This window comes from Mauremys mutica, chromosome 5, assembly GCF_020497125.1.
Source record: "Mauremys mutica isolate MM-2020 ecotype Southern chromosome 5, ASM2049712v1, whole genome shotgun sequence".
NCBI lineage: Eukaryota > Metazoa > Chordata > Testudines > Geoemydidae > Mauremys > Mauremys mutica.
The window spans coordinates 138,412,289-138,534,184 of record NC_059076.1 but is presented as its reverse complement, the minus strand read 5'-3'; the positions used below and the strand labels follow the sequence as shown (position 1 = coordinate 138,534,184).

The 121,896-nt window shown below is 49.7% G+C and overlaps 1 protein-coding gene across 5 annotated transcripts; it reads right to left on the bottom strand.

The window, feature by feature from the left end:
* Nucleotides 1–3,415: 3,415 nt before the first annotated feature.
* RAB11FIP5 (RAB11 family interacting protein 5) lies at nucleotides 3,416–105,177 on the bottom strand. Of its 5 annotated transcripts, XM_045018126.1 has the most exons (6): nucleotides 104,434–105,168; nucleotides 42,971–43,428; nucleotides 40,672–41,416; nucleotides 17,776–20,460; nucleotides 9,712–9,871; nucleotides 3,416–8,245 (listed from the first exon to the last, which is right to left on the bottom strand). In XM_045018126.1, exons 1-6 carry the CDS (start codon nucleotides 104,856–104,858, stop codon nucleotides 8,033–8,035), a joined length of 4,686 nt encoding a protein of 1,561 aa, XP_044874061.1. In that variant the 5' UTR covers nucleotides 104,859–105,168; the 3' UTR covers nucleotides 3,416–8,032. The 5 variants fall into 5 exon arrangements, with proteins under 5 accessions (XP_044874061.1, XP_044874062.1, XP_044874063.1 ...); XM_045018127.1 differs by lacking the exons at nucleotides 42,971–43,428; nucleotides 104,434–105,168 and adding an exon at nucleotides 20,709–20,727 and having other exon boundaries at nucleotides 3,418–8,245; nucleotides 40,672–40,878; XM_045018129.1 differs by lacking the exon at nucleotides 17,776–20,460 and having other exon boundaries at nucleotides 3,419–8,245; nucleotides 104,434–105,169.
* Between the last annotated feature and the right edge of the window lie 16,719 nt (nucleotides 105,178–121,896).

Here is a 121,896-nt window from a genome sequence, read left to right as displayed (position 1 = left end):
TATTTGACAATATCTGTTTTCCAAAAGGGCTTTTGAATCGCCATCGCAATTTCCCTTTCTTCCCCTTATAGGGAGGCCGGTTGTCACAAAACATGCTGCACTCTGGCCCCTTCTGCAAAACACTTGAGAAGCACAAGGATCCTCTAAGCCCTCCCCAAGATGTAAAACCAGACGCTGAAATGCTCCCACTAGACAGAGTCCTCGATACATAATGCACCTACACAGTTTTGCAATTAGCATCCGCAGTTCGGATTATTTGACTCTCTTTCCTTCAGAAGGATGAGTTCATTCACCCCATTCAACAGCAGCAGAAAACATTCATTTTTAGACTCAACTGAGGTATGAAATTGAAGCCACTGACTTAGTTTCCATCACATTCATGGGCCTTTATGGCTAAGGAATGAACTAACACTCTCCTTCCAAGGTCCCCACATTAACATAGCAGCACTGGAATAACAGAAACAGCTGTCACTACGCTGGCAAGCATCTCCATTCTCAGATGCCATTTTCATTCAGCCAAAGCTTTAGCTTGTGGGACTGGAAGTTTAGAAAGAGAAGATGCAAGTTACCTCTGCATGATATTTCCTACCACCTAGACTTGGATGTTCCCCCCCTCCTCGAGGTGAATATGGCAAGTTCCCACCTTTGTTGTGGCTAAAGAAACTTTTATGCAAAGCAGGACATCTAAAAAGCAAGAGACAAGAGCGGCAGCTACTGAAACAAAAAGGTGTCAAGATTTTGAAAAATGGGTGCTCAGAAATCAGGTGCCTAAATAAGCGGCGTGGTTGCAAAGGAAGCAGCGAGCTAGTGACATTTACAATGGCCCTCCTACACACTGGCCCACCAGTTGCCTCTGGGCTTGTCAAGCCAAACAGGACCTACCCACTCATCATTAGGCTCTGCTATAGGAACCCAATGTACCTTTGCATTGGAGTCTCTTTTATCAGGGGTTTAGCAGCATGAAGCCACAATGAACTGCCTGGCCAGGAAGTGAAGCATACCTTTTCCAACGGAAGCTGCAGGTGGGAACATCGGCAGAGAGAACACAGTTGCTGAATTTGGCCAGAACATAGATTCAGATTCCAAGGCCAGAAGGGACTATTGTGATCATCTAGTCTGCCCTCCTGTCTAACACCGGCCATACCCCTATTCTCATGAAGAGTGTCACTTATTGGATCTTCGGTTACAAATCATCAGGCGCTTCAGCAGCACTGCTCCCCTACAGGGTCACAAATCCAGTACTGACTCGTCTTCTGCATCGCCAGCCCGCTGTTGTCCTTCTGCCAGGTCTCATCCAAGACCGGCCCCAGTCTCATGCTGTCGGATGGGATGGCTATACACCTCAAACACCGTCCTGGAGGTCAAACACTACAGACCGACAGAAAAATGTTAAAATATTGAAGGCAGGGAGGGGTACCTGACTCAGTCTGTTCTGCCTGTGTGTGTTTGTGAGCGTGTGTTAGCAGGAGGCGGAGGCTAAGATCGTTCAGTTCCCAAACCTTGTGGTGTAGCAACTTTCTTCTTCAGTTTAACATCTTATGTGAAGTCTGGGGACTGTAACCCCATGAAAGTTTTAAAAACAAGTCTGCTGCCTTAGGACGTGTCTACACTACAGGTGCTACAACAGTACAGCGGGAGGGGATTTTTCTGTCTGTGTAAATAACCCACCTCCCCAGGCGGTGGTAGCTAAAATTCTTCCATTGACCCTACCCATGTCTACACTGGGGCTAGATTGGCTCAACCACCGCGGTGAACTCTTCACACCCCTGAGGGATGTAGCGAAGTCAATATAGATTTTAAGTGCAGACGAGGCCTTAGTAAACAATCTTGTCCTTCTACTGCAGGGGGACTTCTCTTTCTCTAGAGATAAGTGGCCTCAGGTACTGGGCTGATGGCATCACGTTTCGGGCCCATTAATCTTGTTCATGTCCTTTAGAGCAATTCTGACGGTTTTTAATTAAGTTCTCACTCAGGCCGCAGCATCTTCCAGAACTTCTCTCTTCCCCTCAGAGGTGGTTTTGCCAATACCTGTTTGTACACCATTTTGGATTCAAGGGCAGCACCTGATTTCTAAAGGATGGCTCAAAAGAAGGAAGAAGCTGTGCAGTAAGGGACAAAAATAACCATCTACCCGAATCTACCTGGGATCCAGGCTCTGTACTTCATGGATGCCCCACATGAGCCTGCCTGGGTAGAGCAGACATTTTCAGCTCAGCAGGGCTGACCTGTGGGCCAGTAGGGCTGCTTTACTATTAAAATGATAGCTCTGCAGTTGGGGTGGATCCAGATCCTATGTAGCCCTACTCCACCCTTAACACTGCTACCCCTGAATAACTCCGACATGGGCCATCTGATGTCAATCCACCCTCTTCCTTGACAGGGGCATAGGAGGGGACATTACTTTAACGAGATGCTGGTTGGATGGTGGTGGTGGTTTGTTGAGCGTCTCAAAGTATGGTTTGTCCCTAACTCCGGGGAAGAGGGGCTGGCTGAAATAAAGAGAAGCAAACACATTTGGGAATACTGTGGAAAAGAGGGCCAAGTCTGCCAGAATCCCTTGGCTACAATGCCTTGCAACGATTCACCTTTAAGGATACGTCTTCCCTGCTTTTAGTCTTGGTGATCAGCACCCAGGTGAGCCTAGCCCCACCCAGGTGTGAGCAGCCACCGCAAAGCCCCACCTAAGTTACTATAGGCTCACTTTTGCTGCAGCCACCCCATGCATGGACTTCTGGGGGCACATCCCATGGTTCTGCTGCTAGGATTCTGTCCCAGTGAATTGTGGGAGAATCCATCTGTCCTTCTGGGCAGGCATTTGGAGGACTATCAACACTCAAGTGATTGAGTCTGTATCCTAACTGCAAAAGGGGTGGATTACTAGCCTGGGTGGGAGTGAGACCTGAGCTCTAAACCACACCCCCAGCCTGGACAACCAGCCCAGATTGAAAGCACCATCAAACTCATGAGAGGAGGGCTACTGTCAACACCCAGCTAGGAGCCCTGGCTAACTGCAGTGAAGACACATCCTAAGTAATCCATGAGATGGCAGCTGGAGGTTTCAAGCCAGAAGATTCTCAATTGCTGTTTTCCCCACCATGCAACCAAAATGCTGTGCATCACTTGGACAGAAGAAAGTGTTAGGCATTAGTTGGGGTTTTCAATACAGTACTATAAAGTACATTATAAGTGTGCAGGTTTAAATTGTGCTCGATACAGACATGCTGCTCCTGAAGCACAGGGATCTCTGTGTGAATGAAAAATAACGGACCTGACTCCTAAAGAGAGAAACTGATAGGAGACCATCATTCTATTTCAGGAAATAAAATAAAATAAACAAGTTAACCAATCACTCAGTTCCCAAGCGCCAATTAGCACGGCCCTTCCCGTCAGTAAATCAGACGTGTCTAGGAACAGTTTGAACAATTTTTATTTTTTTTAAAGTGCTTAAAACGTAAATAACAAGCTCTTTATAAACATTAGTTGCAACTATTAAATCAAGAAACATAAGCAGAACACTTTCCAACTCTGTGAAGAACAGGGAAATCAACATACCCCCCAGATTTCCTGTTTTTTTGGGTGCATTTCCAACACGTTTATAGCACAGAACATCTTGTTTGTAAAAAAAAATAGTATCATCCAACTCAAATAGATGGGGTTTACAAGACACTGTTCAGTATCCATATCCCTTCAGGTTTGTTCCAGTTTAAGGTCATCACTGGACATCTCTTCTATACCCCCTTCACCCCTGGCCAGAAGAGAAAATAAAGAAACAGACTGCTTGATGGGCTTCCTTTTAAAAAAAAGTTAGCTGACCCTATGGGCTGATGATAAAGCATGGCGCTGCACATCTGCAGAAAAACTCTGCAAAGCAGTTTGTGTGGGGAACAGGCCGACTATACTGGGATGAAAGACAAAGTTATGGGAAAGGCCTTGAGTCAAACTGAATAAACAGCCACACTGTTGACAGCGGAAGGTGATCTATACATACTAAAATCATCTCACCTGCAGTGACGAACCCTCACCAAGACGGTTTCAGCATTAGATTGGTACATAGGGACAATGACGTACTTTCAACTCCTTGTTTTTACACAACCACCTCCTTTAAATACGGATATAGGACAGGAGCATCAATCGTTTTTAGAACAAATACATTTCTATGGTACTCCGCTCTCCCCTGCCTCCTTGGATGTAAGACATCTAGATTTTAAAATCTTCACATCAGCCTCTCCAATACAATTTTTTTTAGTACCAGATGAAGTTAATTAAATAGCCACTCCGGTTTTAACAAAGTTCTCTGGACACTTGTGGCACATTTAACATTCTCTGCTCTGTTATGGGGCGCATAATCATTTGGGGAGAAAGATTTGTAAGGCAGTGGAGAAATGGAGGACAAAACAGTAAGTGGACTTACCAAAGACACCGCTCCTCAAGGATGCCTTTCCCTAGCCAACGTTCACTCACAAATGCCTGACTTCTGAACACTCTAACGGTCAATTAGATGACACCCAACACAGGGGAGGGAGGGACAACACCCTCTTAGCCATGACGATCATTCGGCTTGTGCCATGCTCAAGGCTTGGGCATTTGAAAGCTACTGTATGAGGTTGGCAGCGTTTTCAGCTATATACAACTTTTCACTGAGTGGATTCTTTTGGTGCAAGGTGGTCTGTGGGGTTCAATCCCACAGCAGTGACATACAGAGGGAGGAGGAAAGGAAACACACTTCCCGTTAAACAAGGCCATTGTCCTGGTACAGTTCTTTGTGATGCAGCTCTTCAAGGTTATCTTGAATAGATAAAGTGCCCAACATTCAAGCTTTGAAAAGGCAGAAAACCGACTAAGGCGGAGAGATTTTGTAGATATGATTAAATCATAACAAAAGGGGATTAAGCAGCAGTGGATAGGGGTGCAGAGAGCTCTTTAAAAACATTGGCACTTGTGTGGGTGTGGAAAGCACCTACAATAAGTCAGTCCTCAGGATGAAAAGACAAAACAAAATCCTACCAGAAAGCCTATCCAAGAGAGCAATTCATTGGCTCTAGAGGCCGTCTGGGGATCAAGCCAACAGGAGCAATGGTTTGGTACCAGGCAGCATGGTCTGGTCTCGTATGTTTCTGCTGCATGGTACACTGCAAGAACAGTGAACTGATGGCAGTCCCCCATCGGTGAGTTGTGCCACCCCAGGGAAGCAGGTCTATTTCAGAGGACAATCAGAACAGGGCAGGCATCTTTTATAAACAGGCTGCCGAAAAGCCAGTGTGGACACATTTATTCTCATAGAGATGAAATACTACCGACTTCCCTCCTTCATAATGCCCATCTGACACTCCATATTCCAGCTCACCTGTCTGATCATGCCCTCCCTTCCACACCCTGGTGTGGTAGGTTTGCACGATTGTTTTTACGCAAATTTTGCCTCCTTAAACCAGACCGGATCCAACTCCTCCTCAAATAAAAAGAAGACCTTTTCCAAGAGGCACACAACCAGGAAAGGGACCTGGTTCTCACTCCAGGGGAACCTTTTGATTGTACGTGCAAAGAGAAGCTCTTGGTACTTGAGCTTGTATGAAGAAAAAAAGCTGGATACATTTCTTAAAACCCTAAACTGTACAATATAAACATACCCCCCCTCCCCGAGACACATGCACACAAACAACAACAATGCAGGCAGACAAGTGCGAACCCCGGACTTCTTTCCTATTAGGAACAAAGGCAAATAGGACCAAAATGCTCATGGCCAGTGTTTTCAAGGGACTAAGACCCTCCTCCTTATATGATATTTTACAGACTGGATATGGCCAGAAATCCTCATTTACTGTAATATCAGATCCCCTTTTAAAACCTCTCCTCCCATCAACATGCTGCCTCCTGTTCCAATAGCTCTCTCCTCCCTGGCAGACTCACGCTTCCACTGGGCATGACTCCCTAACAGGCTGTAGCACTGGCTTTACCCAGGCACCCTTGGCCTTGGCACATACACCCCGTATTACTATCCTTCTAGAAAACCTCATTTACACCGGCCTTACACAAAGCGACTTGCCCACCCTTTGCCCAGGATGGTCGGTTTTATCTGCCTTAAAAAACAAACAAAACCGCCCCCAACTTACCTGAGCCTGGCGGGCAAGTAGAATTTTGCAAGGCTGGGCTAGGTAAGGACAATAATACATTGGATTGCAGGTTGGGATTAAAGAATCAACCATTTTAGCAGGAAACGGCCCTTATTCTATTACAAAAGGCACAACTTTCCAACGTCGCTTTTAATACATTTAAACAGGTAACAGTGAAAGAATGTGAAAAAGGCTGAAAAACTCCAGCAAAAACTCCAGGGGCTTTAGTGGAAACAATGCCCCTTTGCCAGGCTGAGGACACTGAAGTCCAAGTTGAGTTAGGTGCCAGGTCCTGTCCTCACTGTCTCGATGGAATAACACGGCCGCTTCTTCACCTGCAAGAGGACCTGCCACCCAACGCCTTGATGAAGCAGAGAGAAGAAACTGACAAGAGTTAAAAGCCAAAATGGAAGACAACAGCAACTTCTGGCCCCGCCCAAGTGCACATGAGAACCAGCAACTATGCTGTTTTCTCCTGTGGCCAGGTGTACCACTCATAGTCAAGCCTCGGACTCACCACATTTGCAGCTATTAAACCAACCAGCCAACGAGGAGCTTGTTCATTGAGGCCCCAAAATCTAGCGCTACATATACACCTCCTGAGAGTGCTGGCCCAGTGAAACATCTAGGCACTGGCACAAGATTTAAGAATCTTGATATCGAGATAGATGGGAGAAAGCCCTAGGCATAATGTTAATCCTGGGGGTATTTTAGAGTGGTGAACTGCTAGTTATTACAGATTGTATCTGTCTGGTGTCTGGCTAAAAGGGCTGTCATGCACGCAGACAGGGCTGGGCAGTCATACTCTAGCTTCTGTTTCTTACGGCATCTTCCAGGCACATTAAAAAAAAAGACACATACAAAGAAGTAGGCAAGTAGTGTCAAGGGCCATGGTGGTTTCAAACACTCCCTGTAAACACGGAAAGAGGCGTATAATGAGATAATACTGTGCTGAAATATCAGCTGTGACTGATGCCAACCAGAGTCCACAGCGTGTGCCTGCAGCATACACATCGGTGATGGATAAGATGGCTTTGTGAAGGAAGTTCGATGGGACAGATGCTGCATGAACATCAACAGACTCCTTCCCCGGAAGCCCTGGGGATGAATTTCTGTTGTGAGCTGGGTAAGGAAGAGTTGGTTGTGTCACAGAGGCAAACGTGCAGTAAAGTTACCAACGCAGCTCGTGCTCCAGCACTGACACAGGCTTAGTCGCACTCAGCCAATTTCACCAGTGTCACTTTTTGTCTCATCTCCCATATGGCCAGGGACTTAGTGCTCAGAGAGGAGCTTGCTAATTGGATGGGGAGCCCTTTCCCTTGGGCTGGCAAAGAAACGGTTCCCATCGAAATACAAAAAGGGAGGTGACTCTAGACCTCCCTCTCGCCCCTTGCTACACTGGCATGCACAGCAACACGGGGAAGAGCCACACACTGGTGATTTTCAGGTGCCACATGTAAGGCTCCTCAGCTGTGGCAGCAGCAATTCAGAGAACTTTCTAGCAAGCCAGGACACCCCATTTCTGAGAGACCAGGGTCATCTGGGAACACGGGCAGTAGCTTGAAGTCATGGGCTAGATGGCACATTTCCAGACATCCAGTTCCATGGACTCATGGCTTTGGCAGGAGATGTTCCTGAACCATGCTGCCAGGCCGTGGGGGAGAAGTCCAGGTCCTGGGCTGGGCATTGCAGTGTTCTATGCTCCGATGTAGTCGTTTCCTGGAGCTAGAGCACATTTGTTAGCCGATACAGCTAGTCTTTACTGAAAGACTCTCTGGGAATTTGTATGGGCCACCAGAGCCCTCTTGGGTTTTACCTGTAAGAGGTGGGGACAGCGTGTGTGCAGAGGAGAATCAGGTGTCTTTGGTGTGTTTATTCCAGGAGTGCTGTGGGCAAGTGATGCCAAGGAGATCTCTGAGCAGAGGTTACTTGCTGGTGGTGTTTTTTTCCAGGGGGATCTGAAGGAGGGTGGGAGACTGTTCCATGATGCGCACCAGCAGCTGGTCAATGTAGTTCTCCAGTTCATGGACGTGCTCGTCCTTCCTGCTCAGCTCTTTCTCCCTCTGCAGCAGCAGTTGGATGAGTTCATCATGGGTCAGGTGATAATACTTGGCAGACTGGTCCGGCAGAGCAGCATCCTACAGCAGGAACAAAAGAGAGCAGGCCTGGTGAGCTTAAATGACCCTCTCTGTACCTTGCAAAATACACCTGCAAACTGTATGCACGGTAAGTAACTGAACCCAGCTTGTGATTCAGACTGATCCGTGTGCACGAGAAAATAATCTGTGCATGTTTTAGTTCTGTGTATTTTGCATAGCAGCTTTCGTGTAAGTGGCGCCCTAAAGCACTGTACAGTTATAGGGCTAAATTGTAAGAGGGTGACAAATTCAGTGTGGAGCAGAGACCCTCGGAGTAATGGAGCCTGAACAGTGAGGGAGCTGCGAGGAGGCAGTGAAGGGATGGAGAGGGAACTGCAGGTAGATGAGCACAGGGGAGTAGCCACGGATAAGATCTACGAGCTGGGGGCGGAAGAATTTAAGACAGGTGGTTGCTGGCTGGATCCAGAGATGCACAGGGAGCATCAGCGGGGGTGTTTGAGCGTGATGGTGACATGGCGGCATTTCTGTGTTCGCGTGAATCACAGAAGTGTAGGGCTGGAAGAGGCCTCGAGAAGCCATCCACGTCCAGCCCCCTGCGCTGACACAGCAACGTACACACAGTACAGTCTGGAGAACTGGAATTGGGGGAAGCAAAGAGCAAGGAATTGCAATAGCCATAGGAAAGAGAGAGGAAAGCAACCATGAACTCATCAAGAGACTTTGTGGTTTGCCCGTCAGCACACGCTGGCTTTCGAATGCAGCCAGCCAGCACTGCCTCATTAGAAACTATGGCAGAGCCAGTGCTCCAGGAAGTGTTTCCTTCCCACCCTCACCAGCAGGCAGAGCCCTTTGGGATATGTCTATGCAGCACGGGGAGACTTGCACTAGCACGCTAAGAACAGCAGTCCAGATGTTAGCACGGGTTAGCCACCTGAGCTCGGACACAGGGGGGCGGGCAGGCGTGGACTCGGGTGGCTAGCCCAAGCCACCGCCAATGCCTCACCCCCACGCCGCGGTTCTTAGCACGCTAGTTCAAACAGAGCTAGCGTGAGTTTGTCTACCAGGGCTGGGAAGGACGCACCCAGCTGCACTATCGACATGGCCTTAGATTTCCCCTGAGATTGTAAATTCAGAGGCAGCGCAGCGTCTTGTCGTTACCCTGCTGGTTCCGTGCGGCTGAACACGCCCTGTGAAACCCAGCTCAGCAGGAGAGAGACAAGGAAACGGCAGAGTCCAGAGGGCGAAGGGGAAAGAGCGGATAACTTGCTCACCCTCCCTAATCAGAGCAGGGTCCTGCCCAGTGCTCAGAACAGGGACTGGTGGCTGGAGTCTGGGGTAGTATCTGCTGCTCTGCTGATTCAGTGGTGTAACGGGTTCCCACACACAACGGGATCTCTGCTAGGTGTTTCTAGGCCTCCAATCATCCCTGTAACTAAGCACCAATATGAGAGACAAATCGGTGCAAGAGGAGAATACGTGCTATTGGTCAGTGGCGGTGACCCTACCTTTAGCTTCTTGGACTCCACTTTCTCCATGCTACTCGTGGTGACGGTCTTCAGCTTTTCCAGGCCGCTGCTCAGGGCAGTGGTCAGGGTGGACCTGTGCTGCTTCTTCTCCCCGGAGACCTCTGCCACGGCAGCACTTATGGGCTTCACTGGATGAGGACTAAAGGGAGCAAGGAAGTCAGAGAGTTAGCGCCACACAGAGCGGGGGGACGGAGAAGCACGTCTGCCCTTTGGATTCCCTGCCTGTGGGGGAAGTCAGCAGCACATCAGAGTCAGTGGGTTCCAAACAGCTGCATCCTCCACCAGGCACCGCACTGAATGTTTACCTGCTCTTTCGGAGGGGCGGATGGCCCACAGAGCACTGCAATGCAGCCCGAAAGTTCTATGAGAGAGAGAGGACCCCTGGAGACTACAAATCCCAGAATGCAAATCTTCCTCGATACAGGGAGTCAGGCCCCACTGCTTGCTGGCACCCACAGTCTCTGTGGGCTGCTCTAACCAAGATGGCAGCATTGCATGCTGGGGCCTGCAGTCTGACAGCCACACCTTAGTGACAGTGTTTCAATCTGCTCCATTTTGGGTAACTTAAACATAGCTCTGAGGCTCAGGGCTCTTTGCCCAGCTAAGGACCTTGTTGACCAAGTCCTGGGCCCCCCCGGGATAGCGTTTGGAGCCATTCCTGACTGGCTGGGGAGTTAGGTACCACTATGACCCACAGCTGGTGGGCTGCCTATTGACTATTTCCCCATCTGTGAGAACACTGCAGATCTGCTGACTCCACCAAGTCATAAGTGCCCTATTTTAGGGTGTAAACATACACAGTTAACCCTAAGAGTCTGGTTTGTCTTGGTGCGTTTCAGACTCAAAGGGGAACCGTAGTATCCTGGAAAAGACTGTGTGACTTGCCCACTTTGGGGATTACAGCGAGGATACACCATGCACGCCCCCCACCCCACCCCCTGGCCCCATGCCCCAAGGCCAGCACGACTGCACTAGATGGGCTCCTGGCAGTTGGCCATGGTGGCTAAGAGCACCACCAAATTTGCACCAAAATACACGACCCAAACTGCACAGGCGCAAGCACCTTCCCTGACAGGCAAGAGGGCTATTGCTTTTCTGCAGCTGCTGCCCCACTCCGCCTCCTGCAGTCACAAGCAAGGCTGCAGGGTGCATTTCTGGCCTCAGCCAGGGGGTGTTTGTCCTTTGGGCTGAAGTCTGGGCTCCCCACAAAACAGAGAAGCGTCCCGAGGCAAATTGTGCTGCCAACTCCTAATGGGGAAGAGAGGAGGTGATGTGTAGGTTATACGTGAAATCTGTGTCATGACATTTAGTGATAAACACAAACCGAAATGCCATGAAACAGATTTACTCTGCATACGCATCAGCCACGCTGCAAAGAATTGTAACCACAGCTGATGCATACACAAGCTAACACATTACGTATCCCATCCCGCGTTCCAGCCGAGGAACTCAAAGTGCTTTGCAAGCATGCATCAGTTCTCACAAAACTCCAGGGACGCAGGCAAGCCGCTGCATTTACAGATGGCACAATGGCTGCGCAGAAGAGAACTGCATTGGCCAAGGTCACTGGCAGGGCTGGGACCAGAACCTCTTCTCTCCTCCTGTTGCAGGCCTGTGCTCTAAGCACTAGACCACGTTCCCCCTCAATTTCTAACTGAGCACAGGGGATACCAGGCTTGAAACTTGTGCCTCAAAAAGGTTAACTGGGGTTCAGCCCAAAGCCATTTCCAACGCAGATAAGTTACGAAGCTTCCTCTAGCTAAAAGCTGTGAATGAAGAGAGGACGGATCAGAAACTCTGAACTCCTGAATTCCAGCTTCATGCAACACAAAGGACATCCTTGGCCCTTACCTGGCCCTTTCTGGACGCTTCCTTCCTATTCCAAGTTGTTGGTGGGCCAGCAAGGATGCTCCACGTGATCTGGTTACTGATCGCTGCGGGAGATTTTAGTCCTACAGCTCCAGCTCCCCTCTGAGCAAGCGTTCCAGCTAGGAGGGCGAGGCAGGACAGCTGAGCAGTCAGACCTGAACATAATCGGCCCCAAATTCCACAGCACCCTCACATGGACCTCAGTCTGGGCAAAGGCTTCCCAACTCATCATTTGAGAGCAGCCAATACACACCCAGCCAGCCCAAGAGAGAAAAACACGGTGGAAGGGGAAAGGAAGAGGTTGAAACCTCTACCAAAAAGGTTCACATGGGGACTGATTGGCAGAAATGAGTATCCCAGAAGACACAGCTCCTCTGCCTACAGGAACATTTTAGACGTTGACGGCACTTTCTCTGGCCCGGGCTCACTGAGAGACAGCCTCTAGATGCAAGCTGGGCCCACGGAGGGATGATCAAGAGTTGCCACAGATATTGTCAGAAGAAAGTTCACTTCTCCCCCAGCTCAGCTTGCGTGCGGTTTCTTAGTTCTCCTGCTCGGCTGGGGATGCATTATAGGATTTGCCTGCTGTGGAATTTTGGGAGAGATTCTTCCCCCCGACCCAAAACAACCTGGCAAAAGTGTTTTTATTTTTCCAGCAGTGCCTCATTTCTGTCCACTATCCCCCCATCAATAGAAGAGGTGTCTGCAGCCAGGACTGCAGGGAAAGAGCTACTTTGAACAGACAGCAGGGGTTGCATTTGCCTTACCAAGTTACCTTATTACTAGTATCCAGCTCCTTGTTTGCAAGGTCCAGAAGGTGAGGGATACACAAAGAATGGGGGTAGGGGACCAGCCCCAAGGCACTTTCCCTCCAGCATGTGCTGGGCGAGAGACTTACTGAACAGAAAAACAGCATTTTGTAGGCCTGTCTCTGAAATCCCAAAGGGCTTTTTAAAAAGTTGCACTGGATTTGATCAGCACAGCAGATTAATGGCAGAAGCACTTGGCACATGTAAGAGGCAGCTGATATGTTAAACTGCTGAGTTTTTATACACTTAGCGCTGAGGGTAATTAACCATTGGAACAACTTACCTCAGGAGGCGGTGGGTTCTCCACCACTTGGAGTCTAAGTCAAGGCTGGAGGTCTTTCTAGAAGATTCACCCTAGCTCAAAGTGAAAGCAGTGGCTGAGGTTCTCTGGCTTGTGCGGTACAGCTCAGACTAGATGATCAGAATGGTCCCTGCTGGCTTAAAACCTACGCATCTTTCCAAGGTGGCAGCTGCCACAGTGTTGGTAAGTGGCATTTTTGTTATACCAGCAACAGGGAGAGAGTGTGGTCTAGTGGTTACAGCACAAGACTAGCATCAGCAGTCTCCAGTTCTAATCCCAGCTTTGTCTAGTGACTTGTCATGCAATTTCAGACAAATCTCTGTGCCTCAGTTTCCCTGACAAACTGGATTTCTAATGGCCTCCATCACAGAGGTATCATGGAGATTACATTTCAGCTGCTAAGCACCTGGAGGCTCCTGAAAGGGTCAGTTTTCGTGAATTTCACAGCAGTTTAAGATCAACAACAATAGAGCAATGGCCTAGTTGTCAGTCTTCACTATAGCGTCTCCCGCCTCATCTACTGAGCAGCGTTTCCTGGGCCACATACCATGTCAGGTGAGATTTCCTATGGGAAGCTGCAGCTCTCAGTGAGAGGCCAAGACAATGCAGTCGCAGTCACAGGTATTTCTAGACAATTACTTGGAAATCCAGGAGTTTGAACATCGCTATCTAAAGTCCAGAGGAGTCTGAGAACAGGCCTGGGAGCCAGGAACACCGAAGTCAAATTGATTCCCTAGGTGTCGTTCCAGTTCGCCTGTAACATGCTTTGAGGAAGTACCATGCCAGGGAAGTGGAGAAGAACACTCAGCATGATCACTGCAACACTCCTTACAAGTTTTTCTTCCAGATGGTTAATGCGGTTCACATGGTGCTGCCAGCTCCAAGGGACAGCGCTACACAGGGCAGTCCCTAGCAATCTTGGTGCCTTACGCAGCCCCACCGTGGGGGGGGAGGGGCTGTGTGGGGCCCCAGGCCTCCTCAGGGCGGGGGGTGGCCACTTCCTGCGGGAAGTGAAGTGACCCAGCCCCAGCCTGTACTGCTCCCCTGGCTCCCAGGCTTAAGTTGGGGGAAGGGGGGACTGCCCGCCCCCCCCCGCACTCACCAGCGGCACGGCTGGGAGCCAGGGGAGCAGAGCAGGGGTGGGAAGAGGCGCAGCTGGGGCAGACCAGGGCCGGGGTCATGGGGAGCGTAGGGCACCAGAAAATTTGGTACCCCAAATTTCCTGGTGCCCTACACAGCTGCGAACTTTGCGTATGGGTAGGGATGGCCCTGGAGAGAGGGTTGCGGCACTGCAGGGGAGACCATTTGTATTTCCTGGTTTGCAGAGGTTTAAGTTTAGCCACCCTCCATGTTCGGCTGGGACACAAAGTAGGGCTGGGGAAGCTGAACTCTGCATTAACAACTTTTGGGGGCAGTTAATCCTAAGTAACACCCAGATCTAGCCCCACAATCTGCTGGTGTCACCGATGAGGTTCCCTTTCAGCAATATTGTGCCACTCCAAGGAGCAGAGAGATCAGAGGTATTGTGAGAAATGCTGCTCCCATTTGAGTTTTCTCAACACTGGGTGCAGCTGACCTGCAATGACATGGGAGAAGCTATTTTCTGACTCAGTTCCATTAGCAGTGCTTTATGGGAGCGTAAAATTAACTCTGGGGTTTAAGATCTAGGGTGCAAACTTCTAGGCAAATTCGTATAAACCTCAAATTTACAGGCAATTAGATCAGTAACTGAGGGAAGACGGACTTAAGCAGCGGCTGAAAATTAAATCCAGAATAGGACATTTTTGCCTACGAGTTAGTAAGTTGAATATCAGCCTGGTTCTATCATGAGACAGTCTATGTACAAGAGTTCCTGAGTGAAACTTTATGGCCTGTGTTATGCAGGAGGTCAGATTAGCTAACAATATTTTTAAAATCTCTGAACCTATATGAAACCAGGCCTGGGTCTGCTGCAGTCACCATGAACAGCTAACATAAAACATCCCACCGTGTTCTGGGCCGAAGATCTTCTCCTGCACCATTTTGGTTTTCCTTGCGTGAACTGACCTGGAAGCCGTTTTAGCAGATACCAAAGTGCTTATCTCCCTGTTTCACCGGCTGGCCACCTGTCCGGTTTGCACCCGTTTCTGTTTGCGTAGGTGGAATGTTAAAGCAGAGTGGGACAGCTGAAAAGCTCTAGCATTGCTACTGTGACCAACCGCCACCACCTGGCGAGCAAAACACCCAGTGCTGGAATCGCTCTCATTACGGTGAGGAAGGGGAAGGCACAGGAGTCCTGCTCCTGGCTCTCTGAGGCTGGACTAGTGGAAAGTAGTTGGGGAAGTCTGCCGAGGACCGTTCTCCAGTCCCCGTTCCTGCACATGCTTGTGCCACAGTACAATAGTCCCACACATACTTACTCAGCATCTTACCGAAGTCAAGTTGCTGCAAATGGGGGAGTTTCTCCAGGGCGGAGGTGGGGAGGGGGGCGCGCAGGAATGTTTTCCTACCCAGACCTGTTCCATGGCTGCAACTCCACCTTCATGGCTAGAGTAGCCTCCATGCCTCCCGTGCCCCTACTCCACAGCAGGGAGTGGCCTGTGGATGCATTCCAGTTGTACATCCACTGCCCCCAGCTCCAAGTCCTCGCTGAGCAGAGGAACAGGGAGTCCCTGCACTGGCGGCCTCTCTGACATGCACTGCGTGTGACTCCCGTCCTGCCTCACCCCAACCACACTGGTTTAATGACAAGAGCCCGCCCTGGCTGCAGGAGGGTGACGGAATTGGCCCCAGAGAGGCGAGCTGCCTCCGCTCATCTCAGTGGAGCCTTCCTCAGAATTTTCTGACTCGATCTTCAATTCACCCTTCCAAATTGGCGTATGAGCAGAACCTCCAGGAGGCTTCGATCACCCCCTCCTGCCTGCTCCACACCCTCCCACTCTCCCAGCTCTGACACAGAAGAGCCTGGAGAATCCAAGTTACAGACCTAAGCCAAATGTCTCTCTTCCATTCCTACTGACACCACTCCAGCTGTGACTGGCTGAGACCTGCTCTGTCTATCCGTGGGGCAGTACACAAGTCGCCACGCTGCCTGAGAGCAGAAATCTGGTGAAGAGTTCTCTTTCCACCAGAGCCAGCCCTTCCTCAATGATTTCCGGCCCCCGTCAGCCCCACAGCCTTCCCTGGAACAGCCACCCCAGGCACCAGCCCTATGTTTCTCTATCTGCTGGATGTGTCACTTGTTTCCCAAATAAATCTTTCGCTCCTGCTCTAGATCTGAAGTCCCTCCTTTGTCACGTCGTGTGTCCTTCTACAGCATCGTGCACCTGGGGAGCTCAAAGAACTTTACACATATTAATGAGTTAAGCCTCACAACAGCTCCATGAGGCAAGTATCTCCATTTTACAGATGGAAAAACTGAAGCATCTGGAGGTTAAGTGACTTGCCCAGCTTAATACTATTGAAGGAATCGGTGGTAGAGATGAGAACAGAATCCAAATCTCCCGGATCCCAGTCTTGGGCCTCAACCAAAAACCATCCTTCTTCCCTCAGAAGGGACCTGCCCTGGACTGTCTGTACAGTCAGTTTGAAGATGGCGACTAATCAATCAGTGTGTATTGTACACACAGAGTCTAACTGGACCACACACTGCCTGTTGCCTAGCATTACTCTCTTTGAATTTGCAGGACACATCTCTTTCCATGAAGCCCAGTAGCACTTATCTGTACACAATGATTTTTTTACCTGCAGGTTTTGAGCCAGTTTACCTGTTAGAGCATGAATAATTCAGTTAAAGACAGCACGATCCAAGGCTCTGGCCAACGTGGAGCCATTAAATGGAAAAATAATGGACTGATCCTGAGGTCATTTAGCATGCAGACCTCCCACTGAAGTCAAGGAGAGCTTTGCATGTGAAAGGACTACAGTACACGGCCTAAAAGGTAAAGGGAATTCTACTGCACCCCATCATGAGCTGGAAAGGGATTCTTGGGCTGTTGAAATCCCTACCAGCCCCTTAGAACTATGTTTGCCCGGGTGTAGCAGAAGTAAAGACGATCCATCAGGGCCTAAGACAGCTCTCAGATGGGTCCTCACAGTTCACCCTGAAATCAACAGGCACCTCAAACCTGGGAGCAGAATTGATGTGCTATGAGTAGAGACAGATCCATATAACGTTCCCTTCTTCTTCTCCCAGTCAAGCGGCACGAAAGTGCGCCGGGAAAACAGGATCAGCCACAGAACACACCTCTATCTCCAGAATCTCCCTCGGCTTCTACAAGTTAAAAAAAACTCTGACCCGTGGTTAGGACTGGACTAGACCTTCTCTCGATACTCCCCACACCCCCAAATATTTCAGGGCCAAAGTCTGTTCGTCTGTCTACCACCAGGATTCCTCAGAAGAGGCTGGTCTCAGCTGCAGTTATGCTTTCGCTAGGGAGAGAAGAGAAGTTTAGTACCTGAAGGCCACTACAAAAAAAAGAAAGAAACAAAGGAAGAAACCAAAGCTGAATGAATGAGGAAGAAACAGCTGCTAACATGCCATGAAGCGTTAATGGGCAGAAGTTTGGGGACTCCCCCTTGCCAGACACATATAAGAAGGTGCGTATTTTGCAAGAGCAGTGCATGGAGGACAAGGGAAACTTTGTGGGGAGCTGAAGTTAGTGCAACACATTGAGCACCAACAGCCTTCACAGTTCTGCGGGGGCTCAATTTTTAACTGGGGCAAATCTGGGGAACATTTGCACCACTAGCTCTGAGCAAGCACAGGACGGCCATGGAGACTCCCAATCCCAGTCCGATAGAGCTGAGGATTTAAGTCAATCCAATGAAACTCTCAGGGGCCTATAGGGTTTTATTTGAAAATGGGATTAGCACACTTCACTTTGGAAATGGATAAAGATCTGGGGGACGGGGCGGGAGAACAGCGGCAGGCTCAGGCAGTTTCCTTTGCTGCATGAATTACTTGACAACTTTGGCCAATGGATGCCCTATCTGCAGGTGCTACCTAAAGGCCCAAGAGTGGAAGGGAAGAAGGGGGCTATTTTCCCTCAGGGACACACCCTTCGCCTCCCCCGGAGTGCTCACCTGCTTGTCTGATGGAAAGAGGGCTTCTCAGCCGGCTGTGTCTCCTTGGGCAAAACCGTGAGCGTTGAGACTTTCATGCCACCGGTCTGCAGCAAAGGGCAGGAGGACTGGGCTGCTGCCCGGCTGGTCACTGCAGGCACCCCAACAGTTGTAGGGCACACGATGGGGGAAGGGAAATTGAACTGCTGGGGGTTAGTCGCGGCCACAAGGGAAGGTGTGGAGGAGGCCAAGGGCTGGTTGCCATGCAAGAAAGGAAGCTCAACTAGCTGGTCCCCTGGGAGGTTAGCAGGCTGGAAGCCATGTGGAGCAGCTTCCTCATGAAGGTCTTTGAAGTTTAAGCCTCCCTGACCAGGCATTTCAGGTGATGTGGCCTGAATCGGGAGCACATCTGGTGGCTTTTCCACGAAGGGATTGTTTGGGGAAGAGGGGCTGACTCTGGGGGCGAAAGGGTTGCCCAGGGTTGAAATGTTATCCTGCTCTCTGCTCTCCTCCCCACTCACTGGCCTCCAGAAGTCAGCCTGTTTGAAGTCTATCACTCGATCTGCTGACCGGCTAAGCCGCTGACTTGACAATGGCTCGGGCCTGTCAGCTGAATAGCCACCCTGCTCCGACGCCCTGGTCGGGCTCACTAACGCTGCTGGGGTTTGAGGCTCCCATTCAGCTGGCTGGGCTGGTGCTTTGCTAGGGTGGCCCTGCTTATCTCCCTGTCCCGATTTAGGCCTTGGCTGCGAGGGATGCTCTTGCAGAGCTGACCTTTCAAGCTGGTTAGCTGGGCTGGGGCTTGGGTAGGGCATAGCTGGCCGCTGCTCCTCCACAGCCGTGCAGAACAGCACCGATTGGCTGGATTCTGGATCTCGGGGAGTATCGGGCTCTGAAGGAATCAGTTGCTCAGGGAGTATTTCGTTCCTCTCTGGGAACGCCGGTGCAGTTTCCGACAAGCCCCACCCGGTGCTGGAGCATCGCTCGGTGAGCTTTTGTGACTGGGGAGGGAAGCCTGGCTTTACCATTTCCAATTTGTTTGCGTCTTCTTCAGCATCTGGCAGGCCTAATCCGTCTAGTGAGAATTTCGAAGGGCAAGTCTCGAACTGCTCAGCCCCAGTCTCCTCATTTATCTCTAGCAGGTTTTCCCCAGAAGAGGTGTCCCGTTCTGTGAACTCATTAGCTCTTGCCTTCAAATTAGCCACCCAGTCCTCTGTGGCGGAATCAGCGGCTCCAGCGACCGAAGGGACATACCTCGCTTTTGCTTCAATTATCACTGCTCCCAGCGCAGGTGGGCTGGGAGCCACTGGGGAAACGTTCTCGCCGCTTACAGGGGTATAGTGCAGGTGAATTGCCACCTCTGGGCCCTCCTCACTTTCACGCGGATATTCGTTGCCTTGCTGGCTCCTCCGCCTCTCCAAATTGGCCTCATCACCTTCCTCTCTGAAATCCCCGGGAGTGAACCATCTCCGCGGCTTTGGCGGCGGTGCCCCCGTGGTCATCTCCAAACCAGCTGCCCCGCTGCTCTCCTCCTCTCTCTCTGGGGTCTCAGTCCATGCAGCAGAGGGGACGGGTTTCTCCTGAAAGTCAGAACCTAGATTCATGCTGGCTTCATCTGCCTCCACTTGTGCAGTAATCTGAAGCCCACCTCCGGGTGGCTTTATATCAATCATCCCCTCTGTGTTACTAGAATCCTGACCATCACCGATGTCGACTACAGCTGACAGCTTCTCTGCTGCTTCCAGGTTTGACACCAACGATGGTAGGGCAGCGTTATTCCCAGGAAGGGCCTCACTGGGTTTCTGCAAGACTAAACTGCTTTTTGTCAATAGATCGGGGGCACTCACAGGGCTGCTTTCCTCTTCGAAGATGCCCTCATCGGAAGGTGGACATGGCCTGAACCTGCTCTCCTGAACCTCGGGTTCCTTCTCGGCGACGGTTCGGTCACTTTCCGATAGACCACCAATTGTTTCTGTGCCTGTGGTCGTCCATTCGTCTTCCCCTGCACTGCTGGGCTCCTCCTCATTGTATGCTACAGTCGGTTTTTCTACATGCACCATTTCTCTGTCCCATTTCGCTCTGGCGCTATTTTGAGTAGTCAGTGCTGCTGCATCCTCCTCCTTCCCCAAAGCTCCCACTGCAGACCAGGCTGACAAAGGTGGAGTGGTGCTAGTTTTCTCACTCTCCAACAGAGAACTTAAAGGCAAATGACCCAACACACCATCTTCTCTCAGTGTAGCTTCCTGCGCTGTCTTCAGTAAGTTTGCTTCCATTCCTTTTAAGATCGTGACATCTGCCCAGGACCCTGGACCTAGAGACACTTCATCATTAGCTATCTCAGACTTGTTTTCCTGAACCAGTTCAGCTGGGCTTTCTGTTGGACTTGGATCATCGACGCAGGCCATGCCCTCCATAACTACAGAAGCCAAAAGGCTTTCCTCCCGAATTTCTGGTTTGAGTCTACTCGTTGCAAAGGCATCAAAGGTGTCATCCCAGTCAAAGACGGGAGGAGCAGCAGGAGTCTGTTCTTGAGGAGAGCGGAGTCCTTGGGATGTGGGAGTGGCTTCTGGAATAGGGGCGCCAGCGCTTTGGGTTGAAGACTCCTGCTGTGGTTTGTTAAGTCCTATGGAGGCAGAGGGATTGTAATCCTCAGAGGAATAAAGGTGCCCAACGACCTCTTTGGTAGCATGCGACCCAGACTGGAAACTAGAGAAAAAGTGAGTAGGGGAAGGAGAGTTTAGTACCTGGTCAGCAAGGAGGTCCTCAAAGAAAGGGTTGCTGTGCAGGGAGTGGAGGAATGGGTTGGTAGGGGACAGGCATCCAAACTGGCTTTCTTCAGTAGCAGTTAAAAGGTTAGTGCTTAGCATGCGAGCAGGATGGACTATACCAGCAGGAGGACACTGAACAGGGGACCAAGGGGAAAAGTGAGAAGGTGCATCTGAGCTGGTTTCTACCTTAGGAGACACTTCCAGGCTGTGGAGGGAAGACAAAATAGTCCTCCTGGTTAATACTATGACAGCGCTTAAGTATATTCACCTCACCCCACCCCGCCACCCACCCACCCCACCCCACAAACACTTATGGTCAAAGCTGTGCAGTGCTGCAGGGATCACACATTCCTTCCTGTTAAGCAGAGCAATGATTAAGACAGAGATGCATGGACAGTGCATGCGCTGGTATGAAGGAAAGGGAAACCCTTGTTTCAATGCAGCTCTTGGAACCGCCCCCCCGCCCCGTTTCTTTACAACGTGCAGAATTCCTAAAGCTCTGAACCACAGGGTAAGGGGGTAACTAATGACCTTAGAGGAACGCAGAACTGGAGAGGGGCCCCAATCCAACGCCTGTGGCCCAAACTCCCTGTTCATTGATTGATAACTTGTACTGGAGGCCAATTTTCCAAGTCCCTTTCTCACCTGAGTAGTCCCACTGAATTCAGGAGGACTCCTGGAATAAGTAAGGCTGACTCACATGAGTCAGGGTTGCGAGCCCAAGCCCATAGTGACTTACTTCAGTGTCTGGTCATTTGCTTGGTTTCACATCAGGTCAGCAGAGAGAGGCTCTCTAAATCCTCCTTTTCCCCTCCTCCCACAGAACCCCCTGAATACCAAAGTCAGCACAGGAACTGCAGTTATAGCGAAAGAGAAAACAAATGATGAACAACAGGGGGCAGCATGTGGCCAGGGCACTGGGCTGGGAGTCAGGAGACCCGGGTTCTGTTCCTACCTCTGCCGCTGGTTCCCTGTGTGATCTTTGGGCAAGCCACTCCCGTTCCATGCCTCCGAGGCGCTGAGCTATCCCTCGGCCCACTCAACAGGAAGCTGCAGGGATCTCAGCACCACCAAGAAACAGGCCATTAACCCCCCCTCTGTGGCTCCGTTTCCCTGGCTGTACCAATGGAGATGCAGATCCATCCCCACCTTTACAATGGGTCAGAGACTATTCCTCCTCCTCCTTTATGGAGCATTGCCAGCTCAACTCAACCCATTTCACAAACCTCTGGAGTGGAGCCGCATGAGGCCCTGGCAGCAGGTTTACCCCTGAGCTGAGAGACAGAATTTAACAAACTTGCATGAGGTCACACAGGAGTCCCTGGTGCAGCCAGGAATTCCCACTCCCAGCCAGTATTTGAACCACAAGGCAATCCTTCCCCTCAAACCCTTTCCACCAAGACTCAGCAGTGAGGAGCACAAGGGATAGCTGAATCCCTTGCCCCCATACTCCCTAGAGGCTAGTGCTTTGGGGGCACCTTTATCCCAACAGCCCCCCATTTCCAGCAGCACCTGGGGGCAGCGCCCTCCCAGCAGCTCCAGACTCAGAGATGTTAGAACAGGGAGGCAACCAACACACTCTGGTGGCATCTTCCCTGCCCCCGACTTCAGATCATATGCCCTACAGCCAATCAGTGGGATTATTGCCCTCTGGCCCCTGCAAAGATCCACCCCTGTCCCCCGACAGCAGGTAGAGGGGCGGTTGGGCCCTCACTAGTCACAGCAGCTACTAAGCCAGCGTCTCTCTGTGTGTAGGTAAAGTTCAGCTAGGAGGAAATGTAAAAAGCACCTTCTCTTCCATCCCACTTCAGCCTTCTCTCACAGAGACAGTTTACATACGAACACGAGGCTGCATAACCTCACTGGTGCTTATAGGCACCACCTGACTTCTCGTGCCATCGAGGTATTTTAAAATAAATTTCCAATTGAAATTCTCTTCCCCTGCTCCCTTTTTTTGTGATTTATAAACTTCTCCATGAAGGCTGTAAACCGAGCTCGCTTCCTGAGTAAATTTCAGTCATGGCATGCCTCTAGGCGGATCTGGTACTGCCAGGTTGTTGCCCAAAGCCAGGCTGTGCAAGGTTCGCCGGTGGATTTCCAGAGTAGGAAACAAACACAGCATGGATGCAGGTTTTCAAAACCAGACCTATACGTAAGAGTTTAGATGGAATGGAGGAAAGCTGCAGCAAAGGCTGGCCTCAAAAACCTCAGCAGAGCTGCTTTGGGAGGAACACAGCGAAGACAACTCAAAGAATCATAGAAGATCAGGGTTGGAAGGTCATCTAGTCCAACCCCCCTGCTCAAAGCAGGACCAATCCCAACTAAATCAATCTCTGGATTTTTTGGGGATATTATTGTTACATATCTCATGCCACTTAGGACGGACGGGCGGGCGGACGGACAAACGAACACTTTGTGTTTGACCCATTTTACCTTCTGGCTAGTCAGTTTCACCTGCTGATTGTGAATCTGTCCTACAATGACCAGAAGAGAAACTCCCCTCTTTTTTTTTTTAAAAGGAAAAAAATGTCATTTTGAGGCAAGGGGCGGAGTTTGGGGGGAAATGCAGTGCCTGAAATTATGTTACTTTTGCATAGTGGACTGGATTTCAAGTTGTCTGTGTCCCTGGAACAGGAGTGTAACATGAATTTGTTTTTACATGGCCCGATCCATTCTGTTGATGGAGGAAAGGATCCATCTCTTCCTCCTCCTAACAGCAGCTCCAGCTAAGATCCACACTAGACAACGAGAGCAGTCAACTTCAGTAACTCAGACATAGGTTAGGGGTTTGTTATTGAAGTGGGTGGGTGAGATTCTGTGGCCTGCATTGTGCAGGAGGTCAGACTAGATGATCATAATGGTCCCTTCTGACCTTAAAGTCTATGAGTCTATATGCAGTTCTGGTGAAACTCAGATAAGCCTTCCACTATCAGCAACCTCCCTGCAAATTACTTATTTTTTAATGTGACAGAAAAGAAAGCTATCCAGGAGCAGTGTTGAAAATCAAGACCAGATTTCTTTACAATGAAACTAAGGACTCACTGGGACAGATAAAGCCTCTGAATTTCACACATGTGGTTTGTGCCCCAAACCATAAGGCAGTCCCAGCCCATGAACCTTCAATAAGATTGATGAATGTGGCCCAACATAAACTTGACATTGAAACCAAACTTCGGGCACATTCTTCCAGGGTCCACTGCAACCATCTTTCACAGACCGAGCCTTAATCGTCCTTGGGTGGAAGACAGAGTGCTGCTACAGGAAGCGTATAATGGGCCCTCTCTGTGTAATTCCATGGAAGACAATGGCATTACATGAGAGAGGCATTTTATTGAATTAGTCACAAGCCTTTCAGTGGCACTCGGTACTGAAACATGCAAACGCCTATCATCACCCCTGCTTTAAAGACGGGAAACTTGGACAGGTGACCCAAATTCCCCACTGCCTGGCACCTTGTGTTGCCATTCACATCTGTGCACAGCAAATATAAAAACAACACCAGGGTGTGAGTAGAGAATTTGGATTTGGGACCATTTTACCTCCCCTTGGCACAGAGTAAGTGACCGCACAAGGAACCAAGTGGTGGAGACCCAGGGATATCCCACAGAAAGTCTGTGGAAAGGCCAGGAAGAGAACCCAGCTCTCCAGTGTTCTGGGGCCATGGCTTTAACCACAAGCCCATCCCCTCATCCCACAGAGTCACTGTCATGTTTGTTTAATCGCCTCTAGTGCTGCAATTGCTGCCTCCAATCCACCTTCGCTCAGGGAGTTGTAAAGCACATCTGGATTTTTCTCTTGACCTTCCAGCTCTACAATGCTCCATGGCTAAATACACCAGCAATACCTGGCCCAGGGTACGCGGCCTTGCACCTGCAGTGCTAGCTCTGAATTGGTTTCGGTATTTTTGGCCAAGCAAAGCAAGGCCCTACGCTCACCTTGATGGCATTTCTCCATTCATACATCTGTAACACGACAACTTCCGAAAACCGCCCCTGAGCGATGGTAGAACATCGGAGAACGTTCAAGGGAGCACCAGGCAGAGCCCTGCTGATTTCGGCAGAAACTAAAAGAGCCTGAAATTAACCCATAAACTGCCCATTTTGTGATGCCAGCAGAGGAAGCTCTCTGGCACCCTCTTGCTGCTATTTACACATCACAGGCAGCAGCTTACTAGAATGTAGGCTGAGCTGTATACCCACACAAGGCCCTTCTCCCCGTTCCAGCCAGGTGGCTCCAAACAGACCCTTACCCGCTCCCCATGCAGCTATCCTGCCCTCCTGGGCTCTTGGCCCCAATCTCCAGCCAGACCCCTCACACTCTGGCCAGCCCCACCTCCACCCCGACCTACATTTGCACTTAAAAGGTTGAACAAGGCACAGAGCTCGGTCAACATGAGCAGTGAAGTGTGCAACTGTCTGTCATTAGCTACAAAGACCTGTACATTTCTCCCTGTGGATTGCGAGAACTAGATTTCTGCTGGAAGAACAGGAGTTACTGGAAGCATACCCATGTACACCCTTCTGAGAAGGATCTGCCAGCCACTGCTCTGCCTCCTGATCTAGTGACTTTACGCTTGGCCACACCAGATTTTAGCGCTAAAGCCAAAATCCTTCCCACCCTGAAAATAAGAGTGTGAACTGTCCCCAGCACCCAGGGCATCCTTCCAGCTCTCAGCGATATAGCTATGAAGGGATCCACTTTAGAACAGCATTTTTAGCTGTGGCCCAAGAGGCTGGTCACAGTCTTTAAAAATCCTCCAGAAAGCAGAATTCCTGCTTCTGTTTTACTCCTCTGAAATAAAGGAACTTAACACTAGGGGGCGTGCGTGCTCTGCATTGCCTCAGTGGAAAGTAAACTCCCACTTTAATTGAAAATAAAAACCAAAAAATATCACCCTTCTTCACTGTAATTCTGAGGTCAAGGAGCGGTCCTGAAAACATCGCTGATGTTTGATGTATTAGGATCAGATCTACACTCCCACCCTGCCTGCTTTGCAGAGCCCGACACCCAACATTCCCGGTTTCTGACTTCTCTGGCATCACGCCTCCGATGCACAGCATTTCCATTGATTGTCTCGGCCGCTTTTACATCTGGAGGAGGTTAACTGACTTGATCTTGCTTTCACTTGTGTCAGTCTCCTCACCTCTCCCACATACATTCCATTTCTCTCCCTCGCTGGCAGCTGGCCCCTGCTTCCCTCTCCTGTCAGAAGAGCAGCCCTGGCTGGGAGTTTGAGTATGGCTCCTGCATAACGGAGCGCTGTGCAGGCAGAGGTCTGATCAAAGAGCTGGGAGCCAGGAATGCCCAACTTCTAACCCAAGCTCTGACACCAGCAACCCCTGGGATCTTGTCGGTGTCACTTAGCCACTCTGTGTCCCATATTTCCCATGCGTAACATTGCGATAATACTTGCCTATCCCACAGGGCTGCTAGGGACTAGTAGATGAATGTTTGTAGAGAGTTCTGAAGAACAGAGGGCTGTAAGTATTCAGTGGGAGTTGCATTTTCTGCTACAGTGCTACCCATAGACAATATGAAAGAGCCTCCAAGCAGTAAGTTCTGGATGCTGAAAAGAAGTGACCCCTTCTAGGGCTACACTACTCTATCCCCATCTCCTGTCTCCATTATTCGGATGGTCCACCCCTGTGATCAGTTCCCATGCCTGCCTCCACTGCTGCACCCAGCTCCACCAGCTGCATGGAACTGACACGATTCTTGAGAGCATGGCTTCTGCCTACCAGCGTAGAATCAAATGAAGTAAAAATCTTAAATGAACTAAATTGTACTACAGAATCTCTATGGATAGTAATTTCATGTTTGAAAAACAAGAATATAGCAGGAGGGCTATATTACACACCACCTGACCAGGATGGTGTTAGTGACTCTGAAATGCTCAGGGAGATTAGAGAGGCCATTAAAATAAAAAAACCTCAATAATAATAATGGGGGATTTCATCTATCCCCATATTGACTGGGTACATATCACCTCAGGAAGCGATGTTCAGATAAAGTTTCTTGACACCTTAAATGACAGTTTCTTGGAGAAGCTGGTCCTGGAACCCACAAGAGGAGAGTCAATTCTTAATTTAGTCCTAGGTGGAACACAGGATCAGGTCCAAGAGGTGAATATAGCTAGTCCGCTTGGTAATACGGACGCTCCCCGACTTACACAAGCGTTCCGTTCTGGAACACCTTCCGTAACTTGAATTTTGCCTAAGTCAGGAACGCATACCCGACCATTATGCAAAAAAAAACCACAACAACTTTCTAGCTTACGGAACTTTTTCCATAAGTGCGGATTTGTGTAAGTCAGGTTTGCGTAACCCGGGGAGCGTCTGTACTGACAAATTTAATTATATTATGAACATCCCTGTGGCAGGGAAAACTCCACAGCGGCCCAACACTGTAGCATTTAATCTCAGAAAGAGGAACTACAAAAAAAATGAGGTTAGTGAAAAAGAATTTTAAAAGGTACAGCACCAAAAGTAAAATCCCTGCAAGCTGCGTAGAAACTTTTTAACGATACCATAATAGAGACTCAATTTAAATGTATACCCCTATTAAAAAACATAGTAAGAGAACCAAAAAAAAGCCACTGTGGCTAAACAACAAAGTAAAAAGCAGTGAGAGGCAAAAAGGCAGCCTTTAAAAAGTGGAAGATAAATCCTAATGAGGAAAATACAAAAGAGCATAAACTCTGGCAAATGATGTGTAAAAATATAATTAGAAAGACCAAAAAAGAATTTGAAGAACAGTTAGCCAAAGACTCCAAAAGTAATAGCAAACGTTTTTTTAAATACATCAGAAGCAGGAAGCTGCTAAACAACCAGTGGGCCCGCTGGACGATTGAAATGCTAAAGGAGCATTCAAAGATAAGGCCATTGCAGAAAAACTAAATGAATTCTTTGCATCAGTCTTCACTGTTGAGGATGTGAGGGAGATTCCCAAACCTCAGCAGTTCTTTTTGGGTGACAGATCTGAGGAATTGTGCCAAATTGAGGTGTCATTAGAGGAGGTTTTGGAACAAACTGATAAATTAAACAGTAATAAGTCTCCAGGACTGATGGTATCACCCAAGAGTTCTGAAGGAACTCAAATGTGAAATTGCAGGACTACTAACTGCCATCTGTAACCTATCATTTAAATCAGATTCTGTACCAAACGACTGGATAACTAATGTGATGCCAATTTTTAAAAAGGGCTCCAGAGGTGACCCTGGCAACTACAGGCCAGTAAGCCTCACTTCAGTATCGGGCAAATTTGTTGAAACTATCGTAAAGAAGAAAAAATCCATGGTACACCCACACCTGGAATACTGCGTGCAGATGTGGTCGCCCCATCCCAAAAAAGATGTACTGGAATTGGAAAAGGTTCAGAAAAGGGCAACAAAAATGATTAGGGGTATGGAACGGCTTCCGTATGAGGGGAGATTAATGAGACTGGGACTTTTCAGCTTGGAAAAGAGGCGACTGAGGGGCGATATGATAGAGGTCTATAAAATCATGAGTGGTGTAGAGAAAGTAAATAAGGAAGTGTTATTTACCCCTTCTCATAATATAGGAACCAGGGGCCACCAAATGAAATCAATAGGCAGCAGGTTTAAAACAAACACAAGAAAGTATTTTTTCCACACAACGCACTGTCAACCTCTGGAACTCCTTGTCAGAGGGTGTTGTGAAGGCCAATAGTATAACGGGATTCATTAGGGAGCTAGATAGATTCATGGAAGATAGGTCCATCAATGGCTATTAGCCAGGATGGGCAGGAATGGTGTCCCCAGCTCTGGATGCCAAAGCTGGGATTGGGTGAGAGGGCATGGATCACTTGATGATAATCTGTCTGTTCATTCCCCTTGGGCACCTGCCATTGGCCACTGTCAGAGGACAGGATACTGGGCTTGAGGGACCTTTGGTCTGACCCAATATGGCTGTTCTTATGTATGTTCTTATGCTCTATACAGCAGTGAAAGTGACCAGAGTGGTGTTAATTTCACTCTGAAGCAGCTGGCAAAGATCTGCGCAGCAGACAGGGCTGCTGGCTCAGGGAGGCGACACTGAATCGGTGCAAGTTTCTACTCACATTCGGAAAAAATATCTTCACAACCAAGAGGGTTAAAACTCCTTTTAAAAAGTGCTGCATTACGCAGGTCCCTTCACTTGCCAGAGGAAACTTCTCCCTCCCCTGCGGGAAACAGGTTTTTTGAAGCCCTGACGTCAAAAACACATTAACACCATCACCTTGCACTTAAAGCACATGCAACTTGGCAGGATTTTGAACACCTTGTATTTCTGTCCCCCTTTTACAGGAGACAGACAGAGATTAACTAACCAGTAAAATGCATCAAGTCAGCACTAGAACCCAGGAGTCCTGACCACCAGCTCCTTTTACAACTGCCACTCTCAGCCACACCTCTTTAAATACGTGAAAGGAGGGGCTGAACTCCCATTCTAGAGATTCTGCTCAATGCCTGTTTTTGACAGTGGGAAAAAAAGAACTTGTATGATGACCACTCCTGTGAACATCGGAATGCAAACAGGCATTTCCCGTCCCCGGGAGTGTAAGGTGATGGAAGGATAGGTATTTGCCAGAGAACCCAAGAACCTGAAACTCCTCCTACAGCCTCTGTGGTGGGGTAGGGATTCAATCAATTATTTTTTACTCCTGTTTGAACTTAAAGAATAAAAAAACAAACAAACATAAAAAAACAACAATTCTGGCATGTGGAGGAAAAAAATCTTCCCGTTTCCCAGATGTTAAATTTCGGTGCCTGCCCTCCCAGAGAAGTAAATGAAACACCCAGACTAAAAGCCCTTTCAAAGCTTCAGAACTGTACTGAGCTAAAATCCTTTCCCAGTAACTGCGACAGTGCTTGACTGTAAAGGGGAGTGCCTCGACAAAGCCATGCTACACCAGAGAGCTGTTCTCACAAAACTAGGAAAAGCAATAACCGATATAGCACTTTACAGTCCAAGGATCTCAAAGCTATTACCAAAGTTAATGGATCTCGCATCCACCCCCAGATTTACCCCACCTGCAAAATTGGGATAAGGCGGCACAGAGAGCCAGGTGCCCAGTCCTGCAACAAATCTGTGGCAAAGTTGGGAAAAGAATCCAGGAGACTTGGCTCCCAACCCCCAGATCTAATCCCTGAACACCGCCTTCTCATCAGCACATGGGCACCAATTCAGCTGAAGCTTTTTCCTCCATTATTCCCCAAATATTTTCAGCTCTCCAGTTAAGAGCTGCACAGTGAGAACCCAGGAAAAAAAAAATCAGTTGGGTAAAGCTGAGCATCCTTGACTTCCGTGTATTAGTCTAACTAGACACTGGCAGCCCAGTCACATCAATTCAAACCAGCTCGCTACTGGAACAGAAAGAGGTTATGCCAGCTTCCTAGACATCCGCTTGTAGGTTGTGTTCTCTTCACTACGCTCCCTGGGAAGTCAAGGTGTTTACCTGAGACAAACCATTCAGAGGTGTAGTCAGCTATAAATTATTGCTCCTGTGGGGCATGGGGGGAATAAAGGCTAAAGAAAACGTTTCCCATCAAATATTTAGTCACAGACATTATGAATTCTTTGCATCGGTCTCTACTGTTGAGGATGTGAGGGAGATTCCCAAACCTCAGCCGTTCTTTTTGGGTGACAGATCTGAGGAATTGTCCCAGACTGAGGTGTCATGAAAGGAGGTTTTGGAACAAATTGATAAACTAAACAGTAATAAGTCTCCAGGACTGATGGTATCACCCAAGAGTTCTGAAGGAACTCAAATGGGAAATTGCAGGACTACTAACTGTCATCTGTAACCTATCATTTAAATCAGCTTCTGTGCCAAATGACTGGAGGATAGCTAATGTGACACCAATTTTTAAAAAGGGCTCCAGAGGTGACCCTGACAACTACAGGCCAGTAAGCCTCACTTCAGTATCAGGCAAACTGGCTGAAACTATCGTAAAGAAGAAAATTGTCAGACACAAAGATGAACATAATTTGTTGGAAAATAGTCAACGTGTTTTTTTGTAAAGGGAAATCACGCCTCACCAATCTACTAGAATGCTTTGAGGGAGTCAACAAGCATGTGGACAAAGGAGATCCAGTGGATATAGTGTATTTAGATTTTCAGAAAGCCTTTGACAAGGTCTCTCACCAAAGGCTCTTAAGCAAAATAAGCGGTCATGGAATAAGAGGGAAGGTTCTCTCATGGATTGGTAACTGGTTAAAAGATGGGAAACAAAGGGTAGAAATAAATGGTCAGCTTTCAGAACGGAGAGAGGGAAATAGTGGTGTCCCCCAGGGATCTGTACTGGGCCCACTCCTATTCAACATATTCATAAGCGATCTGGAAAAAGGGGTAAACAGCGAGGTAGCAAAATTTGCAGATAATACAAAACTACTCAAGATAGTGAAGTCCCAGGCAGACTGCAAAGAGCTACAAAAGGATCTCACAAAACTGGGTGACTGGGCAACAAAACGTCAGATGAAATTCAATGTTGATAAATGCAAAGTAATGCACATTGGAAAACATAATCCCAACTATACGTATACACTGATGGGGTCTAAATTAGCTGTTGCCACTCAGGAAAGAGATCTTGGAGTCATTGTGGATAGGTCTCTGAAAACATCCACTCAATGTGCAGCGGCAGTCAAAAAAGCAAACAGAATGTTGGGAATCATCAAGAAAGGGACAGATAAGAAGACAGAAAATACCATATTGCCTCTCTATAAATCCATGGTACATCCACACCTTGAATACTGCGTGCAGATGTGGTCGCCCCATCTCAAAAAAGATATATTGGAATTGGAAAAGGTTCAGAAAAGGGGAACAAAAATGATTAGGGGTATAGAACGGCTTCCATATGAGGAGAGATTAATAAGACTGGGACTTTTCAGCTAGGAAAAGAGGCGACTGAGGGGCGATATGATAGAGGTCTATAAAATCATGAGTGGTGTGGGGAAAGTAAATAAGGAAGTGTTATTTACCCCTTCTCATAATATAGGAACCAGGGGCCACCAAATGAAATCAATAGGTAGCAGGTTTAAAACAAACAAGAAAGTATTTTTTTCCACACGATGCACTGTCAACCTCTGGAACTCCTTGTCAGAGGGTGTTGTGAAGGCCAATACTATAATGGGATTCATTAGGGAGCTAGATAGATTCATGGAGGATAGGTCCATCAGTGGCTATTAGCCAAGATGGGCAGGGATGGTGTCCCTAGCCTCTGTTTGCCAGAAGCTGGGATTGGGCGACAGGGGATGGATCACTTGATGATAATCGGTCTATTCATTCCCCTTGGGGCACCTGCCATTGGCCAGTGTCAGAGGACAGGATACTGGGCTTGATGGACCTTTGGTCTGACCTAATATGGCCGTTTTTATGTACACCCTTGATACTGGGCTCTTCAGCATGCAAAATCCCTGTCCTTGCCACTGGAAATCAACATACCTTGAAAGGGATTGGACCATGGGGACGTACCTGGCTGGACATAGTGGAGGCTTTTCCAGATTTCCCCTATAAACCCAAGAGGAAAGAGACACATGACAGCACAGCCCCTTTCACCACACCCTTTTTCTAATAGGTTCTGTAAGACCCTAATATTTTGGCGGCTCATGATTTTAGATCCTGAAGCATGACAACACTAGAAATTATTTAAGTGTCAAACTGAGATGGGGCCAGCAAGGTCTAGCAATACTAGTTCCTCATCTGGCTTTGTTACAAAACCCTGCAAACCACACACACGGCTCGCTTACCTAACACACCTTCCTGTTGGCATTCACTTGTCCTCATTTGCCACACACTCACTGCCCCTCTGCCATGTACACTGACCAAACTGGACAGTCTCTACGCAAAAGAATAAACGGACACAAATCTGACATCAGGAATCATAACACTCAAAAGCCAGTAGGAGAACCCTTCAATCTCTCTGGCCACTCAGTAACAGACCTGAAGGTGGCAATTTTGCAACAGAAAGACTTCAAAAACACCCCAGCAAGAAACTGCTGAGCTTGAATTGATTTGCAAAGTAGATACCATTAACTCTGGCTTGAAGAGAGACTGGGAATGGCAGAGTCATGACACAACTTGAATCTATTTCCTTATGATAACGATCCTTACACCTCTTGTCAACTGTCTGTAATTGACCATCTTGATTAATCACTACAAAAGTTTCTTTCCTGCTGATAACAGGTCATCTTAATTAATTAGCCTCTTAGAGCTCGTATGGCATCTTGTGTGTGTGTGTGTGACACACACACACACATATACGTACATACACACACACACACACTTACACTTCTTATATGCTCCATTCTATGCATCCGATGAAGTGGACTGTAGTCCACGAAAGCTTATGCTCAAATAAATGTGTTAGTCTCTAAGGTGCCACAAGTCCTCCTGTTCTTTTTGCAGATACAGACTAACACGGCTGCTACTCTGAAACAAATCTTGCATCCAGATCGCGGGCTCTTTGAGGCAAGAGCCTCTCTGACTGGGCTGGGCACTGATCTGATCTCCTGCAGGACAGCAGTAAACAGTTCCAGGCACCTAACAGGCACTCAGTAACTACCTCCTTTCCCCAGCAGCCAGTCAATCCGCTTCCTTTAGCTTCCCTCCCTAGACTTTAGGAGAAGAGCCCGTGTCCTGGTGTCAGGACTACACTTTGCTCTAGCAGGACAGATAGTTTGTCACGGCTAAGTCTCCGCTCTCTCTCTCTCTCTCCAGTACTCCAATTCCAACACCTCAAGTCATCAGACTCAGGAATAATAATAGCACTTAGCAGTTTATATACACCTCCCTTCCTCTAAGGTGGAGGCATCATCCTCATTTTAGCAATAAGGAAACTGAGGCACACTGTCGTCAAGTGGCTTGCCCAAGGTCTTACAGTGAGCCAGTGGCAGAGCAAAGGACAAGGCCTGTCAGTCTACAGCATCCACAGTCAGATGAGCTCCCAGCAAGACTGTTAAAAGCAGTCATGCTGCCTACACTCCCCCAGAGCCTCTATTAAACTAGCCCTTCCATTCTCCCCTTTGTGCCTTCTTCCAAACCACCCCTTCACCTGAAACTCCCCCCTTCTTGTCTGTCCACTGACTAAACTACCCCCACCATAAAACACCCCTCAAAGCCCTTTGCTGATACCCAACAGGGCTTCCTTCACAGTCTATGGATTTTCTTCTATTACAGGCAAGCTGCCCGTGTCTTTCGATTGTAAGCTCCTTGCAGCAGGGACCAGGAGTTTCTCTAGGTCAGCAGAGCACCGAGTACACAGTCAGAATTCAATCAGCAACAACCCTTCTCCCTTGAGTCTCTTGCTTGAGCAATTACCAGGCAAGTTTTTGCATCAGAGTTTAGATTTCCCTTCCCTAGCCCCAGCCCTCTTCCTCCCCCACTCACATTCTCATGGCATAGCCGGCTGTAGAAAACATTCCAAGAAACGCATCCCAATTCTTCCTACCATATCAGCTATTTGTCAGACTATGATCTGAGGCCAGGGGCTCGGGGGAGGGGGGGGAAGCATACATTTGCAACAGCCTGGACGCACAGGTCTGCACTGTTTTTTAAAACAGTGGCTCTCAACCTTTCCAGATTACTGTACCCCTCTCAGGAATTGTCTTGCGTACCCCCAAGTTACACCTCACTTAAACTACTTGCTTACAAAATCAGACAAAAATGCAAGTGTCACAGCCACACCTTTACTGAAAAATTGCTGACTTTCTCATTTTTACTATAATTATAAAATAAACCAATTGGAATATAAATATTGTACTTACATTTCAGTGTATAGTATATAGAGGAGTATAAACAAGTCACTGTCTGTATGCAATTTAAGTTTGTACTGACTTAGCTAGTGCTTTTCCTGTAGCCTGTTGTAAAACTAGGCAAATATCTAGATGAGCTGATGTACCCCCGGAAGACCTCTGCATACCCCCAGGGGCACACATACCCCTGGTTGAAAACCACTCTTCGAAAATACTGACTAACCCAGCTACTCCCATAAAAGGCACATACAGATCAGTGAGTCAAAATAAATAAATAAATGCGGGGAGAAAGGAATCCACTGTCTGGCAGTCTTTTGTATATCTTGGCCTCTCTCTTGATTAAAAAAAAAATACGAGCAACTCGAGTGCCTCATCTTGATCCAACATATAATCAGTCAGATTTCTCCTACAGTTCCCAGTCTGCTCTTCAGAGCGAGTCCAGCAACACTGCACTATGTTCAACAGGCACTCACAATCCAGAGACGATAATATATGGAGATATACCTGTCTCATAGAACCAGAAGGGACCCTGAAAGGTCATCAAGTCCAGCCCCCTGCCTTCACTAGCAGGACCAATTTTTGCCCCAGATCCCTAAGTGGCCCCCTCAAGGCCTGAACTCACAAGCCTGGATTTAGCAGGCCAATGCTCAAACTACTGAGCTATCCCCTCCCCTCCTTTGCAAAAGGAGTGCAAATCTGTATTAGAAGAGAAATAAAACCACATGCATAAGGAAAAGCTGAGGCACAGAGGTCAAGGCTCAAATTCCAACCATAATAGAAACAAAGATCAGGCGTTTTCCCCTCAAATAACAGTGGAAAAATTGCTCCCTGTGCTGCTGTGGGCATTAATAGAGTCAGAACTCTGCCAGCAGCACCCAGCAATACCCTAGGAAAACTAGCACTTGAATGCCTTTGAATCCTCTAGGGAGAGACCAGAGGCAGCAGCTATATAATTTCCCAGGGCCAAGCCAAGACTTCTGAGGCCACCCAGCCCAGCAGCACCCCAAGGGACTCTGAGCCGTGTTGCAGGGCTGGGGATGAGGGAAAGGGCAGTAACCGGAGTGGGGATTAGTTACAGGTAGGTCTCCGGATCACTTTCACTGGCAAAGACTTCAGAGCATATGCCGCACATCTGATCAATGGGATTTCTGCTCTCCCAACACACACCTGGAGGGACCCTTCCCCGCTCCCCTTGGGAGCAGCAGAGTGAGCACCCCAGAGGCCCCACGTCCGAGGGAGTCTTTAGTGTTTTAAACATAAGGGGTGGGGAGGAAACAGTCTATGCAGAAGGGGTGAAACAAAAGTCAATCTAAGAGCTGCAACTACACTGCATACAATGGAAGAGCTCCCAGTCCTTCTCCGAGGGGAGGCATGAGTGTTAAGGGATCGGAGGGGCGCTACGGGCATTTTTCATAAGGCCGTTAAAAACATCGGCGCCATTAGAGCACAGAGCCAGTCTGAGCAGCCCAATGCCGAGCCCCCGTTTCTGAACGGGGCCCTGGGAGCTGTTACATGAGCAGGCAGCGAAGAACCACCCACCGGCCATTCGGCGTTCGGTGTCCCAGGGAAATCCGTCGCCGAGGCAGGGAGGGGAAGGGAACGAGGCCTTTCTGTGGCAACGCCCCCCAGCTCTGTTCTCAGATCGGCGGGCTGGAGCTCGCCTCCTCCTCAGGGCAGCGGGGGAGCCCCCCCACCCACTTGATCGTCTCCTCAGGCCTGGACATCTCCCATCTCTCCCCCCCACCCAGCAGGGGCTATGCTGGCTCTGGCCTAGGCGAGGGCCTGCACACAGCGTCAGCCAAGCCACCGGGGGCACCCACCTCAGGGCGGTGGCTGGGGAAAGCTGGTGCCGGCTGGCCTAGTCCATCCCAGCCCTTCCCAGGCCGGCTGGGAAAGGCAGGCCCGGCAGGAAACAGGAAGTCAGCCGTGAAGAAGGGGAGTCATCCCTCACCCCTCTGCAGTCTCCTAGGCTGTGGGCAAGAGGCGGGTCTAACCTCTGCTACCGACCCCAGCCAGGCTCCTGGGCAAGTCGCTTTGGCCCAAGCAGAAAGGAGGAACCACCGATCTGCAGTACCTGACGTGACACACCTTGGGCCTGAATTTCAGAGGTGCTGAGCACCCCCAACTCCACCTGAGGCCGAGGGGCGCTCCAGGTGATCAGCACTTCTGAAAACCGGGCCCCAGCTGTCTCTAACGGGGCACCCCAAAAAAGGGGTACCCCCACCACTCAGTGGTCACTCTTGAAAATCTGGCTGTCTCCCCCACCTGGGAAGTGGGAGGGGCCCCAACTTACTGCACACCTCCCAGGGATGTTGTAAGGCTTTATTTCAGGGCTGCTTCCATCATCTGCCCTGGAGCCATCTCCAGTGCTGGGGTGGTGACACGTTTCACTGAAGTGGGACTGCACAATGAGACTGGCAGTGACACGGGCCAAACAATGGGGCCCGATTCTCTACTACCCTCCATGGCATGATGTCACTTACCTCTGTGTCACATGGACGCAAGGTGGGTACAAAATGTTACCTGGCAGCACTTCCCTCTCTCACCAGCGGTAGCATTTTACACCCGATTTGCACAGGTGTAAATGGCTACAGAAGGTGTATGGCAGTGCTGAATCCAACACCTTAACATGTCCAGCTGAGCAGGTTGGCCAAATTAGGTCAGGAGGGTCACAGAGCTGGCAGAAGCTGTGTGCAGCAGACTTCAAATTGGACAGCACTGTCACCAGCGATTAGTCAATAGCTCAGGATGGTCTCTCTTTAGGCTAATTGAGTTTGTTTGTAGTTAGGGGTTTTTAAAGCCCTTTATATCTTCAAAGTGGTGGGTGTTTTTACCATAACCTCACTTTAGGGTTAATGGGTTGAGTTTCTCTATTTGCCAAATTAATCCTATTTAATGACATCTTTCACTATTCTGTTGGCCCTTGGTCACTAAAATATACTCATTTGATCATTCTAACCCGGTGGCTTTCAACCTGTAGTCCGCAGACCCCTGTTGGTCCACAGACTATGTCAAACATTTCCAAAGGAGTCTGCACCTCCATTTGATTTTTTTTTAGGAGTCCGCATATGAAAAAAGGTTGAAAACCACTGTTCTAACCCATGATGATCCAAGAAAAAAGTGGGTGAATAGATCTCAGACCTGGCCTTGTAAGCTTTCAGGACAACTGGGCAAGGTTGCATTACTTGGAGGGTTTCCCCTATTTTTTGTCATCAACAAAAATAACTAATCAAAAATCCTCCAGCCACTGTGCTTATTCTCCCAATTCCAAACTGCCCTTCCCCCATGGCTTCCCAGCTCCCAACAGTACCCCACCCAGACACTGAAACCGCCAACTTCATCCCTGTCAACATCTACCTGAGCCAAAAATAAGTTGCATGCTGAAAATGGAGGGACACTGTACATTGTTAATATTTAAACCTGACACAGAAGGACCCAATAGTGATTTAATTTTCTTACTGAATTCAATAAAACCTGAAAGTTTAAATTTATCTGCACCTGGCTCAGAATTCCATGACTGCTGCAGAAACTAGGTGCTGGTGAGTTCAGAGGGTCTGGTGTTCCATTACCAAACCTAGGAGCCACCCACACATTAACTACAAGCCAAGGCCTTCACTTGTGACATTGTCAAGTTGCTGTAATCAGGTTAGTCCAGGATGCTCCTAGGCTCTTTAAAATACCCATGTTAAGTTCTACTTGTTTACTCAGTTGACTAGCTGGGGTTCCTCTGCTTCAAAAAGAGGCAGCAGAAAGGAAATCACCATTCTAAGGAAAGCTTGGATGGAGGTTTTCTCTCAGAAAGACACCTGCTGCTGACTTGCTCAGCTGCTTCTGGGTTACTGAATGGAGAAGTGCTGTGGTTCCTGAAGACTACATCAGAAGTGAAGCGGGAAGAGCTTGCCACTGACTGACCACATGGCCCTGGACACTTCACTAAACCTGCCTGCTTCAGTAGCCCCACTTGTAAAATGTGGCTAATACTGCCCTACCCATAGAGCACAAGGGTGCTGGCAAATCAGTCTACACAGAGATAGAACCCCAGAGTTACGAACTCCAGAATTACAAACTGACTGGTCAACCACCCACCTCATTTGGAACCAGAAGGATGCAATCAGGTAGTGGCAGAGGAAAAACAACCACCCACAAATACAGGACAGTGCCCTGTTAAATGTAAACTACTGCAGAATAAAGGGAAAGTTTAAAAAAAGATTTGACAAGATAAGGAAACTGTTTCTGTGCTTGTTTCATTTAAATTAAGATGGTTAAAAGCAGCATTTTTCTCCTGCACAGTAAAGTTTCAAAGCTGTATTACGTCTCTGTTCAGTTGTAAACTTTTGAAAGAACCACCATAACGTTTTGTTCAGAGTTACAAACATTTCAGAGTTAGGGACAACCTCCATTCCCAAGGTGCTTGTAATTCTGAGGTTCTACTGTATAGTCAGCATAGAATTAGCAATTCAGAAGCAGAAAGTGAAATTAACTAAAAACTGACTAGTTTAGTTTCCTGCTCCAAGATGAAAGAAATATAAGATGTGAACATACTGGGTAAAATTTTCAAAAGTAACCTAGCTGCCCAAGTCCCATAGACATTTAATAGGAGTTGGGATCTCAGGAAGTCATTTAGTGGGTAAAATTCTTTAAAAAGTGCCCATCAATTAGCAAGGCGTAAGACTTTAATTGTAACATCTGACTTGATGGTCAGATGTAGCAAGCACTGATCCCTCCCCCTGCCCCAAACTGCCATGGGAGCGACGCTCTGATAATGTAAGGTGGAAGTCCGTGAGGTGAGGAATGTCTTTGAAAAGTGATTTTATTTTTTCCTTTTATAATTTCCCCCCTTTAATCTGGTTCCATGTGTCCACAGCCTTCTGCAACTGTAGCATTTTCCACAGAGGTACAAGGGAAGAGAGTTATTTTTTCCCCTTCATAATGAGCATGCAAGGTAGCCACACTATCATCCTTGTTCAGGCTGCAGGAAGCAGAACCTGTTGTGCTCTGATAACATTGTAAGAAACCCTTTTAGTATTTGAACCAATTGTTTCAGCACCCCAGGCCCTTACCTCAAACAAACCAGGGTTTTTTCCTCTTATGCAGCCCTAGACCAGCAGTCTCAAAACTCCCTCTTATTTCTTTTAAAACCTGAGTCTCCAAAGAACAAACAAACTTTTCCTCCTGCTTCCTCTCCAGGCAATGTTGCAAACCTAAACAAATCCTTAAGAACAACAGGATCCATGCAGAGCTAAAGGCACAGCAAACCAAATGTACTTCAGAATTTATTTTCCTTGATGGACCAGGGATAAGTGACCGGTTAGCGTTAGAGCAGTCATCCTTTTTATTAAAGTCAGTGAATGCTGGGGTGGGTGGGTTCGCTCCCTGCAATATCAGCAGGAAGATCGGACTGAATCCGGCAGACAAGAATGCACAGGTGATGGAACTAGGGGTGCTGCTGCACCCCCTGGCTTTAAGTGGTTTCCATCAGACACGGGGTTTACCGTTTGGTTCGGTGGTTCTCAGCACCCCCACAAGAATTCAACAATTAAGAAGAATGAGGAGGACGAGGGTGGGATTGCATCTCCATGATATAACCAGCATATAAGGGGTACAAGGTTGAAATCGTTCCATGTGCCACAGACTCCTGCACCTGTGTAGAGGATGAATCACCACGCTATGCTAGAGCAATCAGAGATGCATAAGCAGGAAGAAAGGGGGAACAGCAGAGCTGGGATCAGCCACTTCAAAAGGCTTCACTCACATTACCCAGAGTTACCCACCTATCACCCTCCTGGGCAGCACAGTGCCACCCTGAATCAAAGATCAGGGAGTGCATCCTCCTTTATAAGCAATGCACCTGTAACTAGCTATCTTGATCCCCAAGATCCCAACTGGGTGCAACAGGAACTACAAAGGGAATGTTAGCTACCTAGGAATAATATTTTAATAGCTCTTTCCCACCAAGGATTTCAAATATGCTTTGCAAACATTACTGAGTTAAACCTCCATCCCAGAGAGAATTGTATCATCCCAAAGGCCCAGAAGGGGGAACTGCCTTGCCTGAGCTCACATGGTGGATCTGTGGCAGAAGCAGGAACAGAACCCAGAGCTCCTGACTCCCAGTCCTGTGCTTTAGCCACAAGACCAGCCTTCCCCCTACAGGAGACACCGACAGACATTTATAGCCCCTTGGAAGTATTTTTTCCCATCACGGTATGGCTAGAAAATAGGTTTGGAAAGTGCATCTAATTGAAGATCACCGTTCCATTTAGACTGTACAGCAACGTCGTAACGGCACAGCTTTTCAGATTGTATCTTGGGGCAGCTTGGTTAAAGATATACAGCGGCCTCTGAAGTGTGACTGTAGGGAGCAGTTCAGCATAGCCCAGAATCCTGGTTTTACTGACCTGGGTTTCTGAGAATGTTCTTTGGTGTCCTTGGATCCAAACCAGCTGCTGCTCTTACTCTTCTCATCTCCAGCAGCTGTTACTTGCGGAGATACGGTCAGGGATGATCCCAGCTTCTCTCCCAAGCTCTTGTTCCCTGCATCATTTTTGGTGCCCCCGTGGTGGAAGAGGCTGACCTTGGACTTCTTGTCTTCCTTTCTGGTTTCCTCAAGGGGCTTGTCTTTCGTCACCTCCATGGAGAAGACCATCGGAGTTGCGATCTGCATGGGTTTGGTCTCTAAGCGGCTGCCTTCTTCCAACTTGGCTCTGCCTAGATGGTTGCTGAGGGTTACAGCTTTGGTTGAGACCTTGTTCTCCTCTTGTACTGCTAAGCTGGGAGGAGAGGGAAGGAATCTGGGCTCGTCCTTCTGCTGCCCCTTCTCAAAGCTGCTGGCTCCCCATGGCAGATCTTCAGAGTCAGGAGGAGGGAAGCCAGCATGGAAACCCTCCTCGGACTTTCTGGCGATATTCTGTAGAGGCAAGGACAGCGGCGAGGAGCTCGGTAGGCCAGACATCGGGCTCTTTGGTGCAGGTTCATCACTGTAAACATGGCTTCCATTGACACAGAGAGAGGATCTGGAGACAGGGTCATTCTTTGGTTTCAGGCTTTGGATTGCTTTCGGCTCCGCTGCCACATTAACCTGGGAGATCTCATCACTGAATGCTCTCTTGTGGGTTAATTTTGGCGAAGGCAGATAGTCTTTAACTAGAAGGGGAAAAAAAAAACAGCACCAAATGAGACCATCTGCCTTGAACCCCGATATTTCACACAGCAACATGGCCTTCTACCACCTGCCAGTGCTGAAGGTATCAGTGAAACTGCTCCAACTCCCAGCCTCACAACCCCAGCTGTGGCTTCTCCTGATCATATAATGTAATTATAATAAATACTGAGACTAGGGCATGAGCACACTGCTATGGAAGCGATAGTTGTCTCGCCAATATGATCTCACTGAAGGATCAAGGGAGGAGGATAAAACCTTCCTTTGAAATAAATCTCAAAGTTAGTAATAGAGGCAAGAAACTATCTTCAGCAATGGCTTCAAATTTTACATGGGGAAGGACTGCGCCTGTAAGATTCACTACAATGACTATGCAAACATACTGCTTTGTGAAGAACAGTCAATTTAGTTGAGGACATTAGGGCGGATGGGAAAATGTGACTTAAGTTCTCCCTGCATTCATTCCCATTTCCAGGTCATATAGTGCCTGAAGACACACAACAGCTTTTTGCAATTAGTTGTAGAGTCCAATCTGCAGAATTGCCTGACATTAAATGGTGCACGTCTAATTAGACCTTCCCACGCTATGTGATTTGGTTTTTCCCCGCGGATGCATATACAGTAACTCCTCACTTAACATTGTAGTTATGTTCCTGAAAAATGCAACTTTAAGAAAAACGATGTTAAGCGAATCCAATTTCCCCATAAGAATTAATGTAAATACGGGGGGTTAGGTTCCAGGTGAATTTTTTTCACCAGACAAAAAAACTATATATTATATAGATATACACACAGCATACATTTTAAACAAACAATTTAATACTGTTCACAACTATGATGACTGTGAAGCTTGGTTGAGGTGGTGGAGTCAGAGGGTGGGATATTTCCCAGGGAATGTCTTGCTGCTAAACGATGAACTAGGCTGAGCCCTCAAGGATTAACACATTGTTGTTAATGGTAGCCTCTCATCAAAGCAACACAAGCAGGAGGGAGGGGAGACAGCATAGCAGACAGACACACACCGTGTGTGAGAGAGAGAGAGAGAGACAGACAGACAGGACAGACACTGCCCCTTTCAGGTGACATTGTAAACAAGAAGCAGGCAGCATTATCTCCTACAAATGTAAACAAACTTGTTTGAGCAATTGGCTGAACAAAAAGTAAGACTGAGTGGACTTGCATGCTCTAAAATTTTACATAGTATTTTTCAATTAACCTCATGCCATTACTGAATTGCAATCTCTTTATCGTGAAAGTTGAACTTACAAATGTAGAATTATGAACAAAAAAACTGCATTAAAAAATAAAACTATTTCTTTTGTTTTTTTACAGTGCAAATACTTGTAATAAAAAAATATAAAGTGAGCACTGTACACTTTGTATTCTGTATTGTAATTGAAATCAATATATTTGAAAATGTAGAAAACATCCAAAAATACGTAAATAAATGGTATTCTATTATTGTTTAGCAGCGCTTTTAGTACCCGAAGTACCCTAGGCAGCTCCTTATTTAGTGATTAAAATCAGTGTCCTCTTACCAGAGTGCTCTGTGGACAGACTGCTGTGTCTGCTCGGGGATTTGGTTCCCTCAGGAACGTTGACGGTTATGCCAAAGTTGTTAGCCAGGCTACCGCTGGCTGAGGAGACGGTGCTGTCGGAGCCCAGCGAGGTGTTGGACTGGGTCAGGGAGGACTTGCGGAGCTTGTTCTTGAAGAAACCACCCTTGCCTTTGGATTTCTTGCGCCCTAGCTCGTAGTCCTCCTCCATGTCGAGGGCCCCTGTGCTGCTGGGGATGATAGCAGAGGCAGATTCCAAGTCGTATTTCTTCTTCCCCTTCATTTTGTCCTTCAGCTTGCCGAAGGGCGACCGGGGCTTGTCCTTCATGGAAAGGTCGAACATGCTGGCCGTCAGGTTGTTGCGGGTAAACTGGATGGTGACCTGGATCTCTCCTCGCTCCTTCTCCTTTTTCCCGGCCTTGGAATGTAGCTTGTGCCACCTGGAGTTTGAGAGAAGAGGGGAGAAGAGTCTGTTATTTCCAAGAACAATGACTGAGCCAGAAAGGACTGAGCTCAGAGGGCAAGAGAGAGAAGGAAAACAGAACCCATCAGGTCTGCCCGGCTGCTCGGGGAATTAGCTGACATACTGCACAGGGGAGAGCACCTAGTCACTAAGACAATGCAAACAGCCCGCTCTTCAAATGATTTCATTTGCTGCTTCTCACAAGCCAGGGAGCCCTGGTGCATGGAGGCTTAGCTGCCATCAGGTTTGTTCCATCCCTCAGAGCGGGCGCGGGGGGTTCTCCTCGGAGTGGGTGTGGTCCGAGCTCACTCCCAGGACACAACCTGCACTTCCACAGCACCCTCTGTCCAAGGAACTCGGAGCACTGGACAAGCTAGTGAATTAATTCTCTCCACCCTCCTCATGAGGTGAGGCAAGTTTTAGGATCCCCATTCCAAAAATGGAGACACAGAGACCCAGAGAGGAAAAGTGACTTCCCCAAGGTCATACGGCAACTCGCTGGCAGAGATGAGAACAGAACACAGGTCTCCTGACCCCCCAGTCCTGGACCATCTCTCCACAAAGGACTGAAGTTCCATCCCACAGCCAGAGGGTGGATCCCCGTTGACACAGCTTAGGTGGTCTGGTGAGAGGAAGCCAAGCTCTCTGGACAACTGGCTTGTGGTATCTCCTTCCTCCCATGCTCTGGCTCCCTCCTCCTGCTTTAGGTATCTCCTCCCCCACACTTCCCAGCTGCTGCTACCCTACCCGGTGTCGACTTCTCCACCACTCCAGGCTAATAAAGCGAAAGGCTGAATTTTTAAGGACCATGTTTTACTGCAAAGTGCCTAGGATTCTCTTCAGGCCTACATGCTGTATGAACACAGTGTGCTGTTAGCCTAGCCGGCTTTGCTTGCTGTCTGGCTAGCTAAGCGTTCTAATGGACCACCGACCTTACGCATGAAGGAGGCCCAGGCTCTCAGACCACACACAGACAGGACACATGACAGCTTTGATCTGATAAGGGCAGCAGGCCAGAGCCCAGTAGGTACAAGCGCAGCAAGGATTTCCTCCAGACGCTAATGGAGGCTAATCGTGGACAAGGGGCTCTACATAGGATGTTGTGGGATTCCACATGAGACTTAGTTATGCTACAAAAAGCTGACAGACAAGAAACTCGCTGGCAGGCCTCCCACCTCAACCAGACCTCGGTCACCACCAGGGCCAAAGATGCTGCAAACAGAACGTTACAAGCTTTCTGACAATGTCTGAGCCAGCCCAGAATCCGGGGCTGGCTATGGGACAGTGTCCCCCCCAGGGCTCATGTGGGGTCAGTGGGTTGATGAGATTCATATATGCACATAACTCAGGGCATGAAGGTGCCATTTGTAAACAGACCTTTTACCGATGCATACCATATTTTAAGGCATATTCCTACATTCAGTTCTCACCCTATTTCCACTAAGTAACTTGTCCACATTAAGACAAATTACCCTCCATAGTAATACTACATGTGCATTCCAGAGGAAGGCCCTAACTGATCACGTTTTAAAAATTACTAGTCTATTAACATAGAATAGAATCATAGAAGATTGGGGTTGGAAGAGACCTCAGGAGGTCATCTAGTCCAACCCCCTGTTCAAAGCAGGACCAACACCAACTAAATCATCCCAGCCAGGGCTTTGTCAAGCTGGGCCTTAAAAACCTCTAAGGATGGAGATTCCACCACCTCCCTAGGGAACCCATCCCAGGGCTTCACCACCCTCCTAGTGAAATAGGGTTTTCTAATATCCAACCTAAACCTCCCCCACTGCAACTTGAGACCATTACTCCTTGTTCTGTCATCTGCCACCTCTGAGAACAGCCAAGTAGCTGGAGGCTGCTATCAAATCCCCCCCATTCTTCTCTTCTGCAGACTGAAGAAGCCCAGTTCCCTCAGCCTCTCCTTGTAAGTCATGTGCCCCAGCCTCCCAATCATTTTTGTTGCCCTCCGCTGGACTCTCTCCAATTTGTCCACACCCCTTCTGTAGTGGGAGGACCAAAACTGGACATAGTACTCCAGGTGTGGCCTCACCAGTGCCGAATAGAGGGGAATAATCACTTCCCTCGATCTGCTGGCAGTGCTCCTACTAATGCAGCCCAATATGCCGTTGGCCTTCTTGGCAACAAGGGCACACTGCTGACTCATCTCCAGCTGCTCGTCTACTGTAACTCCTAAGTCCTTTTCTGCAGAACTGCTGCTTAGCCAGTCGGTCTCCAGCCAGTAGCAGTGCATGGGATTCTTCTGTCCTAAGCGCAGGACTCGGCACTTGTCCTTGTTGAACCTCATCAGATTTTTTTTGGCCCAATCCTCCAATTTGTCTAAGTCACTCTCTGCACCCTATCCTTCCAGCATATCTAGCGCTCCCCCCAGCTTAGTCTCATCTGCAAACTTGCTGAGGGTGCAATCCATCCCATCAAACAGACACAAGATGGATGAGGTAATATCTTTTATTGCACCAAGTCCTATTGGTGAGAGAGAACAGAAAATAAAAGATATTACCTCACCCAGCTTGTCTCTCTAATATCCTGGGACCAACATGGCTACAACTACACTGCAAAGTCAATTCAAACCTTCTAAAAGAAGATTGTGGTTAAAAGGAGAAGAGCTTGGAAATTCAAAATTAAGGCTCGACTTGAAGAGCAGATGCCCCCCGGGCCCAAACTGTAACTGACTAGCTCTCCCAACCCGCCTGCCCTGTGCCTGAATTTGATTTTGCCCTAAGGAGTGTCTATTAGAAAACCATTGCGGTATGGGAGAGGCAGGATAGCTGCATGGTCCAAGCACATATCTGGAAGCCAAGGGTTTCTTTATTCCAATCCTGGCTCCAGTGCACTCACCCCGCCCCCTTGGGCGAGGACGAGGGAACAAACAGGTGACAGATGTGAAGTGCACGTACCACACTACTGGACGGTGCTCAGATACTATGGAACCTACATACAAGGGGGACCTTAATCCTAGTCTCCTGGGGAAAGTCTCTTGCAGTATCCATTAGGCTGCAAGTTCCTTGGGGCAGGGACCGGTCTGTGTGTGTTTGCACAGCATCTAGTTCAACAGAACCCAGACCTAAACTGCAGAGCAACAACAGACCGACCACTACTGCCCCAGCCACTGTCTTCATTTCCCATCCTAAACTGCTGTGGAGGGTTTCTGGGCGGCCCCATAGAGGGCTGAATTTCAACAGCATTTGAAATGATTCCTGTGCTGTTTGTAAAGCTTTCTGGGATCCCTGGGGATGAAAGATGCCATGGCGCCCTTAAGGCCACTACCCCGATATCTCCTTCAAATCCCTCCAGCCAGCCTGCCAATGACAGTGGGGTAGTGGGAGACGCTGGTGTTTCTAGGGTTAAACCCTCACAACTCAGAGCCATCCGGCTGCCAGCCTGATCGTATTACCCTCCCCCTCCCTCCTACCAGCTGGTCCTCCCTCGCGTCTGGTTTCAAAATCAGATGAGAATGTCTCTTGGGCAGGCCTTTGTCTTTGTGCGTCTGTACAGCACCCAGCACCATGCGGCCGTGACCCCAAGCAGGGCATCTGAGTGCTACCATAATACAAAAAGTAATTAACAGAAACTTATAGGGTGACCAGATGTCCCGATTTTATAGCGATCATCCTGATTTTTGGGTCTTTTTCTTATATAGGCTCCTATTATCCCCCACCCCCTGTCCCGATTTTTCACGCTTGCTGTCTGGTCACCCTAGAAACTTGGCATCTCTATCAAGTGACTGGCTAGCTTCAGAGCCCACCTGGAACATTTTCCCAGGTCACAATGCCAAACGGCACTGTCTGCACTGGGACGGCCGCAGAACACCTGGCCCCGCAGGGCTGCCCTTTCACACCTGGGAGAGAGGGAACACTCCTTCAGCCCAGCCCAGCTTTGGCCTTGACACCCTGAGCACTGCCAACTTTCGCTGATTTCAATGGGAGCAGCTCAGGACCAGGCCTCTTCTGCCCTCGGCATCCAAACAAGGATACCTACAGACTCGAGGTCGGTGCCTTCCTGGATGGATGCCGCCAAGAACAGCAGCTCTGCAATGCTGCTTAAGAAAACTATCCCAGCAAGCAGGAGGAAAGTGCTGGGAACACACCTACTTCCCTCCAAGAAGTCCTGCAGCTAAAGTGTCTCCACGCCAGCTCCCATGCAGGGTTTATGCTGCGTAATTTCCTCTGGGGGCACTTCAGGAGCATAAGACAACACCCTGTGTGCTCAGATACATTGCTTTGTTCTAGCCACAGCACCTCCTGTTGGTCAGATTACAGGGAAGGTACCTACAGACATGCAGCATCCACGCCCAATGTATCCAGGAGCACATCCTGCAAATCAAATAAGAGCCCACGCTCTGCAATAAGTCACAGGCACCAACCCCTCCCCACACCACAGTGCCCCATCAGTTTGAGTTTCACAACTAGGTACACACAACTTTGGCGGTTCAGCTTTCCTGTTAAAACAGGACAATAAGCAGCCATTTATTGCTATTTTTATGCAAACAAAAATCTGGTAAGTCTTTCAAACCTAAAATACAAGCAGGGCCCCCCTGCGCCATTCCTGCGGGGTGTATACCACACAGTGCCATCAGCGAGTGACGGGACAACCTGTGACGTCAGGCCTATAACAACTCAGGTCCCAGCATCTGCAAACCCTCTAAGGGAGGCTGCCAGTGAAATGTTTGCAGTAGGACATGAGCTGTTAATGTGAATGTAAAGCTTTACTACAACTGCTCGGAGTAGAGATCATAGTATCTGGTCTGTGTTTTGCTTAAGGCTGGGTGAGGTTACTCAACGCAGTATGAAAAACAGGGAAAGGATCTCTCTGCACCGCTTCTGATCACAGAAACGTAGGGTGGGAAGGACCTCAAGAGACCATCTAGTCCAGCCCCCTACAATGAAGCAGGAATAAGTAAATTAGACCCTCCCTTGTCCAACCTGCTCCTAAAAATTTCCAATGACTGGGACTCCAAAACCTCCCCAGGTAACTTGTTCCAAGTGCTGAATTATCCCTATAGCTAGAAGTTTTCCCCAATATGTAACCCAGATTCCCCTTGCTGCCAATCAAGCCCATTACTTCTTGCCCTGCCCTCAGGGACATGGAGAACAATTGATCACAGTCCTCTTTGTAACAAGATTTTACACAGTTGAAGACTGATGGCGGCAACTGCAGCTTGCTCACTGCCTTCAGCATCTTGGGCAAAGTGAAGGAGACCTGCCTTTGAAAAACATACACGTCTGTAAGTCTGCCAGTGCGGCAAGAGTAAATGTGAGACAAGTGGACCAGCACTTGAATGAGACCAAACTAAGAGACGCTGCAGAAGTGCTGCGAATTGGTTAGGCTGCAATCTTCTAGCTTGACATTTGTCCAATGCCGACAGCATTTTATTAAGGGGGCTGTGCTGCTGATGGCTCTGTCTTTTCAGAGGAAATCCAGAGAGGTTCTGATAACCATTTAAGTGGTGCAATGATATCTTTAAAGAGGTGAGGGTAAACAAATTGCTGGTCAAATGCCGAACTCTGTTCAGTCCCTCAGTCTCTCTTGCAGTTGAGGTTGGATGGAGCATTCTTCACGTCTTGCATGGCTGCTGTTAGACCATTGCCGTGTTCCACCCAAGAGGTGGCTGAGTTTCAGTGGTGGTGGCAGTTAATCCCCTACCTAGCTCACAAGTGTGTTAGGTTGAGAGTAATTCATAGTAAGAGAGACATAAGAACATAAGACCAGCTGTACCGGGTCAGACCAAAGGTCCATCTAACCCAGTCTCCTGTCTTCCGACAGCAGCCAGTGCCTGGTGCCCCAGAGGGAATGAACAGAACAGGGAATCACCAAGTGATCCATCCCCTGTCACCCATTCCCAGCTTCTGGCAAACAGAGGCTAGGGACACCATCCTAGCCAATACCCATTGATGGACTCATCCTCCATCAATGGCTGGACCCACTATAGACATGAGTAGCAGAACTGAGAGATGAGTTTCTGGAACCTGCATCTCCTGCAAGGTAGGGAGGGAAAGCATTTAGACCCTTTCCTCCCACCCCCAGCCCACCTATCCCCAACAAGGATACATTTGGTTCCTTCTGCCCCCTCCAATTGCCAGCAACATTTCTCCCCGGGCTGCTGGCTGCCACATCAGAAAGAGAGGCAGTGAAATCCCCAGAGATATGCTAATGATGGAAGACAGCACAAACCACCCACTTGCGAAAGATATCCCCCCCTCCGCACCCCCGGACAGATCCAGAGAAATGCAGAGTCACCGGGGCTTATACTACAGCTGGGCCTCCAGTTGTACGTACAGAGTAAGTGAGAAGTCACTGGATCAAGTCTATCCCCACTACTCGGATGGCTCCAGCCACTGCAGGTTCTGCAAGCAGATAACGCACCAGAGAGCCAAGCGAGCACATTGCCATCTGGCACCGCTGCCCTGCATCGCTCTGCCCCATCTCCTCACCCTCCATTTAAAATCTCAGCTGAAATATCTTGCTGCAGCTGGTGCCTTCTAGAAGAAGAGGGGAATTCACCTTTATTTTACTGCAAAACATTCTGAGATACATGACAGAGAGCACCATGCAAAACATGATGTGTCCTATCAGAGAATTCTGGAGAAGAGCAAGGAGGAGTCTTGTAACTATTACTTCATTCTTTTAATCGTGTGTGAGCAGAGGAGCTTCCTGTATTATAAAGGAAAGTTTACCACCACCACCACCACCTAATTACATAGCACGTCTCACCCATAGATCTTGAGTATTTTACAGGTCAGCATAATTATCCCCATTTTACAGATCAGGAAATAGAGGCAGAGAGGTGCAGTGACTTGGCCAATGCCACAGTGAGAAAACTGGGCATAGAACTCAGGAGTCCTGACTCCCCACTCGAGACTGTCCTGATTTATCAAGGGAAGCCTCATTGGTAAAATTTAAGATCCAAATGAAATATGGGTCTGCATGAAATAATACAAAAACGTTTCGGGGGGAGTCATGTAAGTTTCTAATTTTATACCACAGATTGAAGTAAAATTACCCGGTTAAAATGTAACCGAGCTGCATTTTGACCTTACAGGGGCAGAAATGCAAATGGAGCCTACAGCCTCAAAACATCAGCACTGTATTTTCCCTAACATCTGCTGACTCTGCTCAGAAGGAGCAAGCACCAGCGAGAGCTCATGGGCATAATGTGTCCAGGAAGGGGGCCGCTACACAGAAAGGGGCACTCCTGACCTTCGACAATGGGATGGCTGCACAGGTGCTAAGCTGGGATAGGGCTCGGAGGTCTCAGCGAGGTGTGGCTGGTTTTCCTGATGCAATGGTAAAAACCACCCACCTACCCTATAAGGGTATTTCCAAGAGTAGGAGAGGCTTCCCATTACATACTTAGGGGCTATTGAACATGTAAAGCAGCGTTGCTCACTAGCACACTAGCAGCAAGTTAGCAGACTTTCAGTGCCTTTATTCACAGGAGACTGATTTGATCTCTCCTAACAACCAGGACTAGGCTGACTAGTAAACTGGAGCACAATGCACCCTTCTCCCCTAGGGCACTGGTCACTCCCCATTTGCCCTTAGGTACCAGTCCACGAGGAACCGGACTACTTCACAAAGAAACCCAACTGGCTGCCTTGCCGCAGCTCAGAGGAGGTCAAAGGGCTAGACATGCTGAGAGTCTGAGCTGCCATCTCCTGCCTAGAGGGGCTTCCAGCTCAGAGACCCAGGGATACTGGCAAGGCCGTGCTGACGGGCCTGCACTAGCGTTACCCATGCTGTACCTGTTCTTTGGCTTCAGCCTCCGGGGCTGCCTATTTGCAGCAGCACCAAGATTCACTTCAAGACTCAGCCATAACAGCAGAACACTCTGCTAACAGAGGACGAGCGTCTTCCCCTCAAATGCCTGTCATGCTACATTACAAGCAGGTAGTCTGGCCCATGGCTGTAACGAGCATGACACCCAGCAGCTAACATCCTTGAAAGGCATGTGGGGTAATGGCCCACGAATGGCAGACTCCCACGTGGCTGCGATCCTGCCACGACAGGGTGCTAAAGCAACTCGCCAAAAGCATAACGTGTGCCAATAAAAAATTAAATCTGCTGAAGGGGCTATTTAAATACCACAAAACCCACCAGCCTTGGGGAGCAGCGAAGAGGGAAACGGTCCAAGCATCCGTAACACAGGGGATCACGCTTAGTCCCTGTCTGAAATCAGACGACTCGCTGATCGACTGTTAAGACCAGAGTTCCTTGCAAAGGCCAATGCTCCCAGCTACCCGTTCTACAGCACTGTGTGCTAGGCACCTCTCAGATAGGGTATCAAGCATCGTCCCTGCCTCAAAGGGCATTTGTTCATAGTGGATATTAACGTTCAGTCCATACCAACCAGGCCTCGCTCAGAGCCACAGGCTACTTAGGGTCTGAGCGGCTTCCCATCTCATGCCTTGCCAGCCACGGCAGCACTCAGAGACGCGCTAGTGACATCATACCACAGAACAGCCTTATTTTAAAGGGGCGTTCCTCCTCCCACTGCTGAGAAGCTGTGAGTAGGGGTTCAGGGAAAGATCCTGGTCTCTGGACTGTTTGAACCCTTACAGGGAAGTGTATCAGAGGCAAAGCGGAGATCCCCAGACACAATCCGGGTACCCCGAAAACACTTTTGGGCAACTGGCTGTTTAATACATCACTGCCACCAGTTGGAATTACAAACCGTGACCCACCTGTACATATATTATTTACCTACTTTAACCTCGTTTCCTTTTCTTAGCTAATAACCCTTTAGTTCATTTACTATAGACTGGCTATCAGCATGGTCCTTGGTGTAAGATCTGGAGTACCAACTGATCTGAGGTAAGTGACTGGTGCCTTGGGACTGGGAGCAACCTGGTGTGGTGTGATTGCTGGTGTAAGTAACCATTGTCACAAAAGCCCAGTAGTCTGGGTGGCAAGATTGACTGGAGTGTCTAAGGCAGGGGTGGCAAACTTTCTGGCCCACTCACAGCTGTGAGCCACTCCAGACAGCGTGAGAGGTGGCTCCATGCAACAGAGGTTAGCACACTGACTTGGACACATCAACGTCCATGAGGATGAGACGGACCAGGCCCCTGACGGATACGTAAAGCACACAGCAACTGAGTCAGGACTACTCTCCCTACCCCTCACCTTCTCCATTCAAAACACATTCGAGAGTTAGTCACGAAATTCTTTGGCGTCACTGTTTGTGTGGCTCTAAAGGGATGGTCAGTGAAGACCATACCTGGTATCGGAAATGCAGGTAGGATTGTGATTGTATTTATCGACCCCTCAAACTGCTGCGGAAATGTTTCACCCACCTCTAGGACAAAAGTGTATCACATATGGTTTAGTTAGTGGACTGAGCATGTGGTTTGGAGGCAGCATACCCTGGTACCATTCCTGACTTGGATACTGTCCTGCAATGCGGCATCCTTTAGGCAAGCTACTTAATATCACACTTGAAAGATGGCTAATTATTCCACTTTATTATAGTGCTTTTGGACTGAAACCCCACACCTTAGAGTGCAGTGGGCACCCCAGCTGTACACACTTCTTTGCATGGCCAACTTTAAAATCCATTGCTTAGATTATATTAAAATACTAGAGGTGTTTTCTGTGGCAGATGGTCCCTTTAAAGAGAGCAATATCACAAGGCAACTGTTAACTGGGAGTCACATCTGGATTGTCTTATTGCATGGGAGACTATTTCAGTGGGTGAAAGAAACAACAACTGCACAAACATTCCAGTGTAATATCAGCCGTATCAGAGGCCCCACCGCTGAACAAGCTGCAAAGCAATCCAATTTTTGACCCCATTAAAGCTACCATAAAACACAATGCTATGGTATAGTCCAAAATACATCTTACATTGGACTATACCATAGCATTGCGTTTTATGGTGGCTTTAATGGGGTCAAAAATTGGATTGCTTTGCAGCCTGTGTGCGACTAGGGTATTTGGGGTAGTCTGCCAAGTGTTGCTCTTTGCTCCGACACAAGGATCAAGTCTGAAAGCTCAAAGTTATACACATCATGTTGTGCTGATCACTTCCAGAACATGACGGGCTGGGGATTGGAAGCAGAAAAACACGAAGCCACAGAACTGTAAGCCCCAGAAGGAGCAGTCTTGTTTGCAAAGCAGCAGTGTGTGCGCTTACAGCCCACTCAGACAGCTAGTTATAGCCTCAGCTCTGCCACTGACCTCTTGTGACCTTGGGCAAGTCACTTAATCACCGATTTAGTTTGCCCCTTCATAAACTACATAGAATTCTGTCTACCTCATAAGGAAGTTAGTGTCTTTGAAAGATTTCAGATGCTCTGAGATATTGCTATGAAAGTCATTAAGTGTGAAGTAGCATAATTAGCATCATGTTGAAACAGACAGACACCCTCACCTACAAATTTCACTAACCTATTTTTAAACAGCCACTGCCAAGTTCAGTCAAAAAAATTGCAGTCAGAAGATGTAATCCCATTAGATCCCACAAGCTCAGAAGGGTCAAACTGGTCCAGTACTTGCTATAGTGAGGTCTTCCATCCAACTATTATCAATTCAGTCCTGAGTTCAAATCCACAGCAAGACACTAGAGGTGGTGCTGTATGGGAAATTTTTACAGAAAGTCTAAGTCTCAATATTGTTTTCACATTTTATTCGGACTTTACAAAAAGTTGCTCGCTCTCAAATTACCTTCATTTGAGCAAAAAGATTAATTTTCGAACTATTAAATTCTATTTTGAGAAGTCAAGAGGAAATCTGAAAGCTTTATAGCACACAAACGTTTGCTGGGACCTTCAGGAACAGAGGCTAGACCAATTCTTACTGCCAAGTTTTGCACAAAGAAGTCAAGACATAAAATTGCAAATATGTTCCCCAACGTTTCATGGGAAAAAACATATCCCAACTGTATCATGCATCAGTTCATTACAAGCTATTTAGAGAAAGAACATAATCACCAAGAAGGGAGCGAAATTTAGAATAGTCCCAGGGTGTAACCAGAAGTAATGGGATGAAGAAAAGGAAGGAATTTCGGCTGAATATGAAGCTATTAGGTTCCTGACTGGGAGATCATCAACCTGTGGAACATGACCCCAAGGGAAGGGGTGGAAGCCCCATTGTTTGAGAAATTTAAAAGCTAGACTGGACAAAGCACTAGAAAATTATCTGTAAGGAACCATCCTGTATTGGCCAAGGGAAATGCACTAGATCAGTGTTTCTCAACGACCGGTCTGTGGACCAGCGACGGTTCCTGAGATCTCCCTGACACAGTTTAGGAAGGCAGCGAGCCAGTCCCTGGTATCAGAAAGGTTGAGAAACATTACATTACATGACTAGGCACAGTAGAGAAAAAAAAATTAGTTTGGTGCAGGATCAGGTCCTGCATTTAGGATTCGTGTGAGATCTATAGAAGTCAGGTATATTTCACCACCACAGGACCAGTCTGACAGAACAGCAGCTATCTCAACACGCAGGGCAGCCCACACCAAAAGGAAGCAAACTGACCAATGCCTCCTTCCTACTGATAGGATATTTGCAAAGATTTTTTTTTTTTTAAAAGCCATAGTTACGGAAAGCCCCTGTGGAAAGAGAACTTGCAAGGGGACTACACCCTTTCCAGGCTGGCAGCAAAGAAGTTGATGCAGCATCAACAAGATTTAAAGAGGTGCTGGCCCCAGGGCAGACAGGCCTCCTGTTATCAAAGCACAGCGCTCTGGCTGTGCAACAAAAATACCTTCACTAATTAAACTTAGTGGAGGGGGGTGTCAGGAGACCTGGGGTCTATTCCCAGCTTTGGCACGGCCCTGATGCATGACCCCGAGCAAGTCACTTTACCTCCGTGACTCGGTTTCCTAGGTTTACCACCCTCTTGTGCACCTCCACATCTGCAGCTGCAATGCGCTGTGTTAGAGGCGGGGTGAGGCCGGTGAGAGTTTAGAGGTAATCTGAAGGTTTTCTTCAATTGTGATTTTTCAGCGCACAGAAGTTGGTGCTGGGGATTACGTTATGCAAAGTCTTCCGTTCGGATAGCACTTGACACACGTGGGGCACACACTAGTTCAAGGAACCCTCCCAACAGCCCGGGGAGGGAGCGGTGTTCTTGTGGCCATTTTAGGCATAGAGGCAGATCACAGTTTCCCCAGGGCCATGCAGCAGTGCCAGGATTATGGAATCTCAGGAATTCCTGGCTTCCAATCCCAGGGCTCTCTTCGGGAGGTGGAGCGCTCTCACTACAGCGCAAGATCACCCAGCGCAAGCCGCACAGCTAGCGCAGGACTGAATTCCCCATCTATCCTCCAGCAACTCCTCTGGTCTAATTTTAAAGTGACAACCAACAAGGCTCCCGGCATTTTCTGTGGGAGGCTGTTCCGCAGCTCCATACACCCACCAGGGCCGCCCAGAGGGGGGGGCAAGAGGGGCAATTTGCCCACAGGGGCCCCCACAAGAGTTTTTCGGGGCCCCTGGAGCGGGGTCCTTCACTCGCTCCGGGGGGCCCGGCAAACTCTTGCGGGGCCGGGCGCAGGACCTTCTTCGCTCCCGGTCTTCGCCGGCGGGGGGGTCCTTCCGCTCCGGGGCGGAAGGACCCCCCGCTGGTGAATTACCGCCGAAGACGGACCCGTCGCCGAAGTGCAGCCCGGTCTTCGGCGGTAATTCGGCAGCGGGGGGCCCTTCCGTTCCAGGACCCGCCGCCGAAGTGCCCCGAAGACCGGGCTGCACTTTGGCGGCGGGTCCCACTTCGGCGGTAATTCGGCGGCGGGGGGGTCCCCGCCGCGGGTCTTCGGGGCACTTCGGCGGCAGGTCCCGGAACGGAAGGGCCTCCCGCCGCCGAAGACCCCGGGCCCCCAGAATCCTCTGGGCGGCCCTGATGTCCACAGATCTTTAGTTGTCATTTAGCGGAGAGCTCTTAATGTCTCCTAATTCAGGGCCCCCGATTCATCTCCCAGTGAACACAACGGGAAAAACTCTTACTGAGTTCCGCAGGAACAAGGCTGGGGCTTCAGTCAATCGACTGGATCACCTTAATCATTTCCACTGCTCTTCCTCTGCACTCTGGATTCAATGCCCCTCCTTTGTGGATACCTGCACTCCCCGCCCATTGCTACGAGCAGGCTACACTAGTGCCCTGTCGCTCCAGAGTTCCAGTCTTGCAACAGATTTGGATCAAATTCCTGCAGGTTAGAATCCATCCCACGCAGTGCTTGTGCTGGCAAATAACGGAGCAGGGGTGAGAATGTATTAGAGAAATAACCACCCCCTGCATGGAGCTCGCAGATGTACACAGAGCCCTAAAACTGCTCAGTTTGATGCCAACAAGCTATTAAGAAACCAGTGACAGGTGACTCAGGCAGATTCTTTCCATTAAGAGGGTGGTGGAAACACTGTTTGGAATAAACTGCAGCCAAAACAAATAATTTTTATTAGCCTGTAGCTCAGTTGAGAGCAGGAACTGGAAAAAGTGCAGACAAATGGAAAGGATGCAGCAAATGAAGGCAGAGGAATGGTGGATTGATTAGTTTTACAACACCAGGAAAAGAATTAACAAGTAATTTTTAAATATTACATCATATAAAGAGATTAGATATGTCAGCTTGAGGGGAAACAGACTATAAGAAAGAACCTAATATCCTGTTAATATATGGCTCACGTTTTTACCTTGCTAACCGTATAGTAACAAGTTATCTTCTCCCATTGTGTCTCTCATATCATGGTCCTTTAAAATTAATCTGAGATCAGATGCAGGTATTTTTGGAACTCAAACAAGAGGTATGTTTTTACAAAATATAAATATACTCCTAGCAAAACAACTGCTCTAGCTATCAAAGGAGGGCACTTGTCATTAATGAGACTTGTACACATTTAATAATCTACTATTTCACCGTAAATAGTAGATTATGAAATAAACTGGCAATCTCAGAGGTAAAACCTGGCTTGCATCCCAATGACTAGCAGGCATATTTAAAAGGGGCAACGTTAAGTCAAATATGGCTCAAACTTCAGCCTTAAGTTTTTTTAAAAAGCTTCCATTAATACCTAAGATGAATGGAAGTGCCTTGGTTTAGTTTAGAAAGATTTTGGAAGAGGGGACATCTCCCTATACACTTCCTCTCCCATCGGTAAGGATTAATCCTGCAAGAAGGAACTGGTGCATCTGAGCACTGTGTGTATAAGTGCTCTGTAAACGGCTGGCACCCTATGAACGATGAGGAGTGTTAAACATTTCCATGCCTTTTTACAAAATTCCAGTGGAAACAGTTCTTGAGCAAACACTTCTGTAGAGCGTTTGCAACCAGGATGCTACAGAATCCTGCTAGAGAATCTAAAGGAGACACTAACTCCAGGTGTGTGAACCTGGCTGGTCTCTGTTTCTGGGATCAGGACAGATTTCCTGGCCTACAGCAGCAAAGATAAAAGCAGGGGTATTGCACAACTGTCTGTCATTTTCACAAGAGCCTTTTTATTATTACTTTGTCCTCTCGCTCACCCCTCCTCCCACCACGTTTGTCCATTTCTTCTCCCTTTGGCATCTTTTCAATTGGAGACTGTGAGCTCTCTCGGGTAGGGCCGGCGTCTGTGTTTGTGCAGCGCCTAGCACAGTGGGGCCCTAATCCCCAACTGGGGCATCTAAGAGCCACCGCAATGTAACAAGAAAGCGGATGTTTTTCAAGACCATCCACCTCTCCCTCCTGCCAGAAACCGGACTCCACACACACAGCTCTGAATTCGGGTCGATTTGAAATGCTGCAGTGGAAGGATCTTCTAGGGCCAGCGCAGGTTCCGCGAGTCAGCGCTTGACTGAGATTTGCGCGGCCCAACAAAGAGCTCAGGCGGTGCAGGCTACGTGGTTCCTTCGTCTTTTCAGGATGTTTATCAGCACGTCCAGCAGCATTCCCTGCAACGCGCGCCCACCCCTTTAATAGTTTGCTTCACACACAAAATCTAATCTCGTCCCTCACTTCCCGTTACTCACCCTCGCCCAACTCGTGTGCCACCTTCCCCCAGCACCGCCACCTACGTCACCTCCCACGCATCTCTCCACGCCTCTTATTCCGCTACGCCTAGAGCAAACTTCCTCACTCACCACCACAAGCAACCTCACAAGTTCCCCCATCACCACCACTCATCCCTGCCCTTGTGCCCTGCCCTAGCCCTCGACGCTGTCATCACCTTGGCGCCACCCAGAGAGGACCCAATTCTCACCGAGTTGGCGTGCCAGCCTCTCTCTACCCTTGTCTGCATTTGGTCTAGTTTAGATTAAAAGTTCCCTGCCCCTCTTTTTGCAGAGCACCATCCCCATGTGGCATCACACAAATGAATAAGGGCCCCTCCAAGGGACCTGCAGACACAAGGTGTTGATAGGACACGGAGCCTCCAGGATGAAGTCAGTAGTTCATGGGTAAGGCTGGGACATCGTGACGCCAGGAGCTGTTCAGAGGCCAACAGTCTCTCCTGTTCAGGTTGTTACATGCTGTCCCACACCTTCATATCCCAGTGCTCTAACCCCGGTGCAAGTGTTCGGGGACAGGTGCCAGGATCACAAGCGGGCTCCCTGCTTGACAGTGAGAGACTGAAAGACCCCGAACTCGCCTCTCCTCCGCAGGCCTGGCCCAGCCAGGGCAGGGCTCCACAGCACAAGCTGCGAGCGCCGTACCTGCTTGACAGGTCGAACCAAGCTGCTCTCCTCATCTCTCTCCAGTGGTCTCATTGCACGTTGTGAGGGGTCCATTCCCCACCGCAAATGAGGTCTGCCACAAATTCACATCGGGAGTGGGACATATTGAAACTGATCAGTGCTGGGTTCGTGCAGGATGTGATCTGGGCTCCTATCCAAGCCACATGCCTCACCCTAAGGAGTTCGGCCAGGAGGCAGGCTTCCCCCACCCCTACAGATCAGTCTCCCACATCTCCACAGTGGAAGGCTCCAAACCTTGCACTCTCGAGAATGAGGATGCTTTTATTTTCAGTGACAAGCCATTTCCAGCAGGAATCTACTGCCCCCATGACCTACAGGCGTCCTCTCCTCCCCGCTGCAAACAGGGCACTGCCTGTGCAGTTGCTACAGCTTCTTGAGGTGACAGCCACCACCATCCGCTCCTGGCCCTGTCCTCTCCACCCACCCCACGCTTCCCCCAGTGTGTGGTGCCCAGATGAGTGACCTGAAAGCCTACTCTGCGAGGGGTCCCCCCCACCATTTGGGAAGGGTGCGCGATGTCTTGCCAGGTGAGTGGCCAGTTTCCCTTCCATGCTGCAGACCACTGAGATGGACACAGCGGAAACCGAGCCAATCGATGCTCAAAACCCCCGTGTGCCCAGATTAGCCATCCCAGGATGGGGTTTGGGAGTTGCCAGCTTCCCCAAAAAAGTCTCCCCTCAGGGCAGGGAGAGCTCAGGAGCGAGTTTAAAAAACAGGCTTTTCACCTGCTCAGGCAGCAAACCTGGGTCCAAAACAAGTTTGTGGAGGCAAGTTCATATATCCCACCGTGTACCCTCATTTGCTGGGCATACGGACTAAACCAGATGCATTCTGGGATGAATTCCCACTGCTGCAGGCAGTGTTACCAACAACACAGCTCTGTCAGCCAGCCAGGCTAGTTAGCTGGCAGTTAGCTGGCCAGGCTTCGTCCACCTCCTGGGACCATTACTTGCCTCCCTCTCCACACCTTCCCTAATGTCTTGGGGAGAGCGGAGCACAGACAGTCCTTAAAAACCAAAGCCAGACAGGTTTCCTGTTCAAGCCAGTCTCTGAAGTTCCTGTCGAGCCTGGGAAGCAGCGTGTTTGCCATCAGCCAGACAGCAGAGCTACCCACATCTACGCTGCACCCCTTCCCCTCGCCTCCCAAGAATCCAATCCCTGCAACTTTTGAAAACCAATCCTGGCTTGTATCTTTCCCAGGGCAAACAGCTGCCAAGCGAGACCAGCAACTGAACCCTTAGGGACTGAGCTTATGTCCAAATTCCCCTTGGTTCCATCCATGCGCACTGGGCCCGTGCTAATCCCCTCCTTCACCGGGACCTGCAGTCTGGGAAACTCATTCTTTGTTCACAGCCCTCTGCCCCCTTTGCTGGCTTGAGGCTCTGTATAACCACAAAGCTGGCCCAGTGGGTGACCCTCCCCCAAAATACCCCACAGGGCAGCCTTCTGCAGCACAACACAGGCGCTTAATTAAAGCCAGTCCGAGGACCTGTCAAAGCTCCTTTCCTCACACGGGGAATGGCTGGTTCCACCAGGCTGAACAAAGAGTCAGCAAAGGAATGTGCGAGGCGCAGGAACCCAGAGAACGCAGCTGTTGGGAAGTTTCCCTGATCCAGAGCAAGGCCAGGTTGGAGGGTTCTCAGCTGACGCAGATCCCTTATCAGAAGGCTCCAAGGGTGCCCGTGATGCCTCCTGAGTGCGCTCACTGCCATGTACTTTGGCCAAACCGGACAGTCTCTACGCAAAAGAATAGACGGACACAAATCTGACATCAGGAATCATAACATCAAAACGCAGTAGGAGAACACTTCAACCTCTCTGGTCACTCAATAACAGACCTAAAAGTGGCAATTCTTCAACAAAAAAACCTTCAAAAACCAGACTCCAGCGTGAAACTGCAGAACTGGAATTAATCTGCAAACTAGATGCCATCAGATTAGGCCTGAATAAAAACTGGGAGTGGTTGGGTCATTACAAAAACTAAACCTAATTTCCCCATTACTAATTTCTCCCTACTGTTACTCACATCTTCTTGTCAATTGTCTGTAATGAGCCACTCTCTTACCGCCTCAAAAGTTATTTTTCCTCCCTTGGTATCCTGCTGTTAATTGATTTATCTCATTAGACTGACCTCACACTTGGTGGGGGTTGCCTTTACCCTTTCATGTATTTCATGTCTTCCATTTTTCAGAGGAGAGAGACTTCTGCTGGGCACGCTGCAATGGAGAACCGGCTTTATTCCCCTTCCAAGGGCTGGAAAAGCTGCCGCCTACCCTCCACCTCGGGAGCAGATGGCAATCTTGCTCCCTGGCTAGGAAGCTGGAGACTTGCTAGGAACAGACCCAGGTGGTTCCCCCCTAGGATAAAATGATGCGAGCTCTCTGCCCCAGTAACCCCACTTCAGAGCCCGCACAGCTAGGAGAGAGGAGGGGAGAGAGAGACAGAAGAATGCAAAGCTGAAGGTGACAGGAGGCCTGTTGAATCACCCGGTTTGTCTCCCAAGGGAGTGGCTTTCCAAGGACCAATCTATTGCTTTGCTTTGTAAGCGGCCCACACTCCATCTCGCCCAGTCAACAGCCGTTATTAGCACTGATCCAGAGGGCCGCCCGCTCCATTTGCAACCCCCTTTGAGCCCCACAGGATTACTGTCACCTAAATGAACAGGTGCAGCAATCCCACAACATACACCCACCAGCTACAATGAAAGCCCATTTCCTGTCCAACCACTGCCGTTTTCCCCAGCGACACCCCTTGGCTGAAAGTCAATGGGAAGAGCAGACTGCAGAACAGTGGGTAAAAGGCAGGTTTGGAGGAGAAATAGAAACAGAGCAGCCTCTATTCTGCATTTACTGCAGCTGGGATCTGCCAGAATGACCTGTGATGTGCCGGGAAGAGTGTTTCGGGGAAGGAAAACGCCCAGGCCCACTCTGACTGCATCAGATACAGAGAATCACAGCTCACGCGCTCACTCTGCTTCGGCGACTGCGACCTAAGCAAGCCCTGGTCGACACGACGTCGTCACTGAGGGGCGTGAATAACCCACACCCCTGCGCAATGTAGTTACGCTGACCTAAGCGCCGGCGTAGACAGTGCTATGTTGGCGGGAGACCTTCGCTGTCTGAACATACCCGGCCTAACTCACCCTTCCTACCCTAGTCAGGGTCAGTTATGAGCACATAAGTGCTGACTCCGTGAGTGCTCCGGGGCTGGAGCACCCACGAGGAAAAATTGGTGGGTGCTCTGCACCCACTGGCAGCTCCCCGAGCCTCCCCAGCTCACCTCTGCCTCCACTCCTCCTCCGCCCCGAGTGTGCCGCCGCATGCTGCTTCTCCCCCTCCCTCCCAGCGCTTGCGCCACAAAACAGCTGTTTCGCGCAGCAAGCGCTGGGAGGGAGGAGGAAGAACGTGGCGCACTCAGGGAAGAGGCGGGGCTGGGGCAGGGATTTGGGGAGGGATCCAAGAGGGGTAGGGAGGGGGCAGAGTTGGGGCAGGGGCGAGCACCCACAGGCACCAAGGAAAGTTGGCACCTGTGACTGAGCATTCCCGTAGTGCCCGGACACTCCAGCCACGATCATGGCCCCATCGTGCTGGGGGCTGCACGAACGTACAGCAAGACAGGCCCTGCCCTGAAGAGTTCCCAGGCTAAGATGCAATGGGTGAAACAACAGCAGGACAGTCTGCGTGTTGACATGACAGACATGTTCAGTAGGGGCACAAGCGGATGGGTCCGGGTCGGTTAATAAATTGCTCGTTTGAACCCTTGCCTAACCCGTTTCTCTTCATACCAGCCTAACAGCTGCCCATTCACTAACTTTTTATTTCATTTCTTTTAATCCTCAGCCCATTTCTGACCCTCTTGGGCCTTTATTCTTCCCCCAACCTTCTGCCTTTTGTTCTGTTTTCTTTCCTACATTTGTCTGGGGGCGGGGGTGGCTGTCAATAGCAACAGTGGTGGGATGGAGCGGTTGAGAGGAGAAACTGAGGCACCGATGGCAGAGACATGGGGGAGAGGAGAGCTAGGGATGGGTGGAGGCGAGCCGAAGGGAAGAGAAGCTGGGTGAAACAGTAAGCAGCTCACGGTGGTGTCTAAAAGACAGCCCAGTCCATTCACTGCAGCAGTGGGATTCTGGAGACCAAGGAGTCGCTGTGACAGAGACACAGGCAGGATGGTGGGAAAGCCTCTGCCTCCCCATGTTGCAGTTCTGGATTCCAAAGCTCTTCCCCTGAAGGCCTTGGGCTACCTGCAAGGACCTGGCACTTCACAATGGAGCTCCAGTTTGGTGGGCTGTTTTAAGGACAAACTACTAGAGGAGGGGGCTGCAGAAGGGAACTAGAGACCAACGGAACCACCAATCGGGGGCACTCAGATCTGCCGAGCAAGGCAAGTCAGCGGTACCACAATGGCAAACCTCCCACCTCTCCAGGGCATGACACCATCCCACGTGCTGGCAAGCTGCTTCCATGGTGCCCCTCCACGCACCTGCTATCGTAACAGGCCCATGTACTGCAGTAACGAGCTAGTCATTTACACAGCGCCTTTCATCCCAGAAGGCTTTACAAACCCCGTGTGGGGATCAGTTTAGCCACCGGCGAGATGCTGTCACGGCTGGGACGGGACGGGACTTGAGAGAGGGTCAGTTTGGCCATGGAGAACAGACCAAACACCTCCTGCCATCAGACGTGCCATGGCGTCTCATGTCCATGCCCCGCTAGCAGGACACCCGCACACGTCTCTACTGAAAAACACTCTCCTTACATTGCTATGGAAGCCAGCGAATGGGTAGCCAGAGTGCAATTCATCCAGCTGACAGCTCGGGAACCCCCAGGGCATGCAGCAGCTCACACTACCAACCCCCACCGAACCATCTCTGCCTTTCCTGCCTGATCACCTCCCTTTCCCTGCCGCTCTGCAATCAGCTTCCACTCTTCCCACCCGACCCGACCCAGAGCGGACCATGCACAGAACAGAAGGGATATGAAGGGACAGGGTCAAAACCCACCTTTCAAAGCCCCGAGGACCCCACCGAAGCTATTTTCAAGCACCAAGTTATTTTAAAGGAGCCCAGTTGTGTGGGGAGGGGAGATGGACAAGAAAGTACGAAATTCAGTGCTGTGAGCTGACAACTCTGGACATTTCAAGCCTTATTCATTCCCAGAGAAGCAGCAGGCCTTGCTTTCCCCACGCTGCACTGGCGCTGTGGTCTCTGACAAAGCCAAGTGTTCAAAGCCTAACGCAGGACAAACAGCTGGCAAAAGAAGACGTGTAATAAGGGGATCTAAGCCGGGGAGGGTGCTGAGAGCACAGGTTTCCCCAAGGGTCAGCGTCTGGATCACTGCCATGTTTCTGCTTTACGTAAGTGACCTAGATAAAGGTGCCAAGTGAAGCAGAGAGGCTTGTTGAATTGGGAGTGTGACAGACACGGATCAATGCTTTCCCCTTATTGCTAAGTACCCCGGCGGACAAACCAGACAGTACATCAAGTTATCAAGGCAAGAGTGCTCTTAAGTGCTCACCATAATAAATTAAAGGAAACTATAATTTTTTCCTTGCACAAGTATTTGATTATGCAACAAGCATGGTCATCCCAGAGTAGGGGGATGGGGACACAGGACTCCTGGGTTCTATTTTCAGCTCAATTAGGTTCACGGAGAGAGTTCAGGAAAGTCACTTCAACTCAGTGCCTCAGTTTCCCCGGCTATAAAACCAAGATACCATCTACCTCACAAGGACATGGAGAGGATCTGGTCGTCAGTTAAGTCCTAAGTGTAATTCTTACAGCCTGATTTTCAGAGGTGATGAGAACCAGTCTCCCCTATTGACACGGCTGAGAATCAGGCCCCTGAGTGATGGGGAACAGCCTGTGGGAACCAGAACTTCGTACATTTAAGTTCTTGGCCAATAACACGAGTACAGGGAGCTGCTGGTCAGACCCCAAGTGCCCTGTCTGGGGAAAGGGGACCGGCACAGCACATGATCGCACCATGGCTTCCTTCTTCACTTCCAGGAGTGCCAGGTTCATGCCCTCTACACCAGCGGTTTTCTAACTTTTTTTCTGGAGAAGAAAAATTTCAGCTGAAAAAAACTGTTGATGCCCTCAACCCAACGGAGCTGGGGATGAGGAGTTTGGGGTGCAGGAAGGGCTCCAGGTTTGGGGGGGAGCTCAGGCAGAGGATTGGGGCACGGGGTTGGGGGCACAGGCCTACCTCTGGCGGCTCCCGGTCAGCGGCACAGGAGGGGTGTTAAGGGAGACTTCCCCGACCTGTCCTGGCACTGCAGACTGAGCTGTGCCTGAAGTGGCCAGCAGCAGATCCAGCTCCTAGGTGAAGGCACGCAAGTGGCTCTGAGCAGCAGCTCTCGCCCACAGGTATAGGCGCCGACTCCGTGGGTGCTCCAGGGCTGGAGCACCCATAGGGAAAAAATTGGTGGGTGCTCCTGAGCTCCCTTCCAACCCTGAGATTCTATGATTCTATGAACCGGCAGCTGCTCCCCTCCTGTCCCCCCCGCCCCAACTCACCTCTGCCTCCTCCCCTGAGCACACATCCCCTCCCTCCCAGCGCTTGCGCCACAAAACAGCTGTTTTGAGTGGCAAGCACTGAGAAGGAGTGGGGAGGAGGGGGAACACAGCTCGCTCTGGAAAAGAGGCAGAGCCGGGGCAGGGATTTGGGGAAGGAGTCCAACAGGGGCAGGGAGGGGGCGGGGACTTTGAGGAAGGGGTTGGAATGGGGGTGGGACAGGGAAAGGGTGGAGTCGGGATGGGGTGCGAACACTCACCGGTGCCGGGGAAAGTTGGCACCTATGCCCGCAGGCACGCCCGCCCCCCTCCCCAGCTCCCATTGGCCGGTGGAGTGCGGAGCCAGTGCTCGGGATGGGGGCAGCGCGTGGATCCCCGCGGTCCCCCTGCCTAGAAGCCGGACCCATTGCTGGCAGCTTCCGGGACGCAGCGCGGTGTCAGAGCAGGTAGGCAGTAGCTGGGCAGCACCGACAGGACTTTTAACGGCCCAGTCAGCGGTGCTGACCAGAGCGACCCAGTGCCTGACATGCCGCCACCCGACCTTTGAAAAGCCCTGCTCTACACTGTCTGTATGGACACGAGCAGTTGGCTAGATACAGCCCTAAGACCAAAGCCACACGGCAAGGCTGTGAAGCTGGACACCCATTCTGCTGCCCCCTTACTAAGCTTCTCTTCAGGCATGAGCATTCTGAGACCACGGCTAGCAACTACTCCAGGCATTAAATAGACCTCGTGGAGTCTCTTCAGATCTCACTAGCGAGGCTAGCGCTGCGGAAGTGCTGAGTCAGACGCTCAATTTAAAGAGGGCCTGCAACGGAAGGAAAAAAAAATTGGGCATGTGCTCGATTGCGTTTCCATAGAACAGAGAAAAGGTGGGACAGGTTTGTCGAAGAAGCAAATTCCTGCTTGTTTTTTTACCTTTGACACAGACAAACTGCAACACTCAGAGCACCTCTCTCAGACCTGGAGAAGAGCCCTCGAAAGCGTCTCTCTCGCCAGCAGAAGTTGGTCCAATAAAAGATATTACCCCACCCACCTTGTCTCTCTAATATCCTGGGACCAACCCGGCTGCCAGACAACTAGGACATCCCAAAAGACAGGAAGACATGGGACTTCTAGTCAAAATCTTAAAGACACTTCACCTGGTTCTTTTAACATCTAACTCCTTTGCCTAATTGACACCGGGCACAGAAAGACTGTTAAAGACTCACAGTTCACATCTCCCAAAACAGACCAGACTAGACCATTTGCAAGTTAAAAACCACGTTTTCTGCTTTTTTCCTTTAAATACAGGTTTCAATTCTTTGTACAAGACAAAAGGACAAAGCAAAACGGGCTCAACCCCAATTTATAAGGAATCTTTTGCGGGTCCCCTTTCAGCTGGCAGCGTGTGTTCAGGTACCGCTCCCCCCCCCACATTGCTCCGTCCTGCAGCTGCTCCAGAGCATGGGGAGAGGGGTAGGAGGGTGCTGATGTCAGGGTGTCCCCCTCCCCTCCGCGTCCCCCATCGGCGCAGAGCAGGGCAGAGGGATACAGCCTGGCTCAGGACTCCAGCTGCTGCTGGGAAGAGAGAGGGACTGAGTGCCTTTCTTAAAGAGACACCCTTTTTGCAAGTCAAACCTCTGGTGCTGCAGAAAGCATGGAAGGCACAGAAATATAGGCTCTTGCTCGGCAGAAGCCACTCTTGGTAGATAGGAAAGCAATGGGGAGGGAATACCAGATGGAAAGAGGTTTGTCTCTCTGAACACTCCTTCGAGAATGGCTGAAATACGATTCTTTTTAGAAAGCATTAGGTGGCGGTGGATTCCAGTGTACTCTGAGCGGATTAGAGGCATGAGGTGACGCTATTCAGCTCCAGCTTTGATCTGCCTAGGCCACTACTCGCTGCTTTTCAGTCTGACAGGTTTAAAGCGGGAACGGTGTCCAGGTGCAGGTTGCAGGATATGGATGTGGAAAGAGCACACGGAGTGTACTGGCGCTGTCTTACTATGGTGAGTGGGCAGGAGGCGTACCATACCCTGGTGACACAGCTAGCTGAAGACAGTTTCAGCCAGCCCTTCATTTCTATAGGACATTAACAGCTGCCTGGGTCAAGGCTATTAAATGCCAAATCCTTGAAGCACAAGAACCCACCCCAATTACACCCAGCGATCTAGGGAGGGAGCATTGTCCCAGTGGCCAGTGAGTGGGAACCAATTCTGGAGACCACACGCAATGCTGTCACTGATTTGCACTGACCTCAGACAAAATACTTAGCAACTCTGAGCCTTTTGCCATCTGTATCAAGCTTTCCCTGTGCAGGGATGGTGCCAGGACTAAGGGCTTGTCTGTACGAACACCTAGTTCACTACAAGTTGGAGTGTAAATCTACCCAAGCCAAACCAAACCCCAGAACAGTGAATTTTTGAAAGCGGGAGACCAAGCTTTCTCAAGCAGCCAACCAAGGCAGTGCTGTTTGCTGCTGCAAATGAGCAGAACCCCAAATTTCACTGCTCCACTTAGCCTCCCCATAAACCCAGACACATGAAAACAAGAGAGAAGAGACAAAACCCCCCAAAGCCTGGACTGCCCCCGGGGAAAGCAAGGAAGAAAGCACACACCCCCTACACAGGCTCACGTGGCAAGGGTATGTATACATGTGTGTAAGATGAGCACAGTACGGAGGCTTAGGACGATATCAAGTGCTTTCCTGCATTATTTATTAAATCCCACAGGACTCGCTGCCAAGTGCCTACCGGCCCAGAAGACAGTGCACCTTCCACCTCTACTTCAGGAGACTGAGCAAGAGCCAAAAAGCTTCAGGGACAACTTTGCTCTTGACTGGTACCAGCCTACTCATCCTACAGGTTCCTGCAAGCGTGAGCTATGGACGTGCCTGTGCAGCTCAGACAATGGAAGTGGATAAGGAGATGGGCTCTTTTTTTAAAGGGGTCACTCCTCTGCTGGGCAGGAGTAACCAAACAGAGGGAAGAGAACGTGCTACCGCATGTACCCAGGAGAGCCAAACACAAAAGATGACAAGCTTCAGGTTCCCCTGGTCTGAGAGATGCTGCTGTTGCAGTCACTTAGAATCTATGTGAATGAGCCAAAAGCCGGAAGTGCCAACCCAGGAAAGGAGCATGATCACCGAACAGCATTCGGTAACACAGCAGCTTCCGCTACTCACGCTGGACCACTCCACCTTCTAACCAAGCTTCACAACACCCTGAAATAAAATCCCCATTGATAGTCGAAAAAGCGGTGGCAGAGAGGCAAGGTGATTCCCGAGCCTGGGAATAGCAGCCCCTTGCTCTCACCCGAGGGCATCCCACGCCCGCTATTCCATGATCCCGTACTGTTCCAACATGCCCAGGCGTTATAGTTCTGGGAATGAAATGGTGACCGTGTCTGTATGACGCAAGCCATGGTGCTTCCTTTGTTCCCCTTGTAAGGCTATCCCACATCTAACAGACCCCGGATTTTCTCTACGGATATGCCTCAGGTTAAAGCACAAGCAGCCATAGAAGCAAAAAGGGCTTTGGCAGAAGTAGCTGTGAAGTAAATGCAAACTGCCTGCCAGAATCCCCCTTCGAAGAGTTAATGTTTCACTTGAGGTAGAGTAAAAAGCTTCCCAGCAAGAGACTCCAACTTAATAAGAGGTCAGCACGTGACCACCTACTTCCCTAATCTAGCCAGGAGAGCTGGTGCCACTGGACCTGGACAGAGGGCAAACCAGAGGCTTGATTTAACTAATATTAACCAGCCCTCCTCCCCATCCCCTCTCTAAGGCATTTACAGTCTAACCTCAACCACCACCGCGTGAGCCATCAGCGACCAGGGGCAGGAGTGGCAGCAGCCAGCGCTGGGGAGCTAAGGAAAGATTTCCTGGAGGCTGCCCCAAGCACACAGGGCGGTGAGATACAGGAGCCAGGGGGCGAGCCCTGCAAAGCCCTTCCCCCAGCTCGGAGCAGGACAAACCCACACAAGGAGGCAGGCAGGCAGTAGCAGAAGCTGCTCGCATTGCACGGTGCAGGGCAGCCGCACAGAGCCCTCTGCCTCATTGTACTTTTGCGTTGGGTCATTAGACGTTCCAAGTGACTGGCCAAGCCTTTTTCCTTCCCTACCCCAGGCCCGCAGGAGCGAAGTGCTGGGGGGAAGGAGGAGAAATCAGAATCAGGGAGGCAGCAGGACAAGTGGAAACTAACTGCCCACTGACCCCCAAGACATATGGCAGAAGCTTGCCAGCTTCCAGACCGACTGAATTGACCACAGATCTCTGGCTGCCCCAGGGAGAGAAAAGGCTACGAGTGATTCCCGGGTGTCAGAACCCCCTGCCATCAGCAGAGCCGTTAACTGTCCTGGCCAAGGCAGTCCAGCGCAGCAGAAGGGACACTACCAGTACCATCCTCTTCCCGCCAACAAGGCAAACTACCAACATATGCATATTCTGGCCATTTGGTAAAGCCACCTGACCAGACAGGCTTTACCAAGCACAGCGGCATTACATGCTGCTTAATCTTTAAATGCAGAACCACTGCTAAGCATTAGGCAGTTTCATTGTAGTTGTTGTCCGATCCTGATTCCTAATCGATACGCTATATCAGAGAACAGACACCAGAACTGTCTGGCATCATTACATGAATTCAGGGTTCAACTTCTGCATTTCCAACCTTTTCCACCTAATCACCACTAAAGCGAAGATTTTGGTCACAGGGCTTGGCTACACTTACAAATTTGCAGCGCTGCAGCAGGGTGTGAAAACACACCCTCTCCAGCGCTGCAAATTGCGGCGCTGCAAAGCGCCAGTGTGGTCAAAGCCCCAGCCCTGGGAGCGCGGCTCCCAGCGCTGTACATTATTCCCCACAGGGAGGTGGAGTATGGACAGCGCTGGGAGAGCTCTCTCCCAGCGCTGGCGCTTTGACTACACTTAGCGCTTCAAAGCGCTGCCGCGGCAGCGCTTTGAAGTGTAAGTGTAGCCACAGATATTTTTAGTCAGTCACGGACAGGTCACAGGCAATAAAGAAAATTTCACGGAAGCCCGTGGCCTGTCCATGACTTTGACTAAAAATATCAATGGCCAAATGGGAAGCTGCAGGGCTCCCCCACCACCACCCGCAAGCTCTCGGGGGCCCCCCCGCCACCCACAGCAGACAGGAGCTGTGGGGTATCCCCACTGCCTGTGGTGGCTTGGAGCTCAGGTGACGAGGGTACCCCGCAGCTCTGGGCTGCCACGGGCAGTGTGGGGACCCGGCAGCTCCCAGCTGCTGTGGGCAGAGGTCTCTGGAAGTCATGGATTCCACGGCTTCCGCAATCTCAGTGACAAAACTGTAGCCTTAATCACCACCAATTCTCAGATGCTAGGCAATAGGAATGGCAGACCTGACTATGGAACAGAATTTCCAAAAGGAAGAGAAAAAATGGAAAGTCTAACATTGGAAAACCGATACAGTAAATACAGAGCTATTCAAACAAAGCCCCACTGTGCGCTTTTCAAGCCCTGCAGGGAGTGGCATGCCTAAACCAGCAAGCCCATTTTTAAGCGTCAGCCTTCCAGCATTTATGGTTACAAAACAGTTTTGCAAACATGAAATGCTGCAGGGAGTCTGCAGACTGTTCTAGTGCCTCTGTTGCTGCTCACAACTGTCTCAAGAAACTGAAGAGACGAGTTAACGGGAGCTGGTCAGTTTTCCAGCTGCTAGTCAGAAATCCTGTGGTAGAAACTGCCAGATTGGACTGCTGCAAAAGAATTGCTTCACAGATGACTTCATGCACCCACCCTTGGAGAAGAGCATATTAGCTATTTAAAATATGCAGCAGTGTTACTTAAGGGGAAAAGATTAATGTTGCTAGCACTGCACAAACCAGGAAAGCACTGTAAGAATATCTTATCCACCTGGAAGAGAGAGAGGACTTCAGGAAGGCAGAAATGGTGTATATGAAGATACTGACTCAAAGTGAATCCTAGCCCCAAGAGATCTTATGAAATACAAAATAAAATACCTCTTCACTAGGAGGGAATGTAACCCAAAGTGCTCGATGCAGCTTTAAAAACAAATCAGCACTGCAAATTAAAACAGTGCTTTGCTAATAAATAGGTCACGCAGCAATTGTTCATTCATAACATCAGTAAATACTGCAACTGGCGCTAGTTCATGAATCATGCAGGTTGTATTCCAAGACAAGCTGATTGAGACCAGCTGACTGGACCACAGTCTGAGAGCTACGACAACTATGAACTAAGAAAAGAAAAGAAGATATGCAGCCCAACAGGAAATCACCCTAATTATTCTCTTTCATGCACGCCTCCCCTTGGCTGCTTTTCTAGTTAAAATTAAATCAGTTGCAGAGTTTCTATTTGTGTGATGAATGGAGTAATTCCAATGACCTTACCAAAGCAGAAATACCAGGACAGCAAGACACCCCCAAAGGACGGGCATTTAAGTGGTCTCCATCCTAAAACTGAGGGGGGAAAACCTGCCTTGCAGAATTTCCTTCCAACAATTACTGCCTACTTTCTTTGTGCAACATGAAAAAGCCTGAAGGTTATCGGCAAATTCCAGTTTCAAACAACGTCGTCTTGCATTTAGCACCAGCCCCATGTTTGGCCACATAAAAACAACCTAAAGGAAGACCCAGTCTGCACATGAATTTCTTCTGCCTACCTGCTTCCAAGAAAGGAGCGAATTTTAGAAGTCTGAAACCATGAAGAATCTCTCAGAGAACTGAGCTTGTCTAAATAAGACCAAATGACTGGAGGTTCCAGCTTGCACCCAGCCAGAATTTTTCAGTTTATTCCCTCTGCTCACAGCATGCCAACCCAAATGAGCCAGGTATTTTCAATGGACTATAAAATTAGCCTGTGGAACTCACCACCTCATTACAGAGGCTAATTAGTTTCAATTCCAAAAGTGAATTAGATGACACATAGCAACATTCACAGCTACACTAGCCAAGTTATGGTTCACAAGGGCTAATACAGTGCTTCCCAAACAGTGGGTCCCAAAAAGGTTCTAGATGGGTTGCCACATGCCAGGCCAGATTAACCAATCACTGGGCCCTGGCCTAGGCTTACATATATTTCTCCCAGTCCGGTGTGGACAACAGGGGGGCAGGTGTTGGAGAACAAACCTACCCTGCAAAGTTGGCTCCTGTCCTGCAGGGCTGGGCCCAGCTCCCCATTCTGGGGGCTGCGACCTAACACATGGGGGTCCCAGCACCACAGAGGTTTGGCCCAACCGCCCCTCTGTCACAGCAACACCACTTGCTCCAATTTGGCCTGGCCACCCCCCAATGACTATGGGGCAGCTGGGCCAAACCTGATGGTGTTGCAAACCCTGTGCACCAGGTTGCAATGCCTGGAGTGAGGAGCTGGAGCCAGCCCCATGGGACAGGGTGTGCCACTGAGGGGTAAGCATGGGGCAGGCTCGCTCTCCAGCCGCTGGCCTTCCCTATGCACCGGGCCAGGATGAGAGTTGCAGTGCTGGGATGAAAGGTGCATATATGAAATGGTGGGTCACAAACAGACAAAAGGCAATTGCAGGTCACCTTGGTAAAAAGTTTGGGAACCACTGGGCTAATCAGTCCCCCTGCTTCATGGGGTGCATTGATCAGCACATGAGGTCAAAAGAATTTCCGCCACTTTTCTTCCCCTTCTTCCTCATCACGGTAATAGTGTTAGGCCTGAATAAAGATGTAGCACAAAACCAGTTGTGCCAACCTGACTGAAGTCAAGCATCTAGAGGTTTCTGGGTAATCCCAGAGTAAAAAATACTAAAAAGCAGCATTGTCTCACAAAGCCCTGAAAAACAGTAAGATCAGTGAAGGGGCTGGGACCTGCTGTGTTATGTTAAAAAACACTGTTTGAAGAACTGATAAAACACACAAGCATCTCACAGTTCTGACTCTAACTCCTTGGTTTAGTGTTCGGTGTGTTTTAACTCCCTCGCATTCCTAACCTTTGGCGCTTGTTGAAATATTAACAATTCAATATTGTAGAGACTAGGCATGCGTATATATTAAAAGGTGTCTAATTTCTAATTGTTAGACAAAGGGGGTGGGTTGCTCTAGTAAATAATCTATAACGTAATAAAACTGTCTATATAAGCTAATACTAAGCTGTAAAAAGGCTGCTGGTTCTCTGCTGGTTCTCTTCGGATACAAGCTGTTCTTTTACCGACACGTGCACTTGTCAATAAAGAACTTTTAATCGGACCTTGCTGGTGTTGCCTGTCTCTCTGCGGTCAAACAACGAACTTCGCTGTTGGGGTTCGAGTCCCCGACAATAGCAATGCCTAATTCTGCGCGCTTCCTTCCAAAACATCCAGTATTAGACACCAAGGCAGGACACTAGAGTAAATGGATCACTGATCCTTCAAGCATGGCAATTAGTGGTCTTCAATCTACCATACCTGACATTGTCAAAATGCAGGAACTCTTACACTTTGCGTAAAGTCTCTGGTGGAAAGGTTATTCCATAATTGCCCAATATGGGCCTTCTTACACCTGAAGTAACTGGTTCTGGCCACTGTCTGAGAAAATACTAGATTAGATAGATCGCGGTCTAATCCAGCATAACATTTCCTATATTCGTATGTCCAGGACACCAAAGCAGGTCTCCATCAAATTCAATGTTACACCCTTAATAGTTTGTTACCCACCTCCAAGCCTGTAGTCCTGTGCAAGATTTGCCACATCAGGTGATGCTTGTGCACCACAAGCATGAATGTGTTTCCTGAATTGGGGGACACACAGACATTCTTGTAGCTCCACAATATTTGTTCTCTGGACTGTGCTGCAATGCAATGATTTTGCATCATGGTCCAGTACGTTCTCCTGTGGCAAAGTGTGCCCAACTGATCACTGCATTATGCCCATCAACCAAATCCTGAACTGCAGCAAACTTCTGACGAGCCCTGCAAAAAGAAGTCAGTCGCTTCCACATGTTCAACTAACATACGAGCTCAAACAAGTCAGCGGGAGGAGAATGTTTGAAGGCACTTTTAATAACTGGCTGCTGTTGGAAAACCAAGGTAACTCAGACTGGTATTGCAAAAGTAAAAACACGTTTTGATAGCTATGCAGCAGACACACAGAATGGCCCTGCAGCCAATACACCAGCAGCGGAATAGATTCCAAAGCAGGCAGGCTTTCTACACACGTTGTGGGCCACTTCCAAGAAGATTACATGCAATATTTATTACTGAGCATGATTTAGGATGTTCCTTTGCAGTTGCTCACACAGGGATGAAGACGCTCAGTGTAGGCTATATGCAGACCTTAGCAAAAATAGAGCAGCTGAGAAATTTTTTGGGAGCACTGCATGTTTCAGTCTTCATCTTGGTTTGCCTGGCAGATTGTACACAAAAATAGAACATGAAAAGAACAATAATAAGGCAGCAAAGTCTAGCACTCAAAGGGTAAGAAATGCCAGAACGGAGCAAGCGTATGCACCTTTCATTTGGCCTCCTTGTGTATCCGATTTCTGATACAGTCTTTAACGACACAATCTTTTATTATTGTTTCCACAGGCCCCCTGCCTCATTCAGCGCACAGGATGATGGTCACTGAATGAGCAGCTATTCAGTATTTTGTTTTCTCCTCCTTGGTCAACGTGTGGCCCCAGACCTTATTTGCTGCACACCATTCAGACTCTGCCCTGAAAACAGAATGGTTAATGTCCACATGGGCTTTTCTACGACACTCATCACTATAGTATCGGAGAGTTTCACAAAAACTAATGCATCTTCATAGCAGCCTATTATCCCCATTTTACAGATAGTTTCTCTGGGCCTGAGCTCCCTAAGGTCAGAAGTGTCCATGAATTTGTGGTGCACAATTTTAGATGCCTAGGACCTGATTTTTCAGAGTATTTAGCATTATAGAGCCAAAGCACAGCTTTAATTTAATAATGGAGATATACCAATCTCCTAGAACTGGAAGGGACCTTGAAGGTCATTGAGTCCAGCCACCTGCCTTCACTAGCAGGACCAAGTACTGATTTTGCCCCAGATCCCTAAGTGGCCCCCTCAAGGACTGAACTCACAATCCTGGGTTTAGCAGGCCAATGCTCAAACCACTGAGCTATCCCTCCCACTGACTTCAGCTGTAGCTGAGAGTGCTCAGCACTTCTGCAAGTCAGATTGCAGGTTCTCAAGCTGGGTACACAGAAAATGAAGAACGCGCAGTGAGTGACCATCTGTGGAAAGTCTGGTGTAAGTGACTTGCCCAGCACCCCACGGGAACTCCAGTACAAACAGGGATGGAATCTAGTTCCCCAAGGCCGCATTCAGCTTCCTTAACTACGAGACCTTCCTGCTGTCCCCTTCCTCAACACTGGACACCTTCTAACTGCAAGAAACAAAGTTTGTCCCAGATGCAGCATTATTTAACATTTTTGTTAAATGACCTGGATTTAGGCACAGAGAGCAGAGTGCTCAAATTTACAGATGACACAAAGCTGTGGGCGTTGCCAACGCTTTGGAGGATAGAGCTAAAATTCACAGGGATCTTGATAAATTGGAGAACTGGGCTGTAGGCAACAAAATGAAATTCAACAAAGACAAATGTAATGTACGGGGCTACACTTAGGGAAGAAAACCCAAACGCACAAATACAGAATGGGGGTTAACTGGCTTGGCAGCAGCACTGCTGAGAAGGATCCGGGAGTTGTGGTGGATCACAACCTCAACATGAGTTAACAATGTGACGCTGTTGCAAAATAAGCAAATGCAATTTTGGGTTGCATTAACCAAAGCACAGCATGGAAGTCATGGGAGGTGATAGTAGGCCTCAACTGGAGAACTGTGTCCAATTTCGGTCACTGCAGTATAGAAAGGAAGTAGAGAAACTGGAAAGGATCTGAGGTGAGCAACGAAGATGATCAAAGGGATGGAATACAAGGCACACGAGCAAAGGCCGAAGGAACCGGGTATGTTTAGTTTGGAAACGAGGAGATTGCGGGGGGGACATGATAGTGGTCTTCAGACACTTGAAAGGCTGCCATAAACAAGCTGGAGAAAAACTGTTCTCTCTTGCCACAGAGGGCAGAACAAGAGGCAGTGGGGTCAAACTTCAGCACAGCAGATTTAGATCAAATCTCAGTAAAAACTTCCTGACTGTAGGAACAGTAGGACAATGGAACAGACACCTAAGGGGGTTGCGGAAGCTCCTTCATTAGAGGTTTGGATACCCACCTGTCTTGGATGGTTTTTAGACCCAACAAATCCTGCACCTTGGCAGAGGGTTAGACAAGATGACCCTTGAGGTCCCTTCTAACCCTGTGGTTCTATGAAGGTAGGGGGTCTACATACAACAGGCTCCTTTACAACACAATACTGATTCATCCACAGAGAACCATCCAGCCCATGCACTGAATGAGGCAGGGAGTCCTGTGGGGGGAACAAACGTATCATGTGATCGTGTAATTACAGACTGCACCATGATGCATACACACACGGGGGCCAAATTAAGATGGCACAGGCTATCTGGCATTTCCTAACCTGAGTGCTGACTGTGCAACCTTAACAATTTTTAGATCCACCGAACAAAGCTGAGCCACTTGAGCTAGCAGAATGGTAGTAGTAGGTTGTCATCCTGTACGTGGACCAGCACTGAAGGTGGATGAGACAGACTGTCTACCAGTGGGCTTCGCAGATATTTCATTTGCTGACAGCCTGGGAACGTTCTATTTCAGGCTCTGGGGGGATGTGTCCTCTAGTTGGCAGATGCTCTTTTGCCCATTCTCCCCGCTACCCAGTCCCAGTCTCCATGCCTCAGATTTCTCATCCCATCCCAATCTCCTTGCCCAGCCAGTCCCAGTCTGCGCTTGCTGTCCCAGTCTGTCTCCCTTCACCCTACTAGTCTCTCTCCCATTAGCACTGGCCTGTTAAACCCAGGGTTGTGAGCTCAACCACTGAGGGGGCCATTTAGGGATCTGGGGCAAAAATCTGTCTGGGGACTGGTTCTGTTTTGAGCAGGGGGTTGGACTAGATACCTCCTGAGGTCCCTTCCAACCCTGATATTTTATGATTCACACACTCTTTACCCAGTCAGTCCAAGGTACCCCCCATCCAGCACCTCAGCTAATCTCTCTCCCCTTCCCTCCCACTGCCTCCCAGTCCTAGCCTCCCACATCAGGCTCCTCATACAAACTCTGCGTCTGCCCTCCCTGGCTCCTGGTCAGAGTGTCTTTGCCCTCTCACCGCATTACCTCAGCTCCGCCTCCGATCACCCCATCCCCTTCCCCCTTTCTCTCCCCAGCTGCTCATCTCAAACTCCCGGTCCCAATCTACTCCCCTCTCCACCCCCCGGTCTGGATTTTGTCCCCTCTGCATTTCAAATCATTCAAATCTTCCTCTTCCATGCTGCCTGGGTGCCAGGCGGAGCAGCATTAAGAGCAAAGGAGACACGGGCTCCCTGCTCTCAGTTCCAGGGCCCTGCCCCACCCCAGCGCAGAGCAGCCCTTGCAGGGAGGAATCTGGCTGCACTTGTAGCCTTGGGCTGGATGGACCAGACAGAGTTGCTCTGTGGGTTTGTACAGCTCACGTGCAGCGTGGCCAACATTAAAAGCTGTGAGGCTACATTACAGCATGCTCACAGGGGCAGAATTGTCAGGCATTTTAGCTGCTAAAAATCAAAGGAGTCTCTGCTGAGCATAAGCAAACAGCAGTTTTTCAAAGGTGTATAACTTGCCCAAATGTGGGCGGACTGTCACAGAGATGGCAAAAGGCACATCCCCAACAGAAAGCTTCCCCCCTCCCCCACAAAACCAACCCCAATTTCAGATCCCTGGCTCCTAGTTTTGCTCTCAGAAACTGCTTGATCATTTGGCAGAAACATTCTAAAAAAACATCAGCCAGAGGCAGACACCTGCCATGACCTTGTTATTTTTGTTTGTTTGTTTGTTTGTTCCAACTTTCCTCAGCTGTGTGGGGCACAGGTCACTTACCAGGATCATATGGGTCTCTCTCACTTAATCAGTCCCCTGCCGGTTTGCACTTCAGTCCCTCTTTCTCAACTTGTGGCTCACAATAGCTTAATCTCCTCCCAAGGCTTGTCAGACTTTGCTGGGTTTAGTGTGTGGGTGCTGGTGGCTTGTCACATACAGGAAGTTGGACTAGATAATCTAGTGGTCCCTTCTGGCCTTAAACACTATAGAAAATTTCAGCCCAAACAGCTAAAGTTTTGCAAAGTTATAAACAACTGAAAACAGGGTCTTAGGAAGGGAGACAAGGTGGCCAGAAATCAGAGTCCAGTTCACAAATATACAGCAGGAACTTTACATAGGATTTCACGCTGCACCTCTGGACCAGGTCTGGGTAATAACAACTGCTCTTCTCTAGCAGAACATGTATCCTCACTGATCCCTCTCTCTCTCTAGCAAAGCACAGCCTCAAATGGTTTGAGGCTGGTCAGACGAACTCCTCAATGGGCTGCCAAGGGATTCCTCAACGCTCTAATGAGTACAATATGTGCACACTCCTTTCACAAGAGGATCTGCTACATGCTCAGTGCACAGCATGGTTTTGCACAAAGAGAAGACCTGCCAGCTTTGATTTGCAGGCCTTATTAAAAGCTATGTGGCTGCCAAATCGTGGGTGGGAAAGAGAGATCTAATGCACAACACACAATGAGTTGTCAGACACTAGTTAGGAAAAGGAAATGGGAGACTCTACCGGGTTCTATTCCTGCCTCCAGACTGGCAGGATGTGCAGCCTTGGGCACTCTGCCTCAGTTTCCCCAACCATGAAGCGAGGCCAATTCCACTTCAAGCACTAGGTAATTAATTCCTGCAGTGCCCCTGTGAGGTAAGGAAGAGCTCTGGAGGTGAAGAGTGACAAGGACTCTCCAAAACTAGCCCTAGTCCATCAGAGGATGACAACAAAGGCACCCTGTCCTCCTTGCCATCACACTGCAAGGTTAACATGCGGCCGAGGCAGCTTGCCGAGCCAGCTCTCACAAGGCCCTCCAGACCCAGCTATTCCCAGAGGGAAACGCAGCCGCAGCTGTTCTCGCCAGCCAAGATCAACTCAAGAAGTTACTTGCTGAGCTGAGCAATTCGTTGGTCTGAACAGAAAAACCTTACGCAAGCCTACCTGAAAACAGTCCCCTTCCTAGTAAGGCAGGCCCACAGAGCCCGGGCCTGGGAAGCTGTGGGAGTTACTTGAACTGGCAGGGTCTCCAAGGCTTGCGAGCGCCTCTCCATCAGTGACTGACAGCTCCGAGTTTGCCTCCCAGAACACACACAGGCTGAAGAAGCGACTGCCAAGGAAACCTGGCCCTTCCCACGGAAACAAAAAGCATTGGAAGCAAAAGGAACGGCAGGCTCTGTGCTGCTCACTGCCCCAGCAGGCGCGCCCAGCAGTCGTGGGCACTGAAGCTTCATGCCAGTATCAGAGGCCAAGAGCCATGAGCAGCCTTGCTGATCGACTGAAATACCCGGGCTTGAAAAAGTGGACCAGACTTACTGGAAGGGATATGATGCTGGGATCCCTACGTGCCTGGAGCCTAGGCAGCAGCCCTGCTTTCTGTACCAGATTTCAGCTAGCAGGGGTCTGAAGTCTGAATCCCCTCTGGCTGTTGGCAGGAACAGGGACCATTCAGCAGCACCCAGGGCCAATCTACCCTTTTTATGGGTAGGAGGAACTGCCGCTATTCTGCGCCCCCAACCTCTTTCAATTTTTCAAGTCTTCCTCTTCTGCAAACAGCTTCCAACACCTGTCTCTGTTACTGCCACCAAATGTTTTCTGAACAGCAGTAGTGAGGCCATCCAGTCTTCTCAAACCCACCTAGCTTTGCCCCAGCAGCAATGAGCTATAGCAGAGGCACTAGGAGTGGTCCGTCTGCAGACTCAGACAGACAGCCCTATTTGTAGGCTAGCTTTACAATTAAGAGATTCTTTATAAAATGAAAGCTTCTGTTCTGCACAAGTTACGGGTTAGACTCTACTACTTGCTCAAATACATTTTCTACTCATTGCCGGCAAACAAGTTTTTTTGAGCACTTTGAAGGCCTGTCCATTTTATAGTAGTTGCAAAACTAGTATCCAAACAGCAAAATACATAAAAAAAAGATGGAAATGACTCACATCACCCACAACGTAATTTCACTGACAGCAGAAAGGTTCTCTGTTCATTACAGGCCAGTGGCTGGAAGCAGTTTTAAGCATCTGAGCACCTACTCTAGGCTGGGGAAGGAAGAGAACAGGATACTAATAACCACCAAAATTCACTCCAGCAACCCCCATTTGGGGTAGGAGCCCTCCGGATCCATACACACCTCAGATATCGAAGACCCCAAGGGGCACACTGCTTTGGAAAGCCTCTTAGATCAAAGAGCAAAGGACGTCCTCGTTAGACAGTAATGGTGGAAGTGGAAAGACCGAGGGACCTAAGAGCTCAATGAAAATAAGAGTGATGTTCTGCCCAGTGCTAGATTTGGGAACATCAGCCCGTAATTAAGCCCAGAGCAACCTTCACATTGTCTGCCTGGTGTTCGCATTTACTGACTCCAGAGCTGAAGGACAAATATCAGAAGTGTAGGAATTGGGTTAGCAAGAGTTGGGCTGGACGCCGAAGCAGAGCCAGAGGGTTAAAAATGAGGCCCTACAATCATCATCGCAAAGCCATGCCAGCGTCAGTGCTCCTCCAGGCTGGAGAGTAAGAGGCCTTCACTCTCTTCTAGCTTCAGCTCCTTGCAAAAAACTCTCCTATGCCCGTGTTAGCTCAGCAAAACCCCCATCCCTTCTTGCCTACACAGCAGCTACTCAGGATTATTTACATTCCGGGGGAACACAGGTCAGGTGGAAACGCTTTATACAACAGCAAAACTAACCCATGCTCCTTAACTATCACCAAAGACTCTGGGAGGGAAAAAAAAGACCCAGATCTCAATATTTAAAGTCATGCTTCTGTCTGAAAATTTCTATTTCAAGCAGAATCTAGAATAATGAAGGGAAAGATCAGAGAGATTTCCTCCCCTGCCCCGGTTTGCTTACCCTGGACACAAAGTATTTTGACTGTGAGAACTGCACAGCCACTTTCACGGTCAGTCAGTTCTCCCTGTTGAAGTGGGTCATTGTACAGCAACAAGAAAGTGATGCTTTTTTCAAAGAGACAGGGGATTAACTGTCAGCACTTTGCTAGAAGGTGACGAGAAAGAACCATGCGAGAACATAATACATGGTTTCCCTGCCAGCACTATGAGAAATGACTGCCATTAACTTGCTTGTATTTTCTACCCCATCCCAAGTTACAGACATCCTCTTCAGAAGGACAACCGCTAGTCATCAGTGGCCAGGATACTGCACCTCACAGCATCAAGCTGTTCCTAAAACAGGCAATCAACTTCCTAGAAAGGGGATATCAAGGCAGACAAGACCTAGAGATACTCTCATTTTACAGGTGGGGAAACTGAGGCACTGGCTGATTAACTGTCTTATTGCAAGTGGCAGAACAAATCAGAAACAGATCTGGGATATAATCCAGATTTCCAAACACCTAGTCGGTGCATTAGCCAGGAGGCTCATCCTGTTTTTCTGCTCAAGCTGCGCTTTCAAGGACATTGCCCAGTGGTGACTTTACTGCAAATCCCAAGGGAATTACTTTAATGACAGACATACCTGGAGACTCCCAGCCTTAGGAGCCACTCGCAGCCCTGCACATGAAGTTAACATAGTATGAGGCACACCCATTGTCTGAGGCTTTGTACAAGCAGGTCCTAGCCATGGTCTGTGGCTGTTAAGAGAAAAAGCAGCTTGCGGCAGTTTCAAAAGACAGTGAAGCACCCTTTACAGAAGCGCTGTATTTGCGGCTTTAAAAACCACACTCTCGTCTGAATATGAAACAAGACTGCAGCCAATACATCGCTAAGCTACTCTGATCAGAATATAGGCTCCTTCCTAGCAGGTACACTCCGCTCGACCTCCATTCAAGGCATCCCTGCCAGAACCTCCTGCTGGAGCCAGAGCTCCTTGTGCCATGACCCGGCCAGACCTCGAAAGCAGAAATCCACGGAAAACCCCATCCCCGGTGGTAGAGAAGACGGTGCTGACAGCCCTGCAGGAGACCGTGCGTCATCAGCAACCCAGCTGCAAGCGGGATGAGACAAGGCCAACGATGGACCTAGGCAGCTGGTAGTCTGCGGGGGGGAAGGGGGGCACACGACATTTTGCCCTATTTACACAAGTGCAGGTTTTTCCCTGTCCTTGTGTTTGAGGAATAAATCTGCTTTTGAAGCCAGTCACACCACAGGAGTCATGTCACAGGATTTCATAGAATCATAGAGTATCAAGGTTGGAAGGGACCTCAGGAGGTCATCTAGTCCAACCCCCTGCTCAAAGCAGGACCAATCCCCAGACAGATTTTTGCCCCAGATCCCTAAATGGCCCCCTCAAGGACTGAACTCACAACCTTGGGTTTAGCAGGGCAATGCTCAAACCACTGAGCTATCCCCCCCCCGACTTTGTTGGCTTGTTCCCCCACAGCCTCCAAAACTGGGTTCCTCCTTCCCCAGAGGAGGCAGCGGAAATCAACACAACCCTGAGAACAGCACTTGGAGAGAGGAGCGTTTTCGTGCAGTTCCTCTCCCCACATACACCCAGGTTAGCTTTCGGGGGATGAAGTGGTATACTGTGTCTGGGGAGAGAAGAAGAAAAGTCATTCAGACAGAAGGCACGAGCTTTCCAAAATTTAGCCTGGCTGGTGAGTCAAACCTACAGGGCCACTTAGGATTCATGCCGCCCGGTGGGTGCTTGGTTTTAAGCCAGCTGAGTCATCCTAGCCCGTATCAGCTCAGCAGCCGCACGGTCTGGCGTGAGCAGCCTCTAAAGGAATGCAAGTCAGACCCCAACGCGGCCAATAACCCAACAGAAAGTACCAGCTGCTCAGAACCTGATCTGCCTTTTAAGCTCTGCCGGGGTGACTGAAGAGAATCGGAAGGCTGTTTGTGGGACTAACACAGCATTGTGAGAGCCAGACGGATCAAGTGCTCTGCTGAACTGGAGGCAGCGCTCCCCTGTAGAGAGACAGCGCTCTGCAGCAAGCGCCTGCGTCTTGCACCCTCGGGAGGGCGAGAGCTCGCAGGAACACGGGGGAGAAAAAGCTGATGAAAGGAAACAGCGGAACTTGTTTTAATGAAGCCTGGCTTTGAAACCAGTGGGCATTTGTTAGTTCTTTGCTAAACTAAGCAGCTGACCTTGCGCCCACAAAGCCCTTCCAGCAAGGCTGTTTTCTCAGAAGCCCGCAATAATGAGCAACATGGAAGCACAAACCTCACTTGTGTATCAGAAAACAGCAGCCTGTCAGGGCCCCACAGGTACATAAAGCCCTTCAGTCCCGCCACAGCCTAGGTCATAGGCAGGGGTGGCCAACCTGTGGCTCCGGAGCCACGTGCGGCTCTTCAGAAGTTAATACGCGGCTCCTTGTCTAGGCACCGACTCCGTGGCTGGAGCTACAGGCGCCAACTTTCCAACGGGCCGGGTGGTGCTCACTGCTCAACCCCTGGCTCTGCCACAGGCCCTGCCCCCACTCCACCCCTTCCCACCCCCTCCCCTCACCCTGCAGTGTCCTCTGCACTGGACACAACAGCTGACCGGGAGGTGTGGGGAGGGATGCTGGTGGGCGGGAGGCACTGGGAGCCGGAGGGGGGGAGGGGGCTGCTGACGTATTACTGTGGCTCTTTGGCAATGTACATTGGTAAATTCTGGCTCCTTCTCAGGCTCAGGTTGGCCACCCCTGCCACAGGGGATGGTAGGATGAGACTGCCTACAACGGCATGCAGCCGATCTGCGGCTGCTAGTAGCAAATATCCCCAGTGGCTGGCGAAGGGACACTGGATAGGGAGGGCTCTGAGTTACTACCGAGAGGTGTCTGGCTGGTGGGTCTTGATGAAATGCTCAGGATCTAACTGATCGCCATATTTGGGGTCAGGAAGGAATTTTCCCCTGGCTCAGATTGGCAGAGATCCTGGGGGCTTTTCACCTCCCTCTGCAGCATGAGGCAAGGGGCACTTGCAGGTTTAAATTAGAAGACATGGTGGAGTCTCTGTAACGTGAAGTCTATAAACCATGATTTGAGGACGTCAGTAACTCAGCCAGAGGCTATGGGTCTCTTACAGGAGTGGGTGGGCGAGTTTCTAGGGCCTGCAAGGTGCGGGAGGTCAGACTAGATGATCACTCCCCTTCTGGCCTTAGAAGCAGCAAAGAATCCTGTGGCACCTTATAGACTAACAGACGTTTTGCAGCATGAGCTTTCGTGGGTGAATACCCACTTCTTCGGATGCAAGCAGTGGAAATTTCCTGGGGCAGGTATATATAAGCAAGCAAGAAGCAAGCTAGAGATAACGAGGTTAGATCAATCAGGGTGGATGAGGCCCTGTTCTAGCAGTTGAGGTGTGAAAACCAAGGGAGGAGAAACTGGTTCTGTAATTGGCAAGCCATTCACAGTCTTTGTTTAGTCCTGAGCTGATGGTGTTAAATTTGCAGATGAACTGGAGCTCAGCAGTTTCTCTTTGAAGTCTGGTCCTAAAGTTTTTTTGCTGTAGGATGGCCACCTTAAAATCTGCTATTGTGTGGCCAGGGAGGTTGAAGTGTTCTCCTACAGGTTTTTGTATATTGCCATTCCTAATGTCTGATTTGTGTCCATTTATCCTTTTCCTTAGAGACTGTCCAGTTTGGCCGATGTACATAGCAGAGGGGCATTGCTGGCATATGATGGCATATATTACATTGGTGGACGTGCAGGTGAATGAACCGGTGATGGTGTGGCTGATCTGGTTAGGTCCTGTGATGGTGTCGCTGGTGTAGATATGTGGGCAGAGTTGGCATCGAGGTTTGTTGCATGGGTTGCTTCCTGAGCTAGAGTTACTATGGTGCGGTGTGCAGTTGCTGGTGAGAATATGCTTCAGGTTGGCAGGTTGTCTGTGGGCGAGGACTGGCCTGCCACCCAAGGCCTGTGAAAGTGTGGGATCATTGTCCAGGATGGGTTGTAGATCCCTGATGATGCGTTGGAGGGGTTTGAGCTGGGGACTGTATGTGATGGCCAGTGGAGTCCTGTTGGTTTCTTTCTTGGGTTTGTCTTGCAGAAGGAGGTTTCTGGGTACACATCTGGCTCTGTTGATCTGTTTCCTTATTTCCTCGTGTGGGTACTGTAGTCTTGAGAATGCTTGGTGGAGATTTTCTAGGTGTTGGTCTCTGTCTGCGGGGTTAGAGCAGATACGGTTGTACCTCAGTGCTTGGCTGTAAACAATGGATCTTGTGGTGTGCCCGGGATGGAAGCTGGAGGCATGAAGGTAGGCATAGCGATCGGTAGGTTTTCGGTATAGGGTGGTATTAATGTGACCACCACTTATTTGCACCGTGGTGTCTAGGAAGTGGACCTCCCGTGTAGATAGGTCCAGGCTGAGGTTGATGGAGGGGTGGAAGCTGTTGAAATCATGGTGGAATTTTTCCAGAGTCTCCTTCCCATGGGTCCAGATGATGAAGATGTCATCAATGTAGCGTAGGTAGAGAAGGGGCGTGAGTGGACGGGAGCTGAGGTTGGTCCTTGCACTCGGACCAGACACACCAGCTGAGTCAGAAGAGCATAACAGAAGCAGCGAGGTCTTCAGCTCAGTTAACACTTTCCTGGAGGGATTAACATTTAAAGGCTTTGTGGGAGGAGCACATCAGAGGAGGGCGAGTGGTGCACTGGCACAGCCTGGATGTCCAGAGAAGGAGCGCAGAGAAGCAGAAGTTAGGCCAGAGGTTTGGGGTGGGAGCAGAGAGGAAGCCAGGCCACACCCCACCCTTCCGCACATCCATTAGGGGCCCCGCAGAAATAAAAACACTGCCACGCGCAGTCTGCAGCCACCAGGGCGCCACCCCCACAGGTGTAACAGCCGAGTGAAGAGTCATTGCCAGAGGATGGGCACAGCCCTGCAGTGACTATGACACGCAGTCTCAGATGTCTAACAAGGACGTATTTCACACTATGCCCAAAGCACTAACCAACCCCCACAGCGGCCTTTTGGAGACAGGCAAGGCCACCTCATCCCTACTGCAGGATGGGGACGTCCAGACTGGGGCTAGGATTAGAATACAGGAGAGTTCCTGACCCCCAGCCTTGTGCTCTGACCACTAGCTCCCATACTAAGGAGATCTCCTTCCTGGGCCTCCAGTTAATCGGTAACAAAAGTGCAACAGCCACGTGGCACAAGGAGCACACCAAGGCGATGTTCTTCCCCAACATCTACAGCAACGGCAGCTTTTATTGAGGTCACCCGGCAAGGACAGCACCTGGCTGCTGAGCAGAGAGTTCTTTGCTCACAAGTCACATTCCAAAAGTGCAATGGGAAAGGAAAACGGGACTGCGAAAAACAACGAGCCTGCCCGGAAAGGAACAAAGGAAGGTCACCGCAGCAGGGCCAGTGCAAGGATATTTCACGTCCTAGGCGAAACTTCCACCTTGAGCCCCACTCGCCCCCGCAGGATCCAGGGCCAACCCTAGCTATTTTTGGTGCCCTACGCAGCCCCCCTGCGGGATGTGTGGGGGGCCCCAGGCCTCCATGGGGGGGCTGTGTGGGGCCCTGCCCCAGGCCTCTGTGGGAAGGGGGTGACCCAAGACCTCCGTAGGGGACAAGGGGAGGGAATGGGACAGGCCACTTCCTGCGGGAAGTGGAGTGACCCACCCCCTCCCTGACTCCCAGCCCTCCCCCCCCCCCGCCCAAGCCTGGGAGCCAGGGGAGCAGAGCAGGCTGGGGCCAGGTCACTCCACTTCCCACAGGAAGTGGCCAGCCCCCCATCCCCCATGGAGGCCTGGGGCCATCCCACCCCCCGCTCCTCTCTGCGGAGGCCTGGGGCCCCAGCCTGCTCTGCTCCCCTGGCTCCCAGGCTTGGAGGGAGGAGGAAGGGGGGAACCGCCCCCCAGCACTTGCCGGCATCACAGCTGGGAGCCAGGGGAGCGGAGCAGGCTGGGGCCGGGTCACTCCACTTACCATGCGGTGAGTGCAGGGTCGGGCCTGGCTGCAGTCTTCAGGGGAGTGGGGGCAGGGTTGGGGCAGGGTTGGGGCGGAGCAGGGGTGGCAGCCAAGGGGAAAAGCCGGGGAGACCCCCCCTTCGGCAGCTCTCCGCCCCAGCTCACCTCCGCTCCGCTTTCTCCCCTGAGCACGCTGGTGCCGCTCCACTTCTCCCGCCTCCCAGGCTTGCGGCATTAATCAGCTGTTTGGCAGGGCAAGCCTGGGAGGGGAGGAGAATTAGAGCGCACGCCCCCCCCCACCCCATTACTTGCTGCAGGCAGCCCTCCCCACGCCCCCCAGCTCACCTCCACTTCACCGCCTCCCTTGAGCAGGCTTTTTGGCACCCCAGGCAGCCGCCTAGTTCACCTAGCGGTTGCACCGGCCCTGCACTGCAGGCAGCACGTAGTGCATGAAACGCCAATGCTGGATTCAGCCCCGCTCAGCCCCACCCGGCGACACAGGAGGAAACAGTGTCACTGGGGCAGGTGGAGGGATTCTAGATGGAAGGCACCTCGGTCAGAGGGAACAGCAAGGAATCACAAGCCAGCCATGTCTCTTTCAAAGAGCCAGTGAGATCCTGCCTGGGAGAGGAAAAGAGCAAGGACGGAGACAAGGGTGGTGGGTTGAGAAATAGCTCTGTGTAGCCAGGAGCCTGTGCGGTGACCAGTGAGACATTAATTTGGCAGCTCAGTCCAGTTCCCAGTGGGCAAACCCACGCCCTTCCCCTTATCAAGTCTCTGCAGAGAGCAGTGCTCTTTCCAGGACAGGAGAACTGGCATTGCTGCAATGGTTCTGCAGACAGAGCGAATGCCTCCGCATCTCTGGTGCCTCCCTGTTACCAGCACTGCATGCGCTACAACTATGTGAAAAGTTTCCAGCTGAGGTGCCAAGTATGACGGAGACCCACTGTTGTGATAACTGGGCCTACAAACATACCCACATTCTGAGTTCAGCTGTAAAAAAGGAGTGAACGGTCATAATATGGTGCAATCACCTGTCATAGCAAACAGTGACGGGAAAGGGTAAGAAAAGTCCAGCTTAGATTGGTGCATAAGATTGTTTATAAAAGTTAGTGAAAAAGAAAAACAAAGACTGAGTTAGTCTAAACCAAACAGCTTTCCTGATACAACTGAAGGACTGTACTGCACCTGGTAAACAAGGAAAGTGTGGGACTGGAAGTTAACAGACTAAACTTGGTATGTCGGACAGTAGGTCTGGTATATCGGTGAACAAATAAGAGGAGGGACTATTCCACTCATCATCCCTTTTTCAGGGCCCTAGAAGAGAGATTTTGGGGGCAGGGACATGTGAACCAACTGGGGAATTCCTGGAGGAGGGGGATGGCTGTTAGGCCTCCATCCTGCTCCAGGGGCTTTGTCCTTCACCTGGGGATTCTGACGGTTACTGCATCATCGGGAAGTCCAGTCCTCGGCACCCAGCAGGGACACCTGGTCCTCACCACCACTCCAGCGGAGACCCCCGCTGGGAACACAGGAAATCCTGTTTGTCTCCATCCCTTTGTGTGGTCCTTTCTGTCCCGCTATTTCTCCTCCTATCCTCTCCCTCTCTGCTTTCTAGCTTAGCTGATCCTGAGATCAACTGTGGCACATGCACCGGCACAGTGAGAAAAAACAGCCCATCCAGCTCTGCACAGTACGAGAGAGACCAGACCAACCAGATGATGTCCCAAACCAAGATGACCCAGAGCCCACAGCACTGCTGTTGTGGCTGACATGCCCATGCAGCGCACTAGTCTGTGGCTGACCTGACCCCACAATACCGAGAACATCAACAAAAGCCGCATTTCCTCCTCCCAGGTCTGTTAAAAGCAACAAGAGAGACCATCCTTCATACCTCAGAACTGAGCAACACTACTAACCAGCGCTTTTCCCCCGATCAAAAAGGATTGTCCAATCCAGTAAGGGACCTCTGATATACTCTCTGAAAAAGGGCCGGCTCCAGGCACCAGCATTCCAAGCAGGTGCTTGGGGCGGCCATCTGCAAGGGGCGGCAGTCCGTGCATTTTTGGCCCCAAGCAGCGCGCCGAATTGCCACCACGGATGGCGGGGGCAGTGTGTGTGCCTTTAGGGCAGCACGCGCGTTTCCGCGACAGCAGCGGCAATTAGGCGGCAGCTTCTACGTTCAGCTGTCTGCGGCGGCGTAGCTTCCGTCTTTCGGCTGAAGACAGACGCTGCCGCCGAATTGCTGCTGCCACGGAAACTCACGTGCCGCCCTAACGGCACATGGACTGCCCCTGCTGTCCGCGGCAGCAATTCGGCACGCTGCTTGGGGCGGTGAAAACAATAGAACTGGCCCTGTTGGTGATATTTGTTTTGCACGCTCATTTCATTTCCATTTTAAACTGCATTGTAAGGTGTTTTAACATCTTTTCTTTATGTATCTTAGTTAACACAATGTCTAAACTTTGGCATAAGCGTCTTAGTGTGTTTCCCATGAAACTAACAAACCCTGGTCTCTGTATACCAAACCCTGCACCTTGTTTACAACTGTTTAATGCTGCACAGTTTCAGGGTCACGGTAACACCTCTGACTCTTTGACCCCTTTTATTCCATCCGATTTGATGCACCGCCACTCAAAGCATTCAGCATAATCATATCCTCCACCTTCCCCCACTCAGAAGGATCAGCTTACTAAGCATGGGTTTCAACACAGCCAGGCATTTCCTGGTGTGGTCAAATTACCACGAAAATATCCCCTTCCAGCTGCCTTTCCAGTCCCAAAAACAAAGATTTCATCACAGCTCACGCTGGGCAGTGCAGCAGTCAGACATCCACCCTCGCACAGGGAAGGGCATTTCAACACCTTGTTTTTCAAAACCTAGCTGGGCCATATGGGAAGTTCATGAGCTGTCATATTCCATTTCCTCCCACTCCCCATTTTAGAAGTGGAGAAACAGGCACGGAGATCTTAAACCGACTCATCCGGGGTCGCACTACAAACAAAGTAGAAACAGATCCCAGATCTCCCTGGCTTGTGCCTTAACCACAAAACCCTAGGTCTGATCTGCATGTCACCCACGGACAGGGAGGCCAGCACTACACTGAATGAACCTGCGCTGCTCAGCTAGACACAAAGGAGCAAGACAAATATAGGAGCCACTCTTATCTACGAATACAGGACACACATGGAGTTGTCGGGAGGGTCTAATCACACTGCTGCTTTGTTGATATGGCAGTGCTCCCCGCAGCATGCCAGGGCTTCGGGCCGTCCCCAGAGAGCTCCCGAGCTAACACGACAGGCAGAGGGATACAAGATCTGGCGCCCCAGGCGCCCTTCTCCCAACCCATTAGTAGCTACCCAGTTCTTTTCAGGCCTCGCCACAGAAGTGGGTCTTTGGAGGGATCTGACAGGCGAGGACACAGCAAGGTCAGGCACCAGTTCAGGAAGGTGTCCCATGCGCCGGGGGGGTTGGGGGAGGGAGAAGGGCTTGCAGCGACGGCTGTGGGCGAAGCAGATGAACGGGGTGAGGAGGGAAGATGAAGGCTGGCATAGCCGGCCCGGGGAAGGGTCTGAGGCAAAGTCAAGAAGGGCCTTGACGCAGGGGGGAGCCGTTGGAGGGATTCTGGGGTGGTGACATGGCCAGAGCAACAGGCAGGGAATATCATCTCGGCGGCTGTGTTCTGCATGGGCTAGACGGGCACCCTCTGTTTATCTAGAGGGAGGGGGGCAACTTTTTGGCCCACGGGCCACGTTGGGGTTGTAAAACTGCATGGAGGGCCGGGTAGGGAAGGCTGTGCCTCCCCAAACAGCCTGCCCTTGCCCCCTATTGGACCCTTCCCCCTGACTGCCCCCCACAGAACCCCCAACCCATCCAACCCCCTCGCTCCTTGTCCCTTAACCGCCCCCTCCCAGGACCCCCCCGCTCCTAACCACCCCCGGGACCTCACCCCCTATCCAATCCCCCCTGCCGCCTGACCCCTAGCTACACCCCTGCCCCCGACAGGCCCCCCCGGGACCCCACACCTATCCAACCGCCCCTGCTCCCCGTCCCCTGACCCCTAGCCACACCCCCTTCCCCTCAGACTCCCACACTTATCCAACCCACCCCCTCCCCCGTTCCCAGTCCCCTGACCACCCCACAGAACCTCCATCCCATCCAACCGCTCCCTGCTCCCTGACTGCCCCTCGGGACGCCCCACCCCTTATCCAACCCCCCGACCAGGCCGCTCAGAGCAGCGTGTCTGGCGGCCGCGCTGCTCGGCAGGAGCACGCAACCCCGCTGCCCAGAGCGCTGCCCAGAGCGCTGCCCGCACAGCAGCATGGCTCTGCGGGGGAGGGGCTGGGAGCTTAAGGGCCGGGCAGGTCGGTCCCACGGGCCGGATGTGGCCCGTAGGCCGTAGTTTGCCCACCTCTGATCTAGAGGATCCCATGCAGACTTCGCTACAGTGTTGTAACTCAGGACTGGACGAGCCACCAAGAGAGAGAGGAGACATTTCTGCAGCAAGACCGGGAACTGGAAGGGGCACGGCTCCAGAGTGAAAGAAGCCGGGTATATGAGTCAAGACACTCTGGACAGGCCATCCTAGAGCCGCACCCCTTTTTGGTCACAACCGACCTATGCTGGATTCAAAGTGCCACCCTTGAGATCAGAGTCTCCATAAACCATTTAAGAGCAGGCAGGATTCTCCCCCAGACTAGCTATTCTCACACATCAACGCCCACTCAAAAGCAAGCCTGCTGCTGGAGTCAGTCAAAAGCACAATCATCAAAACCTTGGGATCCTGCTGGAACAGCTTGCCCTAGGAAGCCCTGAGATATCACTCCCTCCTTGCCAGACAACAGTTTTTAAAAGAGGAACGAAGCCTGGCTTCCAGGAATTGAACCCAGAGCAGCACAGGGTTTCCACGATGTCCCAGCTGAGGTGGGGCGCTGCATTCAGTCAAGTTTCTCTGAGAGATCTCATTCCACACGGAAGGGAGACAAGGAACTGATGTTGCAAGCACGGGAAGTTTTGCCAAAACAGCTTAAGACAAAGAGCAGCCAGTGGGTAGAAGAGGGGGGAAATGGGAAGCCGGGGCTCCGGGAAGCTTTCCCCAGTTCCGCTTTGTGGCACGACCTTGGGACAGTCACTTACCCTCCAGACCTCACTTTATTCTTCCGTAAGACAGGCATACATACTTACTACTTACGTAGAGGGATGCCACGGGCGTGCCACAGATGCATAAAGCATTTTGATAGCCTGGCACTAAGTGAACCTAGGAACAGGCTGCTCCAGAACATATCGCAAACTGAAACACGCAGTTTCTCTAGGTGTGCACATGGCCACCAGGGCCTGCTTATAGCACCAATAATGGAGTAACATAATCTGCTCCAAGAGCAAGCGTCACCACGTGGTTTTTCCTTCTCTCCTAATGAGAACTGCGGCCCCTTTTAGTAACAGAACAGAAACCCCACAGCGAGTCACCGAGTTATTCCACAGACACTGCTTAATGCAAATCAGAAGATAAATCAGGGGGGAGAGGGGGGTTGGTTTTAAGATCGGTGCTTGGATTCCCAATGCTTTTATCAGTTTAAGCAGCTACCGAGCCAAGTGGAAGAGCCAGCATCATGGAAAGAAGTTTGGGATGGATAAATGCTGCAGTACACGAGCAGATCCTGCATCTTGGAAAGAGGTGAAGGCAGAAACAACAGGTGGAACCAGCCTAATGGACAAGTTCCTGCCAGTCCAGCTGGTACCCCTATATTTCAAGAGTTAAAGAAAGAACAAGCCTGAGTACTTTTCATCCCGGCTCACTGCTGCATGCAGAGATGGATTTGCTGGGTATTGACACTTCCAGGGGTGAAAGATTAGTACAATAACCCAGCACACTTTAAGCTACAGGTTAGCTAGACCAGCTTTGTTCTGGTCTGGAAGAAGAAGAAGAAAAAAAGGGGGGACGGAGGGGGGAACGACCCATTCGCAGAAAACAGAGATGGACTATGGGCCAAACAGCCCTGATGTAAACAGGATCAACTCCAGTGAAATGGCACCTGTTTACCCCAGGGCTGAATTCGATCCACTGCCTTGTCCTTTAAAAGTGAAAGACACAAACAGGCCCAGCTTTGAGAGGCGTTTAGTCAGATGTATCAAGTCATTCTATAATATTAATGAACACAATAGAGGGGGAGCCAACGTACGTAATGACGCACGCACTTATTCCACTGCATCATCGGAACACTGCCGCGTCCAGCCCAGCCTGCAGTTCGGCAGGTACCGCTGACACACCAGCTGTAACCTTGAACCTAGCGAGAGCCAGGTTGTGATGGAGTCTCTGAACGCATCACAGTATCCCAGCAGAGCTTATGGAGCCGCATTGACTTTTTGTGTTTGTGCCGGGCTTACAATCACTGCTGTACTCGTCACGGGTTTATTTTGGGGGGAGTGGGGGGGAGGGAGGGTCACCATGCTTGCAAGTGCAACCTCACTAGCTCATTTCATTGCAGCCTGTAAGACATACAAGAGAGAGGTTTCTGCTGAGGTTTCTGCTACTTCACTTGTAAAGCTGGTCTTGCCTCACCTGAGATAAGTCATTGCTTTGGCCCAACTGGTTACTAAACCCACACGATTTTCACTCCCTGGTCTCCCAGAGCAGGCCCCGGGAGCACATGCATGAAGGCCGCTGCTCCCCCCCCCACTGCTTTCCTTCAGCAGACCAGGCCTACCTCTTCCCACCTGCCTAACTCCTCTTTGTAGATTTTAAGACCAGAAAAGGACCATTGTGATCACCTAGCCCAGGGGTTCTCAAGCGTCATTGCACCGCGACCCCCTTCTGACACTAAAAATTACCACGACCCCAGGAGGGGGACCGCAGCTTGAGCCCGCCTGAGCCCCACTGACCCGGGTGGGGGACGGGGAGAGCGGGACAAAGCTGAAGCCCAAGGGGGACCTGTAACCTGAGTCCCAACACGCAGGGCTGAAACCCTCAGGCTTCGGCCTCGGGTGGTGGAGCTCGGGCTTCGGCCCTGGGTCCCAGCACGTTTAAGCCAGCCCTGGTGACCCCATTAAAATGGGGTTGCAACCCACTTTGGGGTCCCGACCCACAGTTTGAGAACTGCTGATCTAGTCTGACCTCCTGCCTCTCACAGGCTGGAGACCCTCACCCGGTAATTCCCACACATAGCCCTGACTTCTGGTTGAGCTACAGAATCTCTTTTAGAAAGATCCTCAGTCTTGATTTAAAGACTCCAGGTGACGGGGAATTCACCACGACCCTTGGAAAGGTGTTCCAATTTGTCTAGCTTCAGCTTCCAACTATTGGATCTAGCTGCACCTTGTTCTGCTAGATTAGAGAGCTGACTAATACAGTCTTCCTGTACCAACCCAACCCTGAAGCAACAAGGGGCCCTTCCCTACTTCCCTATAATGGTGCGGGGAGGAGGAGAAGAGTAGAGGGACAAAGGGAAGGAAACGATTGCATGGAGGAGCTTGGGGGCAGTGGGTGTGTGGGGAGAGTCGGGGGCTGGTAGGTCTTAGCTGGGCTGGTGTGTTCTAATGACAATTTTGCAAGGCTATTTAACCAAGGCCGTTAAACGGCGCCGACATTTCAAGGCTGCTTGGCCATGCAGCCAGGGTGCAGGAAGCCGTTCTTGCTTTATTTGTTTAAGATCGGGGCACCATTGAGCAGAATGAAGGGCTGAGTTGATCCTGTAGAAATGTGACTTTGTAACCCCAGGGAGTTCAGGGGTTCCAAACGCATGCAGGCCACTAACCTCTCCCTACAAGCTCCCAAAGGTGCTCTAGCCCCAGTTCCTATTGCTGACTGCAAGGCGAACTCCATTGTGGAGGCACCTCCCAGGAGCAATCTCTGCCTCTGCTCCCATCCTCTCGACCTCTTTGGCCAGGCAAAGATGCACACTCACTGCCCAGTGACTCTTTCCAGCATTAAGCAGCAGCCCTCAGCATTTCTGCAGCGGGTTTGGAGCAAGACAGAGGCTGCAAATCCCCAGAGTGCAAATCCCACCATGACTATGCGTCTCCATTTTTGCATTGCGGGGCTTTTCTTAGCACCAAAGCCACTGGAATTGGAGAGGGGGGCCAACCAGCCCAATTGCTCCGTATCACAGTAGAAGAGTTCCACTCGGCTCTCCTGAATTATAACAGGAGCTGCTGTTGGCAGCTGATTTCATGCTGCAGCACTCGGTATAACGCAGGGAGAGTTTAACTGCTATTGCTCTTGTGGCTTCTACAGCCCATTCGAGAATCAGTCCAGCTGCCAGTGTTGGGACAGCCAGCAAGGTTATTACAACAGATTAATACAAGTCAAAAGGTCTTTGATTTGGCAACCCTATAGAGTCAGTCCAGGATACAGAACTTCAGGCGTGCCGTGTCTATTGTCTGTGTTCTGGATCAGAAGCCAGAATTCGACATGCACTTCACTCACCGAGAATCACACCCGCAGGGCTTGAAAAATGTACTGGTCGCCTACCAGCCGGACGCCAGCCTGAAAGATAACCCCCTCCCCAGTAAGCTTCTATGGCAACATGCTGGCAATAAGATCAGCTGCATTCTCAACGTGTGTTAAGGAGACGAGTGCCGATTGGCATCCCACTTGAACCCTTCTCTTCTCCTTGCCACTGGAAGGAGGAAAAAGCTCTATCCTCAGTTAGATCTGCTCCTTACCCAGCCTCCTAGCTGTTGCATGAGGGCAGAGGAGAGGCTTCTCCGCCACCACGCTACTGCTCACACATGCTACCTTTTGTGGAATCATCTTCTTCTTGTGGAATAGCTCCTGGGCTGCTCACAGGTTTGCCCAGTAGCAGCACGCAACGAACACGAAGTTTGACGGCTGCACAAAGGTTGCGAATAGCAGCCGTGGGGAGGGTGTTTTGCTCTCCCAATGCTTGGAAACGCAGGATGCTGGAGCAGCGGAGGTAGCAGGGGTGCAAACTTCAAAGCAAGACCCAACAGCTCACGTGCGGGGGATTCATCTTTGCAACGACATGGACTAGAAAAAGAAGTTAATGAAGTGAAAAACTTCAGTTCTGAACCAAATAAAAACAGCTTAGGCAGCCCTCAAGCCACATTTGCCAGAAGGAGTTTCCACTTGCCACTGGGAAGTAGGGTTTTTGAGCCCTGCAAAACCACATCAACGGCAAACACCCCTAGCGGCCCCCATCTCTTTCAGGATACAACTCAACAGGACTTTCATGTTTAAAGCCCCCTAGGGACTTGCCCTGGCCCTCTTCTGCTCCCCTCCCTAAGCTACGGCCTTTCACACAGTCTGGTGGTTTGACAGCCTTTGCCTGGGCAGCTCCCATGATCTGGAGCAACCTCTCCACTTCACTGACACATTTCAGGGGCAGAAGACGACATTTTCCTCCTTTTGTTTCATCCCATACTGTGCAAAGGAAGACGTTTCATTCAGTAACTGCACTACTGTAACTCCCTTAGGCGTCTGCAGATGTATAGCATCTTTTCATGCAAGCTAAGAACAGTCTTGCACAGGCACAGAACAGCTCTGTTTCTTTTAGAGCTACCCCTTGTGGCACTCAGCCCCGGGACTTGTCGGAAGCCCGCTGAGCCCCTCTCAAACACTAAGTATGCACCAGAATGAATGCAGGTGGCTTCTGTTAGAACTCTGTTAGTTTGACCTTTCAGTGCATGGTTCCTTCCAAATACAATCAGGATAGATGGAGCAACCAGAGATGCAGGATAGCTGGACAGGACAGATGGTCAGACGTGCATGGGAGAGGGAGGGGCCAGTTTTAAGGTAACGCACATTTAGTGATTTATTGCCACGCAGCAGATAAGCTGAGGCAGGAACCCAGCAAGCTGGCTCAATGCAGTCACCAGAGCAGTGAGACACTGTTCTTTCCTATACACTACAGGGATGGCGGCATTATGGATATGCCACTTGACAAACCCTTAAATTCAGTTCTCACACCAGTACCAGACTTCAAGTCTTGAGAGTTGTCAATTACCCACAGAAAAATACACACTGCCGCCCCCTCCCCCCACCGCCGACCTGGAGGCATCACCTCGACTGGAGACACTAGTTTGTCTCCCATGGCAGCTTTAGCAGAGGCCAGAGGGGCGCATCAATCTCGGAGGCAGTCGTGAGGGACACTTGTTCTTTTGGAACTGGACTGAGGCAGTTCATTTCACCTCCCCCACCACCTGGAGAATGGAAAGCAGCTAGGACCATTTGGCAAGCCTGGAATCAGCCTCAGCGTTTAGGAGGGATCCTAACAGTTGCAGCTTTGTCTCCTGAGACATACCATGCCACCCTCACTTCTGCACTGCTGTTAGCAGCAGCGCTGCCTTCAGAGCTGGGCTCCCAGCCACGGCCATCATTCCTCTCCAGCCGCCCAATCCTGTGAAATCGGGTCTCCCCTACAATAGCCAGATTTCATGGGGGAGATCAGATTTCATGGTCCGTGAAGCGTTTTTCACAGCTGTGAATGTGGCAGGGCCCTACTCATATCACATAAGGATGATAAAGCACTTTCCAGTCCATTTGTAATTAGGAAGATGTTAATCAGCAGCAGGTAGGTATGAACATTTTAAAAATCAGTAGACCCAGATAACATGCACCGAGGAGTCCTAACACGGTTGGCTGATGAGACCTCTGGCCCACGGATATTAATTTTTAAGTCATCTTGGAACAGCAGGGAAATTCCAGAAAGACTGGAAGAGTGTTAATGTTGTGCAAAGAGTCAAAAAGGGCACATGGGACAACCTGGGTAACTATAAGCCAGTTAGCCTAACAATCCCTGCCAAAATAATGGAAAAACTGGCATGGAATTCAACTGATTAAAGAATAGGAATATAATTTAATGCCAGTCAACCTGGTTTTATGGAATATAGGTCTTGTCAAACATGTCTGATTTCATTCTTTGATAAGAATACAAGTTTGGTTGATAAAGGTGACTGTGTAGATGTAATATACTTTGACCTAGTACTGCACGGCATTCCGATTAAAGGTTTAGCTCTATACAATATCAGTCAAACATGTGTTAACTGGATTAAGAACTGGCTAACTGATAGATCTCAGAAAGTAGCTGTCAACAGGGAAATCAAATGGAAGCTTTTCTATTAGGGTTCCACAAGGATCAGTACTAGGGCTGAAGACAATCAGTATTTTTATCAAATTATATGGAGGTAAGTTTTAAAAAAAATCACTGCTGATGACATGAGACTGACACATAACGAGGTGGTCAAGGCAATCCAACAGCGCAATCTGGCTTGTTTAGTAAACTGACCCCATTCAAACAAAATATCTTTTACTAGGGCAAAAAGCAAAAAGTTATGCATCTAGGAAGAAGGAATGCAGGCCAAGACTACAGAATGAGGGACTGTATCCTGGAAAGCAGCAACTCTGAAAAGGACTTAAGGGCCATCCCGGACAAACAATTTATCATGAGCTCTGGCTGTGACAAAAAGGGCTAACGTGATCCTTGGATGTATAAACAGGGGAGTAGTGGGTAGGGAGGTGATTTTACCTCTGTACATAGCATTGGCAAGACAGATACTAGAACACTGCAAACAGTTCTGGTGTCCACATTTTTAAAAGAATGTTGAAAACTGAAGTAAAGAGCCGCGGAAGTGATGCAAGGGCTGGAGCAACTGCCTTACAGGGAGAAATGTAAAGAGCTCAATCTGTTTCATTTACCCAAAAGACTGAGAGGCGACTTTATTACAGGTGTATAAGCAAATACTGGTTACTAAAGGGCTCTGTGATCCAGTGCAGGAAGGCAGAACAAGAGCCCCTGGCTGAAAGCTGAAGCCAGACAAATTCAGATTGGAAATATGGCACAGATTTCTCTTAACAGTGAGGGTGTTTAGCTATTGGAACACACTACCAAGGGAAGTGGTGGATTCTCCGTCTCTGGGTGCCTTTCTGGGAGATATGATTTAGCCAAATGCAGGTGACGGGGCTCAACACAGGCATAATTAGGTGAAATTTAACAGCCATTGATATACAGAAGTTTAGACTAAAATTGTCCCTTTGCGACATTCTGTACATCAGAATAGCACCCTGGAGCCCCCACATTCACCACTGCGTACAAAACATACAATCATATCAAAGTATGCCTTGGGAGTATCATTTGAGAAGTCATGATCTGTTGAACATTACTAGCCTGTTGAATTATGTGTGTTACCGTTGTATTTGAAGTTATGACGTTTTGCTGTGTGTGTGTCACTGAAATATGTTGAGTGTGTGGGAGATGCTCACAGCTGGCCTTTTGGTGGCAACAAAGGAGCAACAAACAGCTGCAAAACAGATTTACATTCGGACTAGTCATCCTGTGTTGATGGACCATTAAGGAGAATCCATTCTCCCAGTGAGCCCCCTCCAAGCATGCAGACAATGGGGACTACTTAACCCAGTGACTGAGCAGGGGACTCCATGCCCAAGACAGTATCATTCCATGCCCATGGATTGGGGGGTATAAATTGGAGTCTGTGACATCTGCCCCATGCCTCTCTCCTCCGCCACCTAATCTGAAGGCAACAAGAACATTTGGAAGAAATGACTTTGAACTGGAGCGATTGGTCCCAGGCTGAGCAAAGAATTCAGCTTGTGTATCAAGAACTGTACCCTGCTTACAACGCCTAGTGGGGTGACAAAAATTGCTGGATTCAAATCTTGCTTAGTCTGATAACGTTTGAATTTAGACTGAGATTTTATTTTTATTTTGTATGTAACCAACTTTGACCTATATGCCTACCACTTATAATCACTTAAAATCTATCTGTTGTTAATACACTTATTTTAATGTTGTATCCTTACCAGTGAGTTTGTCTAACGTGTTTGGGGAATCTGCTCAGATTACAAAGGCTAGTGCATCTGCTATCCTTTGCCAAAGCGGTGAACTAATTAATGAGTTTGCACTGTTCAAGAGAAGGTCTTAAGCAGTGTGAAATGGTACATTTCTGAGGTGCAAGGCTGGTGGTTGGGGATATTTACAGGTGTCTCTCTCTATATAGCTCATGAATGGCTTAGAAAGCATTTATGCAACTTAGCTGGGTGTGCCTCTGCATGCTGTTGGCTGAGTGATCACAGCACCTGGAGGTGTTTGCAGCTTGTCACTTGCATAGCACTGTAAGAGACAGCCCAGGGAGGAGTGTTAAGGGGGCACAGCGGTCCCACAGTTCCAGGTTGTATCCCAGAGGTATGTCAGACCCTTCTGGCCTTAAACTCTATGAATTTACAAAAAAGACCAAACCATAAGCAGCCACTGGCACAAATGTGCCCTCCTTAGCCAAGGTGAAGAGCCTGAGCTTAGCGGAGATGGAAGTGATCAGTTCACAAACTGTGTGCCTGCCCACTCAAATGAAACGCTTCCTAAGCCAAGAACTGGCCTACAGCAGCAATGAGGAACTACCAGCTAGCCTACTGCTTGCAGCCTGTACAAAGAGATACCAGGACTAACCCTAGTTTACCATTCTGCCTCTGCCTACATGGCCCTCATCTCTGCCACGACTGAGCCCTTAGGAACTGTCACTGTTTCTGCTCCACGCATGATTCCTTATTATGCTCTTGGCTTTGTCTCCATGGCTTCCTGCCATACAGACCACCCCCACTCTGTGGACGTTTTCCTTGACCCTCGCTGCTATTCCTCCTCAAGATGCTTCTGTGAGGCCTTTAACACATTAGACCGTGTCTTTTCTCAAAAAAGAGAGTTGCTTAGAAAAAACACATTTTATTAACCTATGCAACCAGGCTTTCATCTTGCTGCTGCAACCCTTGCTTTCTCTCCCCGCCTCACCCCCAGTATATCATCTCCTGCCCTGTCCTAACTCTGGTTGTAATCTCTTGAGGGTGAGCTGCCACTGCAAAGCACCAGTTGCATTTATGTTACCATATAATGATACGGACGTTCAGTTCTTAATGAATTCCTGAAGGCTCCATGTCTATCTTCACCCATACGGCCTTGGGGAGACAGTGCAGTGCAGCCAGCCATGTGGCCGCAAAGAGCTGAGCTGATTTTTATCTGATACTAGCAGACTTCTCCCAAACAAAGGTGTCTACAGCTGACTCAACCAGAGGTTGAAAGTTTACTTCCAAGGTTAGGCAGTTATAAGTTACTGTGTAACACAGCTTGTTGAACTAACCCCTCGGACTTGTAGGGGTTTGCACCATTTCATACCAACCTGCAGGCTTGCAGTCTCCAGTGAGAGTTTGCTAAGCAACCGCTGTCTCCTCCAAAGAGACTCCTGAAGGTCCATATGGGCCCTGTGAAGTACTCACTCGATGACAGTATACAGCTGCACCAACTTGCCTAGAGAATGCAAGCACCTGAGGCCAGGAGTCACTTGGCAGTTATCCACTGTACTGCACTTTGTGCATCTGATGCTTGTGATGAAAATCTACAAATGGCTCCACTGTTATCCAGCACTGCTGACCTCCCGATTACAATGCACTGCTCTGAACGAGTTAGCATTTGTGCAACAACCCCCCACATTAGACAGAAGCAGAACTGCTCAGCTATGTGTCTTAGCTACTCCGCTGACAATGAATGGAGATTCTCTTATGCTTTTGGTACCAGAGCACCTGAGTTTTCATCCCACTGTCACATAAAGCTCCCTGTCTAGCCCCAGGCAATCTCAGGTGTGTGAGGGCACAGATGCTTAATAGCTCTTCCCTTGTGCAATTTGGTGCTTAAAGGGTTTCTTTTGCCATCAATCAATAAAAGCAGCCAGTGTTCGGTTATTCCACGTTGTCCTGAGATGCAAGGTTTGCTTTAACCTTTGTTTAGGGTGTTTCTACATCACCGTTATAAAGCTGTATGTATGTTCAGTCAGTGCCACAACCTAAGCTGGGTTACAAACACAGCTCCATACGACACCTTCAAAGAAACAAAACTAAGCGAAGAAAAGGGTTAAGATCAGCACAGCAGAGTTCCTGGGCAGGAGCCCACTACTTGGGTTACACAGCAAGGCATCAAAGCTGTGATGCAAGTCATCACATGAGACACCATCACTGCCAGCTCCTGAGCAAGTCAGAAGAAACGGCAGGCAATACAGCCCGAGGAAAAGCCTGCAAAACGTAAACAGTGGAAAAGGCTCACAAGATAACAGCAGTATTATTGTTGCTAAAGTAGCACCCAGGGACCTCAAAATCAGGGGGAAACTGTGCTAGGCACTGTACAACCACATAATGAAAAGATCGCTCCGGCCGCAAAGAGCTTTCAGCCTTAGGCTCCATTCCCACACTCAATGGGACTACTCCTGTGCACAGAGTTAAGCACACGCTTACCCCGCTTCAGGATCTGAGCCAAAGTAAAGCCAGCGCACTCTGATTATTTAACCCGGTTTCCCTAATTCAATATTTAGCATGGCGTGGACGCAAGGCCTCTCCCTTTGTACAATGGCTTTCTTTAAATACTCTGACAAAGGGGCACTGCTTTCCTTATGGAGAGCTTTGTGCATTCCAACCTTGTCCAGAGTATAATCCATCAATGCCCAGAGCAAGCTGCAAGGAGCACTGAAAGTGAAATTTCACACACACACACACACACTCTCTAAAGTGGGAGTGCCCCCCAATGGTTGTGATCTAGCAATCAAGTCTCCCTCTAAAGCCTGCAGATAAGCTGTTGCCTTGTGACCTAAATAGGACTTCTCTTTCGAACCATCCACTCTTCCGACCTCTTCATCCATGTAAGAGTAAAGCGATCAGCAAATGCTCCCAGAAAAATAAGTCAAACCACACAGAGCAGAGTTATTCCCTTTTTTAATTGTTACCAACCCACCCCCTTTCCACCAAAAACTGCCCATATTAGGCAAGCCAGAGCCCCAAGAGCCTTGCTGTGCTGTGGAGCAAAAACAAACCAGATTTGTTTGGGATTTGGGGGGAAACAATGTTCTGACCCCTTTAACACTGTTAATCCTGCTCTCCACAAGATCTCCACTCTGTCTCCTGCCATGCCTGGGAGAGGGACACTACCCAATGGATGGAGACTGGAGCATATGCCCAGCCCCTCCCAAGTCCCTCTGCAGTGACTCAGGCAGCCAAGCTTGAGTGAGCAGAGGACGCTAGACTCTCTGATGTTTAGGATTTGGCGCAGGCAAGCCATGAAACACTCCCAACCCTTGGACAGAAGACTTTGCATTCAACCCCACGCTTAAAAAACACTCAACTTGTTCCAACTCTGCTGCCTGCCAGCCAAGCACCTGAAAGCTTTTTTTTTTTTAACCCTCTTGGCACAGAAGGGACGGGAGACCCCACTGCAGCCATGTAAGCAGGAGTTGATCCAACTCTTCCCAGCGCGGGAAAGAGCCCTGCAAAAGCTGAACTTCATCCACCTTCCTGCGGCCAACCAGTTCCAGCAACTGGGCACACAAGATTTGGGGCGCTCTGTGCCGCGTAAACCTAGGGGCCAAGGAAGTTTATGGGGAATGTTCCTTGCATGTAATTGCTGGAACTTTTCGCCATGGCATTTCCCACCCACTCCAGTCCGGAGATGGGGAAAGACCCATTCCCGTTGGGGTGACTCCACTCCCATGGGATTTGCCCAGCTCCAAGAGGGGGAGGGGATGTACTGATTTTGTAGGGACAGTCCTGATTTTTGGGTCTTTTTCATATAGAGGCTCCTATTACCCCCACCCCTGTCCTGATTTTTCACACTTGCTGTCTGGTCACCCTAGGGGAGGGGGGCGTCTTAACTTTACAACCCCGCGTTAGCAAATTGCAATGCGGTAAGTGGTGCGTGCGCCCCGGGATGGCCGCCAGCCGCTCCAGGCGGTGCAGTCTGGACGGGTTTTGAATTTGGGGGGGGCGATGCCGTTGCAACAAGGGGGTAATCGCACTCCTCACCCAGCCGAGCACCACGCCCAGCCTGGGGGCAGGGGGGCCCGATCCGGCGGGATACTCACTGGCTCTCCCTGGAGCGGCTCTCCCTGAAGACCGGCTGCAGGGGCACGGTGGCTTGGCCCAGGAACTTGTCCAGGCCGATGAGCGCCCGGTGCATGACGGTGAGCACCAGCTCGCAGCCCGCCTTGCCCCGGGGGGAGCCCCCTCCCCAGTCCGCCGGCTCCTCCAGCTCCAGGGCCCCCGGGGGCAGCTCGAAGGAGCATTCCTCCTTCCACTCCGGGCTGCCCGTGCTCTTCTCCGCCACCGAGGTGCTGTACTTCTCCCGGCCCAGCTGGATGATGGTGTAGGCATCGCTGGTGCCCGGCTTCCCCCCGCCGCCGCCTCCCTTGCTCCGCAAGCCCCGGGCCTGCAGCACGGTCACCTGGACGTGGGTGGGCAGCCAGCGCTGCAGCGGCGGCTCCTGCTCCGCCACCCGCAGCAGGGACATGGCTCCGGGCGGGGCGGGGGAGAAGCTCCCCCCGGGGCGCCCCTGCGGGAGGGCGGCTGGCTCCGGCTCGGGGCAATGCACAGCCCGGGGACCCGGGAGGCTGCTGGCGGGGACGGTGCAATGCGAAGAGAGGAGACGCTCCCCCGCCCCCTGCGAGGACGATGCGGTGCAAACTCCCGGCCGGGGAAAGAGGGAGGCGCCCCGCCGCTGCAAACGCCCTGCCCCGCGGCTGCAAAGTAACTTTCCTCCCCGGGAAAAGGGGGCGGGCGAACGGAGGCAGCGGCCGCAGCAAAGCAAAGCCCCGGGCCGCCCTGCGCCTCCGAGTCACTCAGCGGCTGCAACCGGGCCCTGGACCGGACCCGCCCCCTCCGGGTCCAGATCCCCTCCCCCCGCCCAGGCTCCGCCTGCCGGGGAGCTGCCTGCATTGGCCCGGGGCCCAGCAAACCCTCCCTCCTGCAGGCCGCTCCCGCCCCGGGCCTGGGCGCGCTGTTTGCTCCGGCTCCCGAGAAGTGCCATGGAAAAGCGAAGCCCCGTGGCCCAGCCTTGGGTGGGGCTGGACACCACCAGCCGTGCCCACCCCAGGCATTCCCAAATCATGAGTCAGGCTGCAAAGAAATCAGCGCCCCCACCCCCCGCCGCCCCCGGCCAGGCAAGGGCCAGTCACTCTCTGGTGTGGACACAGCCCGAGGCACAGTGTGGCGAGAACAGGGAGCTGGCAACCTGCGCTGCCAGGCTCTGACGCCGGCTGGCGGCCAAGCCCCACTTCCATCCACACACAAGTCGGCCTGACTGGGGTCAGCAAGCACCCGGGACCCGGATCCTAGGACCCCCCCTAGGAGAATGGGTCAGACTCCAAGTCCCGCTGTGACGCAGGTCAAAGCCCTGTCATTTCGCAGGGTGAACTAGGGTTGCCAACTGTCTACTAGCACAAACCCAAAGGCCCTTACTCTGCCCCTTCCCTGAGGCCACACCCCTGTCCCGCCCCTTCTCCAAGGCCCCACCCCCTCCATCCTCCTAGCTGTAGCCTGCTCATTTTCACCAGGCTGGGGCAGGGGATTGGAGATGGGGTGCAGCAGGGGGTGTGGGCTCTGGGCTGGGGTAGGGGGATGGGGATGAGGGGTGCAGCAGGGGGTGTGGGCTCTGGGCTGGGGAAGGGGGCTGGGGATGGGGTGCAGCAGGGGGTGTGGGCTCTGGGCTGGGGAAGGGGGCTGGGGATGGAGTGCAGCAGGGGGTGTGGGCTCTGGGGTAGGGGGTTGGGGTGCAGGAGAGGATGTGTGGTGCAAGCTCTGGAGGGAGTTTGAGTGGAGGAGGGGGTGCAGGCTTTGGGCTGGGGGGGGAGGAGTGCAGGCTTTGGAAGGGAGTTTGCAAACTGTATCTAGAATCTCTAGGAATAGTAATTCCATGCTTGACTAATAAGAATATAGCAATAGGGAAATACTACAGACCAGTTGATCAGGATGGTGATAGTGACTGTGAAATGCTCAGGGAGATTAGGCTATAAAAATAAAAAACTCATTAATAATGAGGGATTTCAGCTATCCCCATATTGACTGGGTACGTCACCTCAGCATAGGATGCAGAGAAAATTTCTTGACACCTTAAATCATAGAATGATAGAACTGGAAGGGACCTCAAGAGGTCATCTAGTCCAGTCCCCCACACTCAAGGCAGGACAAAGTATTATCTTCTAGACCATCCCTGACAGGTGTTTGTCCAACCTGCTCTTAAAAATCCCCAATGATGGAGATTCCACCACCTCCCTAGGCAATTTATTCCAGTGCTTAACCACCCTGACCATTAGGAAGTTTTTCCTAATGTCCAGCCTAAACTGCCCTTGCTGCAATTTAAGCCCATTGCTTCTTGTCCTTTCCTCAGAGGTTAAGAAGAACAATTTTTCTCCCTTCTTTCTTATATCAACCTTTTATGTACTTGAAAATTGTTATCCTGTCCCCTCTCAGTCTTCTCTCCTCCAGGCTAAACAAACCCAATTTTTTCAATCTTCCCTCGTAGGTCGTGTTTTCTAGACCTTTAATCATTTTTGTTGCTCTTCTCTGGACTTTTTCCAATTCAGCCACATCTTTCCTGAAATGTTGCACCCAGAACTGGACACAATACTCTAGTTGAGGCCTAATCAACGCGGAGTAGAGCGAAATAATTACTTCTTCTGTCTTGCTTACAATACTCCTGCTAATACATCCCAGAATGATGTTTGCTTTTTTTGCAACAGCGTTACACTGTTGACTCATATTTAGCTTGTGATACACTCTGACCCCCAGATTCCTTTCCGCAATACTCCTTCCTAGGCAGTTATTTCCTATTTTGTATGTGTGCAACTGATTGTTCCTTCCGAAGTGGAGTACTTTGCATTTGTCCGTATTGAATTTCATCCTATTTACTTCAGACCATTTCTCCAGTTTGTCCAGGTCATTTTGAATTTTAATCCTAATCTCCAAAGCACTTGCAGCCCCTCCCAGCTTTGTATTGTTCGCAAACTTCATAAGTGTACTCTCTATGCCATTATCTAAATCATTGATGAAGATATTGAACGGAACCGGACCCAGAACCGATCCCTGCGGGACCCCACTTGTTATGCCCTTCCAGCATGACTGTGAACCATTGATGACTACTCTCTGGGAACGATTTTCCAACCAGTTATGCACCCACTTGTAGTAGCTCCATCTAGGTTATATTTCCCGAGTTTGTTAATGTTGTTGGAGAAGCTAGTCCTGAAACCCACAAGGGGAGAGGCAATTCTTGATATAGTCCCAAGTGGAGCACAGGACCTGGTCCAGTGAATATAGCTGAACTGTTTGGTAATAGTGACCATAACATAATAAAATGTAACACCTGGGGGGGCGGGACACCAAAGCAGCTCACCATGGTAGCATTTAATTTCAGAAAGGAGAACTACACAAAAATGAGGAAGTTAACCGGAAATTAAAAGGTACAGTGCCAAAACTGAAATCCCTGTAAGCTGCATGGAAACTTTTTAAAGACATCATAATAGAGGCTCAATTTAAATGTATACCCCAAATTAAAAATTATAGTAACAGTACCAAAAAAATGCCACCCTGGCTAAACAACAGAGTAAAAGAGGTGATCAGAGGCAAAAAGGCATCCTTTAAAAAATTGGGCATGAAATCCTACTGAGGAAAATAGAAAGGGGCATAAACTCTGGCAAGTCAAGTGTGAAAGTATAATTAGGCCGACCAAAAAAAGAATTTAAAGAGCAGCTAGCAAAAGAAACAACAACTAACAGGAAAAAAAAATTAAGTACATCAGAAGCAGGAAGCCTTCCAAACAATCAGTGGGGCCCCTGGATGATGGAGGTGCTAAAGGAGCACTCAGGAAAGATAAGGCCATTGCAGAGAAGCTAAATGAATTGTTTGTATCCGTCTTCACTGCAGAGAATGTGAGGGAGATTCCAACATCTAAGGCTTTGGCTACACTTGCACTTGGCAGCGCTTTGAAGCGCTAAGTGTAGTCAAAGCGCCAGCGCTGGGAGAGAGCTCTCCCAGCGCTGTCCGTACTCCACCTCCCTGTGGGGAATAACGTACAGCGCTGGGAGCCGCGCTCCCAGCGCTGGGGCTTTGACCACACTGGTGCTTTGCAGTGCCGCAATTTGCAGCGCTGGAGAGGGTGTGTTTTCACACCCTGCTGCAGCGCTGCAAATTTGCAAGTGTAGCCAAGGCCTAAGCCATTTGGTTTTGGTGACAAAGCTGAGGAACTGTCCCAGACTGAAGTGTCATGAAAGGAGGTTATGGAACAAATTGATAAATTAAACAGTAATAAACCACCAGGACCAGATGGTATCACCCAAGAGTTCTGAAGAAACTCAAATGTGAAACTGCAGAACTACTAACTGTCATCTGTAACCTATCATTTAAATCAGCTTCTGTACCAGATGACTGGAGGATAGCTAATGTGACACCAACTTTTTTTTTTTTTAAAGGCTCCAGGGGTGACCCTGGCAATTACAGGCCAGTCAGCCTAACTTCAGTACCAGGCAAATTGGTTGAAACTATAGTAAAGAACAATTATCAGACACATAGATGAATACGGTATTTTGGGGAAGAGTCAACATGGTTTTTGTAAAGGGAAATCATGCCTCACCAATCTGCTAAAATTCTTTGTGGGGGGTCAACCCGCATGTGGACAAGGATGATCTAGTGTATATAGCAGGGGTAGGCAACCTATGGCACGTGTGCCAAAGGCAGCACGCGAGCTGATTTTCAGTGGCACTCACATTGCCCGGGTCCTGGCCACCGGTCTGGGGGGCTCTGCATTTTAATTTAATTTTAAATGAAGCTTCTTAAACATTTTAAAAACCTTATTTACTGTACATACAACAATAGTTTAGTTATATATTATAGACTTATAGAAAGAGACCTTTTAAAAACATTAAAATGTATGACTGGCACCCGAAACCTTAAATTAGAATGAATAAATGAAGACGCGGCACACCACTTCTGAAAGGTTGCCGACCCCTGGTATATAGTGTACTTAGATGTTCAGAAAGCCTGTGACAAGGTCCCTCGCCAAAGGCTCTTAAGCAGAGTAAGCAGTCATGGGGTAAGAGGGAAGGTTCTCTCATGGATCAGTAACTGGTTAAAAGATGGGAAACAAAGGGTAGAAATAAATGGTCAGTTTTCAGAATGGAGAGAGGTAAATAGTGGTGTCCCCCGGGGGTCTGTACTGGGCCCAGTCCTATTTAACATATTCATAAACGATCTGGAAAAAGGAGTAAACGGTGAGGTGGCAACATTTGCGGATGATATAAAACTACTCAAGATAGTTAAGTCCCAGGCAGACTGTGAAGAGCTACAAAAGGATCTCACAAAACTGGGTGACCGGGCAACAAAACGTCAGATGAAATTCAATGTTGATAAATGCAAAGTAATGCACATTGGAAAACATAATCCCAACTATACGTATACACTGATGGGGTCTAAATTAGCTGTTGCCACTCAAGAAAGATCTTGGAATCATTGTGGATAGTTCTCTGGAAACATCCACTCCAGGGGAGGCTCTAGGAATTCCGCTGCCCCAAGCAGGGTGGCGTGCCGCGGGGCGGGCTGTGACGGCACGTCTGCGGGAGGTCCACCCAAGCCGCGGTACCAGCGCACCCTCCGCAGTCATGCCTGCGGCAGGTCGACCTGTCCCGCGGATCCGGTGGACCTCCCGCAGGCATGACTGCGGAAGGTCTGCCGGAGCCGTCTGCTGCCCTGCCGGCAAAATGCCGCCCCAAGCGCGCGCTTGGCGCGCTGGGATGTGGAGCCGGCCCCGATCCACTCAATGTGCAGCGGCAGTCAAATAAGCGAACAGAATGTTGGGAATCATTAGGAAAGGCATATACAAAATATCATATTGCCTCTGTATAAATCCATGGTACGCCCACATCTTGAACACTGAGTACAGATCTGGTTGCCCCATCTCAAAAAAAGATATATTGGAATTGGGAAAGGTACAGAAAAGGACAACAGATTCCATATGAGAACAGATTAATAAGATTGGGACTTTTCAGCTTGGAAAAGAGATGACTAAGGGGAGGATATGCTAGAGGTCTATAAAACCATGACTGGTGTGGAGAAATGAGGAAGTGTTATTTGCTCCTCATAACACAAGAAGTAGATGTCACCAAATAAAATTAATAGGCAGCACATTTAAAAACAAACAAAAGGAAGTATTTCTTCACAAAACACACAGTCAACCTGTGGAACTCTTTGCCAGAGGATGTTGTGAAGGCCAAGACTATAACAGGGTTCAAAAACAGAGATCAAAAAAGCTTATGTTCATGAAGGATAGATCCATCAATGGCTATTAGCAAGGATGGACAATGATGCAAAACCATGCTTTGAAGTGTCTCCAGCCTCTGTCAAAAGCTGGGAATGAGCGACAGGGGATGGATCACTTGATGATTCCCTGTTCTGTTCATTCCCTCTGGGGCACCTGGCATTGGCCACTGTCAGAAAACAGGATAGTGGGATAGATGGGTCTGGGTGGCTGTTCTTATGTACCCTCAGAAGCAGGCAGTTGTAAAACACAGAACATCTGGCCAGGACAGGGCTTCAAAATAGTTCCTGAAGCTGTAGCTGCAGTATTAAGTGGTGGATTAGTGCAAGGCTGTTGCAACTTTATTTGATCTCAGTTTATAAGCAAATACATACCCCTAAAAATTGACATTAAAGGTACGTTGAGGTTGCAAAGCCATGTACTCAAATGTTTGGAAATGCCAGGAGGTTTCCATGCAATCTTAATTCAGGCTCCTGCTGCCTGTGCACTGTAACTAAGGATACGATTTATTCACAGAAGTCACAGATTCTGTGACTTTACTGGAACTCTGTGACTTCTTTGGCTTTTGCTTTCAGCGGCTGCGGCCAAGGCAGGAGGCGGAGCTGTCCCCCCACCCATGGCGGTATTATTCCTCCCTCCCCTCCCCCTTCCCAGTTATTTTTAGTAAAAGTCACAGAGAGGTCACAAGCTCCCCTGAATTTTTGTTTATTGCCAGCGACCTGTCCATGACTTTTACTAAAAATAACCGTGACAAAATTGTAACCTTACCTATGATACATTCTGTATGTGATCATGTAATCACTATTTTTTCCACTTATTATTTTGTCATTTCCTTGATTTTTTTTAAACTGAAAAAACCAGCCATTCCAGCATGTGGAATCATCTTGACCCCAAACGAGTCATCATCAGCAGGATTGGAGCCTTTCGATCCGTAGCACCAACCTCTGCAGCTAACAGAGTACCTGACAGCAAGCCAATACCCTCTCTTGTGGGCCAGCTGCTGCAGGTGGATGGACCGTTCGCTTTCCCCCATGGGTTTCACAGCGAGCCAGCAGAGAAACACTGAGACGTGGGAATCGTGGGTTCTATTCCAAGTTGTGGAAGGGAGTGTGTCCTAGTGATTACAGACCCTTCTTTCACTCCAGACTTGCCTGCCCTTTCAGCCACTGTCACAGTTCCTGAGGTAACTGCTCCTCTGATCCTGAGGGAACGCCACTTATGTGTCAGGTCTCTAGAGGTTACCTTTTCCAGGGTGGAGTCCCACAATTCTCTTCCTCGAAGCCAAGGATTTAGGCTGTGATCACCTCAGCAGATCGCCCAGTAGTTCAGTGCAGGAAGCCTCTTCCCTCAGGGGCAAGGACACGGTTAACCAGTGGCCAGACAGCTTCCACAAAGTATTATTTATACCGAATAAAAGCATGACAGAGAAAACAGATCTCAAAAACAATCATAGAATCATGGAATATCAGGGTTGGAAGGGACCTCAGGAGGTCATCTAGTCCAACCCCCTGCTCAAAGCAGGACCAATCCCCAACAGCTTAACTCCATGTCCAGCTCCCCAGGTGGCACCCACCTTCCACATGCAGACCCTGATGGATTGCAAAGCACTTCAGATCCTCTTGCAGGGCCTGCCTTAGTCACAGTCTCGTGGCAATTTTTGGGTTGGGAGTGAGCATCCCCTCTTCCTATAACAGGCTGGTCACTTTATACAGCTTTCTGTTCTTTCTTTGCTAGGCCTCTTGAATCAGTTCAGACCAATCTATGCAATTTTCCCATTCTTCAGACCTGTTACCTGCCTAGGGATTTGCATGAATAACGCTCTAGTGATTTCAGTTCCATCAGGAAACACCTGTCATACCCCGCCCCTCACGAGCCGGAAAACAATCCCTAGCCATGCAGATTCAATTCTGTTCTGTATAGGTTCTCATACCACACTCACAGTAATATCTGAGCACCTCCCAGTCATGCATTAAACAAGGAGACAGATACATGTAACAATGCTAACGTAGATACCATAGTCTTTGAATATTCCATTTGAATCTGTCACAAACCCCTTCTCCCCCCCCCTTCTGAGCTGATACCTGCCCTCAGGAGCAGCTCCAGGCACCAGCGCAGCAAGCCCATGCCTGGGACGGCAAGCCAGGGGGGGCAGCATGCCGGTCGCCGTGAGGGTGGCAGTCAGGCAGCCTTCGGCGGCGTTTCTGCAGGAGGTCCGCTCAGGTAGCCATACCCGTGTGAGCTTTGATTGAGCTAATGCACTAAAAAGAGCCGGGTAGCTGTGGCTGCATGGGAGGGGGATGGGCTAGCTGCCCTGAGTACAATCCTGTCTGGACCCCTCGGTGTGATTTGGGGTGGGTAGCCTGGCTCACCACTCACACGGTCATGGCTACACGTCTGGCTTTTAGCATGCTGGCTCAATCAAAGCTATTATGGGCCTGGCTACTTACACTGGAAATCAGCCTCCAGCCCCGGCCTAGGCATACCCGCTGATTCCCGCCGGCACCCGAATTCTACCCTCCTTCTCCCTCCAGGTACTTTTATGACCCCAATCATTCTAGTCTCCCAGTGCCTGTATCTCCCTGGGGTGGGGAGGTGCTTAAGACACCAACAGGACGTCCTCCTAAAAGAATGTTTGATCCAACCCCTTCGAAGAAAGACAGTAGCTATCAGAGATAAGTAGCAATGCATTCTCAAAGGGCTGCACCCAGGAGGCTGTGTACACTTACCCAGGCTCAGAGTGCTCCTTTGAAGGGGCCCCGCAGATGTTACTATGCCCCAAAGGCAAAGTGGGGGGAAGTTACTCCGGGCATGTAGCAGAAACTTAGCTGAGCATGTGGCATAGGAGGCAGATGTGCCAAGATTACTTTTCTCTGAAAACTACAGAGTTTTGGCCATTTTAACAGATCTACTTGGAAACTCAAACTATCGCCTGATTTTTCTGAAGTTGGGCTCAAGCCCCCGTGTACATGTATGGGATTGAGATTCAGAGAGCAATCTGTGTGCGTTAAGAAATAACCTTGATACTTCAATGGGTCAAAGTCATCTCGTGTCTGTCTGATACCTCTCATCACTTAGAGTCTCCCATAGTCAAATTCCCCGGACTGTCTTGCAGGAGATGATTCTAAGCAAACGTTTCAATTTCTTTTTAATATTCACACCTCTCAGCTTTCTCCTTTCCCCCTACTCAGCTTTCGAGTTGGTGATGGGAACTTCTTGCCGTTTTCTGCAGTTGTTCCCTGAGGTCACAGAGCACATATTTTGTCAGAGGGGAAAAGTGGAAATGTGCTTTTGTGTCCACCCTTTAAACAAAGCACCCGCATATTTGCAGGACGGAGACCATCAGATGTACAGCACTTCTAAGTTCACCACTACAGAATTGTTTTCAGTGGCTTGATTTTCTGCATTGCTTTCCCACATGTGGGGACTAGGGAGGAAGAGAGAATTTAAAGCTAATTTAAATTAGATTAGGAGTAGGAACCATCCTTTGCTGTATTCTTGCAACATCTCCATAAAAGAGTAGGAACAATATTGGAACTATGTCATGCACAGTTTTGATTAGTTTATATACAGCATATGAAACCTGACAAATATTCTATGCTCCCTATTGATGAATGCAGTTTTCTCAGTTTGCTATAGAAGAACTTTAAAATGGAAAGGCACACACTTTTGACGGTTTTGCTTGAATTCAGGCAACTATAAGAAGATGCATGCAAATTTTCTACATGTATTTTTGTCAAAGGATGTTGGCAGGTAGGATGATAGCTATGTGGCCTAATGGATAGAGCACTGGCCTGGGACTCAGGGAACCTAAGTTGTATCGCTGGTTGTTCCACTGTACTGCTGGGTGGCCTTGGGCAAGTCACTTTGCTGCCGTGTGCCTGAGTTTCCCCATCTGTAAAATGGGGATAAAAGACACTGACCTCCTCTGTAAAGTGCTCTGCAATCTACTCACGAGAAGTGCTATATAAGAACTAGGCATTATTATAATGATTAAAGGAAGTTTGCAGTGGAGGAATGACAGTGTCTAAACACCGATATAACGACAGGGTTGCCTGGGATGGTAGGAGGCAGGGCTCAGCAACCTTGGGACTCATTTCTGGTTTTTGTCTTATGTTCCTAAAAGCTCATGCTTCAGGGTTTCAGCTGCCACCTGCAGGGGTCAGGGCGGGATATTTTCCATCCTATGTATTAATCTCCTTGAAACATCAGCTTTGGCCAGGGCTGGAGACGGGACATTGGGCGTGGAGGGCCAGGGCTCTCAGGTAGCACAAAGTGTTCCATCTCTCAGGTGCTCGGCTGGATGGTTCTTGCTCACATGCTCAGGGACTAACTGGTCACCAGTTAGTGGGAGCGGGAAGGAATATTCCCCCACATCCGATTGGCAGTGATCCTGGGGGGATTTCACCTTTCTCTGCAGCATGGGGCACGGGTCACTTGCCAGGATTATGTGGGTATATCTCAATCATTCCCCTGCCAATGTGGAGGTCTCAGGCATCGGTGCCCCTTAGTGCCTCCTAGTCTCTGCCTGTGGCACATAACAATCTAGTCTCCAGTGGGCTGTACTGCTTTGGTCTCATTTCAGCTGGGGCTACACAGGACGTCCGACAGGGGGAGCCAGAGGGCCAGGGCCCCATCACGTTTTACTGGCTGTAAGTGTGAGCGACGGAGGGGAGGGGCAGAGAGGAGCGAATGGGCGGCGGGGCCTCGCGGTCATAGTGGGGCCATGTCAAACCAAGCTCTTGTCCTCTGACAGGGGAACAAGCCTTGGGATTGCGGGGTGTGCGATGGGGTGCACTCATCTCCTGAGTGCCTCCTAGTGTCCGGGGTGTGGTACTGCACCCTTGTCCTGGGTACTGGACCCTGGTGCCCCCTATAGGTTGCCCCCTGTAGGTTGCCAACTTCGCTAGGCAGGTCTTCAGTGGCCCAGCCCTCAATCAAAAATGGACAAACCCTGGTCAGGATAGCAAAAGTCCAGCAAAACTATCGGCCTGCACCAGGGTTTTCAGCCCTGTTTCTGGGCCCTTTAAACCTAGCTCCTTTTCTTGGGCTTTTAAACTAGCCGTGTCCCCTATCTGGGGCTTAGCCCACCCCGGCACTGGCTGGGAGACCTAGGCCCACCCACAACTCCAGGTCCCAACCTAGGGACCCTATAAACAGCAGCCATGTACTGCTGCCTCTAGTTCGCTGCTGCTGTTCCCTGGGCCTTTCCCCATGTAGCCCCGTATCTTCACCCCTCAAGTCCCAGCCAGGAACTGACCTGCTCATGCCCTATCACTCCTTTTATCTGCGTCGGCTAGACTCTGATTGGCTGTTTCCATAAGGCCTGTCTAGGCAGGCCTGGAGGACCCACCTCTGCTGCACCTTCCTGGGGTGGGCTGTGGTAAGACCATAGGGTCTCTAGCCCAGGGCCATGAAAGGACTGATGCACCCTGTTACGGGGGAAGCAGTAGATGTGATAAATCTCGACTTTAGTAGGGCTCTTGATACTGTCTCACATGACCTTCTCATAAACAAACTAGAGAAATATAGCGTAGAGGAACCTACTATAAGGCGGGTGCACAACTGGTTGGAAAGCATACTCAGAGAGAGTTATCAGTGGTTCACAGTCAAGCAGAAAGGGCATTTCGAGTGGGGCCCTGCAGGGATCTGCCCTGGGTCTGGTTCTATTTGATATCTGCATAAATGGCTTGGATAACGGCATGGGGCGTACATTTACAAAGTTTGCGGACAATACCAAGCTGGGAGGGGTTACAAGTGTGGTGGAGGACAGGATTAGAATTCAAAATGATCTTGACACACTGGAGGAATGGGCTGAAATAAACAGGATGAAAACCAGTAAGTACAAATGCAAAGTACTCCACTTAGGAAGGAATAATCAGTTGCACGAATACAAAATGGGCAATGACTGCCTAGGAAGGAGCACTGCGGAAAGCGATCTGGGGGTCATAGTGGATCACAAGCTAAATATGAGTCAACAGTGTAACTTCTTCTTCTTATTATTCACTCCCTGTGGAGCATAAGGCGCCAACCACTCTCCTCCATTCATTTTGTTCTTGAGCGAGACAGCAGATTTCATCCCACTTCATTCCCATACCTTTCATCTCCTCTTCAATGGTCCTTCGCGACGTCCCCAATGGTCTACCTCTCCTCCTTCTTCCTTTTGGAGTCCATCGTAGGGCAATACGAGGGTGTCTGTCAGCATCCATTCTCAACACATGCCCCAGTCACCTCCATCTTCGTTGTTTGGCTTCATCCACTATATTGTTGATGCCGTTAATCGGCTCACTTCAACATTGGTGATACGCTGCGGCCAATGTATGTTAAGAATTCGCCTAAGACACCTTCCTTCAAAGCCCCGAAGCCGACTTTCTATCATCTTGTTGGTCCTCCATGTTTCCGCCGCATAGAGCAACATAGAGCGGACGTTCGACCTGTAGATCTCTACCTTAGTTTTCATTTGCAAGATGGTTGACCTCCAAATATTCTGAAGTCTATAGAATGCGTTTGCTGCAAGACCGATTCTGGTAGATATCTCCTTCTGAATATTGCCATCAGCCGATATGTAACTACCAAGATATTTGAAGTCGTTCACCTCCTCCAGTTCTACGTCACATAACACTGTCTTCGTCGAGCTAGCTGTTTTTACTTTCATTACTTTGCTCTTACCGGCATGGATATTAAGTCCTACACACCTTGCTACTCTACCTGCAAAAAAAGCAAACATAATTCTGGAATGTATTAGCAGGAGTGTTGTAAGCAAGACACGAGAAGTAATTCTTCTGCTCTACTCCGCACTGACAAGGCCTCAACTGGAGTATTGTGTCCAGTTCTAGGCTCCACACTTTGGGAAAGAAGTGAACAAATTGAAGAAAGTCCAGAAGAAAGCAACAAAAATGATTAAAGGTCTAGAAAACATGGCCTGTGACGAAAAGTTAAAAGAACCTGGGTTTGTTTAGTCTAGCGAAGACCGAGAGGGGACATGATAACAGTTTTCAAGTATGTAAAAGGTTGTTACAAGGAAGAAGGAGAAAAAATGTTCTTCTTATTCACTGAGGATAGGACAAGAAGCAATGGGCTTAAAGTGCAGTAATGGAGATTGAGGTTGGACAGTAGGAAAAAAATTCTTAACTCGCAGGGTGGTTAAGCACTGGAATAAATTACTAGGGAGGTTGTGGGATCGCTATCATCAGGTTTTTAGGACCGGAAAAGACAAACACTTGTCAGGGATGGTCTAGATAATACTTAGTCCTGCCTCGGCGCAGGGGACTGGACTGGATGATCTATCGAGGTCTCTTCCAGCCCCACAGTTCTAGGATTCCTGGATTCTCCTCACTCTTTCGCACTGCATGCCTTGGTTTATTATGAATCAAGAAGGCCTTTTTGTGTGTATGCAGATAGCAAAGACATGAAAAAATGCTTAAATGTTTGCACACAAATGACCTTAGCTAAAGTGTATGTGTGGGACCCTGAAAATCAAGTGTTGCAAAGGCAAATTTTAGAGATAAAAACCTTTTTCCTGCCTCTGCTGATGATGCATGATGGCAAAAGAAAAATCCCCTCCACTGCAGTTAGCTGGGTGCAATCTATGGCCCGTGTTACACAGAAAGTCAGACCAGATCATCAGAATAGGCCCTTCCGGTCCTCAAATCTAGAGATGAGATTTTCACTCTCACTGGAGCCCCTATAGGCCATTGTGGGGCCAGAAAGGTCCTGTGATGGATCTGCCAAGCAGGAGGCTACAACTCCTATCATCTCCCCTCCCCACTGCACTTCCCTTTACCTGGCCAGGTAAGGGGAAAGATCCTGACTCCCATCCTGAACCAACAGCGACCGGGCTCTCTTTGGGAGTGGGAGCCGCATGGCAGCAGGGAGCTGGAGAGAAGCCTCAGGAACTGTGGCCAGAGCCACGTGTGGAACCAGCTGTGACTGCCGGCCCTCACAGCTGAGCACAGGTCTTAGTCATGTGTCTGAGCAATTACTGGGACCCACCAGGGCTAGTGCTGCCGACAAGGCCTAGCTGCTGAAGTACCTACAGGGCTTGCCTCCAAGTCACAGCCACTGGGCACCCACAATAGTGACAGCCCCTTTAGCCAGACAGAAGGGAATCCCCCCACCCTGCCGCATTGCAGGTATTGCCTAGGATAGCATCGGGTGGTATGGGGATTCTGAGCAGCACTGCCACACACAGCCAGCTTGGGACCCCTCGCCTCCTCAGCCCGGTTGCCTAGGGTATAGGCAAGGGTTGTTTTGGCATTCAAAGCACCGCTGAATCGGGACGGTGCACAGGGGGCTTAAAACCACCTTTGCCTCCACCCCCAGGCCCAGTGTGGAATCTGACCCTGAGAACTCCCTGCCCTCCCAACCCCTGCTCTGTTCCTTTGATTCACTAGTGTCAACGGGAGTTTTCCTTCAAATAGGCCCCAGATAAAGTGACTCACCGTCTCCCAGGCAGCTGGGATGAGAAGGAGCCGAGAGAGGTGAGAGAACAAGTGATTGATCATAACATCAGAGGGGTAGCTGTGTTAGTCTGTATCAGCAAAAACAACAAGGAGTCAACTCTGTCTGCATATCTATTCAAGGCACACCATCATGGGACCTAACCACATCAGCCACGCCATCAGGGGCTCGTTCACCTCCACATCTACCAATGTGATATATGCCATCATGTGCCAGCAATGCCCCTCTGCCATGTACATTGGCCAAACCAGACAGTCTCTACGCAAAAGAATAAATGGACACAAATCAGACGTCAAGAATTATAACATTCAAAAACCAGTCGGAGAACACTTCAACCTCCCTGGTCACTCAATAAAAGACTTAAAAGTGGCAATTCTTCAACCAAAAATTTTCAAAAACAGACTCCAATGAGAAACTGCAGAACTGGAATTAATTTGCAAACTGGACACCATCAAATTAGGCCTGAATAAAGACTGGGAGTGGCTGTGTCACTACAAAAAATAATTTCCCCTCTGTTGATGCTCACACCTTCTTGTTAACTGTTGGGAATGGGCCACATCCACCCTAATTGAATTGGCCTTGTTAGCATTGACACCCCCCTCACAACTTGGTAAGGCAACTCCCATCTTTTCATGTGCTATGTAGTTATACCTGCTACTGTATTTTCCACTCCATGCATCTGAAGAAGTGGGTTTTAGCCCACAAAAAGTGTATGCCAAAATAAATTTGTTAGTCTCTAAGGTGCCACAAGGACTCCTCGTTGTTTTTGCTGATCACAACATGTGCATCATGTTTGTACAACCACTTGGTAGCTTCCTGATGCATCCCTTGGGAGGCCAGGCCGCGCAGACAGTCCAACCTACAGGCCAAGTCGGCCTGCAAAGTAGACTTGGAGTTTGGATGGGGCTTATACTGGAAGAGCAGGAAGGCAGGGGTGTGTGTGTGTGTGTGAGGGAGAGACAGAGAGAATCCATGTACGTTGTGAGCCTGCGCTGGATTCCTTGAGAAGTTATCACGCATGTACGACCAGGTCCTCTGTAGATAATGGGCCCCTATTTCATTTACAGTGAGGCCATTGATGTATCAGCTGCACAGGGAGGTGCTAAGGACACAGCCCCACCCTAACCCCCCTTTCTTGTTTGGCAGGAGTCTCTTCGTACATTGCTCCAGTAAAGAGGGTGGATGGCCTTGGGTTTTAGGCAGTGGGTTGGGACTCAGGAGATCAGAATTCACATCCTGGCTCCACCACTGACTCCCTTGTGACCTTGGGCAAGTCACTGAGTTTCTTGGGACTACCTGTAATGTGGCGATCACACACTTCATTTCTCTCCCCACTTTGTTTGCCTTGTCTGTTCAGATTGTCAGCTCTTCTCCCACAGCGCCTGGCACAATGGAGCCCCTGCTCTCGGTCGAGGCCTCTAGATGCTTTTGTAATACACACACAGGGCTCAGAATGTTGATGGCTTTAATCTCACCCGCCGCAGTGGCGTCTTCGCTTGGGTTTAATTCCATTTGGTGACAATGACGTACAGTCTGGGTAGCAGGTGGATGGAAACCCTTTCTTAGGCTCTGGGTTTGAAACCCAGCTTCCCAGCTCATTGGTGCAATTAGATGGCCATTACATTGAACGTCTAGGGATCCAATTCCCACAGCAAGTGCTTGGATGACCAGGGTTTACACCCACCATTCCCTGTGCCCTGAAAGCAGGAGGCCAGTGGTTAATAGCAGGCCCTTGCAGGCTGTTTTTCTCCTTTGTTAACAATCCTCTACGGTGTGAAGAAGTGATCAGTGAGGGAGACCCGTCCTCAACACAGCTACAGCAATAACCTGCCCTCCTCCATCTGCCTCCAGCATGGGAACTAGGAACATAGGACATAAGATTGGAAGGGACCTGCTGGGTGATCAAATCCAGCCCCCTGCTCTCTCAACCAACCCACTCGTACAATCCTGGACTGGACCCACCAGACTGGAGCAGACCAGGGTCCCTGTCTTTGACAGAGGCCAGGACCAGTTACTACTTAGACAACGGCACATGGAACTCCCTAGGGGCAGCAGCATCCTAGGCCTGTCAGACAGTGATTGTCTTATACCCTGAAGCAGGAGTGCACATATGCCTCCCCAGCCCCCCTGGTCCTAGCAGTGCAGTGGTGGACTGTCTCATTACTGAGGTTAGTGTTCCTTTGGGTTTCTACAATAACAAAAAGCAGCATCTAGCCAAAGCCTGAGGCGCCCTGAGCCAGTTTACTCCCATCCCACAGCTGACAGAGTCCAACCCCCTACCAAACACAGACACGTCTGATCCCTTTCTGAGTTACCTTAAGCTCTTGGGCTTAGTGTCTAGTGGCAATGAGTGCCACAGGTTTTATAGATTTCGTAGGGTTTAAGATCAGAGGGGACCATTTTGAACATCTGCTCTGACTTCCTGCATAACACAGGCCATAAAAACGTACTCAGTAATTTCTGCATCAAGCCGATAACTTGAACTAGAGCATCATCGTTTAGAGAGACATAGACTCCAAGTGGCAGAGAATCCACTAAGTCCTTAGATAAGTTCTTCCAACGGTTAATTACCCTCAGTGTTAACAACAAAAAGAACAGGAGGACTTGTGGCACCTTAGGGCTTGGCTACACTTACAAATTTGCAGCGCTGCAGCAGGGTGTGAAAACACACCCTCTCCAGCGCTGCAAATTGCGGCGCTGCAAAGCACCAGTGTGGTCAAAGCCCCAGCGCTGGGAGCGCGGCTCCCAGCGCTGTACGTTATTCCCCACAGGGAGGTGGAGTACGGAC

What these genes read in the sequence shown, in the direction of transcription:
- RAB11FIP5 (XM_045018126.1), bottom strand. Translation starts at nt 104,858, where the DNA reads ATGTCCCTGCTGCGGGTGGCGGAGCAGGAGCCGCCGCTGCAGCGCTGG. An exon ending in TCTTTCCATCAGACAAGCAG is followed by an intron (nt 9,872 to 17,775) that starts GTGAGCACTCCG and finishes TGCTCCCTTTAG; the next exon opens with TCCTCATCCAGTGAAGCCCA. An exon ending in TGGAGTCCAAGAAGCTAAAG is followed by an intron (nt 8,246 to 9,711) that starts GTAGGGTCACCG and finishes TTCCTGCTGTAG; the next exon opens with GATGCTGCTCTGCCGGACCA.